The sequence below is a fragment of the Tasmannia lanceolata genome, unplaced genomic scaffold, assembly GCF_043159265.1.
Source record: "Tasmannia lanceolata isolate RefF3 unplaced genomic scaffold, GAP_Taslan_0.1 ptg000004l, whole genome shotgun sequence".
NCBI lineage: Eukaryota > Viridiplantae > Streptophyta > Magnoliopsida > Canellales > Winteraceae > Tasmannia > Tasmannia lanceolata.
Window position 1 is genome coordinate 12,852,851 of NW_027518681.1, and position 144,179 is coordinate 12,997,029.

Here is a 144,179-nt window from a genome sequence, read left to right on the forward strand (position 1 = left end):
AATTAGGTACTTAATTTGCTCGGATAATTTTATATTCAATAAATGAAATGCATTCAAAATCTCATTAATCATAGAGAGGTTTGGGCCAAAATCCTTGATTTGATCGGGTGAGATAGTGGATCACATGCTTGTCCATTGCTTATATGTTAGAGAGGTTCGGGATATAAAAGCAAGGGGAATCTCGTGGTTCTTCCTTGCTCACATTTTTCAAGCTCCTAGATAGGGTTCTCTTTTCCATGGCCAAGCAAGGGGAGAATTTTATGAAAGCTCACATTATTGGCCTATATTTAGATTCTTTGGAAAGAGAGAAATGCTCGTAGATAAATTCTCTTTTTTACTCGCGGATCAAATCTTTAGTCATCTTATAGGAATTTTTAGTCATCTCATAGGCTAAAGCCCTTCCCTCTTTTAATTTATATTCTGCCACTGATATAATCTTATGATGTTGGAAACGGATTTGCCTAAGCAAGGTGTAGAAGGAGACTGATACATGCCCTTCATGGAAACCATCTGACCCTGGATGGTTGGAATAAAATTTAGATGGTTATAACTTGGGTAAACTAGGACGGGCGGAGATTGGTGGAGTACTTTGAGATGAAAATTGTACTATCAAGTGGGTTTTTTCTAGGCCAATCAATATTTAGGATTTCCATGAGGCGGAAGTGAGAATGATTCTTGAGGGTATTAGACTGATGGCGGCTTGACACTTGGATAATCTTATTGTGGAGGGTGACTCCCTCAATATTATCAGATGGTTGGACAGGAGATCTCCCCACCCCTAGAGATTTTCAGAGTTCATGGATGATATTTTTTATCGTGTGGAGGGCCACACAATTCGGTTTAATCATGTGAGGAGGTCAACAAATGAACAGAAGGACTGGCAAGCTCGTGCAAGAGTGTCGTCCTAGTTGTGTTCTTCTCTTTTGTGCCCTACTTGTGCCTATGACCATCTTGTTCGTGGCCTTGCTTGTCTAATAATATTTCTCCGTTTAAAAAAAAAAAAAAAAAAAAAAAAAAAACCTCACTAATCCTAAGTTAGAGGGCAAGATTTGTCAAAAGTTAGTAGACTTGTTAGCAACCCTGACATAGCTTTTGAGTGTGAAGTCCCGCCTTGGTTCTATCACTGTAGAGTTTCTATAAGGTTCATAGCCGTGCATGAAAATATATCAAAATAAAATATAGTGGGGAACACATTATGGGCGATCCAAACTATTCATTTGTTGGGCCCTCTTTGGCCTAATAAGACGCAAGTTTCACCAATACCTTATCAATAGAAGAAAAATTCCATAAAGAGAGTCATTTAGTCCTTCCTAAAAGACATTTGTTGAGCCTTACTTGTCCATCATTTGCGAGATCAGAACTTTGGTTTGAACGGCGATCTTATGTCTAGGCAAATGCCATAGAGATACCTTGATAAGATGATCCAGGGCCTGATCACAAAGATGTGGTACCGCCGGGGCTGAATAAATGTATGTTAGGACCGAGTTGATTCTGGCTTTGGCCCGGGAATTGAGGGTAGCAAACACAAGATGAACACCAAGATTTACGTGGTTCGTAAATCATGAGCATGGAACAACTCAATCCAATAAAAATATTTCAAAATTTATGATGCCAGAAAAAGAGGGGGGATAAATATCAGCTCACATGATATTCATGTCTTCATAAATCGGTTTGCAGAATGAGTTCCGAACACGAGTACGTACTTTATGAGCTGATATTGTACGTGTGGTTGCTAATATGTAGAGGGAGACAATATTAGATGGAATGTATTCCATATCTACGAGACTATAATCTTTTTCAACCCTCAAATTTGATTCCTACACACATTAAATGACTGAATGTAGAGTGATTCATTCGGGGGTCCCCCACCACATGCATGGGTTCGGGTATAGATGCTGGGCCTTTCCATATCAAAACATGAGGTGTAAAATGGAGGGGCCACCTATTCTACGCACGAAGTAAATAAAAAATATATAAAAAATTTCTATGAAAAACTTTTTCCAATAAAATTCTCCATTTAAAGGGAACAAACGAAAAAGGAGAGAAACATGTTTAGTATATAGGCCCTAGGAAGATTTATATGGTGGACTACTTTGCATACACGTGCCGCATAAAAATACAGTGGGGCCCACATTGTTTGTGCTATCCAAACCATTAAAAATACAATGGGGCACACACTGTTATCGTGATTTAAACCATTCATTTGTTGGGCCCCAACACGAATATATGTCATGCCCAGAAAATCTTCTCCATAGGATGGCCTAAATCCTCTGAAAGTCTGAATAGTCTAAAGCTATGGCTAATGAAATCTTGGATCTTGAACAGAGCAACAGATGGATCATCATGTCTCTTCCACCCATTGAATGCAAAATCAAGTATCGTTCCGATAAAACCATTGAACGACACAGAGCTTGTCTCATTGCCAAGGGGTGACACATACTTTCAACTGCTCCAAAGAGACTTAAGCACTGTTAGTCATGCTAATCAGTGTTCATTGTCCACTTGCTATAACTACTGCTCGAAATTAATCCATCAATTAGATATTTAGATGTGCATAATGCCTTCCTCCTTCACAAATTCGGATGAAGAAGTTTACATGATTATTCCAATAGGTTTTCTCAAAGGGGAAGCATCAAGTTTTCCGTCTCAAATAAGTCCATCTGTGGACTTAAATTAGCCTTGCAGAATTGGTTTGCTAAATTTTCAACTGTGCCCCAAGGTGTTGGTTTTATGCAATCTAAAGCTGACTACTTTATGTTTACTTTCATCAATGGGTTCATAAGCATTGATGCTGTCCACAGTCATTTCTAAAATTGCTTCATCCAAATCACTTTTCCTACTTTCTTTGAGCTTTTGGGCTTTAAGGACATGGCCAATATGGGAAAACTTTTAGTCATTGAGGGGCTGATTTTCAAGAAATCACTCATAAGTGCGATTGGATTTCACTATGTTCATAGCTCGAACATAATGTGTGATAAAATGTAAGATAGCCCCAAACAAATATGCTCTCACTAGATAGAACACAAGGGCACATGCTCGCATATATCGCTAAAAGAGAGATGGCTTTGTTTTTCTTGTGTACAATTACCCGGAATTTATAAAAACAAACCCGTACATTCGATTTCTAGAGGCGGTTGGTATAATGTATTTTGTTAATATACAGACATGCATCTTTCTTGTAGTGTGTAGACAAAAGTTTGGAACTTGTAATTACATTAAGGACCTGATTGTTTAAGACTATGACAACCGATTGTGAGTGCCGAACCGATTATTGGACTCAAATTTAAACGTAATTTTGTGTCCAATAATAGGTTTGGCACTCACAATTGGTTTTCATAATCTCTAACGAACACGGGCTAAACAGTCGCACTGCTGTGTTATACGACAAGCATTACTTCTTGCTTTTTCACCCTAATATTCCATGGAAAAAGCTTTCTTTACTGCCCGACATGATGTCTGTGTCAGACAATGTGGCCAAATTGAGAAACTTTCTAAATGCGGAAAATGAAATTTTTAATTTTGAAAATCAAGCATTGGGCTAACTTTTCTGACTTTATTGTGATCTATGTCAGCAAGACTTAGACCCTGTTTGTTTTGGATTTTGAGAATCAATTTTGAGTCCAAAACTGATTATTGGACTCAAAATTAAACACAATTTTCAGTTGAATAATTAGTTTTGGACTTAAAAAATGAACAGGGACTGATATTTTCACTCCCCTGCAGTACCCATTAGCTCCCCTTATAATATGAACAGTGGGTAACTTAACGCTTTTTGACGTCAAATCACATTAAAAGGGGAGCGAATGCGTAGTGCCGGGGCAGGGGCAGTGAAAATATCATTGCCCAACTTCAAAACTTTGAAATTTTTTAAAAAGACAATCTAGATGAACATCTTGCATATTTTCATTACTCCCACTCACTCTCCCTTGAATGCTCTTTATAAAATTAGCAATGGAAGGGTTCACTTCTCCTTTTTAGTGTTTATATTCGAGAAGGTAAATTCTCTCCTGTAATTAAGCTAAGAAACAAAAATGCAACAATCCTAACCTAATTTATATATCCTTTTTTTCTCTCTCTCTTTTTTCCGTTTCTATCCCCATTTATACTCTCTTCCCCCATTCTCCAAAACCCTTTAATCAGGGGTTTACTGATGCATAGCACCAAGCAAAGTTCTCCTAGGATGATCATCATAAGAGAGTTGTGAATGATCACAAGCTTTCCGAAGCTCATTGAACCTCTCCACATCGAATTTCTTAAGCTTCATAAGCCTCTTCTGCTTAGCGCTAAACCGGCTTTCGAAGAACCCTTCAAAAGAAGGGTCCTTAGAGGTCCTTAGGAAAAACGCGTAACCCGCCATGAAGTAAATGGAGGTGACATAGAAGCAAATTGGTTCCATCACATCCCATGAAAGTTCCCAGAAGGTTAGCCTCATGAACCCGGCCGTCTGTACTACGAGGAAGCCCAACCCACACCATAGCTCTCTTCGGACGAGAGTCTCGGCTCTAGAGTCAATCTTTTCCTTCTCTTTCTCCATCTTTTCAAACTCTTTTCTTCTTGGGTCATTTGGTTGGGGTACTACAGATAGAGGAATTGCTCTCTCTATTGCTTTTACAACCTGAAATAAGAGTAGCATTGGATGAGGGAATCCAAATAGAATTAAGGATCAAGGTTAAAGATTTCAAAAAGATAAAGAATTCTATATATATCATGTACAACAGTTTAGTTATAGGTGTTGCTGCAGAGAATTGAGTGGAATTCAAGAGAACAAAAAATCTTGTAACACTGGAAAAGTGAGTGAACTCGTGGTTCTTGCAATCATACATAATTGAACTGAAAGCATATGAAAGGTTTTCTTATAAATTGATATGCACATCTTGAGCCTTGATTGTAAGAGTGTAGTTTAGGTAATTGGTTTTATTAGGCAACTAAGTCAGATGTGGTATGGTAATCATGTTAGATTAGGATGTTCTATAAAGATAGAAGAACTATAAGGATAGAACATCCCAATCAAACCTGATTAGGATACCATATTGGCTTAGTTGCCTAATCCATCCAATAACCTAAAATACCACCCTACAATCAAGGGTCAAGATCTCATCTATTCTAGCACAACTAGCCGTTGAAGCAGGCAATTCCGAAAAGTTTATGATAAAGAAAGAGGTGTATCCATCAAAACAAGGGCGTGAGAATTATAGTTCCTTTCTTTTAAAAATTAAAAATGAAAAGAGCAGGAAACCCAGGCACGGACTCGATCAAATCGCTGAGTCAAGTCAACCCGATGACTCGGCAGCTAGCTAGGGGGTCATTTAAATAATTTTCAAACTATTTTAATAAATAGATATTTCAAAATAAATCACCCTAAAATATATTTATTTCCTTTTAACTCCAATATGACTCTCTTTAATAGTTAAAATCTTCAGATTAAACTTGAAATAACTTTGGTTGAGTAATTACTAAAGTCATAACTCAGAAACCCAACGAGTCAACTCATCCCTCCCAACTCAACAAACACCTGGGCAGTTCAATCTAGTCACGGTTCTACTTGACTCACGACGGATTAAGTGGCCTTGTTGAGTCGACTCTTAGTCAACCAGGCAAGTATTTGAACCATGGCCCACTCTAATTTGTCCTCTTAATTGGCCCCACAATGGGTGGACCCCCAATGAAAATTCACACTAATCAAACAATCAAACAGATGGTTGAAACCCCGACTATGCAAAATAAGGCCCACTATATAAACTAAGGCCCTTTGAAGAGTGACTATTAGATGGCCCCCACTCGACTAGGAAATGGACGGTTAGGCTTCAAAAGAGATGAACCTTAAAACTTCCCAAAATTGTTGAACAAAAGGAAATGATATTTCCACCCCTTTTTTGTTTTTTCCCGGAAATAAAGTTCAACCTCTTTTTATTGTTTTTCTTGAAAATAAAGTCGTTTTTTCGGGAAAATTAGCAAAAAGGGGGTGCAATATTAGGAAAATTGGGTTGAAAATCATGAAAAATTTAGAGATATTTTTTCCCTCTTCGCCACCTGCAAGAAAACAAAACCACCACCCCTTTTAATGTTTTCAGATGCCACTTAAAGTGAAATAAATGGCATTATTTGGCCTTTTTCTTAAAAGCGTTACGTTCTGAAACACATCCACCCCTTGTTTTGGTTGTTACACCCATCTTTTCGATGTAGTAGAGAAAGGAGAACCGTTAGATCGAGAAAAGATAGTTACCTGATCTGGATGAAGAAACACCACGTTTCCCAAAACAATCACAGCTCCAGATTCATCCAGTTTCTTTGCAAGCTCTAAAACCTCATCAGGTCTCGAACCCTCGAGGGAATCCTCACAGATCTGAAGGTATTCCGAATACGATACACAGTTCTTCGGTGTATGTCTCAATCTCGCCTTCAACATCTCAAGCCGTGAGATCTTCAGCACCTTCTTCACATCCTCCACCGAAATACGTTCAAGAACATGACTGGGAAGCTGACTCGGACGAGTCTGACTCGGGTGAGTCAACCCGTCGAGTCGGAGCCGATCCTTGTTCAAACCCTTGAGTTTTTCTATCAGCTTGTCTCCGATCGGAAGCTGGAGGTATTCCAGCGGCATGGCCGACTGGAAAATGGCTCTTTTTTGGAGCATCCGCCGGAAAAATCCGTTCTCGTCGGATTCCGATAGGGTTAGAAATTTACGAAAGAAGGTGTTTGGGGAGGGGTTTTGTGGGGTTAGAGAGGGGGGAATGGGGGATTGGGTTAGGGTTTGAGGTGGGTTTTTTGTGGGGAGGTTGAAGAACCTTCGAGCTAGGGTTTTGGGGAACACCATTGTTGCAGAGAGTGGATTTTCTTTAGAGCTCCGAAAGATAGGGCAAGTTTGTTTTTAATTGCAGGAAGAATGGAGATGTTGGGGGACCTTTTATAGGTTTCAAGGCAGGGGTGGAAGGTCTAAAATCGTAGTTGAGATTTGAGAGAGATTCAAACTCTCGTCTAGATTTTAGATATCGTGAGAAATTGAAATTAGTTCTTTAACAGAAAGACATAGGGAGAAAGTAGCTTTTACGGTCGATGGTAAAAGGTAATTTTGGGTCCTACAGTCATGAATGTGAAATCTAGACCGTTGATCTTTTAGAATAAAATTGGGTGACCCACATAATCTTGTTCCCATCCCGAACGAACAACCTATCTGTAAGATAAATGACTACGAAAATCAACGGTTTAAACTTTTCTCGGTAGAACTATGATGGAGGCTTCCAGAATCAGGTACCATCGTCCGATCAATAAAAGTGGGCCCAGATTTATGTTGCTTGAGAGAGAGAGAGAGAGAGAGAGAGAGAGAGAGAGACCCTACTAGGATTAGCAAGGCCCAGATTATTCGGACACGTATTCGTTTAAGACAAAGATTGCTAATACGGTAGAGACGTAGAGTGAGTAGCTATTAATATGATACGTGCACGAGAAGCTAAACCATGTAATATTAGCATCATTCAAATCCTTCTTTTTGATAAAGACTAGAACGAAGATGACATGGCAAGAAAATCAAATACAAACGCAAATGAATGAACGGTCCGGATCTCACATAACAATATCCACATTCGAGTTTAATGAGTGCAGGAGTCAGAAATTTTGAAGCCAAAAAACTAAAACTTTTGAACCAAAATTTTGAACGGAAGATTTAAAATAGGAATCTCACTTTTATTTCAAAAGCTCGTATTTAATGATGCTCTGAGACCTAAACCCAAGACCTAGAATGATGTGGGTGGGTGGGTGGGTTTCAACTCCAATGCAAGTATTTTTGTCCCACATTGGAAATTGAAGGGATTTTCACCTCCTAAAAAGACGTAGAGTGGAGGAAATGCATAGGCCTTTTCTGGGGCATTAGAATTTGTTGGATGACCTAGTTTTATATGAAACAAAGTTCATATAAACAAACATGTGCACCATGCTGTGGCCCATGGTACGAGTTTTTGGTTTGGGTAAATAAAATATACTGTTATGGTCTAAATCGGCTTTGCTTTTTTTTTTTTTAAAGATAAAATCTTATAATTACGCCCTTTAATCCCAAAATCATGTTTTGAGATTTTTTTTTTACCAAAATGGATTTGTAAATTTTCTTACCGTTTTGCACCGCTCCATCTTCTCCAATAGGCACAAGATGTTGGCTCTTGGAAAAATTTGAGATTAAGGTCATGTTTGGCAATCATAAAAGAAATTTCATGGAGAAGGGTACAAAAGTGTAAGAGCGGAAGAGAATTGAGAGGGTAAGATTAAAGAGATGATGCTTAGTGACTGGAAAATAAGAAAAATAAAACTCTATTTCTAGTAGAGTTTTTCATTTCCACGCTTTTAGTCCACTTCTCACCGTATCCTCACTCATGCCCTCTCAATTCTTTTCCTCTCCTACGTTCTTTGCTCCACTCTCATCCCATCCCGAATAAACTAATATTCCATGGAAATTTTTTTTGATGCCCTCCAATCATGGCCTAAGGGCTAAGGGTCTGTTGCACTTCTCACTCGATAGCTATGTTCTTTATTTGGACCATTTATTCCCAAAATACCCCAATTATTTGTAGCCCATATCTATCATTTATTCTCAAATGGTCTTATCGCCTTTTTTATCTTCTCAACTGCCATCTTATTCGTTTTTAGAGAATTCGTTCCAGCGAGTGATAGTTATTTCCATTATTTGCACCATTTATTCTCCAATTATTTATAGAGGAAGTCTAAAGTGAAGGGAGCCCTTGCAAAAAAGAGTTGAAAGGGCTCTCCTATTGGCTGATAGGAGAGCCCTTTCACCTCTTTTTTGCAAGGGCTCCCTTCAGTCTAGAATTCCTCTTATTTATATTCCATATTTACCAAATATTCTCACTAGGCCTTATCTATTTAACTGAGCATTGGCTATCTTACTCGTTTTCGGTTTTAACAAATGATATATGCACGCATTTTGTTCGTCTTTTACTAAAAATGACTAAATTTTGGGGGAAAGACGAACAGGGTGGAAAGCTGTAAATACTAGGGCTGCAACTCGAGCCGGGTAAAACCCGACCCGCATCGACCCGACCCGAAAATAGCCTGGGTCGGGTTCAGGTTTCATGGGTTTCGGGTCGAGCCGGGTTCAGCATTCAACAGCCCGCATGAATCTCGGGTCGAGCCGGGTTTGAAGGGGCCCGACCCGACCCGACCCGAGTTACATAAGTTATAGTATGTACATTTTTTTCTATTGTTAGTTAAAAGTTAAAGGGATAATTACATTTACACCCCCTCTAGTTTTTGACACATCCACTTCCACCCCTATAGTTCAAAACGTGACAAATACACCCTTGTAGTTTCAATTTGTTTAAGTAGGCCCCCTCAGCTGAAGGTTCGTCCATAGATTGAAGGGTTAGGATGATCCGATGGAGCTGATTTTTTGGGCACACCCTAACTATGTCAGGACTCATCAAATGAACGCTTTGGATCATCCAAACAATGTGGTCCCACATTATTTGGATGATTTTTTGGTAGTGTTTGGATTCGCGTAAGGACCCACATTATTTGGATGATCCAAAGCGTTCATTTGATGGGTCCTTACATAGATATGGTGTGCCCAAAAAATCAGCTCCATCGGATCATCCTAACCCTTCAATCTATGGATGAACCTTCAGCTGAGGGGGCAAACCTTAAACAAATTGAAACTACAAGGGTGTATTTGTCACGTTTTAAACTATAGGGGTGGAAGTGGATGTGTCAGAAACTAGAGGGGGTGTAAATGTAATTATCCCAAAGTTAAAAGTGAAAACCCACGCACCCACTGTTACTGTATGTGAGTGTAATTTCTGCTTCTATGAGTTGAGTTGATTCAAGTGTTTGATTCAGCATTGTTTGATTGTAATTACAACATTGTTTGATTACAGCATTGTTTGATTCAAGTGTGATGTGAGTGTAATTACATCATTGTTTGATTCAAGTGTAATGTGAGTGTAATTTTTGCTTCTATGAGTTGAGTTGCCTTGCCAAACAAGAATTTTCCTTAAAAATTTGCGTCAACGTGAAAAAACCCGACCCGACCCGAACCGACCCGAGATTTATCATGGGTAGGGCCGGGTTTGGGAATCGTGGGTTTTCCGAAAAAAAACCCGACCCGACCCAACCCGAGATATTTCTCGGGTAGGGTTGGGTTCTCCAAAACCCGACCCGCCCGACCCGAGTTGCAGCCCTAGTAAATACAACTCTTTTTTTAGTAAAAAGACAAATAGAAGGTATGGCAATAATATCCGTGTATTCGCGAGAGCATCTTTCTGTTTCGAATTCTCAAAACTAACGATAACTCGATAGAGATGTCGGCCATATACCGTCATATCGCGAGAAATTTATCTCGTGGTAGATAAAAAGACAAAAATGCCCTTGGTCCACGCATTGCATTTGCATGTACGACGGCACAAAGGAGGGAATTTCGGAACCAGATCCACGAAAGGGTCATGGCCGTTTAAGACATGTATCGGCGGAAGTGTTTTTACTTGGGACCGCCCCTCACTTGAACACTAGGGGAGGCTGTCTCAAGCAAAAAAAATGTAGTCATAAATACCATTAAAAGGGGTAGCCCAAGGAAGAAAAGAGGGTGAAGGGATTTGCTAGCCAATTTCGCACCAAGCCATTTTGCGGCTGACTTTTGCATGAGAGAGCAGCGCTCACTTTTTAGCAGATTTTGTCTTATTCATTTAATCTTAAATGGCCGTTCTCCAATGCTAAAATCAGTCGCAGAATATCCTTCCAAAAAATTGCCTAGCAAATCCGTGTTAATTTATATACTTTCTTTTGGGAGATGTAAGTTGGGTGTCATGATCGGTGGAGAGGTGAAGGGAAGAAAATATTCAAATCACAACTGAGATTGCAATATACTCTCTGAGCTATTTCTTATCGATGAGATCTTAGATAGCTATATCAGAATAATAGAAACTTATGCCGAACAGCACAGATATGAGACGTGACCCCAGACTAAAGTCGGTACCTAGGAAGTTGGCAAGATTAAAATCTTTCATTTGAATGCATGGCTCAACATGGATATGATATGAACTGAAAATGACTCCAATTGAACATTCCTAACCATTCAATGAGAAGATCTTTGTACGAATGATTTAAAAAAAACATGGAGCAATGGACTACACTTATGTCAGCCCAATCAAATGGAAAGAAATGTCGGATCGAAACTTCGAAAGTGAATTTCCAGCTAAGGCCTTGTTCTTTTGAGATTATGACCACAGATTGTGAGCACCCAACCAATTATTGGAGTCAAAATTACATTAATTTTGAGCCATATAATCGTCTTGGGGTCTTATGATCTGTTGTCACAATCTCAAACGAACAGGGCCTAAAACTTTTCCAATACAATTAACCTCTAATTGTGGCTGAAACTTTCATATATACTTGCAATGGAATTTCATATTTTGATTTCTCAACATTAAATGAAGATGAGGTTCGAAATGGAATATTAAAATTTAACGTAAAATAATTAAAAAAACGCAATCTATAGTGTCCTATTCATCACATCTTATTTCGCCATCACTAAAATTCCCGACATGATATTTTTATGTTACCGCCATCACTGTTACTAGAGGAATTCTAGACTGAAGGGAGCCCTTGCAAAAAAGAGGTGAAAGGGCTCCCCCATTGGCTGCACATCATCATCATGTATGTTCCTTAACATCATATACGTGAATAAAATTAATATTGTAACAGGAGGAAGTCTGAACTGAAGGGAGCCCTTGCAAAAAAAGAGGTAAAAGGGCTCTCCTATTGGCTACACATTAATGGCTGAAAAGTCAAACATGATGATGATCTGCAGCCAATGGGGGTGCCCTTTCACCTCTTTTTTGCAAGGGCTCCCTTCAGTTTAGACTTCCTCCTGTTACAATATTAATTTTGTTCACGGTATATGATGTCAGGGAACATCTCTGTAACCAATTAATAAAATATAAATTGAAACGATACTTCTTAAGTAATATTAATTAATCTAACTAGCTTTTATAGGATGTTATGGTTCCCATAAAGCCACATTAGCCAATCGAAAAGAATAAAACAAAAAGAGCAGTGCCACTATGAAAACAAAGTGAAAATATCATCTCTTTCAAGTAAAGGATTTGTAGTAAAAAAAAACACAGGGGGGCCTTATTGGACCAAGTCATCAAAACACATGATTCCTTCAACTTTGTATTTTCAATGTTGTTTTAAATGCGATTGGATGATGTGGATCCAATGGGGGTGCCTTTGTGGCTGGGTTCCTCTTAAAATATATACATGAAACTGAAAGTAATTCATAATAAAACGAATAAAACTGAGAAATGATATCACACTCCTTCTATACAATTCTATAATTCTCAAAAGGCTACCAGCCTACTTTCAGCCAATATTAAATAGATCAAGAAAGTGAGGAGTGCTACTATCAAGACAAGTGGGTAGCGATATTACTCCCTTGAATATATCGTTGAATGATAAAATGAGGCCATAACATGATCTTTTACACATTAGAATCATGCATATCAGTGTCTATGGGAAAAGATTTCATACACATATCAAAACTTTGTGACTATGGTTGTGGACAGAAATATGAATGGGTTTTTTTTCTAGGGCGACGATAAATTCGCACCCGCTGTAGGATAATTCGCACCCTTTAACGTGAAAACATTAACCATTGCTTGCAAATTCTCTTCTCTCTATTCCAAACACCCCAGACTCTCTACTATTTTAGACACATTTCTAGGGATTGCTATTCTGTTACCGAACTGCCTATTATGGTGTTGTTTAAGCTCGTTTTAACTTGGATATCGTCTTGTTACAAAAGAAGAGGACAATGTTGGAAATCCATTTTTTATGCTCTAAATGTACCTTTGTCCACATGCTCTCAAGCTGCTACAAAGAACCGTGTGGGAAGTTCCTACTTTGCATTTTTCAAGAAAATAAAATAAATACCCAATTACTTTATTAGAAATGACAAATCTGTCTGGGTGTTTATGAGAAAGGTTTTAAATTTCGGTTTCGGGGTAATTTCAGACCTCACTAAAACCGAGATTTTAGCCGAAATCCCAAAATTTCGGCCAAAATTGGTTAAAGGTGCTCAAAATATCATTTTTTTTGGGCCGAAATTTCAGTAATTTCGGCTGAAATTCTGTAAAGGAATAAAAAATCAATATTTTATCAAAAATTTCACCGAAATTTCAACTGAAAATTTCAAATTTTCTACCAACACTTTGGCAATTTCGGTTTTGGTCCTCACCGCCATTCGAAATTTCGTGTTTAGGAGAGAGGAGATAATTTGGGCAACTTTAGAAACCATGAAATATGTCCCTTTTTGGTAACAATTATTTCAGCTGTTTAATAAAATGAACACCCCAATTACTTATGAAAAATGGCAAATTTGTTTTTGTGTACAGGAGATAATTTGGGCATCTTTAGAAACCATGGAATATGTCATTTTTGGTAGTAATTATTTCTGCTGTTTTTTTTTCTGAAGTATTATTTTTTACCTTAAAAGGATAAACAAATCTTCAAATTAAAAAAGTATGTCAATGGGAGAATTTATATGATGGGTGGCCGTGAAAACATGTGAAGTCTGAAAAAAGTAGGTACGGCCCACTCTTTTCAATGATCCAAACCGTTCATCTGTTTGGGCACAACATAAATAGGTTTTGCTCCAAAAATAATTTCCATAGGATGATCCTAACCCTCCGATCTGTAGAAGATTCCATAAATGATATTTGGAAATTTCCATTTTCAGATCAGTTTAGATCGGAGGGTTAGGATCATCCTCTGGAAATGATTTTTGGGGGACACCCTATTTACGTTGTGCCCAAACAGATGAACGGTTTGGATCATAAAAAAAAGTGGGCCGTACCTACTTTTTTAGACTTCACGTGTTTTCACGGCCGCCCATCATATAAATTGTCTGTCATTGGAAACAAGAATTTAAGGAGAAAATTTTCATGGCTACCAAACAAGATTCTTTTTTTTATGGGCATGGCTACCAAACAAGATTCTTGATATAGGTACTAGTCTATACTTTATGCCTAAAAATAGCTAATTAAAATCTTTTTTATGACAAAAATAACCTCAATTATTTTTATAAAATGACAATAGCAGTTCAACTTTGGTACATATAGAGGACATACTATGCGGAAAGTCACTTTTATGATCAATGGTGAAAGACAACATTTGGGTCCTAAATTGAGGCACAAGGGGGTGTACATGAGATCAAGACCATTGTTTCTGTGAGCATTGGGGGAACACCACATCGTCTTGGCCCTTGACCCCATAATGAACGGATAAGATCATCCTGTTTATCTTCTTTGGCAGAACCCTAAATGAGGCTGAATAGATCAGATCATCCTGCACCATTTGGGTAGTCTTATGGACAGATCTGATCACAACAGATCACGTAAAAGAGGCAGACGTAGGGCCCGAAAAGTATGTTTTAGGTGGGAGGGTAATATAGTAACTTTTCTCTACCTACCCTGCATACCATTCCCTTCAAAAGTTGGGTAGGGTTATCGAGCGTGGCCCATGAAAGTCCTACCTGTTGAGAAAATCTGCCGGGCGATCCGACCAATCGTGCACAAATATAACGGAAAAGTAAAATAAACAAGTCACAAGATGAACATCAAGATTTTACGTGGTTCGGCAAAGCTTACTCCACGGGCGAGAAACACTATCTTTCACTATGGCAAAAATAAAATACAAGGATTACAATGGATTAATCACAAACCCACAAACCCGCAACCCTTTCCTTGCTTCTAAAACCCAAGACCGTACCCAAGAGATAATTCGAGAAATAAACCGAAAAAGAACCCAAGAGAAAACCCCGAGATGAAAAACCTCTTCTTCCTTTCTCTATCTTTTTCGTCTCTTTCCTCCGGCAGCTTACACACCAAAGACCTCTTGTTTTTTACGCAGCCTAAGAGAGAAAAAACTCTTCTCTCTATACTAGGGTTTTTGCAAAAAACCCAAAAGGCAATTTCTATTCTATGCCTCTTGCCTTCCCACCCAAGTAACCCACGATGGGTGGGAAATAAGGCAATTTTCCCAACAATCTCCACCTTGGCTTAGTTTCCAGCCATCTGAAGATTTTTCGTTGATGTCGCCACCGGTCCGCTTTCGCCGCAAACCACCATTGGCCTTCCGAAGTACCAGCTACATACCCTCGAATCATCCTGGTTCTAACTTGTTCCGATTCGATAAACATGGCCACTGCACTTGTGTAGCTGTCAACCCGTTGACTCACCTAGTCAACTTTGGAGAGGGATCTCGATCCATCATCCCCAACACAGGTACTGTCATCCTCTCACAATCGTTTGCAACCTGGAAACATGTCTCTGCACCAATTGCGAAAGAGACCCTAGGCATGCACGCGCTACCACTTCGTTTCCAATTAACCATCGAGATCTTGGGAACACTAGTCACCGTGTCCCCAACCAGACGATATAATCCGCCACATTTCTCTAATTTCATCATAACCATACAACTGCGTGTGATTTTCATGGCTCCACCTGCAGCTGAAATCCTGCAACTTCTGGAGTCCAACCGGCTAAGTGATAGTAGATTCATTCGAATCTTTGGGACATACACCACACCACCCAAAGTATGAACCACCCCATCAAACATCTTGATTTTGACCGTTCCAACTCCTGTCATATCACAGGTAGACCCGTCACCCAAGGACACTACACCCGCCCTTCTCTCTTGAAACGTATCAAAATATTTCCTCTTGGAGCATACATGAACATAGCACCATGAATCTAAAATCCACTAATTATGAGGAGAAGTGCAATTACCTGTGGAGACTGTGAGAACGTCTCCAAACTCTTCGCTCTGTTCATCCGTTACCGCCACCACAGTATTCGTAGCACCATTGTCCACCTGGTCAACTCGCTTTAGACAATCCCGCTTGATGTGGCCATAGTCCTTGCAACAGTAACATTGCACGCCCTTTCCGCCGATCCTGGATCTTGACCTGCCTTTTTCTGATCCACTGTCAAACGACCTTCCTCTTTGAGAACAACCAACCCTTGTTCTTCACTTACACCAAGAACAAGTTTCTTTCGCATCTCATTCGATAAAAGCGACGCCGTGACTTCCTCCAACTTTATCGTATCCTTACCATACAATAAAGTCGTCACCAGGTTGTCATACGAATCAGGAAGTGAAGTAAGAAGTAATAGGGCCTTATCCTATTCCAACTTTTCGTCAACCTTATGGAGCTGATCCACAAGCCCGTTGAACACCGTAATGTGTTCCAGAAGATCCCCGCATTCCTGCATCTTCAGCCCATACAATTGCCGCTTCAGATACAACCGGTTGGCCAAGCTTTTTAACATATAAAGCTTTTCCAACTTCTCTCATAATTTAGACGCATCTTCATCTTCCATAACGTTAAACATAACGCCATCTGCAAGACATAGTTGAATCGTTCTGACCACCTTCGACTCTATGTCTTCCCACTCGGCACTCGTCATCTTCTTCGGATTCTTATCATTTCCCTTCAACGTCGTCGCCAAGCCCTGTTGAACTTGGATGTCCTTCACCATCATCTACCATAGGGTGAAACTACCATTTCCGTCAAATCTGCCGATGTTGAACTGGGTAAAACTAGATTTTACCACCATCTCAGATTACTTCGCATTTCTCGGTGTAGCGCTCCACCTCGAACAAGATTCTTCTTTGACAATCTTTCCACAAAAAAAAATCGCCCTAACCGCGATCCAATCACAACACCCACGATCACTCCACCAGACCTCGACGATTGCTCCGCCTGAGCTCTGATACCAATTGTTGAGAAAATCCGCTAGGCAATCTGACCGATCGTGCATAAATATAACGGAAAAGTAAAATAAACAAGTCACAAGATGAACACCAAGATTTTACGTGGTTCGGCAAAGCCTACTCCATGGGCGAGAAACACGATCTTCCACTATGAGAAAAACAAAATACAAGGATTACAATGGATTAATCACAAACCACAAACCCGCAACTCTTTCCTTGTTTCTCAAACCCAAGACCGTACGCAAGAGATAACCCGAGAGATAAACCCGAAAAAGAACCCAAGAGAAAGCCCCGAGATGAAAAACTTCTTCTCCCTTTCTCTCTCTTTTTCGTCTGTTTCCTTTGGCAACCGACACACCAAAGACCTCTTGTTTTTTACACAGCCTAAGTGAGAAAAAACTCTCCTCTCTGTACTAGGGTTTTTGCAAAAAACCCAAAAGGCAATTTCTATTCTGTGGCTCTTTCCTTCCCACCAAAGTAACCCACGATGGGTGGGAAATAAGGCAACACTTCCAATTACAAGGGAAGTATATTCACCTTCTTTCTTCCCTGGGCCACCCCTCTATTGTATTTATGAGTTCATGACTACTCGTTAGTTATTACACAAGAAGGGGTGGTCCGGGGAAGAAAATGGGGCAAATATATCCTTTCCCAATTACAATTATATGTAGTAAACCGAGGTTCCATTCTACCATACATTGGCTGTAGATGGTTTTGGGCCAAAGTGGGCTCCACAAGATAAGTTCCAAACAAATTCTATTTCCAATGGACGAGATGAACTACTTTAGTGGTACTAGATGAACACCACGTGTACAGAGGTGAATTTATTAGATTTGAGGGTATTAGAAATGGGAAATGATATCAGCACAACTATGTTTTGATACAAGACGCTCATGTATCTTGTCTTTTAGCATTTATTTGTTACGTAAGTGCTTTTGTGAACAGTAAAAACCCTTTTACAGATCTTTAAATATAAAAGACAAGAAACATGGGCGTCTTGTATCAAAAGATGTGTGCGTTGAAATCATTTCCCATTAGAAATTGGTGTTTCTTTGGAATCCGAGGTTTTGTGTATCGGGGAGAAGCTTTTTCTCGTTTCAATCCGAGATATCGAGGAGAAATATAACGTCTTTCGAGAGAGTAGAGAAGCGTTACATACACGTATCGGACGATGGTAAAGCTTACTAGACGCGTTTCGTTTGTGCGTTCAAGTCGGTGCTTTTTACGTTACCGATATTGGCACGACAATGTTTTAATAATTACAGAAATTCATCTTGTCTTTTCCTTTTTAATTGGCTTCTGAGATCTATTGGGAACTGCAATAACGAGTGACAGCTGTTTATATAATAACAGACAAGATGAGTTCGTGCCATTATCAAACCATGGTGGTAGTGCCAATATCAGTAACCTTTCTTATTTGTCCGTATGGGCTCTATGCAATGTGTCCCACATCGTTGTGCGTCCCTACCTATTCTTAAGGCAAGAAAAAGTACAGGGAACCACTTTTTTATATGATCTAAACCGTTCATTTGCGGGTCAGCCTCCGTGTAGTATAAAACTCCCTTTGAGAAGCGTTTATGCACGTGTCGGACGTGGCTAAGATTCTCACACGCGTATGGTTTTCCTTCTATGTAGGTGCTAACGGTGTTAACTCAGACTGCTCTACTTGGTGTCAGCCTTCCTAACAAACGACAGAATTTACCGCCGTTTACTGCTCTAAGCAGTGGGTCCCACATTGGTGTAGGTCCTAACTGTTGTTCACACGACATTTTATCTTAGGGAAATTATACGTTCACCCCTTTCTTCCCTCGGCCACCCCGCTTTAGTGTTAAAACTTAAAGAATAGAACTAGAGGAGAGTAGCCCTGGGAAGAAAAGGGACCACTTAAGAGATTTTATAAAACACGTATGTGCGACCGTGTGAGTTGGCCCACCTATTTAGATAATCTAAACCATCTATCAGTTTAGATCATTGAAGGAGGGGCCAATCCTCACCCCTACATTTGTTATAAAATCTCATATTATTTTTTCAGGGAGATGATATTTTTACCCCCTCTGCGGTAACCATGCGCCCCTCTATGACGTGAACAGTGGGCAACTTTAACATTTATGACATCAAATCACATTAAAAGTGGGGCGAATGCGTACTGCAGGGGCAAGGGTGAAAATATGGCAAGGGTGAAAATATGATCGCCCGTTCTTTAAACAAAGAAATATTCTAAAAGAAGTTACATGTAGGTTTTTTAATACTCTCGGCCTAGGGGTGTAAACGGATCGAATTCGGAGCGGATATGGCTTTATCCGAATTTGATTATAGTATACACTATCCAAATTCGGATTCGGATTCGACGAATATTTAATATCTATTACCGAATTCGTATCCGCCGGATATTGTTCGAATTTAGATATTATATGTATCCGTTTATCCGGTAAATTCATACATTTTATTGCAGCACTTTTTTTTTCTCCTTCTTACTCCTCGAATGAATTTTCCAAACCCCAAAACTAGACCACTACATTCTCTTCACAAAATTAACTCAAACCCTAAAATATATGAGATCCTCTTCTTCCTTTCAAAACAAAGGCAAGAGAGAGAGAGAGAGAGAGAGAGAGAGAGAGAGAGAGAGAGAGAGAGAGAGAGAGATGGATGATGGTGTTAGTAGTGGTCTTCGGGTTTTTCCTTTTTTTTTGTATATGATGGAATGGGTTTGGGCTATTTTGAACAGGGGAAGTGGGAGTACTGATGGTGGAAGATGAAGAGAAATGGGGAATGGAGATGGGGATTGGGTTAGAGATGGAGGTGACTGGTGGTGATGGAGGTGGCTGTGAGAAGGTGGAGAGGGGCGGTGACGGATTTTGTTCGGGTTGGAGGCACCAAGGAATGCCGAAGAGGTGTCTCAGCCTCTTCTTTTCTCCTCTCTCTTGCTTGCTTCTCCTTGCAAACCTTAGAAGTCCATTCTTTTAATTGCATTATGAGTTTTTATATAACCCTAATTTGAAAAATTGATCTGAGCCGTTAATTTACCATCAATGACCTAGATGACCCTTTTTGCTTTAGAATTCTCTAAACGCTATGTCATCTTCTTTCAATCACCATCATCCATTTGTCTCTTTCATCTTACAGCCCGCATTTGTTGCTTAATAAAAAAAGCCATCTCAAACTCCAAGAATTCTCTTAAAATGAGAGATTACTTTATTTCCTACCAAAAACACTTTTTGTTTTTGTTTTTGTTTTTCTAAAAAGAAAATTCACTTTTCTTTTAGAAACAAAAGATAATATGTCATTACTAAAAATAAATATTAATGATATTATTAATAATAAATAAAAAGGATTTACTTCTCGGATATTAAACGGACCGGATGTACCATTTACCAGATTCACATCCGCTAAGAGCCGGATATCTCATAAACGGATTCGGATAATATCCGCTTAAAACGGATTCAGATTATATTTGCTTTAAACAGATTCAGATGCGGACAGTAATCGAATTTCCAAATATCCATTTACACCCCCACTCTTGGGTCCCGATTTTTCCTTATTTACTTGATCAGATACATTGATTAGAAGGCAACCATATGTTGCACTCCATTGACATGAAGCGAAAACAGTAATAGTAAAAATAATAAATTCGGGAATTTATATGATGCAATGACAAGGGCCAGGTGATTTTTGATCCGGTCAAAACACTGAATAAAGGTGTTTTGACCGGATAAAAAATAAAGGGCTAACCTAGACGTAGTTACTTTGACGGTCGGGCATTATATAAAAACTCCTTCAATTCATTACTAAAAAGTAGAAGACGTCAAACCGCTAAAGAGAAAGCTACCAAAAAACATAAAGAGGAAACGTATACGTCATTTCAGTCTTTGAATTCATAACAGCCTTTAACAGCTAAAAGAGGAGTGTCGTTATTAAGATAGAACTGTAGAGTTTCAGTATTTTCTTGATTAGTGGGAACTGGTATGATGACGTGGAATGATATCCACCGTTACTCAGTTAAATCTCGATTAGGAAAACATTTAATAATGGAAGATGGAGAGCATATAATATGAGCATGACATCTGTACGGCACTCCACATTTGCAGGAGTGGTGTCGTCAATTATTTCCGTTTTTTTTACTTAAAAACAAACCCATCAAAGGTACCCAGTATTCCCAACCTTGTTTTGATATTAGCACTCCTCTCTCCAATTATTGTAAATTAAATTATGGCAGTGATAAATCGACCCCCTAATAGCTTAAATTGACCCCATATCTCTCTCCTCTTTCTCTCAGCACTCTACTAGATGGGGTCGATTTAAGGAGAATTTATATGGTGGCCGACTGTAAAAATTACAAGGGTAGAATGTCAAAACTCTGTCCATTAATTTTTTATCTGGTCAAACTTCATTTTTTTTACTTCCAAATTAGATAAAAAATCAAGGGGCAGAGTTTCCCTTGCTTTTTTCAAGGTCGGCCACCATATAATTTCTCCGATTTAAGATATATGGGGGTCGATTTATCACTGGCCTTAGCTTATATTATTTTAAATTTCACTCTCTAGTTAGTACGGGTGCCAATGGATCCACTTCAGATCGAATCCACCTATGTCGTAGTCACAGTCCATTCAAGTCCTTTATCTGTCGGATCAGATTCATATTGGTCTTCGGATCCTAGTTCCCGTGTCACGATTGCGATCCATTTCAAATCGGACCGTCTATCGGAGTGTCCTAGTAGGTCCTACTTACATTTTACAAGGAGGAAGTTCTCGTAAGAGGGTGAGGGAAGGGTCAAGCATGAGCTCACTCTGCAACGACGGCAGTGGGTTCATGTGGCTTATTTTAACACTTAATGTTATATAAAAATAGTGAGCATTTTCATAAAATAGTATAATAAAATCAGATTTGATCCATTAAAAAAATGGGATTTAGGATTGTCCCATGGGCTTTTGTTAGTTGCCTGGATTAGATCGGTAATAGCTCCGGATCCTGTGATAGGGTCCCAAAATGTGTTCACGGATCCTTGTAATGTTTCTAGATCCTATCCGTTTAAGTTCAGATTTGAATGGTCCATTGACACCCCTACTAGTTAGGTTGCCATTTCTCTTTAAATTCATTATGTCTCATTTGATATATTTTATGATTGTTAAATTCTAATCTGACCCACATTTGGATCAGCAGAAGTCCCCTATTCCTTTGATGATGGATATATTATTCTATGTTTCAAGTGGAGTAGGGGGATTCCTAACATTGCGTGAAAGGCTGAGAGAGAAAACACATGAATCTACTAACATAGAAGGAATCAAATCCAGACTCTGCGTAGAGAGAGATAAAGCCTCTAAGGAATCCTTTTTACTTGAATTTGAATCAAATAAAGAAAAATCCAACCAATTGATAGAATCAATTAAGGAAATTGGATTCCATGTGGGTTTGATTCTAGACACTAGTGGGATGTCTACTAGTCCCATTGCTCACGTGTGCGTGCCCCGTGTGGATGCACTCTGCTCAATTGTCCACCATCTAGGACACCTTTTTCCTGTGGACCCACTTCTACGATTTCTTCATGTTATGACCACACACGTAAAATAATTCCGTGCAGTTCCGGAGGCCCCAGGTGAGGAAACATGGGCTGAGGTGATTCTCAAATTTCAGATGGTGACGGCTTCATCACAGATATTTGTCAACTAACTCTTGACTAACTCCTCTATCTATGCTTAATAATTGATTAATTTTCTTCTTGATGAGTTCTAAATTCAAGGGCGCCCCCATTGCACTTCGGTGACTTTCCACCAATGGGGGCGCCATTTTATCCATTTTTTGCAAGGGCGCCCCTGAATTTAGCATTCCTCTTTCTATTGTTTATCATTTTTTCAACCTAAATGGTTTCAATTTCAACCAATGTCATGCTTAGCTTTTCATTAGGCTAAAATGGCCACTAAGACGCGCTTAAATCTACACCATGCGAAATGCTCCTTGTAAGCCCACTAAGACATGCTCAACTTTAAAGTAATTATCTGACCTCAGCCAGGTCACCTAATACCGACTAAACCACCTTTACCGCAGGGAAAGCCTATCCACTCAAGCATATGGTAGTGATGCTGATGAGGGAAAGGAGCTCCAATCAGGAGGGGGATGTTCACATATTAAGGTGTGAAATGTATACTCAGCTTGATGCATGACATAACTAAAGTTCCAACTATGATCCTACTTGTTTGCATAAAAGGATCAATATGTATTTTTTTAAAGACAGAAATAAATACTTGGTGGAGAATCCATTTCTATTGCCTGATTTTAGGGACTCTTTCTTAACATATGATGAGCTAGGCCAATCAGAATAACGGTGAATTCATGGCTGAGGAGGGACATGGTTAGGCAAGGAGACACACATGGATACTTGGTGGAGAACCCATTTCCCCATTTCCATTTCCAAAATGTAAGGGCTTTTCCTAATCAATATAAGTCACCATTTTAGCTGATGTCATTGACACTGTTCAAGACATAGAGTGACCTTTATATTCATAGAAAGTAAATCAAAGAAGGCTTCAAAATTATGTGAAAGGCAAAACGAAACAAGAAGAATGTTTTTCCCTCCTCATGCATGCCTCCTTCCTCCTTAAGTTAGGTATATATTTAAGATAATGTCAATTAGGCCAAAGCTCAATGCCATTGAGTATGAAAGCTCTTGAATGTAAGATCATCAGAAAAATCAGTTATCAAATCCTGTTTAAGTGTAAGAAATCACAAAGCTGGATAGTCCTGTGTGATTTAATCGCATCGACAAAAGACTTGATCACATGAAAATCTTAAATTTTCTTTAGCATTTGGAGCATCGAAACCGATTCCAGCACGCCCATTAATTCCAAAAGGCACCACGAGAATATATCCATGTCAGCAGATAGGGAGTGCAAGTGCCATTAAAAAAAAGGGTTCCAGAAGGATACTGCTCGGTAAATTATGAGGCGCCTTTTCGAATTACACAGCTGAAAGTAATCACATTCTCAAGAATATGGTTGACATTTGCGCAAGTTGGAGACTCTCTATGGAGAATCCATGAATTTGATTTCCTTCCATTTTCTTCTATCTGTAGTGCAGATAGTAGGAAAGTGACTCTTAACTGTAATCAGATATCGGAATTTAGAATCAAACATCATATTAAGAAAGGAATTTAGAATCAAACATCAGATTAAGGAACTTCAGTGACGCAAAAAAAAGAAAAAAAAATTAGCGAAGCACAATCAATTGTATATGTGCAGATGGGAATCGAAATTCCACCTGTAAAAGATGTATTAGAGCTTTAGAAACAATGGGAATTGATCTATTTGGATGATAAAAGCAGTACGAAATAAAAGTGTTTCATTGTGTTCTAATAGGAAATACCCTCTTAAACTTTATGCGCTTTACTGTTCTAGCGTTTATTTCATTTTGGTGATACTATTCAAGATGATATTATGTGAAAGCAATTGGGGTTCAAAACTCCTTGATATTAAAAAAATACACATGTACTGGCCAGCCCAAAAAAGAGGGGCCACATGTGCCACATGTATGCCAACCCAAAAAAAAGGGGCCACAAGTGAGGGGGAGTGTCAAAGTATAAAAGATTAAATAACGCCATCTCTATTGGCTTAAGCTTTTGGAATAATTGGTTGTTTCACAGACCCATCTTGCCAAGTTTAATTAAAAGCATAATTAAAATCTAATTTGATATCGGAAATTCTTTAATATCTTGTTCATTCACAACAAAATATTTTCTTCAAGTGTCTGTTTAAAAATATGTTTTCTTGAAGTGAGATTATTTCATCAATCGATACCTAATGATTTTTTACAAAGTAGTCGCGAAACGTATAACTTATACAAATCTTTCCATTTTCTAATTAGATTAAATTGGAGAGCCATTAGTTGATAGCAATGGAATTTTGTGCAAAGTTTCCTCGTGTAATATAAGATACGACCATCTAAATACATTTTCCAATTGAAATGGTATTATGACCAAGGTTTTAAATTTCGACCGAAATTTCAAATTTCGGTAAATACCGAAATTAAAATCGATATTACTCGAAACGTTACATTATTTCGTCGATCGAAATTTCAAAATTTCGATTGTAATTTCGTTCTCCTGAAATTTCGGTCTGAAATTTCAGGGATTTCACCAAAAAATTTGGAATTTATTCATTATTTAATATTTTCCCAAAATTTCAGCTGAAATTACCAAAATTTCGGTAATTTCAGCCGAAATTTTATACTATATAAAATGATACTTTATTTGATCTCGTCTGAAATTCGAAATTTCGGTTTTGGTGAGGACCGAAACGCATTACGTAACCGAAATTTGAAACCATGATTATGACTATGAAATTGCATTGTATATCAAGAATAGACATAAGAAGATGTATAAAATCAATGGACAAAGGTCTGATCAAAACCAATGACCAAAAGCAAGATAAAACAATCCCACAATGGCAACACAAAGAATACACTTGGTTTACGTAGTTCGGCACAAAGGCCTATATCCACGGGCGATCCAGAGAATATTTCACTAAACAAGAAGTAAACAAAGATTACAATAGATTTCTCAATCGATCTAACACTTGATCGATTCTCAAGCCCTTCCCTTACAATCATTTACACTACGTCCTCTCTTGTCCTCTCTTGTATTACAAAAGGGAATAACAAAGATTTCTCTTACCTCTCGTCTATTCGAGATATCTGTCGCCATTCGTCTCCTCTTCAAAGCAATAAGAAAACCAAGAGAATCGCTTTTGGAGAATATCTCACAAGTACCTTTGTGTTCCTTCCTCTCTATCTTCCTTTCACAAGAGAAAACTATAACTCTTCCTATTTCCAGGGTCTTAGTCGCATAAGAAGAAAAACTTGAAAACGAATTCTTTCTTTCATTGAGAATCCTACGTATATACCATAACTGATAGTGTAGTTATATTTGGAAACAGAGGCATGGGAAACAAGGCAACTTTCCAATAGAAATCATGAGCCAAGCTTCATTCATAATGTATTGAATAGAGGCCAACTAGCCTCATTCTCCCCATAATGTATTCATAATGTATTGATAGTAAAAGGTCATAGCAAAACTTGTAGCTAGTTGTACTAAATATGCCCATTGAATCAATTATATAATTTAGGGAGATAAGGTAAGCCAAGAGACTCCTCACAGGAAGATTTGGTAAACACTTACTCGAAATCTCACTTGTCAGATTTCATGATGGAAGAATTGCCCAATATTTTCTGAGAATTGTGGGATATACATAATATCATAAAAAATGGATACAAATGTTTGACCGGTACTTGGTATCTATTAACAAAAAAATTTCTAGTCCAGAAGACTTAAGAGTGCCTCTATCTGCACGGAAGCGAATTTTGGTGGTAGTAGCTTAGTTGCAGGTATCTCCATCATCCATTATTCCTTCGAACAACTTCCAGGGATTGACTTCTATAAGGCGAACGCTAGTTAATTTCTTCGACAATTTTCGATGGTTCTAGTGTTCCAGATGTACAAGTGATGAACGATAAGTGAGTTCTCTTTCACATTCCAGATTCATTGGTATGAAGCTCGCACACAATTGACATTATTGGTTCCAGGTTAAACCCAGATGATTACCCATTTAAAAGTTGGACACAGTAGTCTTGATATCAATGCAATAAAATCTCAGGATTTGGGAACTGCTCTACAGTCTAGAGATTTTCTAGATACATTTAGACTAGATGCTGCTTCAATTCTTAAGGAAGCAATTAAGATAATCTAATGGGGGCGTGGCCCATTCACAACGATGCTGAACAAATGTATGTATGGTTTGGATCATCGTATAAGTGGCCCCAAGATGTATGGCCCATTAGAATTTTTTGATGCAGACGCCATGTAACATTTGTTACTTTTCAAAGATCTTGACGTTTCAGTCATGGCATAATTCCAGAAACTTCATGCAGGAAAGAGATGGAGACCAGATTTTCACAAATTTTCAGTCATGGTTAAGAAGCTGAGGATCTAGTACCATGTTGGACACAGCTCCTCCAATTAGTCTTATTAACTTATTTTTCAAAATGAAACTTATCTTTCGGAATAAGAAAGCAACTTGTCTTAATTCTTGTTGACCTCAAAGAAATTTTGTTAGTCTGGGTTCAGAAGCTTAGGCCCTACTCATCATGTTAAGTCTTGAGCTAGTCCCATGCCCCTCTGTTAATTGGAGACAATTTCAAGCTTGATTACTCTCCTTAGGAGGAGGAGTCTGAAGAATATAAGATACTCTACATCGATCATCCATTAAAAGGTCCTGTTCATTTTGGATTTTGAGAATTGATTTTGAGTCTTTTGGAGGAATCGGTTGTTTCACATGGTATCACATGGTTTCAGAGCTATTGCATCATTGATATTAAAAATCCACATGCACGGCCAATCCAAAAGAGGGACCTCACGTGAGGGTGTGTGTTGAAGTATAAATGATTAAATAACACCAACTCTAAACAGCTTAAGGTTTTGGAGTAATTGGTTGTTTCACGTAGTCCAAAAACTGATTATTGGAATGAAAATTAAACACAATTTATCCAAAATGAAGAGGGACAGATAATTTTGTAGGTGAACACCTTCTTGGCATGATCCAAGTCACAAGTCATTAACTTTATAGTCTCCAACCGCGTAATTTCTGTGTGTGATTTCAAGATTAAGGGAGAAACATGGAATTGCCAGAGAAGTAAAGGAGCTTCTGGATCATAAAAGCATACAGTTCAATAGAGGAAACGTCTCAAATTCGAATCAGTAACACCCAACAAACGCATCTTCAATGAGTTTGAAGAAGATTCCTCTCTTTGTGTTATAAGTCGAGCATCATTTGCAGATATTCTCACTCCTTGTTTTAGTATTGTACACCCACTTCCTTTATTATGTTAGAACATTGCTAACTGTAGCAGTACAAGGCAGTAAAGGAGTCTAGATGTGTGTGGGTGATATCCTGTGGTCGCCAGAAGTTTCCTTGGAAAAACTGAATCTTACATCTATCCCAGTGTGGATTCGAATGCCAGGACTCCCTTTACAATTCTGGAATGGGAAAGGAACCAGCAAAATAGCTAGTGGAATAGGCCCCCCAATGTATATGGACACCCAAACCACAGAGGCTTCAAGGCTAAATTATGCTCGTTAGTGTGTAGAAATAGAAGCCGGGGCGCACCTCCCAGAATCCATAACCATAGAGTCCATTTGGTGAATCAAATGATATAATATGAATGGCGACCAACTCAGTGTAGAGCATGTTAGAACTTCAGCCATTCATATGAAGCTTGTCCGAAATGGCAAAGTGAAGGTGAAGCACAGAATCTAAAACAGGAATGGAGGCCTAAAAACCCATATAACAAAACAGGAAAACCACCCAGAGATGAAAGATCAGGAAGGAGGTGCTCATGATCAGGAAAAGGAAGCCGAACTTATCTTTCCCAATTAAGATTCCCTTAGGGCCCGTTTGGATACCTCCCATTTTGTAATTGGATTTGGAATTGAGTTTTGAAAAATCGAATAGATCCAGCAGCTCATGTAGAGGGAGACAGAGAGGCAAGGGGGTTCTACCTAGTGAAGGGAAACAGTCATATCTGTGGATTTCCAATTTCTTATTTCCAAAGCAAATTTAGAAATCTGGTTTTTTTCACTGTCAGCTGCTGAATTGGAAATCCAAGAATTTGATCCGATCCAAATTACAATGCAAAAAGGACTGCAAATGTGAGAAATCCAAATCAAAATCTTCTCGGGATCCAAACGGGCCCTTACTTCTATCGAGCTCCAAATTCAGAGAATACTCAATCCCTTCCCCAACCCCCCTGAAGAATTCATTCTCTGTTCTTGGCCATACCCAGGATAAAGACTCTGATAGTGATAGAGTAGGTGCAAATGAAGACGAAGAATTGAGCTCAGCTAACCCCGAGAGCCAAACTATTGGAAGTTCAGTCCCAAATACCAGCCATGGAGGTGAGAAGGCCCATCATCCTTCTAGTATCTTTCGCATTTAGAAAAATCATTTTGTATGGCTTGGGAGATGGTTCTCCTTCTATTTGGATTTCTTCCTTAGAGAAGGGGTGGTTTCTTATTGTTTGATTGTACTAATCTTTTCTTCTTCATAGGGGTCCCTTCCGAACCCTAACTTACCCATAAAAAAAATAAGAAGGTGAAATCCTAAAATGACTGACAATACATCTATTTCAAGGGTAAGTCTTAAAAAAATTGATCAATTATTGCTTGGACCCCCTTTTACCAAACATATTATTGACTAGGCAGAGGGACTCCTCCTTGGCATTTATTTGAAATCTAACCCTTAAATGGGAGTATTTTTAGCATTTTCATCTTATTTTTGTCAGCATGTCAGATCAGATTAACTTTTGTATGGGCCACAATCTATTTGGATCCAAATCAGGACATTCCAGGTCACCATCTATTTCTAATCATTATCCTAGGTGTTAAGGGTTATTTAAAATAGGGATTTGCTAGCCACCTTTGCATAAAGACATTTCGCACGCCCATCCACTGCATGTGATGACAGCCACATCACATGCGAGGACAGGCATGAAATGGCTTTCCGAGAAGGTGGCTAGCAAATCCCTTTAAAATAACATTTGAAAAAATATCACGGGGGCGAACTCACCTTATCTTACACTTTATAATTAGCTGCTTAGAGCTTTTTTTGTGAATGTACTCAATTATAATAGGCAATATAAACAAGGTGAGTTCACCCCATTATAAGCATGGTCGTGCTGATATGAGCAGCCATTTTGGAAGCGCTAAATTAAGATTACCCACCATGAATATGCCAAATCAAGAAGTTAAACCAATTTAACTATCTTTACAGTACTATCCATGTGATCTATGCCGTTAATCAAGCAAGTCAAGAACACACAATCGTGTAATTTCCGGGGCAATGTCCAACCATAATGCGACCCAACAAGATGAACAGTTCAAATGAAAAAATAAACAGAGATGCCCACATTTTTTATGGTCGAGAAGGACGTGAATTAAAGCTTAGAATATACATAAAAAACCAAGTTCCCTCAAACAGTCAGAAGCACATTTAGGCAATATGAAAGAAACAACGGATACATGGTCTTCACCAGTTAACATATATCTACATAACAATACTATTAGGAACCTCTCTAGTTACTAGAACACCAAGCCAGAGATACATAATGTTACAAAGGCAGAACACTTAACTACCAATCGGTTAGAACCGAACAACGCAAGCTCTGCTGGGGGGTGTCAATTGCAGAGAGTCTTGAGTCTCTTTGCAGCCTGAACAAAGCCTACAATGACCTGCAACTCATCCAATTGCTTTTAAGAAGATAGGAAGCAATTGGGTTTCACATGAACAAGAGTATCAAGCTCTCTGCAGATCTATTATTTGAGAAAAACTCAATGACCTAGAAGCTATGTTACATGGGCACGGGTACACATGTCGGCAGGGTGGGGGTGCATGGATTTTGCTAATTTCAATTCTTTTACTTGATAATATGGTTACATATTAGGAATTTTGGTAGTTTAAGCAAATCTACTGTTTTATTTTTATTTAAAAAAAAACTTACTAGTAGTATAGATAAACCTAAAAACATGTGATAATTGTAAATTTGTTTACTATTTAGGAAAAAAAATAGATAAAAGAGATCTAGAAGTGTCATGGTGAATCTGAAGTATTGGAATCGAACATGTGTCTGAAACAGATAATTCACCGAGAATCCATGTAACATAGTCTAGAAGTATGTAAGGGCATGTTAATGTAGGAGTTACCTGCGACATGAAATGCCTTTGAACAACATTGATGAGCTGCTCTTTAGATGGGTTAGGACTAGCAGCCGCCTGGTTCACAAAATAAATAAAAAACTGAGAAAAAAGGCAGCAAGAGATGGCAAGGATAGAAGGCAAAGGACATGTTTTCTTCCTCCTCTGGGCATGAATGAATAAAACAAAATATTAAATAACTCACGAGGTTAAAGTGTCTCCAATATCTCCATAGTGCTGTAGTTTCTAGTTTGCTTAAATCAACCTTCTGCACCAGATACTTCAAATTATTTAATTCACAAAAAAGAGGCGTGTCCTGTTTACAGAGAAGAGAAATGAAAAAAAAAGGTACGTGGTCATACTGTTACACCCTTCCTAATGGGTGAAATGGATCCTTTAGAGTGAGAATCACATGAATGAGACCGGCTTGAGGCTTTATGAGATGACCCAATTGTTTTATGTGGCCGATGTCTAGGTCTGTGGAGCTTTTGGGTGTCATCAGATGCTGCAGGAATCAGTAACAGCAAAAGAGCAGTTAGAAAGAGAACAAAAGAAAAGATAAAGGAAAACCAATAAAGCTACTAGGAATAGTGAAAAGGTTAAAGATGAAGAACAAGAATACTGCATCCTAAGTGAACCATATTTCTTTAAGAAAGTTTCATGTCTAATACATTATAAAATAATAATCTGGACAAAAACATAATTTAACCATCTCCATGATTTTTGTATTATAATATTCTATCCATATCACTTCTCTGTTACATTTCTATTCAAGGATACAGTTATAAATCCACACTCTGAACCAAAGTCCAGAAAACAAGTGGAATACTGAGTTGGTAAAATCTATATCTTGTCCCACATAAGTTCACCAGAAGCGAAACAATTGTGCACATGATGTATGAGAGAAAAAAATTGAATAAGATTGTAAATTGTACCAATCTACTCAAACTCACCCAAATCTGAAACATTCCACTGCATATTTTCACATTCAAGGTCATCGTCCTCCTCGTGACCAGTAGGAGCCTCAATCACACTAAGGGCATTCCTTTGAAGCTTAACCTCAATGCCGTTAGTAAGAACCTGCAATTTCAGGAAGTGGAGGATATTAAGCACACTCCTATAACACATAACCACAAGAGGAAAAATAGATGCCTGTAACAAAAAAAGTTATGCCATCCAAGCAAACTGTGACTGAGAAAGTACAAGAACTAACCAATTTCCAAAGTAAAAGAAGCAATGGATTCTTGGTGATTTTTAAATTACCAACAACTGCTACTAAACCTAATACATACTTCTAATAGAAATAGCTCTAAACAGGAAGTTTTTAGGGTTTAGGCAGTTGTTGAGAACTCCAATAATATTTAAATTACCAATAGTAGTTTGAAAACTGAGAACTCCAGCTTATTCCAAGCTAAAAGAAGTAATGTATTTAAATTACCAAAACAACTGCTACTAAACCTTAAAAAATAGCTCTAAACAGGATAGCGAAATTCAAACATAATGCCGACAGAAACTCACCTATAGATGTAGACTAGATTCAGTGCAGAAGAAAACAACCAAATTCTATAATTGGATGAACATGCGAAACGGAAGTGGGAATGCCTTATTATCCTTTACCAAAACAACTATGCTACAGGTAGCCATAGAATTAACCCAGTTACATCAAAACATTAGGAAAAAAAGACCCACAATTTGTTCAGATAACACTTCTAATTTGCATACATGGGGAAAAAAGTTCCTAACCACACCGCCGGGGAGTGCTTGCAAATTTCATCCACAAACCATAAAGTTAAACAAAGCATTCAGTACCAATTGTGACTAAAGACTAAAGCTGACATAATACAAAGTTCAGGTATTCTGCAACAGAATCTAATTAGAAAAGAGACCATAAAGTTAAACAAAGCATTCAGTACCAATTGTGACTAAAGACTAAAGCTGACATAATACAAAGTTCAGGTATTCTGCAACAGAATCTAATTAGAAAAGAGATCAATCAATTAATTCATGACACAAGAATCAGAATTTTCAGACCAAATGTAACTCAAAAGATATTAGTAACAATAGGATTGAGATAGAAACGATAAAAGAATAAAAACCCCAGAACCATACTTCACATGTACAGCCCTCATCAAAAGCCAAAAACTAAAATCAGAAACCTCATAAATTTACCAAGCAGCCACCTAATAATTTGACATTTCATTGGAAATTATTGGTAAAATTCGGACACGGGAGTAGTTTTACATGATTTGAATTATATTGCTTTACATATTCGAGATTGTTTGTTACTTTGTTAGAGTTTGACATGAAATAGGAAACTGTTTCAGATGAAATAGTTAAAGGCTAAAATAGGGAATCCTATTCAATTCCTACTACAGAATGATAGAAAAGAGGTGATTTGTTGACTGATGAGACATTACTTTATTTCCCGTAGAAATCTCATTGTACAGATCTTGTCATCTGGCTCCTCAAGCTTGAGCACATTTCCATAATAAACAACAACATTAAATCTCAGGTAAAAACAACTAAATCAGGAATACCAATCAAATCCAGAACAACATACGAAACCAATCATAGAAACCAAACTTAATATACTGATAGATAAACAGTGAAACCATGAAATATCCAAAACAAAATATATTTTTTTGAATGGCAACAAAACAATATATTTAATGTTCCGTGCAAATTAAAACTCGCTTAAAGAAATTTAAAAAAAAAAACCTGGAAATAACGAACTGTGCATTTCCAAAACATACTTATGTATGCCTAATTTCTTAAAGATGAAATATTTGATAAAGTTGGCTAAATTCGAGGATAGCCTCGCCTCATTAACATTTCTTTTGCGATTAAACATCTTGGATCTCTCATCCAAGTGTGTCCGCATGCACGTATCAATCCAATAACAAGAAAAACGCATGCAAGCCTGATCCAAAATGGCCCATCAAAACGACAAAATCCTTAAAACAACGCTGAAATGCAATGCCAAGTAATGGGATCGATCTAACCGAAATAAGAATGAAGAATCCAACATTGTCAAACAAAAAAAAAAACCCTAAGAAAATAAACTTCCCAAAAAAACCCTGCAATATGAAAACCCAGATCCACTCAATCCACTCATAGTAACAAGTCTTGCAAATAAACCCATAGCGTCATTTCACCGAAAACATACAATGCTCAAAGTAATTTTGTCAAGCAATACGTAATAATAAAATCCCTTTATAAAGGGAGAGAGAATTACTGAATAAAAAACATCAGAAATTCCCACAAACCTAACCCAAACCTAACCCCATCATCCACACATTGAAAAAACCCCCACCAAATCAAACCCCCAAAAAATCAAAAACCCCAAAATCCTAACCGATGACATTCTATCTGCAGATCCGGAAACAAAAACCAATCAGGCATACAAAACCCAAATGCAATAAACAGTCAATAACACAAAATCCTTAAAAAACGAAATTCAAGCACTCAGCTAAATTACACAGAAAAAGAACACTCCAAATGGTAATTAGCAAAACTATCGATTTCATGAAAATAATGGGAAGGAAAGATAAGAATTACATAAATGAAGAAAAGAAAAACACCTTCAAAGTCCAAATAGGCGAATATGATACTGAAAATTCCATAAATCAGGCCCTAAACCTACACCACAAGGATCCCACATTGTCCAAAACCCTCCAAATCAAATTCCTCACAACCAAAACTCCAAAATTCAACCAAATTAAACTTAAAACCCAGATCCAGAAACAAAAAACCAGCCATGCAAAGCCAAAATCCAATCCAAAAACTCATCAAAAGCATAGAAATCAATGGGAGAACAACAAGTCATACAGAAACACCAAACCCTCCCAAACCCAAAACCCAAATACAAAACACATTCCCCCAAATTCCTCAATTTCACCATAAAATCTTATCCAGATAAGTAAATATAGTACTAGAAATTCCATAAATGTGGCCCTAAACCTACATTGTCCAAAACCCTCCAAATCAAATTCCTCAAAATTCAACCAAATTAAACCTGAAACCCAGATCCAGAAAAAAAGAAAGGCAAAGAAGCCATGCAAACCATGCAAAGCCAGACCCCAATCCAAAACCTCATCAAAAGCATAAAAAATCAAACAAAAAATTATACAGAAATAACAAACACTCCCAAACCCAAAACCCTAATACAAAACCCATTCCCCCAATTTCCGCAAATTCATCATAAAATCTTACACTCAAGTATCCTACATTGTCCAAAACCACCCTCCAAATAAAATTCCTCACAACCAAAGCTCACAAATTCAACCAAATTAAACTCCAAACCCATATCCAAAAACAGAAAACAAGCCATGCAAAGCCAAAATCCAATCCAAAACCTCATCAAACACATAAAAATCCAACAACAAATTATCCAGAAACCCAAAACCCATTCCCCAAAATTCATCAAATTCACTATAAAACCTTACCAGCCAATGCCACCCTCCAAGCCCAACAGCCTTCTTAACGACTCCTTGTAAACCCACAAGCACTGATTTTGTCCTATTATTCCCCGTCACTACCACTTTGGTATGCCGAGGAAGCACTGAAAGTTCTTCCTCACTACTTTCTCCAGAGAATCCTCCATTAACAGAGCTCTCAACAGCCTCTAACATTATCTCTCAACGAATATCAAACCCACAAAAAAACACTGAAATTGAACCGATCAGAGCTCTAATTTGCATGTGAATGCAAGATCAGGGAATGAGAAATTCAGTTCTGATATTTTATTTGGATAAAAGAGTGAGAAATTGGGAGAAAATGATGAAATTTAGGAGAAGAAGAAACACAAAGAGAGAGAGAGAGAGAGAAAGAGAGTGATGAAATGAGAGTGACTGTGTTTCCGTTTTAGTTTTATTTTATGTCCTTTTGCAGCTCTGAATCCCGACGACCTTATAACAACCAATCGAGTTTTGCCACGTAAGCTAACCTCGTTGAAGACCGCTAGCGGTTATGATAGTGGGGGCGACCAGGGCGGAGATTTCCCAAAAAATAAAAAGAAAGGAGTAGGGGGAGATGATTTTTTCACCCCGCTGTAGTATTATGCGCACCTCTTGAACGGTATTGTGGCCTTGTGGGCAGACTTTAACGCTTTTTGACGTCAAAAGGGGGCCGCATAAGTCATCACTCATAGCTATTTAAAAAAAGTGAATTGACTAAAATATCCTTTCGTTTGTAGATAATGACAGAATTGGGAAGGGGACTTTAAATGACGGAAATGACCTCAAACGAGCGGTCGAGATCATGCGGGGGCATAAAGTCAAGCTCAATTCAAAAATGCACCTCCCCAGTGCAAAAAGAGACTGAGGTGTTAATGTGTAATCCAGACCGTCAATCTTGTCCAAGTGTTAATATAACGGACTAAGAAAAATCAACGGTTTAGATTTTCTTGGTGGAACCTTTATTAATGGCGCTAAGACTATCAAGGTAAGAATGACGGCAATGGGACAGACTTGTGCTTACAAATTGGATCAACGGTTCAGATCACCCCCACCACGTGGCAAAATGAGGCTTAAAAGGACAAAAGGTGAGTGTTCTCAGTTTTCATGAAAAGGGTGTGAAATTGTGAATAGTTGATAGAAGATGACGAAATTGTCGGTAGAAAACACGTAGTTGGGTAAGTACAAGTTTAAAATGACGAAATTACCCTTGATTTTATTTTTTTATCATTTTTATGGGTAGAATTGTTGAGCACATTAATCATAAAATCCGAGAATGGATATCTGCACTCCCTTTTTATGGTAACGGCACTCTTCATTGTTAAATATAAGATATTTAATAACTATAAAGAGTGTTTTTACTTTTTACAGAGTGTAAGCACATATAGTCTAGTATTTTTCAAAAAAGTACTGATGAAATTTACATCTGAGAAAATGGTTTCTACACATAAGTTATCTACACACTAGCTTAAAATACAGTGGAGGGCATATTGTTTGGGTGATCCAAACCATTCATTTGATTGGCCCTCACATAGGTAGGGTGTCCATAAAAAATTAGCCCCATAGGATCATCCCAACCCTCCAATTTGTGGAGGTAAAATGGATATGTATAAAGCTTCACAGAATTGTCATTTTTTGCCTCCACAGTTCGAAGGGTTAGGATGATCCTATGGAGCTGATTTTTTATGGACACCCTATCTATGTGAGGGCCAATCAAATGAATGGTTTGGATCACCTAAACAATGTGGGCCTCCACTATATTTTAAGCTACTGTGTAGAAACCGTTTTCTCTTTACATTTATGAAGTTTAAAATACAGTTAAATAAATGCTTTTGTTGTGTTTAAGCCCGTTTTTGAATTTAAGATCGGTCACATGGGATCGAGTCATTGGCTAATAATTTGTTCGTTAGAATCATGGTAGTTATTTGCCAAATGGTTGTTTTTGCGAAAGATAGAAACAGAAGTTATTCTCAATGTGTTGAAGTTTAAAATTCAGAATGAAAGTTGGCAATTATGGAAAATTCCCTCCAAAATTCAGAATGAAAGTTGGCAATTATGGAAAATTCCCTCCCATATGCAGACAGTTACAATAGAACTTTATATGAAGAGGAGATTGCATCCAAAAAAGTTGTCTCGGAACCAATAGACAACATATCATAATTTATCTTTATAATTCTACAATGAACATTTCTCTTTAATATCCCGCATTGATGCCCGTTTGTGTATTTTTGTTAAGAATTTAGCCTAATTCTAGTCGATATCCATCAAGTCCTTTGCATTCTGCATGCATCAACCTTAAATCCATCACTTTGGCAATGTGCCCTTAAAATTTTCTTTTGTAGGCATTAAGAGCCCAAAGAAGAATAAGGGGAAGTGATGTTCCCCTCTACTTCGTAATCGCCTGAAATCAAATCTGAAGGGACGAAGTCTACTCCCCCTTGAATTGAATGTTGAATACATATCTTATCAATTAGCTCACCTGACCATTCAAAACATATCTCACTCTCCACACTGACCAGCTCACCTGACCATTCAAAACATATCTCACTCTCCACACTGACCGCACCACAATCTATGTAATTGACAAACACATTGAAAAGGTTTTAAATAACCTTAGGCTATAACCTTCGGGCCCATTCAAAGTTCTCCATTAGCCAAAATTAGCCTTTGACTATATTTTTGTAAAGGGCTGAGATTAATCTCACTAAAAAACATGTATTTAATCTCAGCCCTTCACAAAAAAGTGAAAAGGCTTATTTTTAGGTGGCGCTACAGATACGAAACAGATTTTGTGGTCGCCCATCACAACTCTAGATTTCTAGCTATATATAATATAGTCATGGACTCATGGGAGCACTGGTTCCTCAAGATGTCCTCCATAAACTCCAAGAGGAGACAATTTGTTCTTCTTAACTGTGGTTGAGGGCGTCTATAAACAAGGAGGTGAGCTCCTATCCCCACGAAATGCAAAAGAAAAAAAAAATCCATCAATTCCACTTGTTTCTTTATCTTCCAAACAAAATCCCATTTTGCTTTAATGTGTTGTTTAAAATACTCAATGAGTCTTTTCAGGATTTTGAGAATTGATTTTGAGTCAAAATTGATTATCGGACTCGATTGATAATTGATTTTGAGTTGATAATAAATTCTCAAAATCCAAATAAAATCGGGCCTTGGTAGAACTATAGTGCAGCGGCGAGAGACAGAGGCAAAGAGGCAGGACGTCCAGGTCCGCAAAAGGTAACCGGAAGCCTGGGGCTTAGGACAAAGGAACGTCTGGCTCCCCTTAAGAAAGGATAAAGTGAGAAATTGCAAACATGCTGAACCTTTTCCATCGAGTTGTTTATTGAGTAGAGAAATATCTTACTGGAGACAGAAAAATAATCAGATACCAAATGTTTTGAGAAAACTCTTTTTCTTATAGAGTAATTAATGAGAGAGATAATCAGTCTCAACATTTTCGGATGAAGAGGAAAGCTAATTAGAGTCGCTGTGATTTTGCAAGTTGTAATGGTTGTTGCAATCAGTGGGCTTCCTCTTGACGCAATGATATTGTCATAACTTATACGGCATAATAAATGTGCCATAATTGTCAATATAATAGAATGTGTCAGCATAATAGCTGTATTTTTTTTATACAAAACATTAAAAGTATGTCTTTGATACGTCATGATCAAGAGCTTGTGATCATTTGACCAAGTCTGCCGGGATACGAAATTTAAAACCGTTTCAAATTTCGGTTTCCGGAATGCGTTTCGGTCCACACCGAAAACGAAATTTCAAAATTTCAGGCTAAATCCAACGAAATCAAATAATTATTTTATGTCCTATAAAATTTCGGCCGAAATTTTGGTAATTTCTCGGCTGAAATTTTAATATAATATTAAATAATATATAACATCCAGATTTTTTTTGGGATTTCCGAAATTTCAGGAAAAAACAAAATTTCGACCGAAATTTCGGTCGAAGTTTCAAACCATGTTTCTAACTTGTAACCAAGTAGATTCAACAAGAGTTACTATGGTAGTCATTTTCTAGAAAGTAAAGGTATTCTGTTGTTTTGGAAAAGAAGGGTATTTAAGGTCATTATGACTGAAGAGGTGCGTAGATAGGAAAAATGTTGTCGGGAAAACTGTAACAGATATCATATCTGTGGGTCCCACGAAGGATTTGTTTATCCAACTTTGGTACGGTTTTACCCGACACGAGGCCTACATCATTTCCTTCAAATTACATATCTTGCCTTCCTCTAAATCTGGTTCCCGCCATAGCGAAGTAAATCTGAACCGTCGGATTCGTTCATGAGGAATATGTAGGCCTAGGGTGCAATGAAAGCGTAAATTTGAAATAGAAAGCTCCACATGTATCCTTGCTTTCACACGTGTATGTGATTTGGGCCGTTAATCTTGTGAGCCAATGTGGATGACTGTGGAAAAAAAAAACGCACTGATGTCCGATGGATCTTATTGTGGGATTGGAAATAAACAAGTGAAAGAATTAAAGACCCAAAATCAATATTCAACCAGTAAAATTGCCCCAATTGGATGGTTATGATTGTTCCATCTACCTTTAGGCAATGTGGAAGAGAAATCTGATTTATCAACCATAGAGTTTCCCTGGAGATGGAAAACATATAAAAAATCAACTATTTAATCGAGGATTGAAGCTTGGAAGCAGTGTTTACGTGTGTTTTTTTAAATAAAATATGTTTGGTCTTGTCAAACCAAAACGTGATTTCTTTTTGGGGTTCCTTGAGTTTTTAGGGTTTTTGGGGGGTTTTTAGGGTTTTCTTGAGTTTTCTCTTGCGGCTTTCTCTCGGGTTAACCTTGTACAGTCTTGGGTTGAGAAGCAAGGAAAGGGTTGCGGGTTTTGTGTTTAATTCACTATAATCCTTGTATATTGTTTTCTCTAAGTGGAAGATCATATTTTTCGCCCGTGGAAATAGGCTTGGCCAAACCACGTAAAATCTAGGCGTTCATCTTGTGGCTTGCTCTTATTTTACTTTTCCGTTTAATTTGTGAATGATTGGATTGAATTTGTCCGGCGGATTTTCTCAACAAGCAATAATGACAGTTTTTTTTTTTTACAAAAGTAATGAATAGTTTTTGGCAAATTTATGGGGAAAACTATATAAAGAGATGGCCGCATCCGGGTCTTGAAAAATTCGACAAGCAGGTTTTAATCGTATGCAACTACTATTCAAGTATAAAAGCATCGACATCTATCGGGATTGCCTGCACCAAAAAATCCTTGCTCTTCATCTTTGTGAGAACATTTTAGAAGTTTCCTAATTGTATGCTATTACTATTCAAGTTATCATTATATGGGATCTATCTCTCATGTGATGGGTTGGATTACTTACCAACAAAGGTTTTAAATTTCGGGTTTCAGTCGAGACCGAAACCGAAATCGAAATTGGGTTAGGTCGAAACCCTGGAAATTTCGGGCCGAAATTTCAAGGAATATCCCTAAAAAATCTAAATTTTATTCGTTATTTAATATTATCCCAAAACTTCAGCCGAAATTACCGAAATTTTAGTAATTTCGGCAGAAATTTCGTACGGAATAAAATATAACTTTTCCTATTTCGACGGGAGGACCGAAACTCATTCCGAAACCAAAATTTAAAACCTTGCTTACAAATATACACCTTAAGGCCCTATTTGTTTTGTTTTGGATTTTGAGAACCGATTGAGACCAAAGCTGATTACTGTGCTTTATCCATTTTTGTTAACTGGGCTTTAATTATTTTGGCCTAAAACCCTATTATATAGCACAAAATTTTATTGTTTAAGCCTAACCCCAATTTTAGGCCATGATTTGCAATTTTTCTTTTATGTAAGAACTTGTTTGCAGTTTCCCATTTATGCAAGGACCAATTTGCACTTTTTCATTTGTGTAGGGAACGATTTGCAATTTTTCAATTTTTTGTAGAGATATATTTATAATTTTAAGTATTTTTTTTCCTAAATTTAGGCTTCTATTGGAATTTTTGCAAAGCCTTGGCACAACGGTAAGGTTACTCCATTGTGACCTGGTGGTCATGGGTTTGAGTCATGGAACAACCTCTATACAGAGTAGGGGTAAGGCTGCATACATCTAGCCCTCCCCTGCAATGGCTGGAGCCTCGTGCACTGGGCCGCCCATTATAGGGATTTTTGCAATTATGAATAGGTGTAAAATAATGAAAAATATGATATTTAATGTACTAATTGCAACTAATTAGTAGGATGCTTGATTATGTTTTTTTAGCACGATTAATGAAATCACATAACAACTTTTTGAGGCAACAGTCGACCAATTAAAAGATTGCTGCCACAAAATTTTAGGTGGAATAGAATTTGTTAATCCAAGAAAAATGGCATAGGGTTTATTTCTTTTCCAATGAATATAATCATCAAGGGGACTATACTATACAGAGCCATTGAAAAAAAAAACTATACTATTCAGATGACTTCTAATGAGAAGATTGAGATTAATGATAAGAAGAGGAAGATTGAGTTGCGTTGTATTATCTATGGAAGAAGGCCTCCACTCCCCCTCATGTTTTGAGAAGGTGTGAGTGCTTTTCTTGAAGAATATGAAGGGTGGTTGTGTTCTTTACCTATCTTTTCTATGACACCGTAATTAGTATAAATAAAGGGAAGTGATTTCAACACAAACATGTTTTGCTAAAAGACAAGATACATGAGCGCATGTATCACAACTATCAAAACATAGTCGTGCTGAAATCATTTCCCTAAATAAAAAAAGGAGGAGAACCTTATGGGCGGAGGTTCATGCGCTTCTTTATGGAATTTGTTCTATGGATTTGACCATATCATTGAGGGTGGGTGAGAGATGGGGAGTGGGGACTATAATATTTGAAGATTTGTGAATGCTTTGGAGGAGATTCTTGATGCGATTTGTCATGGCAAGTGTTATGTTCATAACGTTCTAAATTAAGGGCGCGTAATTGACTGCAGGAAAAACATCTCTCTCTCTCTCTCTCTCTCTCTCTCTCTCTCTATATATATATATATATATATATATATATATATATATATATATATATATATATATATATATATGAGGAATTCTAGACTGAAGGGAGCCCTTGCAAAAAAGAGGTGAAAGGGCTCTCTTTTTTTCTTTTTCTTTTGAAATGGTAGAATGATTTCATTAGGAAAGGGAGCGGGTCGAGGAGGACCACTCTCGAAAGTACAAGAGAAACAATAAAAATAAAGATACAAAAACAACTCTCAAGGAGGGAGGAAGTCAAACCACTCCAATGTCATACGACTAACTCCACCCCTAGCCAAAGAATTTGCCTCCCCATTGGCAGATCTCCAGACATGATTGAAAACAATAGTAGAGCCCGAGATTAGATCATCGATTTCATCAAAGATAGACGAAAATCTCCAAGGAGGCAACACCGCCCCCTTCAACCATTGTGCATTAATAACGGCTGAAAAGTCAAACATGATGGTGATGTGCAGCCAATGGGGGAGCCCTTTCACCTCTTTTTTGCAAGGGCTCCCTTCAGTCTAGAGTTCCTCTCTCTCTCTCTCTCTCTCTCTATATATATATATATATATATATATATATATATATATAGAGAGAGAGAGAGAGAGAGAGAGAGGAAAGTGAAGCTACACCGCCGGCTTAAAATACAATGGGCCCACATTGTTTTGGTGATCCAAACCATTCATTTGATTGGCCCTCACATAGATAGGGTGTCCACCAAAAATCAGCTCCATAGGATCATCCCAACCCTTCAAACTGTGGAGGCAAAAATGGACAAATTTGTGAAGGTTTTTACACGTTCATTTTTGCCTCCACAAATCGTAGGGTTGGGATGATCCTATGGAGCTGATTTTTGGTGGACACCCTATCTATGTGAGGGCCAATCAAATGAATTCTTTGGATCACCAAAACAATGTGGGCCCATTGTATTTTAAGCAGGCGGTGTAGCTTCACTTTCCTCATATATATATATATATATATATATATAGAGAGAGAGAGAGAGAGAGAGAGAGAGAGAGAGGAAACTGTTGGTGCGCTTAAGCTCACCAAACTTTTGGTGAGCTTAAGCGCCCCAATCACATGGGGGCCCACTTTGTTAGGTGATCCAAAGCATTCATTTTAAAATCCCTTACATGGATAGGGGGTGTACCAAAAATCAGCTCCATAGGATCATCCTAACCCCTCCATTTGTGGAGGACAAAAATGGACAGACACAAATCTGCCCATTTTTGTCCTCCACAAATGAAGGGGTTAGGATGATCCTATAGAGCTGATTTTTGGTACACCCCCTATCTATCATAAGGCCTTTAAAATGAATGCTTTGGATCACCTAACAAAATGGGCCCCCATGTGATTGGGGAGCTTAAGCGCACCATAGGTTTGGCGCCTATGGTGCGCTTAAGCTCATCAACAGTTTTCTCATATATATATATATATATGAGAATAGAGTTCCTAAGGTGTCACCTCATATAGCTTATATGAGGTGGCGCTTAAAAACATAAGGGGCCTACTTTGTTTGGATGATCCAAAACATTCATTTGATAGGCTCTCACATAGATAGAGTGTGCCCAAAAAATGAACTTCATAGGATCATCCTAACCCTTCCATTTGTGGAGGTTGAAATGGATGGGTATAAACCTCCATAAATTTGCCTATTTTTAACCTTCATAAATGGAAGGGTTAGGATGATCCTATGGACCTGATTTTTTGTAGGGACCATATCCATCTAAGGGCCTTTCAAATGAGTGGTTTCGATTACCCAAAAAATGTGGGCCCCTTATGTTTTGTGTGCGCCACCTCATATAGAACACCTTAGGAACTCTATTCTCTCTCTCTCTCTCTCTCTCTCTCTCTCTCTCTCTCTCGGCAAGGATCATCCAAGAAAAGAAACTATGAGCAGGCCCCACCACGAGTCATCTATCTAGAGTAGATCCTAACCATTCAATGAGTGGGGGAATCAACGAAGAAGCTAACATGAGGAATTGAACCCAGGCTTCAGATTGTTCACCACTAGACTCTACAACAATCTCTGTAAGTTCATAAATTCCCAACTTCTCTCATTTCCAGTCAATTGTGAAATCATTTATCCAACTGAACCATTGTCTAGGCTAGGGTTTTCATTTTTCTATTGCAATGAAAATTAGCAATCTCTCTCTCTCTCTCTCTCTCTCTCTCTCTCTCTCTCTCTCTCTCTCTCTCTCTATCCAACCCTTTTAAAAAATCCTCTCCAATATCTCCAATCCACTATTAATTGGAAGGAAAGTGGACGAGTTCTGTGATCTTGATTCTTTGTCGACCCTTTTGCCCAATCTCCCCAACGAAGTAGCTCTCCAATGTATTGCTACTTTGGTCAGAGTGTAGGATTAGAGTGTTCCTTTCATGAAATAGCCAAATTCCATTCTGTAATAATACTCTTGAAACAAACAACTGTCTAGCCATTAGTATGTTTGGAAGATTTCAAATCTCTAGGAAGCTCTGAAGTAGTAGAACATTATTTAGAAAGAAAAAGAGAACAATTTCTGTACTTTCTTCATGACCACATGGAAGGATAAAATTGACAATAATGGGTCCATCAATGGATCCAAGTTACATTGTAATCTTCACATGACATATATAGTGTGAGAATCACATAAAACTTACCAATGTATGAAAGGGCATCAACAGAGCTTACCAACATATAGCAACATGGTGCTAGTTTCTTTTTGCTCATCCTTGTGGTCTGATTTAGTCTCCCTCAGACAAGGACTCTAAAAGCTTTAAAACTAAGATTTCTTCATATCACCATTTTCTCAGGGTCAAGAACCATCCGAGTTTAATTTCTGCTTGTGTCACTGGATACATGTTCCTGAACACTAGGAGCATCCATTATCTACTCCAATTTCAATAGTCAATTAGAAATTTGAAAAAGGGGCGCCAATGTCTGTTTTCCTTATATAATATTTAATCTACATATTCTATATTTACTCTTTTCCAACTCTACGTATTCACTGAAAAAGAAAACATTTATTTGTTTTTAATTCATTTCCATGTAGAAGCACACAATTCACAAATTTGATGGAAAGTTAACATGCATATTTGAACTCTTAAAAAATTCATGACCTCGGAATCTGTTTCGTTTATCAATAAAGTGATTTCATTTAAAGCCTCTTACTCAGTGTTTACTATTTCCAGTGACTTAGATTTGATATTTACAGATTAGTATAAAACATCTAAAATACCCATACTGAAAAGAGTACTTATTATCTTCTTATTGCTACTAGTGAGTTTTAGAGTACTTCCAAAATTTTACATCATTCCGGTAATCAGCTTAACAACCACTCAATAAAAATGAAATTATCTCCAAGAACGAAAAATTTGTTATGCTTAATATCTTTAGTTTGATCTGTATCTTGTGTCTGCCTTAATTCTGCCCTTCATTCGAGTACTGGAGTTGAATAGAAAGTTACAAGTCATGACATTGTTACATTTCAATGCTCTACCAAGTTGAAGTCGCGCTCTAGCATGATGACATACGACTGGAATTTGGATCAATATCTGACTCATACCCAATTGTGTTTCTTTGGTTTTCCACAGATAGATTTAAGACAATGTGAAATTCTTTTTTATGAGACTCAGCTTTTCTGCTTCAACGCCATGTTGTTAGAGGTGATATAAACCTACATTGCTTCCATTTTACTCGTGTATTCATCTTCTGTTATTATGTCTTTCATTGAAGACAATTTTGGTGTCTATTGATGATATCCTTTTTATTTTTTCATTTGAGTGGTGGTTATCTTTGGGATGGTTACTGATATTCTTGGATATGCTTTTCACAAGAATCTGAATTCATCAATAGGACTCACTTCTGTTGCTGTTTGGATGATCTATTTAGTTATATCTTGGAGAAGAGAAAAAGTTATCCTTTTACAACACACCCATACCAATCTACATGTATGATGCTTATTACTTCATTCACCTAGTTCTCATTGAAGTTCCTTTATGTGATGTTATTTGCAGTTGCTGAATCAAATTGTATGTGAGCTACCTGAAGGTCATATGCCACATCAGGTCTGTTATAGATAGCTCATGTCGATGCTGCATTTTTTCAAACTGTTCGTAGATTATTTGTAATGAAATATTGTTATGCTTCCATGGATATTATGTTGTGATGGATTCAGTACGAAGGGAAAATGTTCTAAATAGGGCATTGTGGAGATGCTTACTTCCTTATGTACTTCTCATAGGTGTAGTGTTGTAAGAGTTTTTAGGTTGTGGTTATCTTTTTATTATGCATGTAGGCCGTGTTGGCATCGAAAAAGATGTGAGGAAAAATTCTGCAATGGAACAACATCTACTTTTTCTTATTTCTAACCCGGAATTTGCTAGCATCCACTGCAGAAGGCAGTTCGCGGATGGGATGTTGCATGTGAGAGCAGCCACACGGGCTCACTTTTCAGCAGATTTTGGCTTCATTCATGAGATGGCTGCTCTCACATGCTGTTCCGCGAAATGCCTTTTGCGATGGACGCTAGCAAATCCCAACCAACTCTTTTTTTTTTTTACATTCATTTGTTTTCTATTTATGCAACACTAGTTTTGATTGGATTGAATTTCACTTGAAAATGGATGTGGGTACATTTTCAGGCCTTGGAAATGGAACCCAAATGGATAACAAGGTGTTACAGTCCTTTCGTAAGAGGTTTGTTCACATCTTAGATCAGAACAGGTTGTTGATCAATGAGTTTAACTAGAACCACCAGTCAAAAATCCCAGACAATCTTAAAACCGGAATGTGGGGCTGAACAGGGAGCTCAACAGCAACATCAAAAGAGTTGTTGATCTCCACGCCGATCTCTCTAGTTCCTCTACGAAGTCAGCACTTCACAGAAGTCATGAATGGAATAGCTATTGGTTGGTTATAGAATCTAAGGAAATACCGTATCTTAGCAAATCAAATCATGTCAGGAGAAACTAGGAGCAGTGTTCCCTTCATGATATGGCCGAATTCCATTCTCTAATACTCTTGAAACAAACAACTCACAAACCATAAGTATGTTTGGAAGATGTCAAAGACTCAAAGCTCTCGGAAGCTCTGAACATTACGGACCTAAGCATGTCTAATATTCTACTATTCATCATAATGTGAGGGTTTTTAAAATGCCATGAATCCAAGGTACACAGTGCTCTTCACAGACATATATAGCGCGAGAATCACATAAAATTTACCAATGTATGAATCAGTATCGGCAGAGCACACTGATAAGTTTCTCCAATTCAGTTCTGTTGCTTAATAATCCTCTGCAAGATCACCGTCCGCGCCCTTCGTATATCCCTGCTACACCTATCAGCATGTTCCCCCAAATCTTCAATGCTCCTCATAAACAACCCCAGCTGCTTCTTGATCTCCTCGATCCCGAATTTCACCGCATCCTCTTCTCTAAGTGCAAAATCAGCATTCTGCAATAGTGATTCGATCTCAATCTCCAATTGATCGACAAGAACACGAATACTATCCAAGTCCCTGATTGCAACAAAAGTGCCCACCTGCATTGACCTAATTATCTCCTTCTGCCCTTTTAGTGCAACCTCATAATTCTTCCAAAGTGAGACAAACCATCTCCCCATCGAACCTATAGGGATCGATGTTGCTGCAGCCAATGCGGCGGCAACAGGTGGTGCTGCCATTGCCGCTGCCACAACTGAGCAGATCAAAACAGCAGCGAAAGCTGCAGCAAAGATAATGCTTGAAATCTTCCTCCATGCATTCACAGACTTCAGCTTCTTATCAAGCTTGCTCTTCCGGAGTTGCAGCTTCTCTAGCATTGATAGCTGTTGAATTATAAACGATTAAATAACACGAACTCTAGCAACCTAAGCTTTTGGTATAATTGGTTGTTTCACATGGTATCAGACCTATTGCCTCGCGGCTTGTCCTGGGTTCTAAACCCAACACTCCTTGATACTAAAAATCCACATGAACGGGCCAACCCCCGAAAAAAGAGGGGCCACATGTGAGAGGAGTGTTGGAGTATAAATGATTAAATAACACGAACTCTTTAACAGCTTAAGATTTTGGAGCAATTGGTTGTTTCACATGGGATCATAGTTATTGCCTCGCGGCATATCCCGAGTTCAAGACCCAACAACTCCTTGATATTAAAAGTCCATGTGTATGACCAACCCAATAGAGGGGAGTGTTGACGTATAAATGATTAAAAAACACTAAGATTTAGCATTTGGAGTAATTGGTTGTTTCACAATACCTGCTGCTTATAGACTGATTGAAAGACCTGAAAGAACTCCTCTGTAAATGGATCCCCTGCAGCCTTAAAATTATTCAATTCCTCTATTGTCCTCAAATACTTCTTCCCCACTCCAACGTCTTCCTCTTCAAACTGTTGGAGCGCAACGTGTATGATCAATTGGCTGTCACGGGCTCTCTTTAAACATTTGTCCAAAACAGTACAGAAATCAAGGGTCTTTAAGCTGCTCTCAAAGTACTCTTCAACTAGTTCAAACAATTCTTTGTTTTTCCAGATATCTTTTTTGCAATCTAAGATGATTTTCACAACCTCCTGATTCATCTCTAGCAGGCAACTAGTAACTTCCTTCATGGAATCAATGGAAAGCGATCGAACCTCGACGCCAACAGCGAGGGTGTTGATCACGTGGTTCGTGCGGGCTTGGAGAGAACTGTCGAAAGTTTGCAAGTCTGGGTCAATCTGGCAAGCTGCTTCATAAGAACTAAGCCCAGCTGTGTAAAGCAAATCACTTTTGATTTGGAGAACAGGAGGGGATTCGTCTGCCCTCTTGCTGAATTGTCCCCCCATCGTTTGAAACAGAGAAATTCTAACCTTTCAGCTTGCTAATCAGACAGCAAAGAAAACCTCTAATTCACCAAAGTCTGGCTAAATCTCTTTCTAATCCTCTGTTCAACTTGTAATTGAGCAAAATTTATGTCTATGTGACGCTTTGGACGTCCTCAAAAAGTCCCTAGGATGAAAGAGTTACAAGTTTGTTTTCTTTGGATTGTACCAGATTTAGATGTGCTGATAGAAATCGATGACCCTTTGCTTAGTTACCGAAACACATGTAGCTGGGGGTAAACCCCATCTGTATTTCTAATCACGAAGTGCGAATTTTGACATGAAAAGCTTAAAAACAGCCTGAATCCTGTCTTCAAAGATCTTTGAGTCCCCCAAAATCTAACTATTCAAGCTGAAATCCGATATTTGATTCCTACCCAATAAAACCCAAATTCAAGAAGAAAGCCCAATAAATTCCCAAAAGCCAAAAGCCAAATTCTATGCCCAATTTCTAACCAATAAATTCCAGCGAAATAACCACCGATTTTCTTCAATACTAAAACAGAAACAAAAATTACAGACACCCAGATCAAAAACACTTTTTCAGATCAACCAGAATGCTTAGAATTTGTATCTTTCTGAGCAAGTAAGGAGGAAAAAAGCTCTGAAACAGCACGGAAACAGTTCAGAAAAGAGAAAAAAGTCATAGGGAGTAGAGTATAAAAGTTAAAAAGGAACAATTACCGATGGGGAACAAAAATTAGGCAGAATTATCAACCGGACCTATGCTTTTCAAAAATTATCAATAAAGGACTAAAGAGGTCTCGTCATTAAAAGTTTGACTAAAATGCCCTTTTCTTAAGCAACACGTTTTGCTTTTCTACTTTTCCCTCATCTCTTCTTTCCCTCTTTTTTTTACTTTTTCATTTTCAACTTTGTTTTTTTTTTTTTTTTCACCTTATCAGTCATCTTCTTCATCATTTAGCCACCATTGGAGGCGGAAAAGCTCGAAAACTTAAAACGTGGGTTCATTCCTATCTATCTCTCTATATCTAGGTTTTGTTTTTCATTTCTTTTAGGGTTTTGCATTTCTCCTTCTCATTTTCAACGGAGGATGAGGAAGATGAATCGTAGGGTAGAAAGAAAAAAACAGTGAAAATGAACGAGTGAAAAAAAAACAGGAAGTAAAAACGTGTTCATAAGGGACTTGATAAGTCCATTCGGAATTTGGTAGCCCCATTGTGATACTGGATAACCCCAACCCTAGAGACTTGCAAACCCCTTCCAAAACTCCAATACCGTTGGGCAATTTTAAGGGACATGATAAGCCCATTCGTAAATTGGTAACTCCATTTTGATACTAGATAACCCCAATCCCAAGTACTTGAAAACCCCCTTTCAAAACTCTAGTACCCTCGGCTAATTTTCAGGGACTTGATAAGCCCATTCGGAAATTGGTAACCCCATTTTAATACTTGGTAACCCCAATCCCAGAGACTTGCAAACCCCCTTCCAAAATCCAGTACCCTCGGCCAATTTTCAAGGACTTGATAAGCCCATTCGAAAATTGGGAACCCCATTTTTTATACCAGATAACCCCTTTTTCAGAGACTTGAAAACCCGCTTCCAAAACTCCAGTACCCTTGGCTAATATTCAGGTACTTGATCACCCCATTCAGAAATTAGTAACCCCATTTTTTATACTAGATAACTCCTAGAGACTTGAAAACCCCCATTTCAAAACTCCAGTACCCTTGGCTAATTTTCAAGCACTTGATAAGCCCATTCGAAAATTGGTAACCCTACTTTTGAGAGTTACTAACCCCCTTCCAGAGAGTTGATAAACCCTTTCTGCTAGAAAACCCCATGCCTATAGCAACTCTTCTAATGGCGTTACAATTCTACTCATGATAGAAATAACAAAAGAAATGGATGTTGTTTTCATTAAATGTGCTTCATGTATTACATCCCAATTTGTGTATTACAAAAATATTTTTAAGTAAATCAAAAAATGTGTACCCATCCATTCATGTATTATATCAACTTTTTCTTATACAACCACTTGTCTTTCAAAAAAGTGAGTGAAGCCATACATGCATTATCTCTAGAACACACCCTAAAATACAACCGCTTAAACCCTAAACAATATAAATCAGAAACAGTGGAATGAAAAATAGTGTAAAACCCTAAAAAATAAAAGAAAAATAAAACCTAGATATAGATGGTAAGAACTCAACATTCAAGTTTTCAAGATTTGCCAATAACAATGGTGGCTGAACAAAGAGGAAGATGACTAGTAGGGTAAAAAATCAAAAAATGTGATAATGGAAAAGTAAAAGAACATGGAAGAATGAAAAAAAAGAAGGTCAAAACATGTTGTAAATGCCAAAGGGCATTTTCGTCTAGCTTTTACTGACAAGACCTCTTTTGTCCCTCGTTGATAATTTTTGAAAAGCTTGAGCCTGTTGATAATTTCGCCTAATGTTTATCCCGCATTGGTAATTGTTCCAAAGTTAAAAACATGCAAAGAGGTGGAAGGTGGTGCTTGAGAATGGCTTGTACGCATTTGAAAAAAGGCAATGGAAAACGCGGGAAGCAACGTCTCTCCCCTTCACGGTTTCAACGCGGGAAGCCACGTGTACAGAGATAGAATGAAAAGACGAAACTACCCTTGCATGTTGTGGAGTTTTCTAGGTGTCCAAGGGCCCATTTTTTGGAATAGTCCAAAACAAAGCATAAGACCTTCGTTTCTTGTGCAAAGGGTTTGGTGATTTGTTGTAGAAGTTTGGTAATGACTTTTTTTGTTGGATAGCAAATGAGGGTGAAAAGTAAGGATGTGTATTCCCTTTCTAGTATATGTAATCAATCATATGATATAGGCTTGGGTTGGTAGTCCTTGGATTACCAATTCAGGTAAAGCTTCTTTTGATCTGAACCTTTCATTTACAAAGGGTCATTAAGGTTGAGGAACTTGTCCAAATATCTCATCGTGTAGATCATCTTGACCATCCAATTTAGTGACATACAAATACAATAAAGGGCCGGGTCCGCCAATTTGGATTCGCCAAACAATTTATTTGTTTGTCTCCACTAAAGATAGGCCGTGCCCTAAAAATCTTCTCATAGGATGATCTTAACATTTCAATTTGTTCAACCTTTTGAGCCATCCATTTTTCACCAAATATATTGGAGGGTTAGAATCATCCTATGGAGAAGATTTTTGGGTCACGGGCACCGCATATCCAATGTGATGACCAACAAATAATTTGTTTAGATCATCCAAGTACGCGGGCTTTTTTTGCCCTGTGTATTTCTAAGGAAATATACGCCCACATATCATATTAATTTCTTAAGGAGTCCCAATGAACCATTACTATAAGAGAAGCATAATTTAAATTACCTATAAAAAAGGGCAGTGATAAATCGACTCCCCAGATGGGTAAATCGACTCCCCATGTGTCTATCTCTCTCTAACCTAGAGGAGAGAGAAAGACACATGGGGAGTCGATTTATCAATTTGGGGAGTCAATTTATCACTCACCATAAATAAATAAAAAAGTAGCAAAATACCCATTTTAATTGGTAAAGCATGATGAGATCATTGCACTGATTTTCATTAAAACTAGCACTACACAACAATTATATTAAGTTTCTCTAATTCTCTTTTAGTAAGTTTTTGTTTGCGGTCAAATATTTAGTTCTCATATATATATATATATATATATATATATATATATTTAATCTTCTATCTTTACTGATTAACCAAATTTCTAAAGGCTGGAGTGAATTCTAAAGAGACATCATTTCTTTTTACCTCTTGAAAGTCTTTTCAAGGGAACTTGTGGAGGATATTTTCATATCACTAACACAACAATTGTGAATGTGAGTTTGTATTTTCAACGAGTAGAAAACATGTAGTTAGGTAAGTACAAGTTTAAAATGACGAAATTGCCCTTGAATTTTTTTATATATTTTTTAATCATTTTTATGCGTAGAATTGTTAAACATTTTAATCATAAAATCTGAGAATGGATATCTACACTCCCTTTTTTGGGTAGCGACACTCTTCATTGTTAAATATAAGATATTTGGTATTTGCTAGCGTCAATCGCAGAAGGGATTTCACGGATGGTTTGTTGCATCTGACAGCAGCCACAGAGGCTCACCTTTCAGCAGATTTTGTCTTCATTCACAAGATGGCTGCTGTCAGATGCAATAGACCATCCGCGAAATGCCTTATGCGATAGATGCTAGCAAATCCCAAGATATTTAATGACTACAATGAGATTTTTTATACAGTATAAGCACATATGGTCCATTATTTTTCAAAAAAAAATAATGGACAATATGTGCTTACACCATATAAAATCTCCTATAAAGATATTTACATTTATAAATTTTTAAATATAGGTAAATAAAGGCGGTGATAAATTCACCCGATGAATTCACCCCCTCGTTTTCAAATGGAGGTTACAGCCCACACCATAGGATGATCCAAACGCCTATTTGATGGGCCACAACGTAAATAGGTTGTGCCCCAAAAATCATTACCATAGCATGATTCTAACCCTCCGATCTAAAGAGGTACTCACATTATGAAAACTTCTATAGATCGGACGGTTGGGATCATCCTATGGAAAAGATTTTTAGGGCACAACCTATTTTCTAGCTATATATAATATAGATGACCTCCATAAACTCCAAGAGAAGAATATTTGTTCATCTTAGTAGCGGTTGAGGGAGGCTAGCAATACCGGATATTGTTTGGAAGAGGAAGACAAAACCCCATGCTGTGACAAATGCGCGGTAGACGAGGAGATGAGCTCCTATCCCCACGAAATCCAAAAAAAGTTGTGGAATTGGTTAAATCATCATTTAATTCCCCTTGAATTTTTATTTTCCAAACAAAATCCCGTTTTTCTTTTGTGTGTTGTTTAAAAGAGTCAATGAGCCTTTTGGTTGCTGGAGTTTTTTTCATTCTTGGGACTTTTGTGGGATTTCCTCAGGAAACCGACCTTTGGTTAGTGGGCCGAAAATAATCCCAGGAACCAAAATAACCCCACACGAAACCCAGGAAGAAAAAAAAATACTCCCAGGAACCAAAAATAAGCTTGAGAAGAATTTTTTTTCTTCCCAACAGTTCAAGCAACCAAACAAATTCCCACCATAGTCTGGTCAACCAAACATGGGATTTTTATTCTGCCACCACGACACTCAGGCCCTGTTCATTTTGGATTTTGAGAATTGATTTTGAGTCAAAATTGATTATTGGACTCGATTGATAATTGATTTTGAGTTAATTTTGAATCCAAAAATAAATTTTAAAAATCAATTCTCAAAATCGAAATCATCGGGCCTTAGTAGAACTGTCTTCAGTTATTGAATGGATATATATCCCATTCGAGACAGAAAAACAATGAGCTACCAAATGCTTTGAGATAACTCTTCTTCTTCTTCTTCTTCTTCTTATAGAGTAATTAATGAGAAAGAAAATGAGTCTCAACATTTTCGGTTGAAGAGGAAAGCTAGTTCGACTAGCTCTAATTTTAGAGGAAAGCTAGTTCGACTACCTCTAATTTTGTAACATGGCTGTTACAATCACAATCGGTGGGCTGACTTTTGTGGAATGAAAGAAAGGCTATTTTGGTCTTTTCGAAAATAAGGGTATTTAAGGCAATTATCACTGAATTGGTGGGTAGAAGGAAAACTGTTGTGCCGAAATCCCATCTGTGGGTCCCACGAAGGATTTGTTTATCAAACTTTGGTACGGTCTTACCCGACATGAGGCATTGAGGCCTACCTTATTTCCTTTCCAAATTAAATATCTTGCTCGTTTCCCGCCATAATCGGACAATAGGAGCCGTTAATCGAATTCACCCTCAGATCAGGCGCAGTAAATCTGAACCGTCGGATTGGTGCATGAGGAATATGAACGAAGACATGTAGGGTGCAATGAAAGCGGAAATTTGAAATAGAAAGCTCCACATGTATCCTTGCTTTTACACGTGTATTTGATTTGGACCGTTGATCTTGTGGGCCAATGTGGATGACGCATTGATCTTATTGTGGGATCGGAAATAAACAAGTGAAAGAAGTAAAATCCCAAAATCAATATTGAACAAGTAAAATTGCCCCAATTGGATGGTTAAGATTGTTCCATCTGCGTTTAGGCAATGTGCCATCTCAAGGTGATGACAGCATAAGAACGGTTGAGATTTGATAGACCAATTGGCAAGAGAAATGTGATTTATATGCCAAAGAGTTTCTCAGGAGATAATAAACCCGGTCTTTGGAGACAGAAAACATATAAAAAATCAACTATTTAATCGAGGATTGAAGCTTGGAAGTAGTGTTTACGCGTGTTTTTTTAAATAAATTATTTAATAGGTACTGATTTATATAAGTTAAATTGAACTTATCAACCCGTTATTTTCCTGTAAAATAGGGATGAAGGTTTATTTTCAACGGATTAACATTCAAAATTTTAAATGGTGGTTAAGAGCAGTGTTGGAAAAGTTGCATTATTTCCCACTATGCTGTGTGAGGTCGGTGGGAAACACAATAGCAAATTTAGGGGTGCAACTCGGGCGGGCTCAACCCGAGAAAAATGCCGGGTTGGGTTCGCTTCCACTCGGGGTCGGGTTTGGGTTCAGGTTCGGGTTGGAATTTATCAACCCGAGTTGCTCCCGAACCCGGAAGAGAACCCGACTTTTTATAACATATTTTTTTGTTTAGAAAAATAGCTTAAAAACAAAAGTTACAAAAACCAGTGATCTTTTAATTTTTTTTTACAAAAGAGAGGGATGGCCGGGGAACAAATGAGAGCTTAACTCGGAGGTCTAGGATCACCCTTTAAAAGTGTTTTTTTTTAGCACAACCTATTTAAATTATGGCCCATCAGATGGACGGTTTGGATCACCCTATAGTGTGGTCCGTACAATACTTTCTGAAAAATAAGGGACTATAAGGGCTTACACCATATAAAATCTCTGTAAATTGTATCTGCAATGTAGATTGCATTTTTGCCATTCTACCTATAATAACCCAACCCGACCCGATTGTGAAATCGGGTTGGGTTAGGGTTGGGCAATGTCAAAATCGGGTTGGGAGTCGGGTTGGGCTGTTGGTGATCCGGTTGGGTTCGGGTTGGCCTCAACCGGAACCCGACCCGCCCGAGTTGCACCCCTAATAGCAATGTTTTTAGGTTTTCTACAAACCTAAGGCATAAAAGCCTCTCGGTTCCTCACGTGTGCATGGCTGAGAGGGGCATTCTCTTTGTGTGTACAACTGCAAAGAAGAGAGTGAGGAGAGAGACAGAGAAGGGAAGAAAAAGATAGAAAGAGACAGAAGAAGAAAGAGGACTTGCTTTCTTTTTGGGGTTCCTTATTGGGATTTTCTCTTGGTTTTTCTCTTGTGGCTTTCTCTTGGGTTACTCTTGTACAATCATGGGTTGAGAAGCAAGGAAAGGGTTGCAGGTTTAATCCATTGTAATCCTTGTATATTGTTTTCTCATAGTGGAAGATCGCGTTTCTCGCCCGTTGTAGTAGGCTTGGCCGAGTCGAACCATGGAAAATCCAGGTGTTCATCTTGTAGCTTGTTCTTATTTTACTTTTCCATTTAATTTGTGCATGATCGGATTGGATTTGCCCGACAGATTTTCTCAACAAGCAGTAATGACAGTTTTTTTTTTTTTCCAAAAGTAATGAATAGATTTTGCCGAATTTATAGAGAAAACTTATAAAGAGATGGCCGCGTCCATAGAAGGGGTCCTGAACAATTCAAGAAGCATGTTTTAATTGTATGCGACTACTATTCAAGTATAAAAGCATCTCCATCTATCAGCAATGACCGCACCCAAAAAAATCCTTGCTCTTCATCTTCTTGAGAACATGTGTTACGTGCCTAATTGGTCGTAACGGAAAATAGAAACAGAGGGGGAGAGAGGTTGATTCAAGGCAACCGGACCTCCTAATGACCCAAATTGAGAGGAACCATGACTCTCCAAGAAATATAAGTTTCCTTTGTTGTAAATTTCTCTTCTCCTCTCATTTCATTGAATCAAAGAATTTAAATACAAGCACAAAGAAGGTGTGCCATATCACTAATCCATTTGCCCACTTCCATAACCCACTACCCACAAACTTTACCCACTAACATGACACATAATGAAACTAACACCCACAACTTTACATAAGTAACTACCAAATAACTTCTTTGCAACTACAACACATTCACTTTAAAGAGGTATATATCAACATGTTAGAAGTTTTCTAATTGTTTGCGAATACTATTCAAGTTATCATTATGTGGGACCTATCTTTCATTACACCTTAAGGCTCTGTTTGTTTTGTTTTGGATTTGGAGAACTGATTGAGACCAAAGCTGATTACTGTGCTTTATCCATTTTGTCTTAAAGCATTGGCCCGTTCCTATAACTGGGTTGCATCTCTTTTAGCCTAAAACCCTATTATATAGCACAAAATTTTATTGTTTAAGCCCAACCCCAAAATTTTAGGCCATGTTTTGCAATTTTCCTTTTATGTAAGAACTTGTTTGCAGTTTCCCATTTATGCAAGGACCAATTAGCACCTTTTCATTTATGTAGGGAACTATTTGCAATTTTTCACTTTTTTGTAGAGAGAGATTTATAATTTTTTCTAATCTTAGGCTTCTATAGGGATTTTTGCAATTATGAATGGGTGTAAAATAATGAAGAATATGATATTTAATGTAGTAATTGCAACTAATTAGTAGGCTGCTTGATTATGTCTTTTAGCCCGATTAATGAAATCACATAACAACTTTTTGAGGCAACAATCGACCAATTAAAAGGTTGGTGCCTCAAAATTTTAGGCGGAATAGAGAATTAGTTAATCCAAGAAAGTGGCTTAGGGTTTATTTTTTTTGTCCAATTGTTATATTCATAAAGGGAACTATACTATACAGAGCCATTGGAAACAGAAAGGAAAAAACTGTACCATGCAAATAACATCAAATGAGAAGATTGAGATTAATGATAAGAAGAGGAAGATTGAGTTAGGTTGTATTATCTACGGAAGATAGAAAGCCTCTACTCCCCCCCCCCCCCCCCCCCCTCATGTTTTGAGAAGGTGTGAGTGCTTTTCTTGAAGACTATGAAGGGTGGTTGTGTTCTTTACCTATCTTTTCTATGACATCGTGATTAGGATTAGAAATAAAAAGGGAGAAGAACCTTACCTATCTTTTCTATGACATCGTGATTAGGATTAGAAATAAAAAGGGAGAAGAACCTTACGGGCGGAGGTTCATGGCGGTTCATGTGCTTCTTTATGGAATTTGTTCTATAGAATTGACCAAGTTATATCATCTTATCATTGAGGGTGGGTGAGAGATAAGGACTTTAATATTTGAAGATTTGTGAATTCTTTGGAGGAGATTCTTGATGCTATTTGTCATGGCAAGTGGCCACAGGCCTTGCATAAGAGTTAGCGTAGGTGAACATTATGGGTTTTTCATAACGTTCGGAATTAAAGGGGGACTGCAGGAAAAACATCTATATAGATGTATGAGATACTATAGATGGTAAGGATCATCCAAGAAAAGAAACTATGAGCAGGTCCCACCACGAGTCATGTATCTAGAGTAGATCCTAACCACCCAATGAATGAGAGTATCAATTCCGAAGCAATTCGGAGGGACAATTTTCTAAAGGTGCAGATTGCAGAAGCAGTTAGTTTAGAACAGCCAAACAGTGAGTGAAGAAATGGGTTGTGATATGCTCTTCCAAAGCGCTAGCAAAGGATCTCCCATTCAAACGCAAGTGGGAACTCCTGGAATTAATAAATTGGGTTGTTTCTTATATATGGGTTTTGTTTACATGGGTATTTTCTTAACTTTAAAAAGTGCAACTGAGGTATCATCTCCTTTCTCCAAAACCCTAAAACCTCATATTTCTGTAAAACCCTAAAACCTCCCTTTCTCCGAACTTTTACCTGGTTGGGGCCTTAGAAGCGAAATGGAGACTTTGGCATTTTCTTACAAAAGGTCCGTATTTTCTCCTTTTTTTTTTCTCAAGAAGAAATGATTATGTTTTTTTTTCTTTTTTCGCCTCTTTGTATTCTTGAATTTGATGGGTTCTGGGTATTTTTTTCAAGAAGAAATGGGACGCTGCTGCAGTTCCAGAATGTGTTTGAATGGTGGTTTCACAATTGGGATTTGAGTTTTCCGTGAAAATCAGTCCACATTTACATTAGTTTTCTATTTTTTTTTCAGTTTCCATTCCGATTTTATTTGGATGTATTTTTGTTGAATCTAAATTGAGGGCTAAATTCTGTTCTGGGGTTTTCCACAAAAATTCAGATGTCTCAGCTAATGATTTTTTTGGTAATTTTAACAGGTTTAGGGTTTAGGTATTTTTAAAAAATTTTGTGATTAGAAAATAGCAACACAACTTGTGTATGTGGGTAGGATTTATTTACCATTCCTGAGTGAATTTAATTTCTTAATCTACCACTGTTATTTTTAATGCATTTTTGTAACACATCAAAGATATCCTATTCACTTGTAATTTCACTTGATGGCAGATTACATTCTTATTCTGCTTCTGTGTCTAAAATGCACATGTATTTTCATATGGGTTTTGTTGCTCTTACAATTTCGGAGTGAGTTTTATATTCCGTGTATGTTAATTCTTATATATCTTATGCATGTAAAATTTTCTGTAGCTATTAAATACATTACATTTTAAAGCTGTGGATCTATTTTTAGCTCGTGCTACCTCATACAATTGTCATAAGAGCAAGTTTTTCTGAAAGATGCTCGCTCACTGTGTGTGCTGTTTCTTTTAACATTTGGTGCAATTTGTGATGGCTGAATTTTTGTTTGTTGAATTTCAGAAGAAAACGGAAATTGGGTTTTTCTTCCAAAATAGATATGGAGCAAATTTCAAACTTAGATGTGATAAGCAATCTACCGAGCAATGCCATAGACACAATACTTGTGCATTTGCTGATCACGGATGCTGTGAGGACGAGCATCTTATCAAGGAATTGGAGGTGCAAATGGGTTACAATTCCACAAATCGAATTCAATTCACAATGTTATCCAAGAGGCATCTCCAGGAACCTCCTTGAGGTTAAGCTTGTCGACATGGTAGACCAAGTCCTGCGCCACCATAGAGGCCCAATTCAGAAGTTTAAGTGTTCCGATTACCTTTAGTCCTTGTTCTGATTTCGATCGGTGGATACTTTTCTTATCAAGACAAGGGATTAATGAAATTATACTTGAATTTTATGACAAGGGCGAGTATGAACTGCCTCCATGTCTCTTCTCTTGCCAAGAAATGTATAATTTGAGGCTACGTGGCTGCATTTTCAACATGCCTCCTACATTTAAAAGTTTTCATTGCCTCAAAAGCCTTTATCTTTGCAATGTTACCTTCTACAATGATGATTTTGAATGTCTGATTTCCAACTCCCCGCTTCTTGAGAGATTAACATTTGTATTCTCTCATTGTGTTCGTATTAAAATCAATGCTCCAAATCTCAGATTTTTATTCCTAGAGGCTTCACTGGCTGAACTTTGTTTCGAAAACACCCCAGTTCTAGCTTACTGGAAGGAAAATTTTACTGGACATATCGGGCCAGGCGACATTTGTAATTTAACTAATGTCCTCCCCTGTCTGCTGGACGTAGAGAAGCTTGGGATGCACCATAATTTCCTACAGGTAAAGAATTCTCATGTGGTAATTTGGGATTAATCAGCAAATTAAATTACTAATCTTGTCCTTTTTTCTTTTGGTTCCAGATCTTGGCTTCGGGTGATATACCAAAGAGGGTTTGTGTAACATTAGAGGATCTCTCGAGTCTTTCTCTACACATAAGGTTAGGTTGTCCAAAGGAGATCATGGTTGTTCTTTGCTTGTTTAGAAGCTGCCCTTATCTACATGAACTAGAGGTAAGTTCTTCAAACATAATGTCTATTTTCTTTGATATTATAGTAAGCTTGGGATACTCTAAAAGGCTTTTAAATTCAAGGTAAACATGAATTTTTTCCTTTCGCCCGCTGAGAACTACCACTGGGAAGCACATGAAGATATGGATTGCTGGTTTCAATATCTCCAAACCGTGAAGATGACTATGACATTGGGTGTCAAGCCTGAATTGGAATTCATAAAACTGTTGCTCATGAATTCACCGATGCTTAAGACACTGACTATCATTAAGGGCCCATCTAGTGTCAGTGAGAAGGAAAGGATTTTCGAAGAATTGATGGGATTCGAAAGAATTTCAGCACGAGCAAGGATCTTATTCAGTCGTTAAAAAGCCATTGCATTTCTCTCGATGTCAGTTTTTTTGCAGAGATATGTTTTTTTCAAATATAGTTATGGTTTAATCTAATACACAAGGTGGTGTCTTGTGCATTTGATCTTTAAAGGACTCTTGCGGGCTATTTTGACCACCTATTACTTGTTTAAACTTGCAACACAGCTCTTCAATTCCATGTAAATATGAAATCTTAAATGAAACGAAGGGGTATTTTGTTTTTTTCAGTAATAATTTTATTTGGCTTTGGTAGTTTATGTTTTACTAAAGTTACTTGTTACAATGAATGTTTGTGTTAAGAATCGATGCCATCTCAAGAAAGAGAGGTGATCCTAACTTCATCAGAAGTAGCACCAATAACAATAGGATTTTTACAATGGTTGATCTAAGGGGCTGTTTAGATACAAGGATTTTACAATCATTTTTTTTAATGGTAAAAAATTCATTAATCGGACTGAGGAGGTCAAAGATACACAGAATGTACAGAAGCACAAATAATACAATACAAAAAGATAATCAATCAGGGAGGAAGGGAATCATATTGCTCCAAGGCTTCCAAATCAATCAGGGAGGAAGGAAATCATATTGCTCCAAGAATTTTACAATCTTAGATTATAAAATCCAGGATTGGGCATAAAAGTAGTGTTTGCATCGCTAAAATTCTGGATATTATAATCCAAGAGCTTAGATTTCAAGTAGAAAATTCATGTTTTGAAAATCCCAATTCCATCCAAAGATTTTAAAAACCTGGATTGCAAAAATCTGGTCTCCTCTCTCGCGACATCGAACCATCTCGCTCGACATCTCCTTCAGCTCGAGGCCATTCTCTCCAGATTCCCTAGCTCGGCCTGGTATTTTCTCCTCTCTCTCTCTTTCTCTCTCTAATCTAAAGAGCTATTACAGATTTGTTTCAGATCTGATTTCTCTCTTCTTAACTTAATTTCTGTTTATTTTTTCTGCAGCACGCCCGACCGACCGACGACCAGAAGAAACAGAATAAGAAGAAAAGAAAGACAGAAAAGGAAATGTATGATAGATTTTTTTTTAGTTTCTATTTTTCTTGTGTATTGTTTTTCTTTTTTTCCAATATATTTATTTTCCTTTGTAATTTTCAATTCATTGTTCATATAAATCCATATATGTTTGTTATTGTTCAAAACATATGGTTCCCTTCCCCTCCTTGTAATATTTTTCTTTGTTTCTTTTATAAATTTTGCTTATTTAGGCAAGGGGGGAAAAGGCCTGCTTAATGTTACAAATTGGGTGGTATTAATCATCCAATCATTTCTGTTCAACTTCTCCATCGACTTGCAAGTCGTATTTTTCTTTGAATCGGGTCTAAAAAGCACCCAGTCTCATTAATTGCTTTTAGCAGTTGTTGAGAACCTAAAAAAAAAGCCAGAAAAACCCATCAGATGATAAGCGTCCAATCATTTTTGTCTAAAAAATAGTATTTAGTGTGTTAAATTCAATTTATTCTGCAGAATCAAGTGTAATCTTTGTCACTTATATAACAAATTCCACAATAAGAATGAGTAACTACCTTCGCATCCCGTAAATAAGGGTTTTTCGTATGTGATAACCATCCACCTATATTAGGTTTGAAAAAGAGATAGAAGCAAACAACGATGGCTGATCTGAAATTCTCAAAATTAATTTGTTGAAAATTACGTATTATGCAATTTTATAACACTAATGTGATCCATAGCAAAGTTTGTTGTTATTTTGTAAGAACAAAATTATATGGAAGCATATATCTACCTTAAAAAAACTGATAACTTTAGAACAAGAAAAATGTTAAATCTTAGCTAGTACATGACTTCAAAAGATCGATAGCAGATAGAAAGAAAGAAACTGATATGATTTTAGCTTTACCAATTAATATCTAAATTGAAACATGACAACCCATTATAAATCACATATAGAATATCAAAATTTTATACCCTTTAGGTGCGATCTCTTTAGATTACTTAGTATCTACGAGCATTTTTCTAAAGATTAATGTAGTTTTTGTTTGCCTAAATCTATAGTTAACTTTTGTAATTAAAAGGTAGATACAAAATTACTAACCATTCTCAAGAAAACCTACTAGTTCATTTAAATTAAATAATTATATCTAAGAATATGGACCGCGGAATCTTCAGGCATCTTCTCTGTCAAATCTTTCTATCTATGCCTAATGGTGTATCCTCCATCTCATCCAGGGTATGAAAATTTCAATGTCCACCTAGAGTTTGTTTCTTCGGGTGGGCAGTAAGCCGCGATCAGATTCAAACGGTTAACTTCCTAAGAAAGCGTGGTATGTTACTTATTGACCATTGCCCTCTATGCTTGGAAGATAGGGAATCCGTGGCTCATCTTTGCATGCATTGCTCATTCACGCGTCAGATATGAGCTTTCCTATTTATGAGGTTTGGTATTGCTTCGGTGTTTCCATTATCTATTCCAAGTTTGCTACAACAATGGGGTTTTGTGCCATGGAGTAAGAAAGGAAAAACTTTGTGGAACTTATGCTTGCTTGCGTCATGGTGGGTGATTTGAAAAGAGAGAAATTCTATAGTTTTTGAAGGGATTGCCAAATCGCCTCATTGGCTTTACATGAAAATTATTGCACTATCGATATCTTCGGTAAAATGTCTTCCATCCTTCCGCTTTGTATCGGCATTTGATCTATGGGAGGGATGGAGGGTAGTTTGCTTCAGTAGGAAAATCGGCCTCGGATTATTCAGCGTTGGGAGGCTCCTGCTTTTGGGATGTGGAAATTGAATTTTGATGGTTCGAGTATTGGAAATCCGGGTCCGGGTGGGGTTGGCGGTTTGTTCCGTAATGACAATGGAGAGGTTGTGTGGGCCTATTCCGGCCCTTTGGGGAGATGTGATGATGCTTCTGAGGCAGAAGTGATGGCAGCATATCATGGTATCATAAGATTAGACAGAGAGTGCTTGGATAATACCATTGTGGAGGGTGATTCACTCAATGTGATTCGTTGGTCGAAAAGAGTGGCATTGCCTCCTTGGAGATTTTTATCCTTTTTTGATGAAATTGAGGATCTAATCTCGGGTTCGTCTATTGCCTTCGATCACGTGCGGAGGAGTGCTAATGGGGAGGCGGATGGGTTGGCTAGAAGTGGGGTTGGTCGTATGGAGTTGGAGTGGTTTGATTATCTCCCTCCGTAGTATATTTTGTTTTTTGCTTTATTGTATTTTACTTTCCTTTTCCTTCCATGTACATTTGGGTGTGGTCCATCTCGGTCCCCCCTGTTTTTATAATATATCTTTGCCATTTCAAAAAAAAAAATTTATTTCTAAGAAGTGATCTTTAGCATGCTAGATCATTATAACCATCCACCTATTATTAGGTTTGGAAAAGAGATAGAGTCAAACAACGATGACTGATCTGAAATTCTCAAAATTATTTTGTTGGAAATTACATATTATGCAATTTTATAACACTAATGTGATCCATAGCAAAGTTTGTTGTTATTTTGTAAGAACAAAATTATATGGAAGCATATATCTACCTTAAAAAACTGATAACTTTAGAACAAGAAAACTGTTAGATCAGTAACTTGTTTAGCTAGTACAAGACATCAAAAGATCGATAGCAAATAGAAAGAAAGACACTGATATGATTTTAGCTTACCAATTAATATCTTAATTGATACATGACAACCCAATATAAATCACATATGGAATATCAAAATTTATATCCTTTAGGTGTGAGCTCTTTAGATTACTTAGTATCTACGAGCATTTTTCTAAAGATTAATTTAGTTTTTGTTTGCCCAAATCTATAGTTAAATTTTGTAATTATATCTAAGTGATCTTTAGCATGCTAGATAGACTCCTAATTTGCTTTCACATTGAAGAGACGGTGAAAGTGTGAATGTCAAGAACCCATACTTTGCATCGTACTTAAATTCCACCTTTTGGAATCCACTGTATAGTGCCTTAGTTTTATGCTTGAATATGCTCCAAAACAGCCACAACCTATCGCTTTTATCTTTACAATACATCCGGAACGGAAGTATCATTGATGTAATTCAAACTTCAATAGCAACTTCAGAGTTATCCATATTGATCAATCCTAGTGAAGCAAACTGAACCTTTTGATCATAGTCCTAGTACAACCCCGCTATGCATTCCTTATTGATATTGAGAAGATTCAATATAATAACAAATGGATGGAGAAAAAATGAAACCAAAATGTGACTAACCATGAATGGAGATATAGTATAGATTTCCCATTGTATAGTACCCAATGAAACTTCAATTATCCTTTTCTGCTTTTGTAGGTGCTTGCTTTCTGTTGAAGCATAAGCTCAGCTAAAGCTGCCTTGGAGAGCGACGCAAGGGTGAAATTTTATTCCAGGTTATTTAAAACTTGAGCAAATCAAAATTTCAGAAACAAAAATTTTACTCCAGGTTATTATTGTTGCAAAATTTCAGGTCCATTAAGAAGCTGTGCAGCAAAAGCCAGTAGGGTTCATTGAGACAATGATCGAATATACTCATTAGCTGATTAGCCAATGCACCGTTACATAAAGAACTGTTGGCAGGTGAATTGCGCACAAAAAAATCTATGGCTTTTCAATTTTAAGGTCTAGGTCCTGGATGTATACCATTCTCTTTGGTAGGTAAGTCGGAGTTTCACAGGAGCCCCTACCAGTTCATGAATAGCTGGAAATTTGTTAAAAGTTTCGGATTATTTGTGGTTATTGACAAGAACTGAACCCTTTTCTGTCCACTGTTGTGAAAAGAACTGAACTTTCATAAGATTGCAAGAAAAGATTATGCGTGTAGGCTGTGTTGGCATCGGAAAAGATTACAAGAGAAAATTCTGCAATGGAACAACATTGATTTTTCCTTCTAACCCTTTTTTTTGTCATACTTTTGTATTCTACTTATGCAAGACTGGTTTTGACTGGATTGAATTTCACTTGAAAATGGAGGGGTATACTTTTTCAGGCCTCGGCAATGGAACCTAAATGGATAACAAGGTGTTACAGACCTTTCATAGGAGCTTTGGCAATGGAACCTAAATGGATAGCAAGGTGTTACAGACCTTTCATAGGAGCTTTGTTCAGGTCCAAAAATCTTAGATCAGAATAGGTTGTTGATCCGTGAGTTTAACTAGAACCACCAGTCAAAAATCCCAGACAATCTCAACCGTGGGGCTGATCAGGGAGTTCAACAACAACAACAACACCAGAAGATTTGTTAATCTCTACGCCGATCTCTCTAGCTCCTTTACAAAGTCAGTAGTTCACAGAAGTCATGAATGGAATACCTATTGGTTGGTTATAGAATCTAAGGAAATACCATATCTTAACAAATCAAATCATGTCAGAAGAGACTAGGAGCAGAGTGTTCCCTTCATGAAATGGTCAAATTCCGTTCTCTAATACTCTTGAAACAAACAACTAACCATAAGTATGTTTGGAAGACGTCAGAGCTCTAAGAAGCTCTGAACATTATGGACCTAAGCATGTTTAATATTCTATTATTCATCATAATGTGAGGGTTCTTACAATGCAATGAATCCAAGGTACACAGTGCTCTTCGCAGACATATATACTGTGAGAATCACATAAAATTTACCAATGTATGAATGATTATCAGCAGAGCATACTGATGAGTTTCTCCAATTCAGTTCTGTTGTTTAATAATCCTCTGCAAGACCACTGTCCTCTCCCTCCGTATATCCCTGCTACATCTATCAGCATGTTCCCCCAAATCTTCAATGCTCCTCGTAAACAACTCTAGCTTCTTCTTGATCTCCTCAATCCCAAATTTCACTGCGTCCTCTTCTCTAAGTGCAAAATCAGCATTCTGCAGAAGTGATTCTATCTCAATGTCCAATTGATCGACAAGAACATGAATACTATCCAAGTCCCGGATTGCAACTAAAGTTCCCACCTGCATTGATCTAATTATCTGCTTCTGCAACCTCATAATCCTTCCAAAGTGAGACAAACCATCTCCCCATGGAACCTATAGGGATCGATGTTGCGGCTGCCAATGCAGCGGCAACAGGTGGTGCCGCCATTGCTGCTGCCACAACCGAGCAGATCAAAACAGCAGCAAAAGCTGCCGCAAAGATAATGCTCGAAACCTTCCTCCATGCCTTCACAGACTTCAGCTTCTTATCAAGTTTGCTCTTCCGGAGTTGCAGCTTCTCTAGCATTGATGCCTGTTGAATTATAAATGATTAAATAACACGAACTCTAACAACTTAAGCTTTTGGTGTAATTGGTTGTTTCACATGGTATCAGACATATTGCCTCGCAGCTTGTCCTGGTTTCAAAACCCAACACTCCTTGGTACTAAAACCCAACACTACTTGATACTAAAAATCCACACGTACAGCCCAACCCCAAAATAAGAAGGGCTACACGTGAGAGGAGTGTTGGAGTATAAATGATTAAATAACACAAACTCTTTAACAGCTTAAGCTTTCGGAGCAATTGGTTGTTTCACATGGTATCAGAGTTATTGCCTCATGACAACTTCTTGAAATTAAAAGTCCATGTGTATGGCCAACCCAATAGAGGGGTTGCACGTGAGGGGAGTGTTGACGTATAAATGATTAAAAAACACCAACTCTAAGAGCTTTAGCATTTGGAGTAATTGGTTGTTTCACAATACCTGCTGCTTATGGGCAGATTGAAAGACCTGAAAGAACTCCTCTGTAAATGGATCCCCTGCAGCCTTAAAATTATTCAGTTCCTCTATTGTCCTCAAATACTTCTACCCCCTTAGTACATCTTCTTCTTCGAATTGTTGGAGCGCAACTTGTATGATCAATTGGCTGTCACGAGCTCTCTTTAAGCATTTCTCCAAAACAGTACAGAAATCAAGTGTCTGTAAGCTGCTCTCAAAGTATTCCTCAACAAGTTGAAAGAGTTCATGGTTTTTCCATATGTCTTTTTTGCAATCTAAGATGATTTTCACAACCTCTTGATTCATCTCTAGCAGGCATCCAGTAACCTCTTTCATGGAATCAAAGGAAAGTGATCGAACATCGACACCAACAGCGAGGGTGTTGATTACGTGGTTCGTGCGGGCTTGGAGAGAGCTGTCGAAAGTTTGCAAGTCTGGGTCAATCTGGCAAGCTGCTTCATAAGAACTAAGCCCAGGTGTGTAAAGCAAATCACTTTTGATTTGGAGAACAGGAGGGGATTCGTCTGCCCTCTTGCTGAATTGTCCCCCCATCGTTTGAAACAGATAAGTTCTAACCTTTCAGCTTCCTAATCAGAAAGCAAAGAAAACCTCTAAAACACCAAAAGCCAAATTCTATCCCCAATTTCTAACCAATAAATTCCAGCGAAATAACCACCGATTTTCTTCAATACTAAAATAGAAACAAAAATTTCAGACACCCAGATCAAAAACTCTTTTTCAGATCAACCAGAATGCTTGGAATTTGTAGCTTTCTGAGCAAGTAAGGAGTAAAAAAGCTCTGAAACAGCACGGAAACAGTTGAGAAAAGCGAAAAAAATGTATTTTTTTTTACCAATGCAGAGAGAGAGAGAGAGAGAAGGACATAGGAAGAGGCTTTGTGGATATTTTGGTGAAGAAAAAGTCATAGGGAGGAAAGTATAAAAACAAAACGCATGCAAAGAGGTGGAAGGTGGTGCTTGAGAATGGCTTGTACGCATTTGAAAATAAGGCAATGGAAAACGCGGGAAGCAACGTCTCTCCCCTCTCACAGTTTCAACGCGGGAAGCCACATGCGCAGAGTGAAATGACGGAACTACCCTTGCATGTTCTGGAGTTTTCTAGTTGTCTAAGGGCCCATTTTCTGGAATAATAGTCCAAAACGAAAGCATAAGACATGCGTTTCTTGTGCAAAAGGGTTTGGTGTTATGATGTGTATTCCCTTTCCAGTATATGTAATCATATGACATGGTAGTCCTTAGATTACCAATTCAAGTAAAGCTTCTTTTGATCTGCACCTTTCATCTAGAGGGTCATGAATGTTGAGGAACTTGTCCAAAGATCTCATCGTTTGGATCATCTTGACCATCCAATTTAGTGACATACAATAAAGGGCCAAAAAAGGGGTCGGCCTATTTGGATTCGCCAAACAATTTATTTGTTTGTCTCCACTAAAGATAGGTCGTGCCCCAAAAATCTTCCCATAGGATGATCTTAACCTTTCAATTTGTTTAACCTTTTGAGCTATCCATTTTTCATCAAATATATTGGAGGGTTAGAGTCATCCTATCTAGAAGATTTTTGGGTCACGGGCACCTCATATCCAATGTGATGACCAACAAATAATTTGTTTAGATCATCCAAGTAGGAGGGCCATACTGTTCTTCGTTTGCCCTCTGTATTTCTAAGGAAATATACACCCACAACATATAAATTTCTTAAGGAGTTCCAATGAATCATTACTATAAGAGAAGCACCATTTAAATTACCTATAAAATAGTAGCAAAATGCCCATTTTAATTGGTAAAACATGATGAGATCATTGCAATGAGTTTCATTAAAACTGGCACTGCACAACAATTATAACTAGTTTCTCTCTAATTCTCTTTTAGTAAGCTTTTGTTTGCGGTCAAATATTTAGTTCTCATATTTTTTTTATCTTGTGTCTTTACGGATTAACCAATTTCCAAAGGCTGGAGTGAATTCTTAAGTGACACCACTTCTTTTGACCTTTTGAAAGTCTTTTCAAGGTAACTTGTGGAGGATATTTTGGTATCACTAACACAAAAACTGTGAATGTGATTGTTCATTGCGAGTTGCAGATGCCTCACTCTGTGTTGTTCCTTGATCCACCATTAGTGCTCCACTACATCCTTCTTTTGTTACGACTTCAAGAAAAACTCTAAGACCATGATTTTTTATTGAATGTTAGATTACAAGTATTATTGAGAGAGAGAGAGAGAGAGAGAGAGAGAGAGAGAGGTGCAAAGTGGCTGAAAAACTAATATTGTATTTTCTTTTTCATGTTTTCCAGCCACTTTTCACCCTCTCCTCATTTATGCCTTTTTCTCTTCCTCTGCATCCCTCCTTGCCCCTCTTCCACCACTTGACAAACTAATATTGTATTTTTTTTAAAATATAAAATTGAGACAAGGGTGCAACAAGAGGACTTCCTAGGAGGTCACCCATCCTAGTATTACCATGGCCTAAGCACGCTTAACTTCGGAGTTATGATGGAATCCGGTGCGAGCATTTGTGCTGGTACGATCGCACCCCAACAATCTAATATGGAAAACGCTTCTAAAACAGGACGTATCCAAAAAAGACAGACAAAACGATCACTTTGAATGATGATTTAGGGATTTTCAAAGTAATTTTAGGCATTTCTTGAGATTTGAGCTTTCATCTTTGTTTCTTACCCATGTGTCACGGTAGAAAATATCGTCTTTGTCTATAACACGGAATCCAATTTTCCTAGCAACCCTCAACTATTGTATGGAATAAATTTTAATGGCTTCCAAACATTGTCGTAAATGTGCATAATTCCGTAATGACTAACAGTAACGTACGTTACTTAAATCTATGCTCGATAATAGTTGCAAAAGATTTGGATGTTGCAGTTGGAAGGGTGTAGAGTATAGTGCCATGTTTTTTTTACTTCAAGCTTCATCTAAGAAAAAAGATGATGCTCAAACCTGCAAGCCAAAGATAAGAAACTTTATTAGGGAGCTTGGCCATGCCACTTGAGTCATGGCCAGCAGAACAACCCTGTAAAAATTTAATTTGTTACTCCCTAATCTTCCATTTAAATGTGTTAGATTTTAGTAATTAACACTATAACACAACAATTGGTGGAAATTGAGGGCACAACATCCCATCTGCTGTTGATATTTTCCTGCTAAAATGTGTAGGTCGACGAATAACATGACTCCACATGTTGCGATGTCAGCGTCCGAATGAATTACACGTCAGCAGTGGTTGGATGGGACCCAGATGGTAGAAAGCTTTACTTAAACAATCACAACGTTTCTTACTAATTAATACAAACCATCCATGTTAAAATATTATAGTATTTTATCATGTGTATGGATCAACATCTTCATAATTCTAATTGACTAACCCCCAACCATAGCATGTAACTCTCCACCAAACTTTCGAACCGGTTTTTCCTTTCCTTTTAATCTGAGTATGGATGACAGAGCATAACTGAATTCTCTCAATTGCAGGCTTGTGGGTGCAATTCTACTCCCCCTCGATTCCTACTTCACTGGCAACAATTCAAGTTTATAGCATTTAATTTGAAGCGATTCACAGTCAGTTTCCTGCGTCGGATTTTACAAATTTCTTCGTGTTTGATGAATTGAAGCCATAAATTTGTGACCTTGGCTAGTCATGGTGCTACTTGATCTGCAGTTTGTAGCTATTGGGCAACAATTCATGGTATCTTCAATTTCTCTTTAGCATATCTGTGCGAGATGAAACCTAGAGAGATCCTAAATTCACTATCATTTGCTTAAATCAATCTGAAGTTTATAGGAAATGGAGACACATCCATCCCACTTTTCTTCCTTTGGCCATTCAACAATTTCAGATTAGAGAATTAGGACCTCTTTGGATGCCTTTGAAAAATATGGTTTCAAAGTTTAATATGAATATTTGCCAATAATGGTTTTAATAGTTTTAAAAATGGCAATGTTAGTGGCTTACAAAGAGACCTCCATGCTCGAGTTGCAAAATATATTAAATTAAAATATTCTTCGTTTATGCAATATAAGGACCAATTTTGGTGGGGCATTCAAAGTGGTCCTGGTTTATGTTGTGTTTCTAAATTCCTTTAAAGCCAAATGGAGTGGAGAGAGTCAAGATCATAAAAAGAATTCCCGATTCACAACTCATGAATTTGTGATAATTCACAAATCAGTCTGCTAATGAGATCCAATGGTTTATGGGTGATGGGTTATAACTTCAGATAAATTCCATAATTGTCCATAGAAAGTTCGATAATTGTCCCACCTCGGGCTTCCCTTTCCATTCTAATATAATTCACCATTTCAAAAAAAGAAGAAGAGTTCCCTTACTGTCTCTTTGCATTGTTAATCCAAAGGAAGACAGAGTAGTGCAAATTACTTCATATATTTCATTATTCTTATTATTCTAAGGTGTCCCATATTGGTTTTAACTATGGGTTTTCTTCCCTTCTTATCAGGATACCAAAACCAACCCATTAAATGGGTCTGTGGTGCAATGACTTCAACTTGCCTTCAAAGTAATCTCAAGATGTTTTCTAATGGGTATTGAGATATGAGTCTTTATCTATTCATTGTATGATGATGTCAAGATTTCAGGAATCTGAGGGATTTTCATCGGATAGAGGGTGAAACTTCAGCAGAAATAGAGATATCAAACACTTACAAAACAAAGAAAGTCACATACATTCCTATACAACAGAATAAGACCAGTCAACTTCTGATGAGTTTTAACTTTTGGCTTGGATCTCTATATGTACTTCATCTGTGAAACCCAAACTACTTTATTATGTTCATCAATACTAATTAACTAGGGATAATTCCACAGATTCTGACCGTCGATGTCTTCTGCATCAGAATCATCTCCCACATCATCATCAAGACGAGGAGGACTAAGCAACATTCCCTCAGCCATATTTCTAAGAAGATTGGGCATGTCAAAGATAACTTCCTCATCCATGAACTCATTCAAAACAGGTGGTTCGACTGTTGGATTGTCCTCACCGCCTCTGATCAGTGAAAGAGAAGCCGCTGCTTGGGCAGCGGCGACTTGAATGTCACGAGGGGAGGTCGAAGCTGGGACTGGAAGCTTCGAAGCCGAGGCAGGGAAATTGAGCTCAGCCTCACTACCTTTTAGGGCTAACACCGCAACATCATAAGCAATGGCAGCCATCTCTGGTAATGGGAACGAGCCGAGCCATATGCGGTTCGGCTTCTTGGGTTCGCGAATTTCCGATACCCATTTTCCGTTGCTCCGGCGCCTTACTCCCCTGTAGACAGGGTGGCGTCCCGGAGTAGTGCTGCTGCTGCCGCCGGAGTTTGATTTCATGGTGGTATGAGAATAATGTATGAGGGTGGTAGTTTTTTTGGCGGGAATGTGAGTTTTTTTAAGTTGGAGGTAAAGAGTATTTATATGTTGTGATTTGTTTGTTTAGGTGGGTTTTACAGTTGAAAGTGGAGGGTTTAAAATGCAAACCAGTTGTTGCTTCACTGCCTTGTATGTATGTTGGTGTTTGGACAGCTTTGTGTGGATTAATTGCATGGGTGTGTTTGAGTTGTATTGCGTTTCTTCATAATTTCTTCAAACAGTAGAAACACTAACATTAACGTAGACATTTGTTACTGTGATGATAACATTTATTAATTCACTCCAAAATGGGGCCCCACTTGTGACTGAAAAATAGCTCCATAATAGTGATGTTTGCCCAACTTTTTCCTTTTGCAAAGCCAACATCCATAACTATCTGAGTTTTTATCTGACGATGATAAGACTAATCTAATTAGTATTTTAAAACGCATATACCGGCCAAAACGTGGCCAAAGCAAACCCTAGTTGACTCACCATTGCGCCTTCTGTATGTACACGATTGACTCGTCCGAGTACTATAATGACACGGTGGGGCACTGGTTGATGCAGTCATAACTTGAGAGTCAAAAGGGTTCTAATATCACTTTATGTGGCAAAACCAAGACTCGGACAAGAACACCAAGGCAAAAGGGACTCAATTCGGGCCCGTCAACATTAATGCTAAAGAGTTCTGAAACTACATATGAAACATGGATTATTTTGTTTGAGAGAGAGAGAGATGCTCTTCAAAAATTCTTCCAATATGGACCAAATAAGGAAATTGTTTTATGATTTACAGCAACTTCTGCTCGAAAATAGATTATGGGTAGGGGCTGAGGCACATATAGCATGAGGGGAGCCATGGCCCCCCAATGAATATGGTATATGGCCTTACGTGCATGCTTAGCTAGTTTAGTGGTTTTACATGCATGCTTAGTGGCCATGGCCCCCCTAATGACCAATCCAGGCAAGTGTAAATTAGTCCGCCCCCAAGTGTAAATTATGAGCTGTTTGGAACCATATTTGTTCTGGAATATTGATCAAATTTGAGTTGTAGGTCTTTTTCTATCAAGAGTCAAGAATGTTTCAGTGAAATTTTATGAATAAAGAGGAATTCTAAGATGTTTTACACAGTTATCAAAATCCGCTATGAACTTCTTCTTCTTAGAAAGGGACTACACCTTCTAAGGCCCTGTTTCTTTTGGACTTTGAGAAGCCATTGTAATGGGAAAGTTGCCTTGTTTACCACCGTTTTGTGGGTTTCTATGGAAGGAAAATGAGAAGCTTTTTTAGGTTTTGGAAAAACCTAGTTAGAAAGCCCTTCAGCACATTTTTTTCTATTGGCAAGAGCCTCATTGCATGGTGGCTGTAGAGAGGAGAGAGGAGAGAGGAGAGAGGAGAGAGAAAGAGGAAAGGGAGGAGGGTTTTCTTCTTGGACAATCTTACAATCATTCCACTGCAAATGTTTTTCTCTCTCGAGCTTCCGTCTCAGGTTACTCTCGAGTACGGTCCTAGTTGAGACGGCAAGGAAAGGGTTGTGATTTATGGGTTCGCGGGTTTTGTGTTAATCTGTCGTAATCCTTGTATACTATTTTCTCATATTGCAAACTCGTGTTCTCGCTTGTGGAGGTAGGCATCTTGACTTAACCACATATTTTTTTTTTGGAAAAGCTACATAGATTCCATTAATATAGAAGGTAGGCGGGACCAGGAGTACCATTCCTTAACCACATAAAATCTCAGTGTTAATCTTATGGATTGTATTTATTTTCTACTTTTCCGTTTGTTTGTGCATGATCCGATTAGATTTGACCAGCGGATTTTCTCAACAAGTGGTGTCAGAGCTCAGATTGGAGCGATCATCATTGATCCGTGGTTTGAACGATCGCGAGTGTCTTGGTTGGATCGCAGTTGGAGCAATCATTGGCATTAGAAAAATATATCGAGAAATTCTCGATTGATGTGGAGCTCCACAACGAAGGTGATATGAGATGAGGTAAAATCAAGTTCTACCCAATTTAATCTCGGCTTGTTTAATGGAAAGTCAGTTTCACCTTATGGCAAATGAGAGTGAAGGTTGGAAAGGCTTTACATCCTTTCCAGCCTTTTGAAGGGAAATGATGGGAAGGCAGAGAAGATGACGGATACCGAGTGTATGGGATTATATAGACTAGACACGGTTTCTAGTATGTCCTAAGATCTCGATGGTTGGTTGGAAATAGAGTGGCATGTGCACACATCGGGTCTCTTTCAAAATTGGTAAAGAGATGGGTTTCAAGATTGGAGACGATAGTGAGAAGATATCATTTCTTGCGATGGGGATGATGGATCGAGGTACCTGTCCAGGGTTGATTGTGTGAGTCAACGGGTTGGAAGCTACACATGTGCATTGGCCGTGTTGATTGACTAAAGATGATTCTAAGGTGTGTAGGGGGCCACGTCAAGTTGTCAACAAGCACAATAGAATTGTTAGGGGCCCCACTAAACAATCAGTGGATCAATCCAAAGGATCAATTTTTGGGCCCCACATAGAGGCATACACCTGTAATCAAGACTGTTGGTTTTGTAGAGTGCTATAAGGCAATCTATATGGTCATGGACCCTATAGAAGGAACAAAAATCAATAATTTAATATTTGTCTATAACCTTAAGCCATGGTTTGATGGATCAAGGTACTAGGTTCATCTGACTAAGGTGGGGTCCGGGGAAGTGGGTCATACTAGTGATAGCAGGTCGGATCAATCTGATCATTTCCACATGGCACATGTGGGACCCAAAATGTATTTTTTTAAGCATGTCATCAAACAATGCCACAATCCAAATATTCTCATTTATCGTATATGATCCTAGCCATTTGATTAGTGGCAGCTAACAAACAATCAAGTGATCAATGTCTTATATTTGATCTGGCAAAACTTTATTACTGAATGGCTAGGATCATCATAAATTCATAACTTCATATTATTTGGGCAATAGGTCATCTTTGGTGGAACTCACCTTATGACCAATTCCAGTCATTTTACATGTGCAACATAATTTTTTCTGGAAGAGTATTCTTAAAAGAGTATTTTTCAAAAAGTACTGTACGGCCCACACCATAGGATGATCCAAACCGTATGATGGGCCACAACATATATACATTGTGCCCAAAAATCATTTCATAGGATGATCGTAGCCCTCCAATCTATAGGTGAACTAAATATTTTGGAAACCTCTATAGATCGGAAGGTTGTGATCATCCTATGGAAATGAATTTTGGGGCACAACTCATATTTACATTGTGGCCCATCAAATGGACGGTTTGGATCATCCTATGGTGTAGACCGTCCGATACTTTTTGAAAAATAATGGACTATAAGGACTAACTCAGCTCTCCTTAGTAAATGTGAAGGAGAGCTCTTGGATCTAATTGCCCCAAAGAGAGTTTGCAAAATCGAGGGGGAGAGAGAGAGTAAGTACATGTGGGGCCTACCTTGTTTAAATATCTAAACAATTCATTATTGGGGTGGGCCTAGAGAGAGATGGTTGTGGCTTCCCAACTGGTAAAGGAGGGGTGAATTTATCTTTAAAGTGGGCGAATTTATAAGCCTCCCTTTTTTTAAAATTACCGCCATTAATTATCATATCAAAGAAGACCCGGTTCAGTAGGAAGTTGGTCTGTAAGTCACAAGGATCAGTTGGAGAAGGGATACAGCAGACAGCGTCAGGATTAAAAGGTCAGATGATTATGACTTTATAAGAATCTATATTAAGCAATAATCAACTGTATAATCATGGGTAATGGTTGAAAAATGACTTCTCAATTAGAAGCACTTATCTCAGTTTAATCTTCATAAAAAATTTAACAACTTGATTAATTATTTATTTATTTTCCACTATCACATTATTTCCTGCACTCTCCCAGTTGATAGCTGAGGAAATGGAACTATCAAAGAGCTCCCATGAGATACAGTGAGTTCAAACTCACTCTGATAAGACAATCTTATCCATTTCGTCATTGGCCTTCAATTGGATGATCAAAGAAAAATTAAGCAACAATCCAGTCAGGTATTCCATTTTGCTTGGATAAGGTGGGGGAAGTGATATATTCACCCCTTTTTCTTCTTCGGACCACCCCGCTCTAGTGTGTTTACGACTGGTCATTTTACACCACAATGGGCTGGCCCGGGGAAGAAGAGGGGGTGAATATATCAATTGCCTAAAGTGGGTATCAAATGGGTGGACCCATCAGTGATGATTTTTGAAGAAGAAGAAGATGGATGAATGGGCCTCCACAGGTAACCGGTGCAGAGTTTCCTAGAGTTCAAATACGAGCTTATTTGAGTGTTTTCCTCTTATCTTTACGGTCAATTATATAAAAATTTTCTTACAGTCGTGAGTGGGGGCCTGCCTAGGCATGGGACTAGGTGGGAACCAGCCTAGTATGGGACAGATTTAAAAGGCTTAGCCTGATGCATTCCATTAGCTCTGCAGCCTTTGACGTATTGGTTAGGCCCCACTTGGTATCAGGCAGGTTTAAAGAGCCTAGCCTAACACGTTCCATCAGCTCTGGAGCTTTTGGCCTACTGGGTAGGTAGCTAACAAGTTGAAGCCCTTAATTCGGCCTCCCTTGCATTCCGATTCCACAATGTTCTAAAAAACAAGTTGAAGCCCTTAATTCCCCTTGCATTACGATTCCGCAATGTTCTAAAACGGTTGTATTCCGGCCTCTGCCATAACAATCAGTCTCTCTACCGCCTTATTCAAGTACATCTCATATTATTTTTACCTTTTTCAAGGCCCTAGGTGGATTGTAGGTATTTTCAGAAAAGGTTTGGAATATAAAGCTTTTCTAAAATTTATTGACTTTCCATTGTTTGATTAGAGATGGAAAAAGTAATTTGAAGCACAGCAGTTCAGTTTTTATTTAGAGGGATCTTTAATTTATAATGATCTCTCTTTAACCAATTAACCACATATATAGTTTTGATCATTTTCCGTCAATTGGGGAGACAAAAAAAAATCTCAAGAAATATTTTTTTGCAATCCAAACAGTGCCTTAATTTGGAGTCTAATAATCAGTTTGGAGCCCACAATCAGTTGTCACAATTTAAAATGAAGAGATTGATTGCCGATTAGATTGTGCTAGATAAGATCTATCCCAGGATACAAGTTATTCATTGTTTGTCCAAAACTTTATAGGAAACGGTTTTACCCAAGAAAAATTTATCCTCCAACCAACGTAAAATAGCCATTTCACAACAATTTTTCCACTTAAAATATATGACCACTCTATAACGAAAGAACCTGAGCCTTTAACTAAGTCTCAACCCTAAGGCTTGAGGTCGCCAAAGGATCAAATTTACACACAACTTGCACCCCAAATCCAAATGTATTAAACACCACCTAAACAAATTAACCCTAAATCCAAGTTCATAAAAAATTGACCGTGTTGGAACGGCATATAGGAAAAGAAAGTCCTTAAATGGGGAGAAGAGAGACTGTGTCTTGGTGTCGTGGGCTGGTGGGGTGATCTTTGGGTTGTGAGAAGAGAAGGTGAGAGATCTGTGATTATCTCTTTGTAATCCTCGTTTAATTCTTATACAGTAGAAGATTGTGGTTTCTCTGCTATGGACATATGCATCCTTCTGAACCATGTAAACGCTCATGTGCATCGTGTGGCTTGTATATTATTGACCTTTTCCCCTTGAGCACATGCCATGTAGATCATTGGTAGGCCTGTCAGATTGATTTGTTTACATCTAAGTGAGCCATAATTGGAGAGAAGAACAACCGAGAAGAGAGAGGTATTAAAAGCCTGGCAATGATTCGAGAGAGAGTTGAAGTTTCATCACGAGGGTAACCTTCATCTCAATTTTGATTTGAGAAGTTTGGGGAGCGCTCGGGAGAGAACAAAGAAAAACCCACTTGGATTTCTAAAACATAAAATTCTCTGGCAAAATCTGATCAATTGACTGTAGCGTCAGCAATCGGTTGATTGCTCAAGCCAATGGGCTGAGTGATACGTAGGACTAGTTATAATGACTGCAAAAGACTCAATTTTGAACTTTGAGATAAACAATGAATGAAACATTCAATCTTTTGTAGACTTCTTCAGTAGGCTCCTAAACCCCCTTTTGAGGCCCCATTGAAACTAATCTTGCCCTATCAAGAACTAGCAACATCAACTTATCTAAAGTTGATTAAATCTTTTTATAGCCTAATTAGATCTGTCCTGTTTAATTTCATTCTACAGATAAACACATCTTCTTCTTTACTTACATAGGAAAATTCTACACAACAAGCTGCAGTGCCTGCACATTTGCTCTTTCTATCAGGTGATGTGCTGAAACAAAACCATGCCACTAAACAAAGTAATTGGCAATTAATTTTCCGCATGCTCAAAACACACTTACTAAAACAAGCTAAATTTATGAACTACATTCATGTATAAGCTACTAGCAAACTGGTTCTATCATTTACATTACATCATAATTACATACAATAATGTACTGAAACAAGGAAAACAAAGAACAAATACTATATGCTGTAAGTCTCATTGGTTAAAATGATGGGACCTGTCATTTTGTGGGGCCCCCCACTATAACTTCTGTAGTTGAATAAGCATGTGGAATATTAACTCCCAATTTCTCACGGGAGATTACCTTTTCTTCTTTCCTAAAGAGTATTCTACTAGAAAAGAAAATCTAAATTGGTATGAAGCAACAATACTTCTTCCCAATCTTTGAAATCCAGCTACTCTTGCTACCTGTTTGAATGGCACCACCTTGTGAAGTTGAAGGGCCTATAAGCGGGCCCTGTGTGCCAGGAACACTCCTTGGGACTGTTCTATTGCTGGGTTGCGGCTTGACAGTAGAAGCAGGAAGAGCATGGCTCAACAAACTAACATTTCCGGTCATGGAAACAGCAGAGCTGGTGTTACTGGTAGTATTGCATATGGAGCCTGTAAGCAAAGAGGAGCATATGTAAGCGTAGGGAAAAAGAAACAGATGCATTGTAGCCAAAGAGTATCGCTATCGGGTGACTTCCAAGCATGGTTTAAATTTCGGTTTCGGTACCGGTTTCGGACCCCTCTAATTTCGAAATTTCGGTCGAAATCCGGTACAACAAATAAATGCCTATTTTATTCAATATTAAATTCCGGTCAAATATTAAAATTTAAAAAAAAACAGGTTTTTTGGTTGACCTGTTTGAATGGCACCACCTTGTGAAGTTGAAGGGCCTATAAGCGGGCCCTGTGTGCCAGGAACACTCCTTGGGACTGTTCTATTGCTGGGTTGCGGCTTGACAGTAGAAGCAGGAAGAGCAGGGCTCAACAAACTAACATTTCCGGTCATGGAAACAGCAGACCTGGTGTTACTGGTAGTATTGCATATGGAGCCTGTAAGCAAAGAGGCGCATATGTAAGCCTAGGGAAAACGAAACAGATGCATTGTAGCCAAAGAGTATCGCTATCGGGTGACTTCCAAGCATGGTTTAAATTTCGGTTTCGGTACCGGTTTCGGACCCCTGTAATTTCGAAATTTCGGTCGAAATCCGGTACAACAAATAAAAGCCTATTTTATTCAATATTAAATTTCGGTCAAATATTAAAAAAAAAAAAAAAAAAAAACAGGTTTTTTGGTTGAAATTTTGGAAAAAACGAAATCGAAATTTTGCCCAAAATTCCGAAATTTCGGTCGAAATAAAATACTGTTTTGGATAAGTGTCATTTCGGTGTCGGTCTCCACCGAAATCCGAAATTTCGGTCGAAATTTAAAACCATGCTTCCAAGTCATAAGTTTCCTTAAAAATTAGAAATCAAAGGGAACAAGTGTCGTCACCCATTTATTTTCGAACTTACCACTAAACTTTTTTCATTTCGATTTTTCATTGTTATATGCAACTAAGTTTTGGTTATCCAAGGCTCCTCAATAGTTTTTCGCCATGTCAGGAGATCAGCCAATGCGGAAGCAGACACCCTTGCCAAGAAAGGAGTCTTTCGGGCCGCGTTTGAGTGCTTTGACTATCTACCTCCTTGAATTATTGCACTGCTATCTTTGTATTATCTTTGTTCCTTCAGGACCACCTCGGTTATGTTTTTACATATATATATATATATATATATATATATATATATATATATATATATATATATATATATATATATATTCTGTTGCCCTTTTCAAAAAAAAAGTTTTGGTTATCTAAAGCAATGAAACATGGGTGGAAAGTACCAAACAAGGGAGTGGCAATACCATTTGCCAAGGTAATACAAGAAATTTTCCAGTCAAGTATGTAAATCCAAAAGATCAAGGTGTTTTGATCATTAGATTCAAACTATAAACGCTTTTCAGATAGTATCTAAGTATGGAGCTACACAACATGTCATGGAAGAATGAAAGGGGAATGACAATAACACATAAACCAAGCTATTGGTGTATGATTTCTACATAACAAGGTATGCATGTAGGGTTTTTTTTTCGTTGTTGTATTTTTGTATGTATGTATGTATGCATGTGCAGAGCACAGAAATGCTGACGGTGGTGTTACCCACTACAAATATCATGTCTCAAATGTAACGAATCAACCAACATGCCAACAAATGGTTTCTACTATTTCAACTTTAACAAAGTTCTTAGAGTTAGGAGCTTGGCATACCTGAAGGTGGTGGCTGGATAACCACTTGATTTGGTCCACGAGGAGCAGCAACATTGAACTTGTGATCCACATGTTGTTCCTTAGTGTTAGGGTTATTAGCGTTCTCAATATCACGCAACAAGGCTGCAGAGTCAAAGCATTCATCCGAGTTCATACTGGAATTTTCTGAAGTGGAAAAAGATGATTCGTATCCGACCAGATCATTAAGATCATCTAATTCCAAATACTCTCCTCTTGAGATATAATCATAGGTTTCATCTGACATTTGGCCTTGCTCAATGCCAGTCATCATCTACACAGGCATCAAAAAACACAAAACAGAAATTTATAGGAAAAGAATTTTACCCTCCATTTCGTTCATGGAGACTGAAGAAGTGCATGTTTTTGGCATGCTTGAGACGTGTGTGTATCAAACGTGCACCCACCAATTTAAAAGCAAACGCCGAAAGGCTGCAAAATATGACTGATTTCACAAATTGTCAAAAGTATCCCTTTATTTTCAAAAAAACCAGAATGCCATATCATAAACTAATTTTCTGAGAAAGTAAATCACCACAATTGAACAAATAAAAAAAATCGCACATGAAATTTAAATATAATAATTTAAATCAAAAGAGAAAGAAATAGTTAAATCACAGGAAGAAATGAATAAAAAAAATGTCCAAGTTAGGAGCACACAAGGTTTTAAATTTCGACCGAAACCCGAAATTTTAGATTTCGGTCGAGAACGAAACCGAAATCGGGTTTACCCGAAACGGTAACAAATTTCGATCGGTCGAAATTTCGTTTCCCCTGAAATTTCGGCCGAAATTTCAGGGATTTCATGCAAAAAAATATTATTTTATCATTGAATAATACTTCACCGAAATTTCGGCCAAAATTTGGGGGATTTCGTCCGAAATTTTCTCAACAATAAATTGTTCTTTTATTTTAATTTCATGGATTTCGCCCAAAATTTCAGGATTTCGGCCAAAAATTTCGGTTGGGTGCACAAGGGCAAACACAAATATGCCTAAAAGAATCCAATAGTTGAAAATCAGTATGACTAATTTCCCATAGTATCATAGTAAACATTATTTTCTAGATAAGCAAAAATACCTTCAACCATCCATTTAACCAGTTTACAGGTTAAACAGAAAGTAGAATTTCACATGAATATATTCTTCAGTGATATTTAATGCTAAAATGTACTCTTCAAAGCTCCATTTCACTATTGACACTCCTCATTAGTACAACCATCATTTCTTTAAGAGGAAATAAATTGGTTACCATCAAATCAAAAGGAACTTTAGTCACTCAGATTTGCTAGAAGATAACAGCAGCATGACCCCACGATCTTCTCCCTAATATACTTAGTGCACCAATCTAGAAAAGAAAACCAAGATTCAAAGTTTATCTACCTGGGGCCTATTTGTGGAATCCTGAGAGTTACTGTTGGCCTCCTGATCATCAAACTGTAACAACATCTTATCTATAATGTCACCATGATATTCTTCATGGATCGATCCTCCACCAACATTACGGAAGACTCTACATAACAGACTATAATTCTGCAAATTGTGCAACCAAGACAAAAATTGATTGGCAGGTGCATTCAAGGACTTACAGAACAAAGTGCTAGCACAAAAGCAGATAGGGTTCTTGTTCTCCACAGAATACCTGAGGTCTCTGATCCACCCTGTATTCGTGCATCACCCAATCAGTTTTTTCTCCATCGGGGGCTTGGCCTCTGTAGAATTCCAGAGTAGTTCTTCGACCCTCAGCCGGGGTTGCCACAATTATACGATCTTGCCCTGTGGCCTTCCAATATCCATGATTAAGGGACATATGGTCCTCTGCATTGATGTAGTACAACATGTTCTCTGCAGACATGTTTATCTTTGTAAGCTTGATTTATGGTATACATAGAGGGCTTAGGCATGTTCTTGTTGCTAATGAACCAATGTACAATCATAGCATAAAAAACTAATATGGCTACTTGTTACGACAGCAAACTAGGGTGGTCTGTTTTGACACTAAGACACCAAAAACATGTCACTGAAATCTAAAAAGCTGATTTTCATGCACATGTACACACGAAAACAAAAAATGCCACAATTTTCATGCACATCTGGAAAAAAAATATTATTATGATGATGATGATGATTAGAACAGAATTTCCCTTCCTCTACAAAAGGTCCAAGATTGCTTTAAATATTTAGCCATGAAATATTTTTCAGAGATTTTTTAGATGTCAATGTTTCCTTGCTTTGTTTTTTAAATAAGCAGTTAGTGTTCACCAATAACAGCTAGCACTTGATTGGATTCAGGCAATCTGGCCCATTGGTAATTTGCATAATTAACAGAGGAAGCCCAAAAATAAAGGGCAAATCATATTTGAAATGAACTGCATAATGATGAGAAGTAAATTTGTTTTTCCACTAATTAGACATTGATTCAACTATATGATATCAAGTGTGAACATTGGTTCCATTTAACACCTTAATCAACAGGAACTACAGATAATCTCTTGGAATTTAGAGTCCAACATTCAATAGATCACTTCCATGCTTTCAAAATTGGGACTATTTGGGGAAGAAAAGGCCATAGATAAAAAACAGTGAAAACACTCGCTAACTTCAATAGTACATGAAAGACTTGCTTGATGAAGAGAAAAAATCTAGCCTCTCATAAACCGTAACTAATCCCTACATGTGCAACAACTATCAATATTCTCATAGCAGTGACAGGAAGATTTGCGGACCTTTTACAGGTAGCAAAATATCTAGTAGGGAGAATCCATAACAAGTTAACTAGAACTGGTTTTACTAAGAGACTACGTAGTTAAGTTTTTATTCTTGTTTCCTCTTAATGTGGCTATGAAATTCATATAACACAGAAACAAACCTTATAGCTGGATTCTAACAGAACCAGTGTGTTTAAGAAGCCAGATATTGACTTCTAATTAAAAATAGAGAACACCATTCATCTAAATATCAATATTTAAACCACTATAGGAATTCAGAGGGAGGAATTCGATCACAATCTTTCAAAATGTGGATGCAGGTCAAAACGCGGCCAAAGCAAATCCTAGTTGACTTGGTATGGCACAGCCCAGCAATCAGTTAATGCGGCTAAGTACTTGATTGAGGTGGTCTAGTATTTGGGAGAGTCAAAGGAATTTTGATTGACCCGGTAGTACAAAATGCGGACTCGGACAAGCATGCGGCCAAGGTAAAAAGGAATTGACTTGGGCGAGTCAACGATGACGCGGAGGAGTTCTGAAGCTATGCTTGATCATATAAAATTTTGTAGCACGTACGATTTAACTTAGTTTATTGAAGAATGAAGACGAATGACAATTAATGAACTACGAAAAGAGGATAGCAAAGATTAAAAGAATAAAGCCCACAAGCCATCACAAGTTGGAATAATTAGTGAACTACAAAAAGAGGATATCAAAGATTAAAAGAATAAAGCCCACAAGCCATCACAAGTTGGAATAATTAGTGAACTACAAAAATAGGATAACAAAGATTAAAGGAATAAAGCCCACAAACCATCCTAAGCTAGAATCCGTACTTACCAGGCAAATACCAGGGCACAGCATTACGAGGATTCAGATAATCAAGCACATTGGGTGGTAGAGGAGCCCCATTTATAAATTTCCGCAAATGCATCACCATCTCCTCATCATTGTCATTTATATCAATATCTCGAAGAGGAGAAACAGGTGCTGAAGGACACATGCTGGCCATATTTTAGAGACCAAATCAGGACCCACCACCTGCTAGGGAAGTTCAAAATTTGGTCAGTCCTCTAGTTTCGGACATGTTCAAGCCAGATTTCACCCCATAAAGCAGGTAAAAAGCACCAGACAACAATCATCTCATTTCAAAGGCTTTCAATATACGTGCAAAAACAACAGGGTGAAGGAGTAACAAAAGATTTAAAATCCAATAATCCTTGAGGAGAAAATAAAAAACAGACGGCCAGTTAATTGGAGACGGCACAAAACCCAGCACTTGAGACTTATATGACCAACAAAACATCTATAAAAGACGTATGTGACTAAAATCCGAATCAAAATTGAGCGGCAACCTAACCGCAGAAGAGAAAGGGAACTACATTTCCAGAAAAGGATTGTTCATTTCTAAATAAAAAAATCATTTGCTCTTTCCAAATGAGGGAAAAAAAGAACTACTGAGAACACATCCAACTTTTTCCAGAACAACAGAATCCATAACATCATAAGTCAAATGATTTTAGTACATGAGACTATACTTAGAATTTCGCAAGCAAAAAAATCCTTGTAATTTGTTTGATAGTGAACAAAACAGTGTAGAAATTGCCTAACTAAAGTGAATTTCTTTAGTTATTCAACTGATATTTGCCACAGAGATGAAGTGTTAAGGTGCGTTTTCCTAAAATGTGTCCAATAGTCATGTGAGACACCCGCACATAATGTGAACTCCTATATAGGTGAAGTACCAGTGCTTACATAAACTAACACAGAGAGAAGAAATTCCAGACTCTTAAAATTTTCAATTTGGGTTCCATTCAGTAACGTAACCAGACATTATAACTTAGTGAAAGTTTCAGAAAAAATGATAAGATATGTGAAACAAGCACCAGATATGACCTTGATTGAAGCTACATGTGTGTACAGAGGCAGAATCACAGATAATGAGGAAACAAATTTCACTGGACTTGTAATGAATACAAAATACCATTAAGATTTTGGAATCCTGTATCAAAGATCTGAAGACACACATGGACAGGAAAGAAGATTGATAAGAAACAGAAGAAGAACAAAAACAAGACTACTAAAAATTAAAGATCCACAATCTCCGTGAGCTGAGATTCTAAAGAGAGAAGGGATGGAGAAGGTAAAAACAATTCTTGAACTGAGCACTAAGAGCTGAAATGGACTTACAGAGGCTGCAAGTGTGAACCAGATCAGGTCCTAAAATTCCCCAATAACTCAAACAACTTTGTCAATATGAATTTCATGAATGAATGATTTGATTTCTCCCAGACAGAGTATCTACGCACATTATGGAACATGCAAGTGTGTTATTGTAATGCAGTATACACCCGCCCAATAGCATACAATTTGTTGGGGAAATGGAAAAGGGTTCACTGCAAGGAACCCGGTACAAAGACCCCTCATATGATGTTCATTTTTTCATAAAATCTCTGAAAAATATTGAATACTAGCGATTGAAAGATTAATCAGATAGGCACCTGTCAAATAGATAACATAGATTTTAGACAGCTGATTGACAATAAATCCTACTATCTTTAGAAAATCTAGATAGCTGGATTGGTTTTGGAAGATGAAAGAGATATGTACAAAATCAAAATGACTGAGGTATCTAATAACAAACTGCTAAGTTAACCAACTTCAATCCAGAGTTTGAATTCAAAAAAAGAAAATTCCAGAGACATTGAATTACAAATGAACTAAAGTTATAACAACGCTGAATAGAAAGCTAGAAAAGAACTCAAAAGAATTTGACTGATTGAAGGATTAGGATCAGATTTAAGAATAGTTCTTTGAACCTTTCGGGGATTCTTGTGTACTGCCAGGGTGGGAATTGAAAGCGGGATTCGATTCGGGATTCGAAAGCGGGAATCGAAGGCTCCTGGGATGGTTGGAAGCGGGAATCGTGGGTTTGCCAGAGAGTCGACGGAGATTCGCAGGGGATTCGTCGGGGAATCGCCGGAGAATCGCCAGGAGTCGCTGGGGAGTTGGGATTCGCTGGGGATTCGCTAGGGATTCGCTGGGAATCGCCTGGGAATCGGGGTTCCTATAAAGTGGGAATCGGGGTTTCCATAAATTGGGAATCGAGGTTCCCAAAATCGAGGTTCCCAAAATTGGGAATCGGGGTTCTGACGGAATCGATTCAGGATTCCCCAGAATCGGGGAATCGAATCGAATCACGATTCCGATTCGCGATTCGGGAAATCGCGAATCCCCACCCTCAGGTACGAATCCTGCTTCCCTGTTGTGTATTTAATAAAATACTGAAAAATCCCTATAGATTGGAAAGAATTTTCTGATACTTCTCAATGTAAGCTCCAAAGGACTGTCTATTAACTTAAATGCTAAAATTAACCTCCAGAATTTATTTCTTTTTTCTTTTTTCTTTTTTTTCTTTTTTTTTTTGAGAGAGAGAGAGAGAGAGAGAGAGAGAGAGAGAGAGAGAGAGAGGCAGACTCAAGGACAGGTCCTTCAATTCATATAGAAAATTCAAAGAAAACTTCAATTACACATTGGGGAAACACAAAATAAAAACACACAATTCCAACTGATCCATACCTCCCAAAATAGAATTAAAAAACCAAAACTTTCAGAAAATATGAGTTTGAATTTCAATAACATAGCCAGAATACAAAAAATGGAAGCTGGAAATCAATTCACTTCAAGATAAATAGACAACCAAGAATGTGAGGGTTTGATTCAAGGAGAGATTCTTGAAATCTTCCCAGAATTATCAGCTGATAGCCTGATACTGATAATCACTGTCATCTACACAGAATTTTCAGATACTTCTCAACATAAACTTGAATCAGCCCAGATTCAAGAACTGATGCTTCAAATCATACCAAATCTTCAAACAACCAACTCAATTACAAGCTCAAAACAACTAACTTTGAAAAACATCTCATGATAGAAAAAGAAAGATCCCCAAAAGACTTAATTTGATCTGATCTTTCAGCTCTTGAAACCAAATCCGAAAACTTAGGGGCCGTTTGGATACGCGGACTTTTGAATCCAGGTTTTTAGTTTGAAAACAGTGTAAAAGATGGTTTATGATCTGGCTGCTGCATGCTGTCCTGGAGCGTTTCTTAGATTTTAAGTAAGAAAACCAGGTTTTAGAAACCTCTCCCCCATCATGAGATTTCTAAAACCTGGCTTTCTTACTTAAAATCCAAGAAACGCTGTCAGGACAGCATACAGCAGCCAGATCATGAACCCTCTTTTACACTGTCTTCAAACTAAAAACCTGGATTCTAAAATTCGCGCATCCAAAGTCCAAACGGCCCAATTAATAAATTTCAGAAATGTTAAAGTACAATCAGAATTAAGCACTAAAGTACTAAATTAAATAAAGCCGGAAATCAATTCATAACGATAGGATTCGAGCAACAAAGAATGCTAGCATTAATTCGAGAAAAAAAAAATCCCCAAATTTTCCAAGATTTCTCAACTATTAAAACAATCCCTAGAATCAGGACAGTTTTTTCAGATGCGTTTCAACGTAAGATCAAAACGAGCTCGCAATACGAATAGTAATATCAAATTAAAATGATCAAATCAACAATCGATTGAAATCATAGCAAAACTTCAAGCAAAAGATTGTAAAAATCGATTCTGAAAGGATCTAATGGTATGAAATAAGACTCATAAATCTGAAGAAGTAAATGATACGATTCGATATACCAAGAATCGGATCCAAAAAAAACTGAAATTTTCAGAAAGGTTGAAAACGAAAAATAATGTCAAAAAATAAAAATAAAATTAAAACCGTAAATCAATCAATATTATAAAATTCACTAGAATCTTCGAAGACTCTGAGAAATCTCTGCCGGGTAACAAAATTCACTAGAATCTACACAGAATCCCTAGATATGAATCTCAAAACAGAGGCTTTTATTGATTCAAAAGCCAAATCAAAAGGGGAAAAAAACAAGCAAGCATATATACTTTGAATCCTTCAAAGAATTCGAACAGAATCTTCGAATGAGAGCTGAAAAAAACCAGTTTTCACGGAAAAAAAAAAAAAAAAAAACTAAACAACTAAATGAAGGAGGAATATTTTGCGAGAATTCAAGCAAACAAACGAATTCGAATCGATTCAGAGAAAATTTTACCCCTCTCTCTCTCTGTCTCTCCTTCCTTTCGCTTGTCACTCTCGTTTTGGGCCTTCCCTCGCGTATTTATAGAGAATTACTTACAAAAACGCTCTTGAAAGGCTAGTAAATTACGGATAAAACCACTGAACACTCACCCTGTGGGCTGTGGCTCCTTCCAAGAACCTTCTGTTTAATTTTTGCCTTTTTTTCTACAATTCCGGAAATGTTATTGCTACCACTTTTCTTCAATTTCCGCCCGTTTAATAGGGCAATGAATTCGCACCCCCCCACCTGTAGAATAATTCACATATCTTTCACTTTAAACAGCATCAAAGTCTGCCACATATCCTCGTATAGAGGGGTGCGAATAATCCTACAGCGGGTGCGAATTTATCAATGCCCGTTTAATATAGGAAATTTATTTATTTATTAGATACAAGATAGAGCGTACTATGAATCCTACCGGTCAACGAACCTGTTTCACATCAAAGAAATGGTCAAAATTAACCGTCTTATTATTTCCCTAAATGAATTTATTGCGTTTTTTCAAAAATAAGTGTAGATAAAGATAAATAAATCCTCCAATATCTAATGAATTTCCGAGACCCTATCTTATCCTATGTTTGAGTGATGTCACCCAGCTAACGTAAATATACTCTGCTTTTACTTATAGGAAGTTTCTAGAACGGCAAAATGAAATCCAAGCTCCTTTGTTCTGATAATGGCACTGTGCACTTTATTAATTAGTTTTTTTTTTTTTTTTATTGATTGCTGAGAGGGGAGCATGAGGGTGTTTTTGAGACAATGAAGTAGGGCGGATGTGAATTAATTTTTAGAAAAAATAATTTGATTATATTTAGGGAAATGTTATCAGCACTACCCTATTTTGATGATCCCACTCCTCACTTTATTAAAATATACAGTATGGCCTGCACCATAGGATTATCCAAACCGTCCATTAGATGGGCCACAGCCAAAAAAAAATTTCATAGGTTGGTCCTAATCCTCTGATCTATAGAGGGTTAGGATCAACCCTCTAATATCCTGCCCCTCTATAGATTGGAGGGTTAAGATCAAACTATGGAAATGATTTTTGGGTCACAACCTAATTAGGTTTGTGGCCCATCTAATGGACGGTTTGGATCATCCTATGGTGCGGGCCATACCTTACTTTTTAATAAAGTGAGGAGTGCCATCATCAAAATCTGGTAGTGCTAATAACATTTCCCTATATTTAACGTAATAATATACTCTGCTTTTGAAGGAAGTTTCTAGAGAGGAAGAATGAAAACCGGGCTACCTTGCTTGTTTTGATAATGACACTGTACACTTGATTAACTAGGTTTTTTTATTGATCGGTAAGAGGAGAGAACTTTGAAAATTATAAATAAATAAAATACAAAGTAAGTAGCTATTTGATAATATGGAAACAAGGAAGTGCGGATATAAATTAATTTTTAGAAAAAATATTTTGGTTATATTTAACGTAATATGCACTGCTTTTGTAGGAAGTTTCTAGAAAGCAAAATGAAAGCCATGCTCTCTTGCTTTGATAATGGCACTGTAAAATTTATTAACTAGGTTTTTTTTTACTGAGCACTTTGAAAATTATAAATAAAATACAAAGTAGCGAAGTGATATTATGGAAACATCATCTTATATTTCAATAGGAAAAAAGTGAGTACCATTTCAAGATTAGGAAGTTGACAAGTACTACCTTCCCTGCTATTTTCTCAATTTCGTGGTTGTTCTTATCTTCGAGGGAAATTCTCTGAAAAATGTATCATATACTGAAGATTTTATTTCCATGTAGCCGCTTAGGCGCTTACAATAGTGAGAAAATGATTGTCTTGACTTGACTGACTTGCCTTGCCCCAATCCTTTAATTTTCGTATTTGATTTTAAATCTCAATACTTACAAGAGAAGTATGTCACTTTAATGCTTCTTTTTAGAAGACATTTACTATTCCAGTGGCAACAATAACTCCTACCAAACGGTGTAGGCCCTTGATTAATCCGCAGAATAATTATGGTGTGGGTGTTCGTTGTGGGAATGTGTTTTTAGAGTTATGGGTGTTAGTTATGGTGTATGTGTTAAATAGTGGACGTTAGTTATTTGTGATGTGTTTTGTTAGTGGGTAAGTGTGCTTGTGATGTGACACTCTCTCTTGCTTGTATTTATGTAGTAGTAATCTAATGAAAGGAGAGAGGAGAGAAGATAATTTACAGCAAATGAGACTTTATTTAGGAGAGTCATGGCTCCTCTCGAATCGAGCTGTTAGGAGGTTCGGTTGCCTCGAATCAACCACTCCCCTCCTCTATTTCTCTTTTATTTGGTTTATTTCCGTTACGGCCGATTAGGCTCGTAACATCCACCCTCATTTAGGGTTTTAACAAAGAAAATCTAAACCGTTAATTTTGTAGTTTATTCATCTTTCCCTGAGGGGATGGGACCTACTTCATATGAGTCATCTTATGAAGTTGTAAAAGATCAACAGTCTTTGATCTGAGTTTTTATATGATGTAAGCCCGCTATGCCAGTATTTTTCACAAAAAAAAAATTTGTACGGCTTACACCATGGGATGATCCAAACCGTCCATTTGATGGGCCACAACGTAAATATGTTGGGCCCCTAAAATTATTTTCATAGGACTATCCTGACCCTTAGATCTATAGAGGATAGGGCTAGGATAATCCTATGGAAATGATTTTTGGGGCGCAACATATTTACGTTCTGGCCCATCAAATGGACGGTTTGGATCATCCTATGGTGTAAGCCGTAGAGTAACTTTTGAAAAATACTGGATTATACGGGATGATACCATATAAAATCTCGATCTGATCTAACCCATGCCCTCTTACGGCCCATGTAGAATTGAAAAAATTGCCTTTTACCATTGATTGATTGTGAAAGGCTGAAAGCTCTCTCTCTCTCTCTCGTTTTCTCGTGGATTTTGCTTAGCTGTGTGGTCAGATTTTAAGAAGGGAAATGGAATCCACACTCCTTTATTGAGGGTGGGAACTGGGAAGTGGGGCTCAAGTTTGCGACTCCAAACCGTAATAAAGCCTTAAGACAAATACTCATCAGTCATCATCATAAACTTTCCCATTAAAGTAAGAAAGTAGTACTCATTGAAGGCTCTCGAAATGTGGAAATAAAATACACTCTACGCGGTCCTTTTAACGCGTAAAGATACACTCACTGAATTTGAGCCATTGGATTTTTCCTTTTCCAACCGTCAATTCACAGGTGACAAATTGTAGGGTTAGGATGATCTAACTTTAACAGAAGGTGGCTTGCTAAAATGAGTAATAGGTAATTCCATATTCCATTAGTGCATAAGGCAGCATCTTGTTTTGTCTCCTACTCTTCTTTTTAGTGAGGTAAAAAGAGGGGGACAATTGAACCATGCTAATTGTTGCCACTAACTCTCGGATGACGAATGGCTTTTCTTAAGCCTGTTTCAGTAACTCGAATCTAGCTTTTCTTCTCTCTCTTTTTATAGTCATTTATGAGTTGAATACGAACGAAAAACATTTAGAAATAGACAGATGAAAAGGTAGCCTGACAAACTATTCTTGTGCTGTCAAATCTTTCATTTTTTTATAGTTTCATGAACAAGATAGCGATTACTATATCAAATCTTAGACCAACTCGCTTAGTGGATACTAGGAAATTTTTGCAAGTTTTGGTTTCTTCGAAGGGAATTTTTAGGCAGAGCAAGATCATGTTTCAAAGACAAGGAATTCCAAAGGTGGAAGAAGGAAACATTAAAGTGGCCCTCAAAAACATGATAGAGAAAACTTTCACATTCGTTCAAACCATAGTTATTAACCCTACCCTTTCAAGACATGTCTATATGTGGAAGCCGACAAAATCATATTGAAATCAAACCAACCAAAGATCTTACTCAAAATTTCTCAATGTTTGAATAGAGATCTTTGGAGCTATGTGAGCCTTTAAAAGGAAGCCAGGCACTTTTGTATGGATTGAGATCCAAGACAAAAACATTAATCTTAATCACTAATAAAAATTAGAAAAACCCATTGGCATAATCTTCGAGCAATTTGGAGACCAGTTACCTTCTCTGGTGGTGGAATTGGCGGGTGACCAAGGCCCTATTCGTTTTGGATTTTGAGAATTGATTTTGAGTTCAAAATTGGTTATTAGGCTTAAGTTGTGCTTAATTTTGAGTGAAATAAACAGTTTTGGAGTCAAAATCAATTCTCAAAGTCCAAAACGAATCGGGCCTAAACTAATGGTGACCCACAATGTCAATAAAAATCATAAACACAAGTTGCGTATAGTATGCGTCATCTGGACGGTGCCACAAATTGTTTATCTTTAATAAATATATGTATTGGTCAGTTTAAACTTTAAACCTATCACTGTCAATCAATCGGGGGAAGAGATGGTGGGATTATGCTCCTTTGCTTTTAGCGATTCTTCATGTATCTCTTGCACGCTTGGTCTGTTTGGTTGCCAATAAATTTAAAACCTAGGGAGTTTTTAGTAAAATTTTCGTCCCATCCCATGTTTGGTTTCCTTTTTAGCGCTAGGATTTTTTTAATCCCACTCTTGTAATGATTGCTTATGAGTATGACATGGACTCCTTGTCCCCTCTTTCTTTCCTAGGAAATGATGTCCTCTCTCTTTCTCTTCTTCCCTTCTCATATTTGGTCATGACACCCCTAAATTTTGACGGGAATTTTAAGAATTGTACGAAAAAAAAAAAACCTAGCAGATCCCGTTGACTTCACTGTTGGAATTAAAAAGTTCGTAGGATAAAAATTTTACTGACAACCAAACGGGGGACTTAAGCTAGGCTACTTGTCCCTTCAAGGACTAGCTCTATATAGAATGAGGGGTTAAGGACGAGGAGAAGGCATATAGGGCCCACCATCCAAGCCCTACACAACTTAAAGGCATACTTGCCCATGGGTTCCCCACTTTGCCACGCTTTTGAAATTCCTTGTTGACTCTTCATTTAATATAGAGAGATCTAAGCGAGTTGAAATTCTTTTGAATGAAATTCGTGTGAAAATGATTGTCTTGACTTAACTGACTTGCCTTGCCCCATTCCTTTAATTTTCGTATTTGATTTTTAATCTCCATTCTTGTTTCATATTCACCCAATTTATGGTTTTTAATTTCTATTAGTCTATGTTATTTTGCTTGTTTCAAATGAATTGTCCCCAACACCTCAGTGTAGATAAATTATAATTAAACTTTTGTATTAATAATATATTGATTATAGCCATTAAAAAAATTATTGACTATTTAGTTGCTTACGAGTAGTTGGATCCATTGATTTGAAAATCTTACAATTTACAATTCTAATCCAATTCTATGAATTTCAATTTGAATCCCACCGTTGAATCAAACTCTATTACTTCATAAAAATGTATTAATTGAGCAGTTCAAACCATATGCTTATTGCAAAGTTTATGATTGTTTGAAAACTTTTGAGTCAATCATCAACTAACTCGAGTCAATTTAGTTTCACCTTTGGTTAAGTTCTCCGTCACAGTCTGAGTTTTACCCTACAAAGTCAATCATCAACTAACTCGAGTCAATTTAGTTTCACCTTTGGTTAAGTTCTCCGTCACAGTCTGAGTTTTACCCTACAAAGTCAATCATCAACTAACTCGAGTCAATTTAGTTTCACCTTTGGTTAAGTTCTCCGTCACAGTTTGAGTTTTACCCTACAAAGTCAATCAAAAACTATTTTCTTAGTTTCACTTGCCTGATTAGTGAAAATTTGAGATCATCATTCACTAACACGCCCAAATTGATTTGTTTTTACCTTGACTGAGCTCTGCTTAGATTTTAAAGCATGTGGACCATTGCTCATATTGTCCTCATGTAAAATGCACAGGCGTAAAGTTCGTTTTACGCCTATATTACATTGAGGCTATGTTCCTTTGGACATAAAATGGGCGTAACATTTAGGGAAATGATTTCTGCGCTCAATATGGCACTCTCTACTTGCAAAATACTTTTTCTTTGACTGAAAATACTTACAAGAGAAGTATGTCACTTTTATGCTTATTTCGAGAAGACATTTACTATTCCAGTGGCAACAATAACTCCTGCCAAACCGCCCCTCATTAATCCACCCTCATTTAGGGTTTAACAAAGAAAATCTAAACCGTTAGTTATTCATCTTTTCCTGAGGGGATGGGACCAACTTCATATGAGTCATCTTATGAAGTTGTAAAAGATCAACAGTCTTTGATCTGAGTTTTTATATGATGTAAGTCCGTTAGTCCAATATTTTTCCAAAAAAAAAAAAAAAAACTGTAAGGCTTACACCATGGGATGATCTAAACCGTCCATTTGATGGGCCACAACATAAATATGTTGGGCCTCTAAAATTATTTTAATAGGACTATCCTGACCCTTAGATCTAGAGAGGATAGGGCTAGGATAACCCTATGGAAATGATTTTTGGGGCGCAATATATTTACGTTCTGGCCCATCAAATGGACGGTTTGAATCATCCTATGATGTAAGCCGTAGAGTAACTTTTGAAAAATACTGGATTATACCATATAAAATCTCGATCTGATCTAATTAGGGGTGCAACTTGGGTTGGGTTGAACCCGAACCCGACGGGTTGAACCTGATTTTTGCACGGGTTGGGTTGACCAATTTCGGGTTGGGTTCGGGTCCGGGTTGGGATTTGGCAACCCGACTTAAATTCGGGTTGGGTTGGGTTGGGGACCAGGCAACCCGACCCGACCCGTGAACCCGCCAAAGATAAACACAGTTGGTCAGTATACATGTTTTTTTTGTAGTTTTTGACCTTTTGTTGACTGTTTTATTTTTCTTTCCATCCTTACAATTATAATACTTATTTAATATTTCCTATTAACTTATATCCAAAAAGTAAAGGCAAACAACAAACTAGAGTAAAAAGTAAACAGGTGATTGTCATGGTCAACCCGACCCAACTTGGGAAATCGGATCGGGTCGGGTTGGGTTCGGATTAGGGAAAAATCAATTTGGGTTGGGTTGGCCTCAACCCGACCCAACCCGACCCAAGTTGCACCCCTAGATCTAATCCATGCCCTCTTACGGCCCATGTAGGCCAACCCGACCCAACCCGACCCAAGTTGCACCCCTAGATCTAATCCATGCCCTCTTACGGCCCATGTAGAATTGAAAAAATTGCCTTTTACCATTGATTGATGGTGAAAGTCCTGTCTCTCTCTCTCTCTCTCTCTCTCTCTCTCTCTCATTTTGTCTTGGATTTTGCTTAGCTGTGTGGTCAGATTTTAAGAAGGGAAATGGTATCCACACTCCTTTATTGAGGGTGGGAAGTGGGGCTCACGATTGCGACTAAAACCCGTAATAAAGTCTTAAGACAAATGCGAGTAATCTTTCCCATCGATTAGATAACAACAACACTCCACATCATAAACTTTCCCATTCAGCTTGTAACTGAAAGTAAGAAAATGGTACTCATTGAAGGGCTCTCCAAATGTGGAAATAAAATACACTCTACGCGGTCCTTTTAACGCGTAAAGATACACTCACTGAATTTGAGCCATTGGATCTTTCCTTTTCCAACCGTCAATTTATAGGTGACAAATTGTAGGGTTAGGATGATCTAACTTTAACAAAAGGTGTCAAACTAAAGAGGACAAAATCGAATAATCTTATTAAGACTAGGGTTCTTGTGAGTACTATCTTCCCACGATGTGAGCAGAAGGTGGCTTGCTAAAAATGAGTAAAAGGTAATTCCATATTCCATTACTGCATAAGCCAGCATCTTCTTTTCTCTCCTACTCTTCTTTTTAGTGAGGGAAAAAGAGGGGGACAATTGAACCATGCTAATTGTTGCCGCTAACTCTCGGATGACGAATGGGAGCTACGCTGCTCCCAGAAGAGGTGATTTGGGACTTGGAAACACAAAAAGCCTTAGCAAAGTGAAAATGACTGAATGAACATCCGTCCCTTGAGTTTTGGTCCCATTTTATAGAGTAGAGCCCTTGACCATCTGGAAAAGTTGCCTTTGGGATTCTTGATTGATTTGCTGGTCTCATGGAATTTTGATTTCCAAGATTATCTCTTTGGTAGTTGTAGCTTTAAGCTGTAATTTTAGGATTTCTAAGGCTTCCAGAAGAGCTGTGGAGTTATCCTTTTACCTTTCTCCAACCTTTCAGTTTGTGCTTGCCACATGACTACCTCCAATTGGGTGTCAATTTTTTCCCCCAACACTAATCATTTAATTAGTAGTCTGAAAATACAGAACCATTTATATTAGAAATGGTTCCTACTCCCTCGAGTAGATAACTTATCTACTCTGGGGTAAAATACAGTGGGGACCACATTGTTTGTGTGATCCAAAGCATTCAATTGATGGGCCCTCACATAGATAGGGTGTGCCTAAAAAATCAGCTCCATAGGATTATCCTAATCTTTCGATTTGTGGAGGCAAAACTCACTTCGACCATGTCTTTTGACCCCCTTGTAATAAGTAGGTCACATATTCCACTTTCTCCATTAACCCAGCAATTGTACATGTGTATTTTTCTCGTAATGGTGATGCAAATAAGAACTCACGCACCCCTCCCGATAGAATAGAATTCATACGCATGAGGACATGCATCTCTATTCCAATGCTGTGTAGAAAATAATAGAATAGAATTAATTTGTTAATAATCTTGACGTAGGTTGGAATTCAAAAGTTCTCATGGATTCCAAACCTGAAATGAAACACCACCCATTGTTTTCATATTAGCATCCCTCTCCTTGTCGTAAAAGTATCAAATGTTGACCAAGCTAGGTCTTCGGTTTCTGATAAAATGTCGGTAACACCACCCCTTTGTTGTCATTATTTGCATGCACCCCTCATAAAAGTATCAACGATTGACCAAGGTCTTTGGTTTCCGATAAGATGTCGGTTATATCAGCCACTGGCCTCAATCAATAATTTGAATGCCTAAGATACTCTCTTCATGTTTAATTTATAGAAAGAAATTTCAGAGAGATAAAAACTAACACCTTGGCCGATACATCTATAGCCAATATATTATATATTTAATTATACTTTTTAGAAGAAAATACTGGTTTAAAACTTGAGACTGGTTAAACTGATCCATTAATTTTTTATTGGCTAATGTCATAAAAACTTATGTTTATTTTTCAATTTATGAGATTCTTTTACTTATATTAGCATACAAAAAATCGGTGTGATAGAATGGCTCTATCATATCTTATTTTAGTTGTTGTCACATAAAAGAATAGACACTTTAGAAGATACTATTGGGTTGAAAACCATGTATTGATAGCTTGATGAAAATGTTGGAGGTTCCACGCGAAAGCAAATATCCCATGGTGAAAAGCGAATGGATGTGGAAGGGCTTATAAGGACTTAGAGACCCTCTACTTATCGGCTAGCTATTAAGGGTGAGTTCTAGGGGTGCAACTTGGGTGGGGCTCAACCCGAACCCGACAGGTTCAACCCGATTTTGGCTTGGGTTGGGTTGGGAAAAGCCAACCCGATTTCATTTCGGGTTGGGTTAGGGTTGAGGCCTTGGCAACCCAACTTGAACCCAACCTCTGTCCTCTAGTTTTCTCATGTTTTTCTAGGATTATACTTTTTTTCCTTGTATTTTTCTATTTGGCCTGAGATGAACCCGAACCCAACCCGACCCGATTTGGAGGCGGGTTGGGTTAGGGTTGACCATCATCAACTCGAGGCTCGGTTGGGTTGGGTTGGGTTGGGTTAGGGTTAAGAGATGCTATCTCGGGTTGGGTTAGGGTTGGCCTCAACCCGACCCGACCCGAGTTGCACTGCTAGATTGAGTTCTACCCGGGTCACAGTAAATTCCAACCGTGGGTCACATAGGTGCTAGTATTAAAACATTGGGAGATCAGCTCCCTTTTAAAAAAGAAGACAATCTTTGATTATCATTACACATTGAAATTTTGGTATACAATCACAATTGTGGCGTGAGACGAAAATTTAATACCCAAACTTATTAAATGCTTGCAGAGAAAATCTTATGTTTTCAAAAACCGCCCCAAACATATAATTATATAAAAAAAGAACTGACAAATATGATGATTAGGAGAAAAAAGAAATTCATATTTCCGGTTCCTTGTTTTGATAATTGCACTCGAGCTTTATAAACTTTTTTATGGTTGGACTGTTGATATCATTTTGACCAACCATATCATCTACGAACAGCTAGTTAGATAAGTATTATAGAGGAGAGTGTTTTTTTTTTAAAAGAAAAGAGTGCAGATATCATTTACATAAAAATAAATAATAGAACAAGGCGTGCATATGTAGGACAAAATATCAAGGGTTCTCATGACTAACTTTTAGGGGCGTTTGGATACATGGATTTTATAATCCAAGATTGTAAAATCCTGTTACATGGATTTTAGAAGCTAAAACCTGAATTTGACCTGGATTGTACAAGCTAAAACCTGAATTTTATAAGCCAAAGCCTGGAATTTATAAGCTAAAACCTGGATTTTGCAATCCTGAAAATGCACGATCCCAGTTTTAGCTTATAAATTCCAGGTTTTTGTTTATAAAATCCAGGTTTCAGCCTGTAAAATCCTTCTATATATTAGGGTGTCTATAGACTCTATACCGGTCCCCACTTAGAAATAGACAAATGCAAAAGGTAGCCTTTCAATCCGAATAAACCATTCTAGTGCTGTCAAAGCTATCATTTTCTTTATAGTTTCATGAACAAGATAGTGATTATTCTATCAAATCTTAGGCCAATGGGCTTAACGGATAGTTGGAAAATTTTGCAAGTTTTGACTTGTTCAAACTTCGAGGGGCCTTTCGTTCACCATTTTCACGCAGAGCAAAATCATGTGTCAAATCGTACTTTATTCCACTACCCTTTCAATACGTCTCTATGCTGAAGCCAACAAAATAACATTGAAATCAAACCAACCAACTCAAAATTTCTCAATATTTCAATCTGCAGAGAGATCTTTGGTCGGTTTAAGAAAAGGTAGGGCCCACCTTCCAAGCCCCTCACTACTTAAAGGCATACTTGCCCCACACTACTATCTTTGTATTATCTTTGTTCCTTCAGGACCACCTCGGTTCTGTTTTTACATATATATATATATATATATATATATATATATATATATATATATATATATATATATATATATATTCTGTTGCCCTTTTCAAAAAAAAGCTATTGATATTGATATTGCCACGCTTTTGAATTTCCTTGTCGACTCTTCATTTATTCAAGAGATATCTTAATAAGTTGAAATTTTTTTGAATGATTCATGGGTGGGCTCTTTGTTAAGTCGGAAGTTGCTAAGAAATGCCCTAATGAACCTTTTATAAAAGTTGTGAGACGTGTGATTTTACTTTGAGAAATGCTAGATTACATTATGCAAGAAAGACAAGAAAGAACGTCAAAGACTTTGGGCCCCATAATCTTCTAGTGAAATGACTAAAATAACCCTATTCAGGGGTAAGCCTTTAGGCCTAGCTAGGGATTGAGCCTCTAGCTCAGTTGGTAAAAGACATTGTTCTTTGACCCTGAGGTCGGGGTTCGATCCCAGCTTACCTACCAAAAAACATAATTTTGAAAGAATTGGAAGCCATCACATGCAGCCGGGCAAGACCTAGGACCACTATCTCTCCACAACTCAAAAAATGATAATGACACCCATTTGTTCTTGTTAAAGCTAGCACTGCCCATGCATTTTGTTAACCACGCAACCAATTACCCCTTTTCTATCGAACACTCCAGCCAAAACTTATATTAAAACCTCCTTTACCCTAATTATGTTAACTTCGTCTCAAATTGATAAAATCACCTCACATTTTTATATTTACCCATGACATATGCTCCTCTAAAGTCGACTAGCACATCATCTAAAGTTGATTTACTCCCAGGCAAACTAGATTGAATAATAACTATCAAAGAAAACAAGTTTTGCATTTGTTATTAGAGGAATTCTAGACTGAAGGGAGCCCTTGCAAAAAGGAGGTGAAAGGGCTCCCCCATTGGCTACTTTTCAACCGTTATTAATGCATGATAGTGATGTGTAGCCAATAGGAGAGCCCTTTCACCTCTTTTTTGCAAGGGCTCCCTTCAGTTTAGACTTCCTCTTGTTACTATATTTCTATTTTGTATACTTGAGAAAATAAGGTTCTTTGCAACTTCTCATGATTTTCCCATAAAGTTCTTCTCTACATTTCATTGGTTCCAACGGAATCACCTATGAGCTTTATCTAAAATTAAAAGCTTTAAGGTGGCTCTAACTTCTAAGTAGTAGGCTACCTTGTTGTCCTCTTTCCCCACCAAATCTTCGCATGACTAACCAACCAACTTTATCTTAACGAATCTCACTCTCTTGTCATTGAACATGCCATATACCACTAAAAATATTCTTCTGTCAAAGCTACTCAAAGTTTCCATCAAAATTTGGTACATCAACTGTAGCCCCTTTGTGATGTATCCCATATTTTCCCTTTTTGTAGCTCACGACTTCTGACTGTCATACCAAAAAAATTCCTTTACTGCGATTAACCATAAATAGATATCTTACCCGGCCGCAACATCTAACCATTGGTCTAATCAGGGGCGGAGCCAGGAATTTAGAGGGGGGGGGGGGGGGGGGGAGGGGGCGGGGGGAGGCTAATTTACGCTTCCCTTGGTGGGTCATTAGGGGGGCCATGGCCACTAAACTAACTAGCATGTATGTACAGCCATGGTAGCATAAAAGGGATTTTGCAAGTCTCTTATTTTTTTATTTTTTTATTTTGGGGGGGGGGGGGGGGGGGGAGCTATGGCCCCCTCATGCGATACGTGCCTCCGCCCCTGGCTCTAATACTAAGTTAATGTAGGATGGGGTCGATGGAGGGCTTTAGATAAAACTGATAGGAACTAATTTGTTAGGAACTTTGAACTAGATGGAAACCAAGGAGAAATTATAAAGACTGATGACTGAACTGCCTTGGAATTTGACTCAAATGCCTAGGAATTTTTGAACAACAGCCAATGGTTAGATCTGTTAGTACACACAATCCATAAATTGAAGGGTTTGATCTAAAGGAACAACTATCAAACTTATATCTAATTGTTGGATTCAAGGTCAAGAATGAATTTTGAGATTTTCAAGGACAAATGAAAACAGTCTCAATCTTAAGAGAAATATAAATTAATTTAAGCATTAGAACCTTTAACATGATAGAAGCAAAAAATAATGTCACACTGGAACTTTAAAAGTTTATAATTACAAAAAAGAACAATTCCAGCTGATAAAAGAATATAATAAGAGGAAAGCTTGAAAAAAATACCTTTTGACCATGTTTGGCTGCCACGATTTTATTTTTTTTTCATGATAAATCGCTGCCTCTGGTGATGAGAAGAAGGTGAAGTCGCTAAAAATCTGGAAACAAAATCTAGGAAACAAGTGTCTCTGGTGATGAGATGTGGCTAAAAATTGGAAAAAAGATGGATCCGATTTTGAGTAGAGTTTTTTGTTCCTTGATTTTTAGCCACATCTCATGAGGAGGGGAAAAGCCCTCGGGCCCAAGCCGCAACACATCTCCCACCTTGGACCCAGGGGTTTGTAAGGCATTATTGCTCTTATTGGGCGTAGTGTCACGTGTACTGGCTATAAGGTAGTAGAAGCATTAGTGTAGAGTTAGATCTTTCACTTACTTGAGGGGGGTTACTACTCGAAATTGGTTATCAGTCAGGTCGTGGGAGAGTGGAAGACCAGGGACTCTAAGTGGATTCCGTAGTCACCAAGGACATTAGTTTCCTGGATTTTGTTTTCCGTAGTCACCAAAGACATGGTTTCCTGAATTTTGTTTCCTGATTTTTAGCAACTTCACCCTCATCTCCACTTGGGGACACTTATTTATCATGAAAAAAAATAATTCATGGTAGCCAAACGTGCGCTTAGGGAATACATCTTCTCATCTTTGCTGTACACGTCAGTAGAGAACGAACTCCCTAGTCGATGTAATCTCCTGTCTAGAATTCATAGTGGCTCATCACCTTCAATCCTCTCATTGCTAGACTATGTCTCAATCTTAATTGGTCGATCTACAACAGACCCTAGAGGTTGATAGTCGCTTAACGCTGATAGTCATGGAACATCTTATCTTCATCTCTATAGTTTGGCGCTTCATCACTATCAGGCCAGTCTTCCTTCACAAACCTTAGTTCTTTGTTTGCCTGAGTTCCTTTGATTTTCAACTCAACATGTGCACTGAATTAATACCATTGTTGTCCAAAGTGTCATCGAACCAAACTCTGTATTCTATTGGAATTGAGAGAATAAGCCAAATAAATGACTTTAATTTTTTTGCTCCTGAAATCATACAAAGATTTTTGCTGTACACCTCATTTCCCCAGATTTTTGCTGGCCTCGTCCCTTTCACAGTTATTTGAGAGATTTAATTGGCTTGAAAGAAATGCTCGAATTTTTTAGGATAAATATTCTTCCTATAAAAACACAGCATTCCTCTCTCTCTACCAATCTCCAACATGCTCTGGTGGTTTGAGGGATATGTCCTTGTTGGGTAGAACTCACCTTCAAAAGCTAGCTGTTAAGGGGAGGGAACCCATTCCCTTATAACCCATCCCCATCCACTTCACTTTACCGATGTACGACTATTTGCTTTTGCGTGGAACCTCAACAATCTCCCCCTCCACGTGGAAGCAACGTGGACCATCTTGCCCCTCCACGTGGCGGCAACGTGGGAATCGCAAGATCTTCTCTGAGGGAATTGCACCATCCTTGGAGCTACACCGGGATTACCGAGATCTTCCCGGGAGTTACCACGCCCCGGCTTTAAATAAAAACACAGCATTCCTGGGATTTGATTGAGTCATCGGACGGCTTTAAAAAAATAAGGTGGAAGAGCACCAACAACACCATGATAAACCAGTTATTAAATTACATGGGACTCTTGAAGATTACTGTAGCACGAGTAAGAAATAGAGTAGGAGATAAAGAGGACTCTACATGGAGTTATCTTCTCCTCCAGGTGTCATAGTTAGCTTGACTTGAGTTTTTTAATGTTAATCTATTGTAACCTCTTTCTGTTGTGCATAAGATACTTCGTCACATGTAATCGCATCCATACAAATTCTATAAATGAGAATGTCACGTTCCTCTCAAGGATTAAGGAGAGTGAATTTCATCAGAAAAGGCCTTTCTTCATATTTTGTATTTTCTTTATGGTATCAGAGCCTACCAGGGAAAACTTCTCACGTTTTTTTTTTGAATTATGTCGACCCCTTCTCCTTCTTCACCTACATACCCTTATCCCTGCAACCTAAATGTTGCCAATTTTGTGTCCTTAAAATTGACACAAACGAATTTCCTCTTATGGGAAACTCAGGTTCTGTCGATGATTGAAAGTCAAGACCTTGTCGGCTTCATCAACGGCGACACGCCTGCCCCCGATAGGGAAAGAGACTTTTTTTTTTTTTGATAGATAAGCTGGGGTTAGGCAAGACCCCTACCAGATATCATTAAAAAGATAGAATCATTACAAGGGGGGCCAAGAGGCCAAAACATAAGGGCCGACAGGCAGGCTTCAGCTCTTACAATCTAAGATACAATGATCCATTCATGTCTTCAATTATAGCTGAAAGGAGACTTTGAGTAGCCAAAAAACTGTGGAAGGAAAGCCTTTATGTGGGTAATTCCTTTTTTGACAGTTGATCTGCAGGGATAGGGGAAGAGACTTATCCGACGGCAAGAGAGTCGTGAACCTAGACTATACATCATGGGTTCGAACTGATCGGTTGGTCAAGGCCTGGATCACCGGGACTCTTTCCGAAGAAGTCCTTGGCCTAGCTGTTGGACAAATAACAGCTAGAGATGTTTGGAACACACTGGTGGGAGCCTTCGCACAAGGATCAGAGGCAAAGGAGTTTGCGCTTCTATCAAGTATGCAAGACTTGAAGAAAACGAATACAATCTCTCTCTCTGAATATCTACGTGAGTTCAAGCCTATCTGTGATCAACTTAATTCCATTGGCAAGCCCATTCCTGACCAAAGAAAGGTATTCTCATTATTAGCTAACCTTGGTCTAAAATATGAATCTTTTGCCACTGCTATGCTAAAGTCTCCAGTGCCTTCCTACGCTGAACTTATTCCGCAACTACAAAGATATGAGTTGCGTAATAAAAGCCATCAAAGTGAATACACAAATCACTTGATGGCTTTCTATGGAGAAAGCTCTAGAGTAGGTAAACGTAATAATAAAAAAGGAGGCCAATATTTTTCATCAAACTAGTCAAAGGAATCCATCCCGCGAGAACCAAGGACAACCACACCCTAGCAATCAACAAGGAAATCAAAAGCAAAATCACAACACCGAACACACTGTGATTTGTCAGATTTGCAAAAGGAAGGGACATGAAGCATTAAAATGCTATAAGCGATGGGATAATAGCTATCAGCCCGATGATGTACCTTATGCCTAGGGCTGCAACTCGGGTCGGGCGGGTCGGGCTTTGGAGAACCCAACCCTACCCGAGAAATATCTCGGGTCGGGTCGGGTCGGGTTTTTTTTCCGGAAAACCCACGATTCCCAAACCAGGCCCTACCCATGATAAATCTCGGGTCGGGTCGGGTTTTTTCACGTTGACGCAATTTTTTAAGGAAAATTCTTGTTTGGCAAGGCAACTCAACTCATAGAAGCATAAATTACACTCACATTACACTTGAATCAAACAATGACGTAATTACACTCACATTACACTTGAATCAAACAATGCTGTAATCAAACAATGTTGTAATTACAATCAATGTTGAATCAAACACTTGAATCAACTCAACTCATAGAAGCATAAATTACACTCACACACAATAACAGTGGGTGCGTGGGTTTTCACTTTTAACTTTTAACTAACAATAGAAAAAAATGTACATACTATAACTTATGTAACTCGGGTCGGGTCGGGTCGGGCCCCTTCAAACCCGGCTCGACCCGAGATTCATGCGGGCTTTTGAATGCTCAACCCGGCTCGACCCGAAACCCATGAAACCTGAACCCAACCCAGCTATTTTCGGGTCGGGTAAAACCCGGCTCGAGTTGCAGCCCTACTTATGCCCTTGCCGCCATGCAACTTTCAGATTCACAGGAATGTTTGTTTATATACCTCCTTCTACCTTCTAGCTTGGAAGATCATGTTGGGTATATAATATAACCCATGTATGTTCTAATATAAGCCCAATAAGATAATGGACCGGTGTAGTGGGCCTATTTGGGCTAGAGCCCACTAACCTATTAAAACCCTAGTGTATCTAATATATATAGGGGCTGGAGGCAACAAACTTGGTATTCCAAATTAGATACCTTGGGTGTAATGCTTCAAGCAACCTCTTGCATGACCTAATTACTCTAACAATCTTGAAGCACTAGAATAAACCCTAATGTCGTTTGCCTCTTTCTCTCGTGTGGGTTTTATTGCTCGTGGGTTTTATTCATCGTCTGATCTTTTCTGGCTCTTGAGTTTCTCTCGTTCGGATTTTTTCATCCAACTTACAGCCGTTGTTGGACTCTTTCAATTGGGCGTGAGAAATATTGGGGGCAAATCGTCGTCATTTCTCTCTGCCTCTTTCTCTGCAAGTGAATTGATTTTCGCGAACGAGGATAATGACACGTCATCCCTCTAAGATGAATCAGGTGGGCGTGGGTTTTCTCTTCACGTCAGTTAGCAAAGGCGAAACGTGGTTTCTGTTGCATGTATATGCCCATGCCTTGTTTCTCAATTTGCGTGCAAGATTTGTTTGGTTATAAAATCACGTTGGCTTCCACTGAGAAGGGGACGATTTGGATTCACCCTCATATCAGCCCTCTTTCTCATGGTTGGAACTTGTGTTCCGATAGAAGAAGACTCTGTTCTTGTTTAGATCTAATTGGAAGTTCCAATCAGATCTTTTCTTTCCTAAAACGTGAAGAGGCTCTAATTTGGGCAACCTGCAATTTCTTGTTTAGGCAACTCTGGCTAACAACCACTAAAGCCGAATTAAGTGGGATTCGTTCTAATTCTTGTGAAAAAACTCAAGTTATTGGAGTCGAATCTCTCTCTGCACAACCAGTGGGTATTCTCGTTTTGAAGGGAGAAGAACTTTCGTTTTTTTTTCTCTTTGGGGGTTTAACTCAAGGCCATAGATCACTCGGAATTTGGGGGTTTTCTCATGGCTCGGATTGTTGCTCATATTGGGGGTTTACTCACGGCAGTTGGTGTTTTTGCCGCAGGGCTAATTCTGGCGAGAAATCTGGACAAGATTTGCAAGAAAACAACTTTGTAAATCGCGAGTTATACAGAAGACCCATCTGTTTTGGGATTTGCACTTGGTTTTAGACCAGTACTTGCCAACTAGTTTTGCCGACAGTTGGATAGTCTGAACAACCCTCGCCTCGGGTTTCGCCTTGGCTGGTTCTTTGTTCTTAGTTCACCCCCTGTTAACCCCAATAGGTTGGGTTTGGGTTTTTCCCTTGGTGGTAATCTCTTGCTGTTGGGTTTCATCTTGGATATCTCGGATTCGAGTTTGGATTTGGTTCGCGACTTAGTTATTCTTATTTGGTTATCGCGCTTCGCAAATTAGGTGCACTCTTTCCATATTTTATTTTGGTAAATTAAACTAAAATGAACAAGACTGCAATTCCCTTTGAGATGGTCAAACGTTAATCGTTTGGACACACCATATAAGGAAGCTACTATGTTGGTAGATAAGGCTGAGCCTAAAAGTTTCACTGCCATGTTGAAAAAAAAATAAGGCCAGTACTTCTTCAAATTGGTGGTCGGATACAGAAGCCATTTGTCATGCTTACAACTCAAAGAAAATTTTCACTGGTGTTATCGAAGTAAAGGAGACTGGTACAGTGGCTAGTGGGGCAGACATGGAGGTCACTCACATTGGTACTGTGAACTTGACCCTTTCTTCAGGTAATCAACTAACTTTATAAGATGTTAAAGTAGTTACTATTATTTTGGTATATGCACTTCATTTATATGTGGTAGAGTACCCAAGAATTTTGGTGAGGAGTTTGTGACCTACCCTTTGGATAATGATCCATCATCTTATCAGAAAGTGATGAGATCTAGGGACTCTTTGTTATGGGCAGAAGTCATTCATGATGAAATGAGCTATCTGTTAGAAAATCTAACTTGACAGCTAATCGATTTGCCAAAAAGGGCTAAGACTATGGGTTGTAAGTAGATATTTGTATGTGCTTATACAAAATTTTGTTATGGTCTTAATCAAACACCTAAATTGTGACATCAAAAATTTGACAAAGTAGTAAAGAGCTTTGGGTTTTCTGATCAATTACTCTGATAAATGCTTTTACTATCATTTTGTGTCAAATAAGGTCATGATTATTTGCTTGTATGTAGATGTTGATTCTTGTTTCCAATCTCTCTCTGTGGTGAGTAATGTGAAACTAACCTTGGGTAAAGAATTCGACATGAAAAGACCTCGGTGTTGTTAACACCATTCTTGGTACGAAAGTAAATTTTTGAAAGGCAAGGAATCGCCCTTGGCCTAGCCCATATGAAAAAAAATACTTTCCTTATGGGGATGCAGTGAGTGCAAACCGATTGAGACACCATTTTGATTATACCAAGAAGCTGATCTCTAAGGCATAGACAGTGTGTGGATCACTTAGATTATCATAAACTGATTGGTAGTATCATGTTTGTCATGTGTTGCACTAGACCAGACATAGCCTTTATAGTTGGCATGCTGAGTCATTTGACTAGCACTCCTGGCAATGAGCATAGAAATGCCCTTATGAGGCTGATGAGATATCTTTCGTGTACTCAAGAGTATGCTCTGAACTATGGTGGCCATCCACTTATTGTGGAAGTTTATTCTGATGTATCATCGGGCTCAGAATCAGATGACAGCAAATTTATTGTTGTTGTGTGGAAGTCGAATTGGAACTTTATGCCCTAACTTCAGCTATAGATGAAAGCTAAGGGATAAAAAATCTATTTATGGTTATGGCATTCCACTGACCCGATTAAAGATTAGTTCTTTAGTAGGTTAAGGATTAGTTCCTTATGTGTGTTATGTGATAATCAAGCTACAACAATGGTTGTGAAGAACTCACTCTTTAATGGTAAGAGGAGACATCTTAGGTTGCAACAGGCCATATGCTGAATTATCTCAAGAACACGGGATTATCACTTTGATTGATACGAAATCGAAGGATAATAGGCCGAAGCTCTCATAACATGGACTGACCAAAGATCAAATATTCAAAATTGTGGGGGAGATGGGGTTAAAGACCGTGTAGACATGTCTTAACCTACATCCATGTTATTTTGAATTTTTCGAATCTCCATCTGTTTTGGCTAAGATAGGCACTTGATATGTTTCGATTATGTTTACAGTTGTTGTATGTCATTCCACATTTGATGACATGTCCTTTTTTTGGAAAAGGTTATACATTCCAAACTTGATGATACAGCTTAACTCAAATATGGATAAGATGACTCTAACATTCCAAAAAAGAAACATGAAATGGTTCTTTGCAAAAGAAACTATTTGGTTTTATTCTTTATTGAAACTTGACAATTAGGAATTGTTATTTGCAAAAGAAGTTGTTTAGGTCTTGTTCTTTATTGAAACTTGACAATGATGCTTATGGTGAGAGTGATACTGATACTTTTTCAGTCATTTTGGAATTGTACTAAGTTCTTCTTCAGGTAGAACTAGATACTTTCGTGAATTATGGAATTGTACTAAGTTCTTCTTCAGGTAGAACTAGATACTTTAGTGTTTTACACAAATGATTGGATTCATTTTTATGAAATCCATATTTGGTAATTCACAGGGATTGGCGAAAAAGGAGGTGCTTGTCTTGATTTGGACTTTGATGAAGATGACTTACTTAAATCTTCTAAAGTCATAAAGACTATGCTTTTATTTCAGTATGTATAGAGTTCACTTTTTTGTGGAACTTTATTTTGGATCTCGATGAGAATCATACCCCATGAATGAATTCCTCTAAGATCAGTGGGGTTCACTTATATGTGAAACTACCTTTTGGTTGAGTTTAGTTTATTGTATATCTAAAACTCTTGGTCTGTCATAAAAGGATTCGTGTTTTCAGTTGGATTACAGATCTTTTATGATATAGACTATATGGTGATGTGAATGATTCAATATTTTGTTGTGAACATTACACTATCTATCTATTGGATTGTGCTATATGTAGAACATATGAGGAGATTGTTGGGTGTATAATATAACCCATGTATGTTCTAATATAAGCCCAATAAGATAATGGACCGGTGTAGTGGGCCTATTTGGGCTAGAGCCCACTAACCTATTAAAACCCTAGTGTATCTAATATATATAGGGGCTGGAGGCAACAAACTTGGTATTCCAAATTAGATACCTTGGGTGTAATGCTTCAAGCAAGAGGACTCTTACAGATCAAATACAATGTTGCTATGTAAGTGAAGATTTTTGGGGTTATTATGTTGAGTGTATTATTAGGAATTGGAAGACGATCTCATTAGGCACGTCGCAAAGAAGAAGACATCGGCTTTGTGGAAACCTCCTTCCCCCATTACTCTCAAACTCAATGTTGATGGTTGCTCCCTTAGCAACCTCTGCAAAGCAGGAATTGGGGGTGCGATACAAAGAAAACAATGGCATCATCCTTCTTGTGTTTTCAAGTCTGATTGGTTTAACAGATTCCATGGAGGCTGAGGTTCGGGTTATCCACCTTAGCATGCGCATAATTAGGGAGCAAATGGAAGGTAAAATAGAGGTGGGAAGCAAGTCATCTAATGTTATTTATTGGGTTCAAGGTAAGTGTGTAGATCCTTGGAAACTAGCTAGGTTTTTGGATTAAATTTCTACATTGTATGAAGATGGATTTATTTCTTTTGTCCATATTCCTAGAAGTGCCAATGATCTTGCAGATCAATTGGCCAAATCAGGTTCCTTGCGGGATTCCTTGTATGTTGGGCAATCTTTGCCCATTGACGTGAACTTGTAATTTGTTGTCTCTAATAATATAGTTAACTTCTGCTAAAAACAAAAAATTGATCCTTCAACTGTTCCCAACAATTGATAGGTGATTGTTCTAATATGAGAAATCCCAATTCAACGTTCCTCCACCATATCTTTCCATGACCAACTAACTTTATCCTGGTCATTGAACATGTCATACCAGTCAAAATATTCTTCTTTCAAAGCTAGTGAACATGAGTTGGTGTTTCCGTTAAAATTTGGTATATCCACATTAACCGTTTTGTGATATATCCCATATGTTCATTTGCGTAGCTTACAAATCATGAGAATCCTACTATCATATGAAAAAAATATGTTACTGTGATTAGCCATCAATTGATATCTTTGCATCCCTATCATTCCTCCCTTTGATATCTTACTCCCAAATTTCGACATCTAACCATAGCTCTAATACCAAGCTAATGTACGAAGGGATCCATGAAAGGCTTTAGGAAACAATGGTGGGAATTAATTTGGTAGGAATCGTGAACTAGATGGAGTCTAAGGAGAAATTATATAGAAAACTGATAACAAAACCACCTTGGACTTTGATTCAAATGCCTAGGAATTTTTGAACAGAGTCCAATGATTAGATATGTTAGTAATTCTTGAAAAAATACACCCAATCCACAAATTGAAGGGTTTGGCTGGAAGGAACAAAAATTATTGGATTCAAGGTCAAGAATGAATCTCGAGATTTTAAAGGGAAAAAATAAAAACAGTCCCAATCTTGTAAAAAAAGGGCGGCTCAGTGCACGAGGCTCCCGCCATTGTGGGGTCTGGGAGGGGAGGGCTAGATGTACGCAGCCTTACCCCTACTTTACAAAGAGACTGTTTCCGTGACTTAAACCCGTGACCACCAGGTCACAATGGAGCAACCATACCGTTGCGCCAAGGCTCGCCCACTGCAAAGCAGTCCCAATCTTGTAAGGAATATAAATCAAGAGTACTGCTATGGAGACCGTGAGTGGAACTGAAAGTGTAGCCTAACATATCCCCAGATGCCACGAGGCATAGGAGGGGTAGTTTTGTCATTTTTAAGGAGAAAAAAGCCAAAATTCAAGGGAAAGATTGCTAATGTGTTAAGAGGCTATTTGTATTTGGTTCCACTCTAGGCTCCCAACTTGGTCTCGGTATCATTATTCATAAATTAATCAAATATGACTGTCGGAATTATGATAGAGTTGAAGCATTAGAACCTTTTAACATGATAGAAGTCCAAAATAATTTCACATTGGAACTTTAAAAAGTTTATAATTAAAAAAAAATAGAATAATTCAAGTTTATAAAAGAAGATAATAAGAGGAAAGCATGAAAAATACCTTTAGACAGATACGATAGAAGTTATTGGGCCATCATACTAAGATATTGTAGACACCCCATTTTGACAAGGCCCTAAACCCGCATATTCGAATAAAATCCCGAGGTCAGACGGAAAATGAATGAAATTAATCCGAGCAAAAGAGAATGTGGGGCCCGCTTGTGTGGGACCCGCCTGTGTGGGACCCGCTTTTGTGGGGCCCGCTTTTGTGGGGCCCGTTTGTGTGGGACCTGCTGATGTGGGGCCCGCTGATGTGGGACCCGCTTGCGTGGGGCCCGCTTGTGTGGGGCCTGCTGTTGTGGGACCCGCTTATGTGGTCAAAGAGAGAATAAGGACGGTCATCATTTTCTTCGTTTTTAAAGTGGGCGTAATGAGTGGTTTTGGTTTTCGCATGGCATCCAATGCCATTTGAAAATTATTTTTTATTTTTTTTTATTTATTATTTTGCAAAAAAATGGGAAATGGGGGGGGGGGACAAGAGGGGGACAAAAAAAAACCCATCATCCTCTCTCATGATGAGTCATGAGAGCCTCCCCAGTCTTCTTCTCTCTCGCAGAGAGAAAAGACCAGAGGAGAGAAAAATCCAGGGGAGGGAACTGGAGAAGAAAAAAACCAGAAAGAAAAAAACCAAAAAAAAGAAAAGAAGGAGAAACAAAAAAAAGAAAAAAAAAAGAAGGAGAAACCAGAGAAAGAAAAAAGAAGGAGAAGCCAGAGAAAAAAAGAAAAGAAGGAAAAACCAGAGGGGAGAGGGAGAGATCTGCAGAGGGGAGAGAGAGAGAGAGGGAGGAGAGATCTGTAGAGAGAGAGAGAGAGAGAGAGAGAGAGAGAGAGAGAGAGTCTTCTCCTCCGGCAATCCAGCCGGAATCCGGCGAGGCCAAACCCATCTCCGACCAGCCATCCACCGATCACCACCACCTTCTCCGGCATCCTCCCAACCAACCACTGGAGCTCCACCGGCATCCACATCTCCTCCACCCCACCTCCAGCGGGCCCCACATCAGCGGGCCCCACACAAGCACGACTCTGTCAACACCTTCCTGGATCTCTTGTGGCGTAAGTTCATTTTTTTTTTAATTATTCATTCTTTGCACTACACGGGTCCCACAGCGGGTCCCACATCAGTAGGTCCTACAGCGGGTCCCATATCAGTGGGTCCCACAGCGGGTCCCACATCAGCGGGTCCCGCAGCGGGTCCCACAACAGCGGGTCCCACATCAGCGGGTCCCGCAGCGGGTCCCACAACAGCGGGTCCCACATCAACGAGTCCTACTATGAATAGTAGTTTTGAATAGTACTTATAAATAGTAATTATGAATAGTAGTTTTGAATAGTACTTATAAATAATAATTATGAATAGTAGTTTTGAATAGTACCTATAAATAGTAATTATGAATAGTATTTTTGAATAGTAATCTTGTATAGTAATTATAAATAGTAATTATAACAGTCTTCAGCACAGGAGTCAGTCCTTCAGTCAGTCCAGGAGTTTTTCCTATCATCATAGGGGTTAGGATTCTGTCCATCCTCTCATCAAGTCGTGATCTTTACCCGCTCCTGCAAGGTATAGGATGCTGTCCAACCCTTGCCGAGTTATTTTCCTGTTCGTTCCCCCGCAAAGTATAGGATGATGTCCAACCTTTGCGGGATTCCAGAAGTCTCCCTACCCTTATGATGATAGGATTTTATTCTCTGGTGTCAAAAAAACAACAAAAACATTCCAAAAAACACTTGAAAATTCAAAAACATCTCAAAAACAATTCAAAATCCAAAAACATTTTAAAAATCAAAATTTCAAAAAATCTTGAGTCATGTGCAGAGTAGTTAGGAATTCAGTCCGAACTACGTTGGCTTGATCCCTTTCAACAGGGTACGTAGTGCAGCTTGGGGTCCACATCCCAGGTCCAGCCAAACCTTTAAAAATAAACATTTCAAATATTCCAAAAAAATACAAAAAACTTCAAAATCTTTTCAAAAAGATCTTCCCCTAGAGTTAGGAGTCTGTCCTAGATATTTAGGGTGTTTTAGAGTTAGGAGTCGGTCCTGATTTGTATTGATATGGTGTGTCCTGTCGTGTGAGTGTCCCTAGAGTTAGGAGGCCTCAAGTCGATCGGTTAGACATTTAGTCGAATCGATGGCTAGACTAGGAAGCATATAGTCAACCCATGGTTTTCCTTAGAATGCACAGCCTAGGTACACATAGGATGTAGGGCCCACCTGCATTAGCCTAAGGCTAATCAACTTGCATTAGTTAGGGCATATAGAGTCCTAAAAATTACAATCCACTTGAATTTAAGCAATCGCACAAAAAGCTTTAAAAACTAGTCGAGTCTAGTTGATCGAGTCTAGGATAGCGGTCCTAGAGGTTTAGGCATTGTAGTTTAGCATAGGACACCGAACTACGTTGGCTCTGATTCTTCCCGAGGCCGGGATACGTAGTGCAGCTAGGATGGATGGTCATCCTGGTCCGAGTCAAGTATTGCATTAGAGTCTAGGGTTTGTCGTGTCGGGTCGTGTGTCGAGTCGTGTTGTGTTGTGTGTTTTGCTGTGTTTTCTTATTTTTATGTACAGATCCTATACCTTTAGCTGTAACATGCATGTGCTTGTCCACCAGAACTTAGACACCAATTAGGCATGGCACTCATAACCTAGCTATTCTTAGGCGACATATCTTTCATTTCTTTTGTGTGTGCTTCTTATTCATCTCCGAGACATGCATGATTAGCTAGACGTTATCTCGGAGATATTCGTTCTCATTTCGCATGATTTTCGCCCAAAACTCTTCAAAATTAATAATAAATGGCATAAGAGACCAGGTGCTAGCACTTGGGCGAATTGGGGGCGCCTAATCCCTTCCCCATTCGTCATCAGGCACGAACCCTATTTTATATCTCTGGTTATCCGTTGCAACAGAGCACAGCATGGGATCCAGGGCCCACTTCCTTGGATGGCGACTCTTCTTTGTTTAAGGTACGCCTCGAATCTGGGCTAGTCCCCGAATCGAGAGGTATCTCACTTTACATCGCCGCTCATGCTGTGAGGGGCACTCTTTCGAGAGTTCCTTGGTGGGGCTCTCCTTCACGTGGACGATCTAGAGAGACTCGCGCGGGGGCCCGTCCCCTCACGCCCGTCCCGGATCGGGGTCCACAGGCTGGCGACTCTGCTGGGGAAAATTTTGAAACATTGCCTAACTCTGTAAAAATGCCATTTTATTAATTTTGAAGAAATTTGGGTCAAAACCAAGTTAAATGAGAACTTTATCGTTAGAAATCCAGGGGCACCAAGTAGGTGCGTAAATAAAACAAGGGATTCACACACTGCACATCATGCATTGTCATATTCTTTATTTCTTTCATTATTTTCCTTATTGGCCTCAGGGAATAGATATGACGCGCACCAGATGGGAGCCGTTGTATCTATTTCCTAGCTATGCGCCGGAGCTGCAGCCGTAGACACTGGGTGTGCTGGTGTTCTACAGCAGCCGATGAGCAATGAACATACTCTGTATAATGCTGGGTGTGCTGGCGTTATACATCAAGGGTATGGTCATAGGCATAGTACCCTGCAGAAATGCCTGGGCCCTACTTTCATTTCATTATATTATGTATATATATTAGTTGCTCCCTTTAGAACCAAAATTAGGGAACCCTTGCTAGGACACTATATATATGTACTCATATAGGACGAACATGTGTTGCTCACACGTGTGGAGCCTAGAGTTAGGAGCTTTGTCCCCTTTGTAGACTAGGGTAGTTCATTTTGACATGGCTACAGCGGTCCTAGTACACTCATCAGTCTGTCTTGAGTCGAGACTTCCTTGACTCCGCTAGTTAGACTAGGGTTGGTGCCCCTGGTTAGGATGTATATATATATATATATGTATATATTTATTATTAGATTAGGGCTTGCTTCTTAGTTAGGTTTCCTTCTAATCTAATCAATTTTTCCCCATCTATCCATTCTGTGGATTATCATCAGATTCTTGGCTCTTTTAGTCATGATCTGTCTTCCGTGAGCTTGATCATTTGATTGATCCTGATCAGACCGTGTTCCACATGTCGATTGTGAGTCTATCTTGCCATTATCATTATCGGAGTGTGTGTTCTTGCTGAGAACCCTGCTTTATCTTGACCATGACGGCATACTCTTCATGTTTAGTTGCTGAGACCCTCCTAGTATAGCCGTCATGCTGCCAATTTTTTTTTAGAACCCTTGAGCGTAATCATTATCCTTTTGGGTTCATTGACAAACCATGTGCTTACCTTACCACATCTCCTGGTATAGCCGTTATGCTGCCGAATTTTCTCTAAATACCTTGAGTGTGGTCATCATCCTTTTAGGCTTGTTGACAAACCATGTACTTGTCGTACCACATCTTCATGTACAACCATTAAGCTGTCGGATTTTGATCCAAGGGAAGGATGTGTTGGCGCTACCTTTTGTCTCAACTTGCGCATTACATTGTCATGCGATTAATTCTCATTGAGCCTAGTGTTTATGGTGTCCATGACAGGAGTCTTAGTCACTCGTCTACCATCAACCCCAAAAAAGCTTTCATCTCTAAACTCGCTTGGTCTAGCCCACTATACCTTTTTCCTCTCACATTGCCCAGATGGCTAAGTATGCTGAAAGTCTCGTCTTGAGAGAAATAAGAGAGATGGTGATGACATCCATGACCTGATAGACAGGGATCCCCTCATTCTTCTTGAACTCAAATGCTTCTGAGAACCCTGCACATAACCGTGTTGCACCTCCTACACCCACCATGGGAACCACTCTACCCTTTCAACCCTTCATAGATCTCACCACCTTTACCTGTACCACTTCTGGCCTGAAAAATGATTGGGAAGGGAAAAGAAAAATGTCAGAGCTTGAACTTCTTGAAAATATCATACCAAAGAAAGCCTTGCCATTGTCAGGTGCTAAAGAACAATTTGAGCTGGGTCAACAGAAACCAAAGAGGCCCTCCCTTCTGAGATTCTAACTCTAGGATTACTCTTTCCAATCATTATCGCCATTAATGAAGGCACGTTGTCCTTGAACTTTCAGCGCCAATCCGTTGCCTCCGATGAAGTGTCTCATCTTTGAAATTTGTTTTGAAGTGTGTATACCAACCCTCCTGTCAAAGTTGGTAAGTCTAACCATGTCAATATCAATTCTAAGTATGTTGTGTTTATTGGTCTCTCTCATTCTGAGCCAATGTCCAATTTTTGTTGAATTTGATGGAGAGCCTATCGTGGCGCGTCAAAAATCATTGTATGTACTTCAAACATTCAATGCAATGAACATTTGATTCCAGTGTCGTCAATATTCTTGCAAATGTTCACTCTTGGATCTAATGTTAATAAACAAATTAAGACACCCTCCTCGGACGAGGATGCCGATGAAATTCTCCTCGAGATTTGAAAGATGATCAAACGAGAGGAAGAGTGTTGAGCAAAGCCACTTGAAGATGAAATCGATACCGTGGATAGTGTTATCGAAATCCGAAACTCGGGAAATAAGGATTAGCAAAATCTCCCGAAGAGCACAAAGAGTCGATAAACCTATTTAGAGGGTTCAAGGAAGTGTTGCTTGGTCCTATGAGGATAAATCAGAAGCGTGCCTTGGCACTGTTCAACGTGAGTCACCCTCAGCTTCAGACATCAGGTCGAAAGAGCAAAAATTTTGAATGAAGGATACCCAACATCAAATGCAGTGAATGAAAAATTGAGAGAAGACTTTCGGACAACAAAGTCATGAGCATAGAGCATGAACCCCAAAAAGAATACTTGGGCTATACATTGCGATGGAATTTCAAGTTAAAGCATTCAAGGCGTAGGGGCATTCCCCACATCCAAAAAAAAAAAATCGGAATGAACAAAGAAAAAATAGAATCCAGAGAAGAAAGGAGAAGGGAGCATGCCCCGCGTCAACTTCTCAAGAAAGTTAAAATCGCAGGAAGCGGAGTCGATAAGTAGATTGAAAATTTCAAAATCTTCAGCATTCAGAGAAGACCCAGAGTCGTAGAATCCCGAATATCAGTGCAAGATCCTAAAGACAAAGTGGGAATTCAATCAGTCTAGCTTGCACAGTGCAGATGAAGTCTTGCCAGGAAATGCCGCCAGACTCCTAAAAAAAAAAAAAAAGTTCAAAGCCATTGAACCTTAGCCATTCAAGAAGCTTGTATGCCAAAACATCAGAAGGTCATCCTTGGACGCCTGAGCCTTAAACGCCAAAAATCCCAAGTTCAAAAAAAAAATCCTTTTGCGAACACCTTCGAGCCTCAACAAAATCAAACATTCTTTTCAAACACCCGCAAACCAGGGGCATTTCGACCCGAACTACGCGGACCTGATCCCCAACTCTTCGGGGGTACGTAGGCAACTTGATCAATTCAGGTTCGGTCAAATCCTTGGGGATAAAAACTAAATCATCCCCTTTTCAAACTTTTGAAGCTAAAAAGCTAAACCATTCTTTGTTAAACCCAAAGCGAACTACGCGGATCTGATCCTCCATTTTTGGGGTACGTAGGTAGTCTGGCAAGACCAGATTCGATCCAAATCGTTTGAACTTCCGATATCTAACCCTTTTGAACCCAAGCCCGCCTAGAAAGTCCTTCTGGTGAACAAGCAGAGGTTCAAAGTCAAGAAGAAAAAATGATGGAGTTTGAAGACCCGCTAGGTTGAAAACCCGGGAGGGCGGTCTAGGCAAAATTTAGGGTCATTTACCCGCTAAGTTGACAACTGAAAATTCAGCTTAGGCAAAAGTTAGGGTATCGAGCCCGCTGGATTGAAAACCCGAAAGGGCGAACCAGGCAAAAGTTAGGGCAAGCGGTCCGCCAGATTGAAAACCTGACAAGGCAATCTGGTCAATGGCAATGACTTCCAACGAAAAAGCGAATCATCAAGATGGAGAAACAGTCTTCAACCAGGGCAAAATCTCGGAGTCCAAGTAGTGCCAGCAAGATTACTTTAACATTCCTCTAAACTAGGGGCATTGAAACCGAGCAATCCGAAAGGGATAATAACCATGACGGAAACACCGAAAGAGGAGAGTAGTGCCTCTTGACATGGTCTTCGAAATACTCTAAGAGTGGCTAAGCCATACCCTTGAAAAATAACACATCAGATCCAAGAGTGAGTCGAAAGCGAGTCGAGTCCTTAAAGCAAAAAGAGTCTTCTTTGATTGAGTCCTTGGAAATCTGTTCCTCCATATTTGTGTTCCCTCTCCTTGCAAAGTCCAAACTGTCGGGTGCTGGAAGAATGGGAGCGTGTCCTCCAAAATGCAAAGAAAATTCAGAGTAAATCCTGGTTTAGGTATCAGAAAGGGCGAGAGACATCTTGTTCAAACCTACCAAAGACCTTAAACCTCCAAAAGTGAGCAATGCAAAAAAAGGGATTCTCAGACCCAGCCATCATGGTGATTGTCCTACTCTCTCCATACAAAAAAAAACTGTGCAACCTCAAGCCTTCATGAAACGAAGCATCTTTTCTTCAACCATCATTGTCCTGCCTCCTTAAAACTCCTGTCATGGAAACACAATATACTAGGGGCATCTTTTATGACTCGCGTCATAAAAGATGTCAAGCACACAAAGGCAATCAGTAATAAGGCCTCTAGCAAGTTAAGATAAGAGGGGTACGAGCACATCTCAAGCCAAACCTCTAAACTCCTCAGTTGATTCCACTCTTCAGAAGAGTCAATTCTCCAAGAAAATCAGTTTCCCAAGCGGAGTCTAGAATTTGCTCGCGCAGCCTTCAATCCCCGGCAAAATCAGAAAAAATGGTCAATATCCAAATCCCTGCAAGTTATCTGAGTCCAATTCTCAGCAAGGAACTCATACTCCCAATTTCCTCGGCAAGAGGCAATCAGTCTAAAAAAAAAAAATCATCATTCGAAATCAATCAATTCTCAGCAATATCACTGTCCTTCCAAGACTCTTCGTGGTTTGTCAGGCAGGCACATCATGGACCCATGCTCCCCGATTGGCTCTTCGTGATATGTCCTTCCAGAAATATCATGGACCCACTATTCATAGTCATTCCATTCATATCTTTTACATGTCATTTGTTTCTGCATGTTGGGCTCTTCATGGCTTATTGTCATGGACCCCAAATTCAATGTTTGGCTCTTCACGGAGTATTGCCGTGGACCCTTGATTCCTTTCTGCTGGGCTCTTCATGGTTTCTTGCCATGGACCTTAGATTCATTGCGTGGCTCTTCACGGTTTGTTGCCGTGGACCCTCGATTACTTCTTGGCTCTTCATGGTCTACCATTCAGGTATACTATGGACCCATGCTCCCCGATTGGCTCTTCGTGATATGTCCTTCCAGAAATATCATGGACCCACTATTCATAGTCATTCCATTCATATCTTTTACATATCATTTGTTTCTGCATGTTGGGCTCTTCATGGCTTATTGTCATGGACCCCAAATTCAATGTTTGGCTCTTCACGGAGTATTGCCGTGGACCCTAAATTCCTTTCTGCTGGGCTCTTCATGGTTTCTTGCCATGGACCCTAGATTCATTGCGTGGCTCTTCACGGAGTATTGCCGTGGACCCTAAATTCCTTTCTGCTGGGCTCTTCATGGTTTCTTGCCATGGACCCTAGATTCATTGCGTGGCTCTTCACGGCTGGTCACCGTGGACCCTCGATTACTTCTTGGCTCTTCATAGCTTATGGCTATGAACCCTTGATTCTCAGTTTTTCTAATCCGCTTATTGTCATGGACCCCAAATTCAATGTTTGGCTCTTCACGGAGTATTGCCGTGGACCCTTGATTCCTTTCTGCTGGGCTCTTCATGGTTTCTTGCCATGGACCTTAGATTCATTGCGTGGCTCTTCACGGTTTGTTGCCGTGGACCCTCGATTACTTCTTGGCTCTTCATGGTCTACCATTCAGGTATACTATGGACCCATGCTCCCCGATTGGCTCTTCGTGATATGTCCTTCCAGAAATATCATGGACCCACTATTCATAGTCATTCCATTCATATCTTTTACATGTCATTTGTTTCTGCATGTTGGGCTCTTCATGGCTTATTGTCATGGACCCCAAATTCAATGTTTGGCTCTTCACGGAGTATTGCCGTGGACCCTTGATTCCTTTCTGCTGGGCTCTTCATGGTTTCTTGCCATGGACCTTAGATTCATTGCGTGGCTCTTCACGGTTTGTTGCCGTGGACCCTCGATTACTTCTTGGCTCTTCATGGTCTACCATTCAGGTATACTATGGACCCATGCTCCCCGATTGGCTCTTCGTGATATGTCCTTCCAGAAATATCATGGACCCACTATTCATAGTCATTCCATTCATATCTTTTACATATCATTTGTTTCTGCATGTTGGGCTCTTCATGGCTTATTGTCATGGACCCCAAATTCAATGTTTGGCTCTTCACGGAGTATTGCCGTGGACCCTAAATTCCTTTCTGCTGGGCTCTTCATGGTTTCTTGCCATGGACCCTAGATTCATTGCGTGGCTCTTCACGGCTGGTCACCGTGGACCCTCGATTACTTCTTGGCTCTTCATAGCTTATGGCTATGAACCCTTGATTCTCAGTTTTTCTAATCCATTAATCACTCAATATCTTTCTTGCAAGGTTCTTCGTGGCTTATTACCACGGACCCCGGATTATGGCTTGGCTCTTCGCGGTTTGTTGCCGTGGACCCTCGATTTCTAGTTTCCTAAAAATAAAAAAATATAAATAAATTTCGTTCCGCGAGGCTCTTCGTGGCTTACTACCATGGACCCTCGATTCCCGTTTGCTTGGCTCTTCACGGTTCACCACCGTGGACCCTCGTTTTCTGCAAGGCTCTTCATGGATTATTACCATGGACCCCTGATCAAAATTTTCATTCAACTGTTGTTCTTCCTTGTCTAATTTGGTGAAAAGCTGGACAACAACTCTCTCTAGTTATTTTGTTGTCAAGTCATGGTCCGTCGTTCCACAGTGTGCCGTCACCCAAGTGCGGAGTCAGGAATACCTGTGTGACCGATGTGTTACTCGAGTGTGACCGATGTGTTACTCGAGTTATTTCTCTGGTGGGAGGCTATCTCACCAATATGTTTTGAATGCTGAGTTATGTGTCCAGCATTTCACCAAATTAATATTAAGTCATGTTGAATGTGAAATTTTAAAACGAAAGTCTCTCTGAGAGCATCTTTGAGAGCATCAAGCCAATAATCAAAATCCTTTTCATTCAAAACCCCTGAGGCATCCCTTCCCTCCAATTCGAGTGAGACCCCTGAGACATCTGTTCCCTCCACGAGTTCAATCTTTGTAAAATAAATTTTGGGCCAGTCAAAATGTGTTGTCTGTTCAGCTTTGACATTCGCGCGACAAGCACACTCTGCCAAAGAGGGGCATCTGTAGACACCCCATTTTGACAAGGCCCTAAACCCGCATATTCGAATAAAATCCCGAGGTCAGACGGAAAATGAATGAAATTAATCCGAGCAAAAGAGAATGTGGGGCCCGCTTGTGTGGGACCCGCCTGTGTGGGACCCGCTTTTGTGGGGCCCGCTTTTGTGGGGCCCGTTTGTGTGGGACCTGCTGATGTGGGGCCCGCTGATGTGGGGCCCGCTTGCGTGGGGCCCGCTTGTGTGGGGCCTGCTGTTGTGGGACCCGCTTATGTGGTCAAAGAGAGAATAAGGACGGTCATCATTTTCTTCGTTTTTAAAGTGGGCGTAATGAGTGGTTTTGGTTTTCGCATGGCATCCAATGCCATTTGAAAATTATTTTTTATTTTTTTTTATTTATTATTTTGCAAAAAAATGGGAAATGGGGGGGGGGACAAGAGGGGGACAAAAAAAAACCCATCATCCTCTCTCATGATGAGTCATGAGAGCCTCCCCAGTCTTCTTCTCTCTCGCAGAGAGAAAAGACCAGAGGAGAGAAAAATCCAGGGGAGGGAACTGGAGAAGAAAAAAACCAGAAAGAAAAAAACCAAAAAAAAGAAAAGAAGGAGAAACAAAAAAAAGAAAAAAAAAAGAAGGAGAAACCAGAGAAAGAAAAAAGAAGGAGAAGCCAGAGAAAAAAAGAAAAGAAGGAAAAACCAGAGGGGAGAGGGAGAGATCTGCAGAGGGGAGAGAGAGAGAGAGGGAGGAGAGATCTGTAGAGAGAGAGAGAGAGAGAGAGAGAGAGAGAGAGAGAGTCTTCTCCTCCGGCAATCCAGCCGGAATCCGGCGAGGCCAAACCCATCTCCGACCAGCCATCCACCGATCACCACCACCTTCTCCGGCATCCTCCCAACCAACCACTGGAGCTCCACCGGCATCCACATCTCCTCCACCCCACCTCCAGCGGGCCCCACATCAGCGGGCCCCACACAAGCACGACTCTGTCAACACCTTCCTGGATCTCTTGTGGCGTAAGTTCATTTTTTTTTTTAATTATTCATTCTTTGCACTACACGGGTCCCACAGCGGGTCCCACATCAGTAGGTCCTACAGCGGGTCCCATATCAGTGGGTCCCACAGCGGGTCCCACATCAGCGGGTCCCGCAGCGGGTCCCACAACAGCGGGTCCCACATCAGCGGGTCCCGCAGCGGGTCCCACAACAGCGGGTCCCACATCAACGAGTCCTACTATGAATAGTAGTTTTGAATAGTACTTATAAATAGTAATTATGAATAGTAGTTTTGAATAGTACTTATAAATAATAATTATGAATAGTAGTTTTGAATAGTACCTATAAATAGTAATTATGAATAGTATTTTTGAATAGTAATCTTGTATAGTAATTATAAATAGTAATTATAACAGTCTTCAGCACAGGAGTCAGTCCTTCAGTCAGTCCAGGAGTTTTTCCTATCATCATAGGGGTTAGGATTCTGTCCATCCTCTCATCAAGTCGTGATCTTTACCCGCTCCTGCAAGGTATAGGATGCTGTCCAACCCTTGCCGAGTTATTTTCCTGTTCGTTCCCCCGCAAAGTATAGGATGATGTCCAACCTTTGCGGGATTCCAGAAGTCTCCCTACCCTTATGATGATAGGATTTTATTCTCTGGTGTCAAAAAAACAACAAAAACATTCCAAAAAACACTTGAAAATTCAAAAACATCTCAAAAACAATTCAAAATCCAAAAACATTTTAAAAATCAAAATTTCAAAAAATCTTGAGTCATGTGCAGAGTAGTTAGGAATTCAGTCCGAACTACGTTGGCTTGATCCCTTTCAACAGGGTACGTAGTGCAGCTTGGGGTCCACATCCCAGGTCCAGCCAAACCTTTAAAAATAAACATTTCAAATATTCCAAAAAAATACAAAAAACTTCAAAATCTTTTCAAAAAGATCTTCCCCTAGAGTTAGGAGTCTGTCCTAGATATTTAGGGTGTTTTAGAGTTAGGAGTCGGTCCTGATTTGTATTGATATGGTGTGTCCTGTCGTGTGAGTGTCCCTAGAGTTAGGAGGCCTCAAGTCGATCGGTTAGACATTTAGTCGAATCGATGGCTAGACTAGGAAGCATATAGTCAACCCATGGTTTTCCTTAGAATGCACAGCCTAGGTACACATAGGATGTAGGGCCCACCTGCATTAGCCTAAGGCTAATCAACTTGCATTAGTTAGGGCATATAGAGTCCTAAAAATTACAATCCACTTGAATTTAAGCAATCGCACAAAAAGCTTTAAAAACTAGTCGAGTCTAGTTGATCGAGTCTAGGATAGCGGTCCTAGAGGTTTAGGCATTGTAGTTTAGCATAGGACACCGAACTACGTTGGCTCTGATTCTTCCCGAGGCCGGGATACGTAGTGCAGCTAGGATGGATGGTCATCCTGGTCCGAGTCAAGTATTGCATTAGAGTCTAGGGTTTGTCGTGTCGGGTCGTGTGTCGAGTCGTGTTGTGTTGTGTGTTTTGCTGTGTTTTCTTATTTTTATGTACAGATCCTATACCTTTAGCTGTAACATGCATGTGCTTGTCCACCAGAACTTAGACACCAATTAGGCATGGCACTCATAACCTAGCTATTCTTAGGCGACATATCTTTCATTTCTTTTGTGTGTGCTTCTTATTCATCTCCGAGACATGCATGATTAGCTAGACGTTATCTCGGAGATATTCGTTCTCATTTCGCATGATTTTCGCCCAAAACTCTTCAAAATTAATAATAAATGGCATAAGAGACCAGGTGCTAGCACTTGGGCGAATTGGGGGCGCCTAATCCCTTCCCCATTCGTCATCAGGCACGAACCCTATTTTATATCTCTGGTTATCCGTTGCAACAGAGCACAGCATGGGATCCAGGGCCCACTTCCTTGGATGGCGACTCTTCTTTGTTTAAGGTACGCCTCGAATCTGGGCTAGTCCCCGAATCGAGAGGTATCTCACTTTACATCGCCGCTCATGCTGTGAGGGGCACTCTTTCGAGAGTTCCTTGGTGGGGCTCTCCTTCACGTGGACGATCTAGAGAGACTCGCGCGGGGGCCCGTCCCCTCACGCCCGTCCCGGATCGGGGTCCACAGATATCATGGAGCATTATGCCTTGTATTGATCAAGGCACCACACCAAGGCGGTAGAGAGGACCAAGGTTTAAAATTTTGGTTTCGGACCTTGAAATTTCTAAATTTCAAAATTTCGGTCGAAATCTGGTACAAAATGAAAAAACAATATTTTATTCATTATTAAATTTCGGCCGAAATTACCGAAATTTCGGTGAAATATTAAATTAATATTAAAAAAACAGATTTTTTGTGTCAAATTTCGGAAAAACCGAAATTTCGACCGAAATTCCGAAATTTTGGCCAAAATAAATGACCATTTCAATTTTGTGTGGTTTCGGTGTTGGTCTCCACCGAAATCCAAAATTTAAAACCATGGAGAGGACATCACATCCAATATTATGCAAGGAAAGGGGTTTTCTTTTCATTGAGTCATCCACAGTGTCGCCTGTGCAGTATCTAATCCTTGACTAACGATTCTGGGTGTTGAAGTATTAATGGTCAAGTAACACGTGCTCTCACGTCTTAAGCTTTTGGAGTAAATGGTTGTTTCACACCAGGGCTTCCTACAAGTTAGAATTAAGACTTGTGGGCCCTCTTGGCTAATAACCTTTAAGAATTCTCACTCAATACGCAACGATATATGGCCCTTACTTATTTGATATTATAATATGTCATGTCTTAGAATTAAGACTTGTGGGCCTTAGATTTGATCATTGAGATCATATGGGTTTTTTTTTCAGTAGGTAAGCTGGGGTTTGGCGTATGGTTTAGGGTTTAGAGACGAGACATTACAAGTAGTATGTAGCTTGTACTAAATGAATAATACAAATTTGTAAAAATTAATATATAAGATCTTAAGGGGAGTGATAAATCGACCCTCATATATCTTAAATCGCCCCCCTATGTCTCTCTCTCTCTCTCCTCTGTTTTAGAGAGAGAGGGGTCGATTTATCACTGCCTGATTTTAATTGCAATTTGTAAACTGGATTTATAGAAGGCACAATGAAACATTTAACTTATCTAAGGGTCAAGATTGTCCGATTGGGTTGATTCTAGGTACATGGCCTACAAATGCAGGGTCCCACCAATATGATAATGCCTCGATGCTAGTATTTTCAAAAAGGTCTATAAAATTCGTTTGCGAATGGCATTAGTGTTAAATTAGGTAAGACCCAGGGGCATTTCCCGTTCACTCAAGTCGATTGAAAGGGTTTAGGGTTTTTTGGGGTTTGTTGTATCTTCTATAAAAACCACTTTCTATCCTTTTGTACCCAAGGGTCAGGGTTAGGGTTAGGGTTCCTTCTTCTTCTCAAACTCTCCTTGCTCTTCCTGTACCATCTCACTGCAATTCTGATGGACTGAATTTTGGTGAGCTGGTAGAGGAAGTGATCGGATCGGCTTGATTCATTTAATTGATGAACCAATTGTGCCTTCATTAATCCCAGATAAACTGATTCTAGTGTTTATCTGATTCATAGGAGGCCAATAGCAATCAAGGAAGTTTCGCTGATAAATGCCTTTTTTATTTATCCGAAGGTGTTTTACTAGTAGCTTTCCCTTACATTATTTGTTCCATTTCGTATTTATCGATTTTGGGATTGGGATTTGATTCTTTTGCTATATATTTTTATTTATGAATGTTGTGGGTTACTTCTTCTTCTTTTCAACTTCAATGGATTGCTAGCTTCCTAATATTCATTTTGGGTTTCTAGTTCTAAACTTTTGCTTGGTCTGTTTGCCTAATTGGATTTTGTTTCATGAATTAATTGGTAAGCTATGGGTTTGAAGTATAATAAGCCAATTTTTTTATTTTCAATTAGATCATGGGTTTTTCAAAGTCAGTGGTTTTTTTTTTCTCAAACATTTTGCATTTCTTTAGAGGCAAGTTTACATCACTACATTTCTTTAGAGGGTCAGTAGTGCCTAAAAACTCAGGAAAAGGCTCATTTTTACCTGGGTTTTCTGTTTCCTGGTTTTTCAGGCTTTTCTTGCCCTCTCCTCACTCACCCCCTATCTGGTCTATCCCTACAGTTGGGTAAGTGCTTACCCAGCAGAGGGTGGGAGAGGGCGCATGGTTGCAACCATGAAAAATCAATCTATGAAGAAAGTTCTTAAATTGTGAAGAGGCTATTTGTTCGGTTCATTATTCTTCTATGAGTAATGAAATATTAGTGGGCACAAATATAAAAGAGAAGGTGGGAATGGGCCTGAAAGAGACTTAGAAAGAAAGATCGAAGAGAGCATAAGAAATCCCTACAAATAGTGAAGCAGGGTAATATATTTTCACTGTTATTAGGGATTTCTCATCCCATCACTGTATCCTCTCCATCACTCCCACTTAAGAAATGAAAAATATTTTCAGTGTTATTGGGACAATGAAAATTCCATGAAATGATTTTTCACGGTTGCCTAACCTGATCTTGAGGGGGAATAGAGAGATCGAGACTGTTGATCTTGTTGAGCTTCACAAAATGACTCACATGGGACCTAAGATTATCCAATCCAGTTCTCAATGTCATTTGGATGGTGTTGCCATTCGATTGATCTGATCACGTAAACAAAGATAGAAGTGGAGCCCAATCAAGGAATCCTAAGCTTTTAAGCAGATATAGATGGAGTCTCTCTTACCTTTTTCAAGGAAAAAAAATGTATCCACTTCCATGTGTTGGCAATCATGAAAATTTTCCACGGAAAATTAGTATATCAAATCAAAGTATGCCAGATTGCCAGAGTAAGAAGATTGGGAGGAGAGACTTGAGATGGCATGACTTATAACGAATCAATTGTGGCCCGCACGATGATCCAGGCCATTCATTTAGTCAACCCCACGATGGATGGCCCTTGGCACGCAAATCACACTGATTGGACTATCTTAACATTTTGATTGAAGGACCAACACAAAAGTTTCTGATAATCTACATTCTACGGGCAAAAATCCATCTCCAAGTGGCTTATAACTCTTTAATTGGTTCAACTATGCCTATCCACAGCTGGGCCTACCAGACGGTACATCTAGATCATCAGATAGTCCACCAGATGGATGGTGGATATTGGTAAATTAGCACAAGAGAGATAGTGGGGTCCAGTGTTATGGCTGTAGTTCAGTTGCGAGTTGATGTACAGAAAAGGATTTATTGTCGACATGTATGAGAAATGTGGAGACGTGAACAAGGGGCTTCATGTTTTCTATACCAAATAGCAAACAAGTGAATAAATAAACACATAGAAGTTCTTAAAATTCAGGCAACTAATAGAATTGATGTGTTCGGGTTTTGAAAGGTGGTTCTTGATTAAAGAACCTGTACAACAGGTTTGGATATGCTGTTTGTATTTATATTTTTTGGGGTTCTAATAGGTTCCAGAAAGCTCTCTGTAGTATGTTAAAAGGCTAGTTTGGTCTAGGATGCTGGAGAGATTTGGATAAGGATATTATAAGGACAGATTTTTTCCCCCATAGGCATTCCATTGATATGATTCCTTCTTTCTATATAACTTTGTGCTTTAGATCTTGGAGTTTGATCAATTCAATCAGCTATTTTTTTGTTGGTTTAGATGCATGTTTTTTTCTCTTCTATTTTCATGTCCAAAGAAGATGTAGTGCAACTTTCAGTTTTATGATTAGCTATGGTATAAGCTAGGAGACTAATCAACGATTTTCGGTACAATGTGTGGTTCTTAATATGCTCGATCAGGGGTTTTTTTTGTTTTTTTTTTGTCTAAATCACGTTTCTACTTGAGTAATCTTTCTATGGGGTCTTTAGCTCAAATTCAGTAGAGCACCTGAGAAATGGGATTGCCCCAGTATTTCTCCAGAGGATGGTGATTCGAATCCACCAAGATCCCAAACTTCGCAGTCTAATTTATTCATTTGAACCAACTTGATGAAAGGAACTCTCAAACTCAATGTCCTCCAAACTGAAAAACAAATAATTCAGAAAACACTAAACAACCCCAGGGAATGGGCTACTTAAGAGACACTCCCAACTTTATGCTTCTATGTTATTCATAGTGTGGACTGCATAAGAGATGCATCTCTTAAATTCGCATAAATGGACTGTTTGCAAGCAACTTGGGCAACTTAGGAGATTGACTTTCCCTTGGTTCAAGGCCATTATGAGAGACCTTTCTCCCTGCAAAATAAATGGATTAAATTTACAACAATGGAGATATCAATATCTTCCATATGAGGAGATACAAATCTATAGTAGCGGAAACATAAATAGCTTGTCAGGAGAGATCATGACTCATTTAGCCTAGGAAACTTTTGGTTCCATGATTGTGAGTTCTAATACATTCAATTGATTCCCTACCAACTTATGCTAGACGAAAAGGAATAGCATACAGCTGAAATGATAAATAATATGCATGACTAATTATGTCATATAGTTGAAGTTAGTAGGATCGACAGATGTTATTTCATTATTAAATTCAGTTCTTAGCGTCCTAAGGGAAAGAAACAAATCATGGAAATGAAACAACAAAAAGAGGAAAACTCACTTTCTAATCTTATAACTTTATTTTCCATTTTATACAATCTACCTCACTTTTTCTTCTTTTTCTGGCTGTGGTTGTGGGAGGACACCCTCTTTGCAGTAATTAATGTTATATTGTATTGGTGATACTGTGACTTTGTAGGGCAAGCAATTCCCATGTTTGTATGTTTAGAGATACTACCACTGTGGTTGTTCTTCCTCTCGGTTCCAAATGGGATTCTAAAACCATGACTCACTCTTCCAATTCTAGATGACCTTTGTATGTAAATATCCAGCACAAAGCTGCGTGGGACCATTTATTACTGTCAGAGCTCCATATTTGCATGCAAGGGGATAGTGTTGTGTGAGTTTCATTGAATATAGTAATAACCATAGTTTTAAATCTCCATTGAAACTGACACGAGAAATGACAAAAGCGTTCTGAAATGTTTCTGTTTACATCCTCACCGAACACAAACCGAAATCGAAACAAATAGTGAAACCTAAATTTACGTAGTTACATAATTATATGTATATGAATTGCATGTGCCATATGGTGTCTTTATTATGTAGAAATATTTATATGAATTAATAATGAAATGGGGGTATGCAGTGAATTATCACATGTCATTAGGTGTTCAATGTAGATAAACTATTATAAGTGATTTTTTTGCTTATGTGATAGAGTTGTACTTTTTTCGTGTGTATTTGTGCTTATTCTATTGCTTTGTGAAGTTTCATCTTAAATCTTCATCATTTGAATATATTTTCATACATTTCCATAATCTTATACGATTTTAACCAAAATTTCCGCCTGAAACCGGCATGTTTCCATTTCCATTGTGACCAAAACACATATCGAAATCGAAACCTGAAACCTTGGTAATGACATTACACTTCGTATATCGAACCCTCAGTGCAATCTTGGTGGTAGTATGATGTGACCTGACAACAATCTCAATGATTTGAAAAATGCAAAAGAACTGAAATCAACATGATGCTCTTCGGCATCATTTACTCAGTGAATTTGGATCCACAACTGAATTCAGCGGAGGATTAATCCAACCAAGGGAATTGGTCTTGTGAAATAATAATATGTCAACGGAGATTTGTATTTCTTGTTTCTAACAGTCTGAACATTCTTGCAGCGATGAGAGGCTTGAGTGCTACGATTCTAAGTAGATAACAAGGGCGGTTCCAAGTAGGTGAAAAGGCTCTATGATTTCAATGACATGAGAAGCTTGAGAGTGCTAAGCTTTCCTGTAGTTTCTTGTTCTTCATATTACATAGGCCATTTGAGCAAATGAAACTTACTCTGCCCACCGATATATTGTCTTGGCCCTTATCACTTACAGCGAAAAAAACCTCCCGGTAGTTTCTTCTTCATCATATCATACTGGGCATTTGAGCTGACGGAAGTTACTCTACCAACTGATATTCTCTGGGTCCCTGTCACTTAGCAGCGACCAACTCCACCAAGAAGAAATGATAGCATGCCTGTTCATACACTTCAAAAGACATCGGTGCGACTAGTTTGGTCAAATTGGATGATTTTCTGGTTGCTATCTAAAGGTAAATGTTTATGTAGCAACCACTGGAAATTTCTTGCTCAAGAAATTCTTTGAATTATTAACTCTGCTTATTGATTTTGACTTCAAATGACATCAACTTTCCTTCAGTACCTTGAAATTGTGCACTGCAAGAATTTTTTTCTCAATTTCTGAGTCCATTTACTTCCAAGCTAACACATTTCTAGCCAAACATATTTTCCTTTTTCTATCTTTGATTGTATGTATGTGTGTGTACCCATGTATGTAATGCATGCATGCATGCATGTACGTACACCATTTATATAGCTGTACTTTATTCCAACTATTCCAGACATCTCTGCCTTGCACTTTTGTGAACTAGAACTATATAAATATATAATAGATATCCTTTTACATTCTAATGTAACTGCAGAAATGGTGCTTCCATGCTGGGTTTTAAAAGGTCACTGTGTCCAACACTGATGCCCATAATCACTAGTTGAGTATGAGGAATGCTAGGACCAATCGCAAAACAACTCAATTGCAATTGACATAAACAGTTTGAAATGGACATCCTAAAGCACAAACAAACAGGTCGCCTGTTATCTAGGCAAGGTGCCTATTTCAAATGGCATATATTCCCCTGAAAGTATGCAAACTTAGCATGTGTTATCAATCATTCCTACAAGGTAAAAAGGGAAGCAAGCTATAAATTAAAGCATAGCAAGGCGAACACAAAACTAACCAGCCGAAGAGCATTATTGAGAAACGAGTATGTTTCCCAGAGAAGCCCAGGAATTCACCAAGAAGGCAGATCAGATTTCAAATACTATATGCCAGATGAGATAATACTATCACTTGCTACTTTCAGGGTCATCAGAAACAGGCTTGACTCAATATTGAATACACATTTTTGCATCTAAACAAAAACTCAAAATGGCAATGAGAATGATAGATTAGGACGTTGAAGTCTAATTGCCAACGTATATCGAAACATCTAACAGTAACCCTTGCTTAATTGAAGATCTCAACATGCATAAACTGCAATATAAAAAAGGAGTCCTGGCCTATAAAACCTGTAACCATCTCATAGAAATGCAAGCAAATATAATTAGAAGTCTCCAAGCTCATGCATACAGTTTACCTGCATACAGTTTTCAATAGATAACGCTAAATCTAGGGTAAATAAAACAGGAAATATTGCATTGAATCTTGCTGAATTTGGTAATAACTTCTCTTAATTCAATTGCAGTTCTTAAGTAACACTTTAAGCTTTGGATATCATAAACACTAAAAGAAACTTCACATAAACCATTTCCTTTCTAATAAACAAGCATTCAAATCGCAAACCTCCAAGCCAGTGTTAGTTCTGCCTGTAAGCAATATAATTTGCAACAGAAATCAAGGGTGCTGCCTTCTCAGGATCAAAATCCAAGAGCTGATCTTTAGCTTCCTTGTTCAGCTGCTCAGCAAACTCCCTAGATTTTTCAAGACCCAACAATTTCGGATAAGTAACCTTATCCGCAACCAAATCCTTCCCCGCAGTCTTCCCTAATTCTTGTGAGGACTTTGTAACATCAAGGATATCATCCACAACTTGAAAGAGCAACCCAATACACCTCGCGAATTTTCTCAATTTCTCAACTTCTTCATCTGAACCACCTCCCAATATAGCCCCTATCACAACCGCGCCTTCCAACAAGGCTGAAGTCTTATGAACATGGATGAATTCAAGCTGGTCCAATCCAACATCCTTCAATCCCGCCGAACTGATATCAACCACTTGACCAGCGACTAGTCCTTCTGACCCAATTGCCTTCGCAAGCTCACCGATTGCGCGAACAATTTTATTCGGCGAGATTACCTGAGTTGCAGTGGCCATGTGCTCGAATGCGAATGCGAGCAGGGCATCCCCTGCCAAGACTGCCACTTCCTCGCCGAAAACCTTATGATTTGTGGGTTTTCCTCTTCTAAGATCATCATTGTCCATACAAGGGAGGTCATCATGGATCAAAGACATGGTGTGGATCATTTCCACAGCACAGGAAGAGGGCATGGCCGTAATTTCAGACCCGCCCACGAGCTCGCAAGCTGCAATGCAGAGCACCGGCCGGACTCGTTTGCCTCCGGCGAGGAGTGAGTAACGCATCGCCTCGTGGATTTTCTCAGGCTCCCTCACAATTACAGCCTTGTCAAGGGCTTGATTCACAGAATTAGCCTTCTCAATCATGTAACTCTTGAAATCAAATCCTGAATTGGAGTTTTGGGTCTCTTGGGCTTCGGGGTTATTCTCATCTTGTTCTACTTTCGCAAGATGGGTTGCAAAAACAGAGGTTTTTGAAGTTGAAAGACAAAAAGGGGATAGGGGTTTTGAGACTCTGGTTCTTACTGGGTTGAACATCAAACATTTGCCAAGCTCTGATCCAGTTGAAAAGTTCAACTTAGAGCATGTTTGAGGAATCAAAACCCAAGAACCCAAATTCCCAAAAGAACCCATTTTTTCGCAGGATTTGCTTTGAATGAGAAAGCAGTGTGGAGGAACAATTAGGGTTAGAAATAGGGGCAAATTCGAGCATTTATCCCCATGCAAAGCATCTTTTCGGATTTTTTGCAGCAAAGATAGAAACCCCAACAGTTGTATAAGATTTCCAGGCTTTTTTGGCTCATGAAAGGACACGTTTACAAAGAGAGAGTTATAGGTGAGAGGAGAGAGAGATACCGGCCATTAACACCATAACCCACTAATTATACAAAGATGGAAATTTCTATCAGAAAAAGAGCAGCACCCACTCAAGATACAAAGATTGAAGAATCTAGAAAGCCATCCAAAAGATAGGATTTTGGAAGATGGCCTGAATCACATGGTCTGCTTTGTTGGAACAAATAATTTTCCTAGTTGGAAATGGAAAGAGCAAGGAAAATGACTCCTTGTCTCGCTCAAGAGAAATCGGCCGACTCAACCAGTTCAAAGAACAAAGTTTTTGTATGGTTGAGATGAATGCGACATAATCCAAATTGTCCAACCAATTGTTAAGGGCCTCTACTGGGCTGTCAATTTTAAAACTCGATAGATGGTAGGGTTAAGATCATCTTATTGAGAAGATTTTTTGGGCACACCCCTATCTATGCCAAGGCCCAACCAATGAATTGTTTGGATCAACCAAACAATGTGGTCCCACTCTATTTCCGGTCGACCGACCAGTTAAGTTATCCCCACGGTGGAAACTCTTTTTCGAACCTTACCTAGGTCAAGCTTCTCATGCACTTTTCACACAGTGAACCGTTCATGTAGTGGGCCTATTCCAAATATGCCAAGGTAAAAAATGACGCCAAATTGGTTGGTCCTAGTTGTTAAATTAGTGAACTTTGTTTGATGGAGATATGAACCTAAGTACCTAACTATCATCAAGAGCCTCTTAGCCTCTTAGGCCCTTGACCCGTAAGTCCAGCCCTTGGGTACTATAGATCACTCTTACAGGGACATAAGCACTGAGTGTCATGTTTAATTAATGCTAATACATCATAATTATTAGGGCCTTTATCCATAAGTTTAGCTAAAGAATTCCTTGATCGGATGAATGATTCTGGGACCTTGATCCATTTGCCTAGTTTTGGGTTTCACCGAGTAAAGTTTATCATACGCATGCAATGTCAATTCGGGATGGGACCCAGATCGTATGGGTCGCGGCATGGTCTTTCTACAAGATCAGCTGTCTTGAACACCGGCAAAAAGGGCATATGACAATGGGTGCAGTACGGCTTTATACTTTTCTTATGCTCTGTTTGGATGCTAGGTTTTTTTTGTTCCCAGGATTTATGTGGGTAAAGTTTTAGTGGTCACATCAGCTTTTTCTTACTGACATCAGCAAAATCTTCTCTTGAAAATGATGTTCTCTCTTTCTCTCTCTACCCTCTCTCTCCACTCATCATAATATCTTTCTCTAATTAATGTTTGTCCCCTCTTTTGTCTCCTACCTTTACCCACATAAATCCCAGGTAAAAAAAAAAACCCGGCATCCAAACAGAGCATTAGGGGTTGAGAGGGGTTCACAGTCAACCTCAAACTTAAGAAATAGATTGTAATTCGACACCTAAAAAGGAAGGGCCTTCGGCCTTCCTTTATATATAATAGAATATGGGATTTGCTAGGGAATTTCACAGGAAGTCATTTCGCGGCTCAGTGTTGCATGAGAGGACAGCCACACGGCCTGAATTTTCAGCAGATTTTGTCTTATTTATTTAGTTCATCTGAGGTGGTTGTTTTCTCATGCAAAAGTCAGACGTGAAATTCCCTATCAAATTCCTAATACAGATAGATTATATGGAGTATAGAAATATTGGTTCTTACGATTTTAAGAGGCTTGGTCGGTCCATCCCACCAATTTATAAAATGAGGAACCCCAGCCCCCCAACACGCACAAGAAAAAGAAACGTAAGAGAGGCATGAATTTATATATAGCATAAGATAGATTATACATAAAATATAAGATTAGATCTTAAAATTTTAATAGGCTTGAGAATGTCGGTCGGTCCATTCCAACTTAGAAAATGGAAAAAATGAGAAGCCCCACCCCCTAAAAAGTATATAGGAGAGGAGTTTGGCTTTATATATAGTTTAGATGTTCCCACATAAAAAATAAAAGAAGAGGTGACAAAACACATGTTTCATATTAGCATATTGGAGCGCATCAACATTGTATTTGCTTATCATTTTTCATTTTATTTTATCTCAAAGCATCATCGTAAAAATCATTGCCTCAGCTCACTGAGTCGACTCACTAATTAATGCTTAGGAAATAATATTTAACTAAGATAGACATGAAACCACAAATAAACGTCTCATTCAAGAAAACCAAATCAAGTTTATGCACGAAAAAATGTTAGCCAATAAACTAATTGAAAATATAGTCAGTGCTTTTGCACTTTGGATTAAATAACAAAATAATTCACGCTTATCTTAATATAATATCCATGTACCTGATTTGATGCATGTTGCTTAAACCATTGCTGTTAGACCTAAAATCGGTAACAGGTACAGCAGCGACGTGAGAGCTGAGCTAGATGACTAGGGGAGCTGAGTCCTAAGAGACCGGAGTGAACGAGGAGTGAGGTGGTCGAGAACGAGTCCTGCTATGAGGGCTGAGTCCTGCACAAGACAAGCGAGGTCAGAAGACCAGACCGGGTTTTACTCCGGACAGGCCCTTCGACACTCAAGTCAGTATGAGCAGGAGTGAAGGGGAGATGTCTAAGAGTTTTTAGGGAGAGAAGAGATTTTTCATTACCCATTGGTCTGAGCTTTGATCCTGTATTTATAGGAAAATCTGGTGAGGTGTCCTGGACAGGTGTCCAGGACAGGTGGCGGCCTGTGAGAGGCTGCAGCTCACCTACTCTGGGACAGGTGGCGGCCTGTGAGAGGCTGCAGCTCACCTACTCTGGGACAGGTGGCGGCCTGTGAGAGGCTGGTGTTTTCACACCCCATCAGTTGCCCCCCAGTTTCCCAAGTCATTGAGAGACTTGGGAAAGTGTGATCAATCGATTCTCTTAACAGGTAGGCATTGTCTGGGAATGAGTCAGAAAACTAAGTTCGGAGATCCAGTCCGGAGTCCGGCTGGAAGTTGAGTCCGGAGATCCAGTCCGGAGTCCGGCTGGAAGTGGAGTCCGGAGTCCAGCTGGAAGTTGAGTCCGGAGATCCAGTCCGGAGTCCGGCTGGAAGTGGAGTCCGGAGATCCAGTCCGGAGTCCGGCTGGAAGTTGAGTCCGGTTCGGACCGGACTGATTTTTGTCGTTTTGTTGAAACGCGTTATATCCAGTTCGGATTTTACCGGACTGTTTTTTGTCGTCTTGCGGCCAGTCCGGTTCGGACCGGACTGATTTTTGTCGTTTTGTTGAAACGCGTTATATCCAGTTCGGATTTTACCGGACTGATTCTTGTCGTCTTGCGGCCAGTCCGGTTCGGACCGGACTGATTTTTGTCGTTTTGTTGAAACGCGTTATATCCAGTTCGGATTTTACCGGACTGATTTTTGTCATCTAGCGGCCAGTCCGGTTCGGACCGGACTGGTTTTTGTCGTTTTGTTGAAAACGCGTTATATCCAGTTCGGATTTTACCGGACTGATTTTTGTCATCTTGCGGCCAGTCCGGTTCGGACCGGACTGGTTTTTGTCGTTTTGTTGAAACGCGTTATACCCAGTTCGGCTTTAAAGATCTAGTACGGAGTGCGGAGCATGGAGTGCGGAGCATGGAGTACGGAGCATGGAGTACGGAGCATGGAGTGCGGAGCGGAGATGTGAATTTTTATGCACGTAGGAACACGCGCGTGCTTGATCGTATTTTTGAGTGGGAGAATGTGTCTGTCATAAATATGGGACACGTGGCGCCATTCGAGTGTCCTCGAGATGCGTGCGTCGCATTTAATGCCCCACCGCCTCTGAAAAGCTATAAAAGGAGTTTTACCCCCTTTCATTTTTTACTTTTCATCTTTTCTTCTTTTTCTTCTTTTTCTTGCTCTGAGAGCTCCGACTTCTCAGTTCTCAGTTCGCAGTTCGCAGTTCGCAGTTCGCAGTTCGAGTTACGCAAGGACTTGACGAGCTCCACCCACCGGTATTCCTCTCAGCCCTTCTCTTTACTACATGTCTGATAGTAATTCGAGTTCCGAGTCCGGTACGGAGTCCTCCACTAGCAGTAGTTCAGAATTTAGGCCGCCGCAGGAGCCTGTAATGGCTAGGACGTCCGCTAAGATAGATCTTGTAGATAGCGACGACGGTGGGGACAGGGACGAGGTGTTTTTAGACTTGAACGCCACTCCACTCCCCACTGGTAGTCTCTCCCGAGCAGAAGGGAGTGTTGAAAGTGACGTTGCTGAGGCGTCTACAACATTCCTTCTTGGTCAGGCGGTGGAGGTAGTCGCTAGAGCGCGGATGGATGCCAACCCAAAATACAACCTGCGAGCTCTAGTCGAAGAGAACTACCTCACCAGGTCCATGCTAGGCGACATTAGGGATAAGTACTGTGTGCCTCCAAGATTTGAACTGAAGGCAGCTATAGAGGGAGACAGAGCCTGTAACGAGAGTCGAGATCTCTGTATCTATGAGGAGTCGATGAGGGCGGGACTCCGATTTCCTTTGCATCCATTCTTCGCAGCGGTGCTTCGACACTACGGACTGGCCCCAGCTCAAGTAGCTCCGAACTCATGAAGACTACTGACTGGGTTCTTGTATCTTGTCCACGGCCGGTTAGAGAGGAGCGTGAGCTTGTCGCTATTCCGTGCTTGTGCACATCTGAAGAGGCATAAGGAAGGGGGCTGGATCTACATCAGCCAGCGCCCTGAACTAAAAATCATTACCGGCATCCCCTCGTCAATACATTCATGGAAGAATAGGTTCTTCTACGTCGAGGATAAGGAGGTCAGTGAGCCCTGGCCTGTCCCTCTAGTGTGGGACATTCCGGACACTTCCAAATTAAGTCGAAAGCCGCTCCTCAAGAGTGAGGACAGAGAGACTTTCGCCTTGATGCGGAAGGAGATTGAGCAATCAGGCCTTATCCGCTGTGCAGAGTTCTCAGGAGAGGAGGTGCTAGTTGGACTGGGCGTGAGTGCCGCGACTCCAGAACGTATGTAGCTAGACTTGCCTTTAGAATATGTTTACTTTTATATGCTTGCTTCTGACTGCTCGCTTGTCTGGCAGAAATGAAGAAACAATCAACTGTCGAGAAGATAAGACAGGGAGCCCAGCCACGGGCACAGGAGGGTGCTGCACAGGCACAACAGGAGCGCCAGAAGAGAAAGGCGACTGTACTGGCGAGTCCGGCCCCATCACAGGGCACTCCTCCACCCCCATCCCAGAGGGCCAAGACTACGGTGAAGCTAATAGGCCCCTTTGCCCAGGGCGGTGGCTCTTCTAAGTCCGGTGGTGCTTCTACCGGAACCGGTTCTGGAGCTCGTCCTCCTACGGGGCTTAGTGAGCACGTCTTTCGACCCAATTGGGCCGTTCTGAAGGATGACACTGCCCTAGGCGAGAGCCGAGTAGCAGCAGAGATCATGAGCAAGTGTTTGCTGCGGAAGGACAAGCAACATGTCCTTCACGAGCCGCCAGCTACAGGAGAGGAGGCTGTGCTATCCTCAGCTTACCAGGTAAGGAAGAGGTGATCCGTTTGCTAACTTTCTGCCCATTTCTTCCTTTTACCATACTGATGCCTGTTTCTCTCTTCAGATCTTGCTCTACTACAATGACCTCAAGGATAAGAGTAAGAAGTTCTCCCAAGCCATTACTGCATCTGAAGAAGTGAACGGAAAGTTGGCCGCTGAGGTGCAGGAGCTTCAAACGAGCATCGGGCGAGTAGAGGAGGAGAAGAGGTTGTTGATGGAGGATCTGGCCGCAGAGAAGAAGAAACTGGTCAAGGCTGCTGAAGCCATGGAGGCTTAAAGAGGAAGAGCCAAAGAGAGGCAGGAGACGGCAGTGAAGGAGGCCACAGAGGCGAAGGAGGCTGAACTTTTCAGCCTGTCGAGCGAGGCTTACAGTCTTGGATACTACGACTGCCTCCAGCAGGCTCCAGGCCTGCAATCCAAACTTATTGATGCAGAACATGACTCTCCCTGCCAGGCCGAAGATTACTGATGAGGAGCCAGATGCTCCTACTGATGCTCCTGCTGACATCACCTCTCTTCCAGATGCTTAGTATTTTTTTTTTGTTTATTTTGACCTCATTTTGTAATGGTTCTTGAGACCCTACAGCTCTTACCAGCCTCTTTAAAGTGAATTTTGTAATGGCCCTCGAGGCCCCACATATTCTGATAAATGAAATCACATTTGTCTGTCTCTGATATTCTGATCAACTGAGTGATTTGCTCGACTTGTCTTTTTAATTTTGATAACCTGGGACTGAGGCTGTTGATAGTCGAATTGTGACGAGCTGGTCTTCTAACAAGTACCCGAGTTTTGTGAACTGGGTTTCCAGTGAGTACCCGAGTTTTGTGAACTGGGTTTCCAATGAGTACCCAAGTTTAAGAACTGGGTTTCCAGTGAGTACCCAAGTTTAAGAACTGGGTTTCCAGTGAGTACCCAAGTTTTGTGAACTGGGTTTCCAGTGAGTACCCGAGTTTTGTGAACTGGGTTTCCAGAGAGTAAGAGTGAAACAAAGTCTGCAAAAAAGATTATTTATTTATAACAACAAATTTACAAATTTACAAAGTCACCTTTTTACGCCGTACATTTTGTCTATTGATAATATCTCCTGAGATTTTTGGAGTTCCATGCGTGAGGTAATAAGTGCTCCTCCAGTGTCTCCAGTTTATAGCTTCCTGGCCGGATAACTTCTTTCACTCGATATGGCCCTTCCCAAGTCGGGGAGAGTTTCCCGACTTTCGTCGGTTGGGAGACGGCTGCCTTTCTCAGGACCAAATCTCCTATCCTGAATTCTCTGGGGCGAATCTTGGAGTTGTGATAATTTGATACCCTCTGCTTATAAGCGGCGACCCGGATTCGAGATTCTTCCCGGATTTCTTCTAGTAAGTCGAGATCGGCACGGAGCCCGTCGCCCATTAAGCTGCTCGTTGAAGCTGGTGATTCTGGGAGACGGAGCACCTAGATCGACTGGTATCACAGCCTCAGTACCAAAGGAGAGGTTGAATGGCGATTCACCAGTCGTCGTGCGAGGAGTAGTGCGGTAAGCCCACAGAACGTGATAGAGCTCATCTGCCCAACGGCTAGCTTTTTCATCCAGCCTCTTCTTTATCCCCTGAAGCAGGATTCTATTAGTTACTTCCGTTTGCCCATTGGTCTGGGGGTGAGCAACCGAAGTGAATCTCTGTTCAATCTTTAAGTCTGAGCAAAACTTTCGAAAGTTCCGGCAATCGAACTGTTTGCCGTTGTCTGTGATCAAGATACGGGGAATCCCAAATCTACAGACTACTGCCTTCCAGAAGAAATTCTGCACATTCTGCTCAGTGATCTGGGCCAGAGGTTCTGCCTCCACCCACTTAGTGAAATAATCTATCGCCACTACCAAGAACATGCGCTTTCCAGAGGCCGGTGGGAAAGGGCCCAGGATGTCCATCCCCCATACTGCGAAGGGAAGCGGACTAATAATTGGAGCCATTGCTGCGGCGGGCTGGTGGATGGTAGGAGAGAACTTCTGACACCTCTCACACCTTTTAACCAGATCCAGGGCATCCTGCCTGATTGTAGGCCAATATAGTCCTCTGAGCAGCACCTTTATCGCCAAAGCTTTGCCCCCCAGATGTTCTCCGCAAATTCCTTCATGAGTCTCTTATAGTGCATATGCGGCGTCGCTCCGCCTCAGACACTTCAGATATGGGAGAGTATATGACATTTTGTATAGATTGTCACCACTGAGGGAGAATCGGGCAGCTCTCTGTATCACCTTACGAGCTTCTTTCTTATCCTCCGGGAGTCTAGCATCGCGCAGATATCCTATGATCTCATCCATCCAGCACGGCTCATCTTCCACCTGCATGACTTCCATCGCTTTACTGTCGATGCTGGACCTCTGTAGAAACTCCATGTGTATGCTTCCGAGAGCGGTATATCCAGAGGCAGCCAGTTTTGACAGCACGTCAGCTTTGGCATTCTCTGTTCTTGGCACTCTGATGACCTCGAAACTTGCAAACCGGCTGGAAAGTTGGCGAACCTTGGCGAGGTATTTAATCATACGCTCGTCTCGGGCTTCGTAGACCCCTTGGATCTGGTTTGCTACCAGCTGCGAGTCGCAGTATGCTTTCAATTTTTGGGCGCCGGTCTGAATCGCTAGGCTCATTCCGGCAAGGAGGGCCTCATATTCCGCCTCATTATTTGATGCACGGAACCCGAATCTCAGGGCGTAATCCGCAGTGAACTCATCAGGCCCAGTGAGGATGAGGCCAGCTCCACAGCCGTTTTTATTTGAAGATCCGTCGACATATACTTCCCAAGTCGGTGTGCTGGTTATGGAGTCCTGTCCGGCTGAAGATGGCCTAATTTCCGTCAAAATTTCCTCTGTCATACGCTCTTCAGAGACTACTTTCTCTATAACTGGGAGCTGCAATGCTTCAGGGTCGACGACCTGCTGGGGGATAATGCACTCGGCTACAAAATCTGCCAGTACTTGGGCCTTGATAGCTGGCCTGGGTGCGTACTGAATATCGAACTCGCTTAGCTCTACAGCCCATTTCACAAGTCGCCCGGAGATATCTGGTCGATGGAGAACTTGTCGAAGTGGCTGATCAGTCAAGACCTTAACAGTGTGAGCTTGGAAGTACGGCCTTAACTTCCTGGCGGCCATTACCAGCGCGTAAGCCAATTTCTCGACCCGCTGGTACCTTGTTTCTGCGTCGTGAAGAACCTTGCTGACATAATAAATAGGTTTTTGCTGGCGGTGCTCTTCACGGACGAGGACAGCTGCCAGAGCCGTGGAGCTGATGGAGAGATACAAAAATAGCTCCTCGCCTGGCTCTGGCTTTGTTAATAATGGCGGAGAGGACAAATATCTTTTCAGTTCTTCGAATGCGATCTGGCATGCTTCCGTCCAGGGCGCAATCTTGAGTCCCTTGACCGCGTTGAAAAAGGGGAGGCACCTTTCCGCTGATTTGGAGATAAAGCGACCCAACGCCGCTATCATTCCCGTGAGCCGCTGGACTTCCCTGATGGTTTTTGGAGCAGTAAGCTTCATCACGGCTCTGATCTTTTCCGGGTTTGCTTCTATCCCTCGCTGGCTCACCATGAATCCTAAGAACTTCCCCGAGCTGACACCAAATGTGCACTTGGTGGGGTTAAGTTTCATGTTGTGCTTCTTCAGGACCTGGAATGTTTCTCTGATATCAGACGCATGATCCTGCGCACTCCGACTTTT

The 144,179-nt window shown here is 39.1% G+C and overlaps 6 protein-coding genes, 1 long non-coding RNA gene, 1 other non-coding gene and 3 pseudogenes across 17 annotated transcripts; 3 read left to right on the top strand and 8 right to left on the bottom strand.

The window, feature by feature from the left end:
- Positions 1-3,881: 3,881 nt before the first annotated feature.
- LOC143875551 (calcium uniporter protein 3, mitochondrial-like) lies at positions 3,882-6,888 on the bottom strand. The gene is made up of 2 exons (XM_077377123.1): positions 6,224-6,888; positions 3,882-4,615 (listed from the first exon to the last, which is right to left on the bottom strand). The coding sequence occupies exons 1-2, from the start codon at positions 6,812-6,814 to the stop codon at positions 4,145-4,147; spliced, it is 1,062 nt and encodes a 353-aa protein (XP_077233238.1). The 5' UTR covers positions 6,815-6,888; the 3' UTR covers positions 3,882-4,144.
- Positions 6,889-29,737: 22,849 nt separating this feature from the next.
- Positions 29,738-35,348, bottom strand: LOC143875886 (uncharacterized). 3 transcript variants are annotated; one of them, XM_077377468.1, is made up of 6 exons: positions 34,948-35,348; positions 31,456-31,582; positions 30,865-31,007; positions 30,708-30,767; positions 30,512-30,580; positions 29,738-30,058 (listed from the first exon to the last, which is right to left on the bottom strand). In XM_077377468.1, the coding sequence occupies exons 1-6, from the start codon at positions 35,131-35,133 to the stop codon at positions 29,987-29,989; spliced, it is 657 nt and encodes a 218-aa protein (XP_077233583.1). In that variant the 5' UTR covers positions 35,134-35,348; the 3' UTR covers positions 29,738-29,986. The 3 variants fall into 3 exon arrangements, with proteins under 3 accessions (XP_077233583.1, XP_077233585.1, XP_077233582.1); XM_077377470.1 differs by having other exon boundaries at positions 29,738-30,040; positions 30,708-30,770; XM_077377467.1 differs by having other exon boundaries at positions 30,708-30,770.
- An 8,493-nt stretch (positions 35,349-43,841) lies between these two features.
- Positions 43,842-46,252, top strand: LOC143875887 (uncharacterized). Its single transcript, XR_013250232.1, has 3 exons — positions 43,842-43,992; positions 45,535-45,606; positions 45,958-46,252. It is a non-coding gene; the product is annotated as an uncharacterized LOC143875887 (long non-coding RNA).
- A 774-nt stretch (positions 46,253-47,026) lies between these two features.
- On the bottom strand, positions 47,027-49,425 carry LOC143875888 (UPF0496 protein 1-like). The gene is made up of 2 exons (XM_077377471.1): positions 48,204-49,425; positions 47,027-47,769 (listed from the first exon to the last, which is right to left on the bottom strand). The coding sequence occupies exons 1-2, from the start codon at positions 48,768-48,770 to the stop codon at positions 47,215-47,217; spliced, it is 1,122 nt and encodes a 373-aa protein (XP_077233586.1). The 5' UTR covers positions 48,771-49,425; the 3' UTR covers positions 47,027-47,214.
- An 8,701-nt stretch (positions 49,426-58,126) lies between these two features.
- Positions 58,127-61,275, top strand: LOC143875552 (F-box/FBD/LRR-repeat protein At1g13570-like; annotated as a pseudogene). The gene is made up of 4 exons (XR_013250140.1): positions 58,127-58,541; positions 59,621-60,450; positions 60,531-60,680; positions 60,761-61,275. The product of XR_013250140.1 is annotated as an F-box/FBD/LRR-repeat protein At1g13570-like (transcript).
- A 5,270-nt stretch (positions 61,276-66,545) lies between these two features.
- Positions 66,546-68,626, bottom strand: LOC143875889 (UPF0496 protein 1-like; annotated as a pseudogene). Its single transcript, XR_013250233.1, has 2 exons — positions 67,696-68,626; positions 66,546-67,240 (listed from the first exon to the last, which is right to left on the bottom strand). The product of XR_013250233.1 is annotated as a UPF0496 protein 1-like (transcript).
- A 1,513-nt stretch (positions 68,627-70,139) lies between these two features.
- Positions 70,140-70,262, bottom strand: LOC143876320 (5S ribosomal RNA; annotated as a pseudogene).
- A 2,281-nt stretch (positions 70,263-72,543) lies between these two features.
- LOC143875659 (ethylene-responsive transcription factor ERF024-like) lies at positions 72,544-73,062 on the bottom strand. The gene has a single exon (XM_077377265.1). The coding sequence runs from the start codon at positions 73,060-73,062 to the stop codon at positions 72,544-72,546; it is 519 nt and encodes a 172-aa protein (XP_077233380.1).
- Positions 73,063-79,475: 6,413 nt separating this feature from the next.
- On the bottom strand, positions 79,476-89,835 carry LOC143875553 (uncharacterized). 6 transcript variants are annotated; one of them, XM_077377128.1, is made up of 7 exons: positions 89,581-89,831; positions 85,286-85,486; positions 83,380-83,582; positions 83,121-83,270; positions 81,721-82,012; positions 80,285-80,461; positions 79,476-80,023 (listed from the first exon to the last, which is right to left on the bottom strand). In XM_077377128.1, exons 2-7 carry the CDS (start codon positions 85,455-85,457, stop codon positions 79,767-79,769), a joined length of 1,251 nt encoding a protein of 416 aa, XP_077233243.1. In that variant the 5' UTR covers positions 85,458-85,486; positions 89,581-89,831; the 3' UTR covers positions 79,476-79,766. The 6 variants fall into 6 exon arrangements, with proteins under 6 accessions (XP_077233243.1, XP_077233240.1, XP_077233241.1 ...); XM_077377125.1 differs by having other exon boundaries at positions 80,267-80,461; positions 89,581-89,830; XM_077377126.1 differs by lacking the exon at positions 89,581-89,831 and adding an exon at positions 87,265-87,497 and having other exon boundaries at positions 80,267-80,461.
- A 37,940-nt stretch (positions 89,836-127,775) lies between these two features.
- Positions 127,776-127,903, top strand: LOC143876314 (small nucleolar RNA snoR83). Its single transcript, XR_013250370.1, has one exon. It is a non-coding gene; the product is annotated as a small nucleolar RNA snoR83 (small nucleolar RNA).
- Positions 127,904-130,174: 2,271 nt separating this feature from the next.
- GGPS1 (geranylgeranyl pyrophosphate synthase 1) lies at positions 130,175-135,258 on the bottom strand. The gene is made up of 2 exons (XM_077377131.1): positions 133,689-135,258; positions 130,175-130,467 (listed from the first exon to the last, which is right to left on the bottom strand). The coding sequence occupies exon 1, from the start codon at positions 134,833-134,835 to the stop codon at positions 133,702-133,704; it is 1,134 nt and encodes a 377-aa protein (XP_077233246.1). The 5' UTR covers positions 134,836-135,258; the 3' UTR covers positions 130,175-130,467; positions 133,689-133,701.
- Between the last annotated feature and the right edge of the window lie 8,921 nt (positions 135,259-144,179).

What these genes read in the sequence shown, in the direction of transcription:
- LOC143875886 (XM_077377467.1), bottom strand. Translation starts at nt 35,133, where the DNA reads ATGTTAGAGGCTGTTGAGAGCTCTGTTAATGGAGGATTCTCTGGAGAA. An exon ending in TTGGAGGGTGGCATTGGCTG is followed by an intron (nt 31,583 to 34,947) that starts GTAAGGTTTTAT and finishes CTGAAATTGCAG; the next exon opens with GTTCTTACTAACGGCATTGA. An exon ending in GTGGAATGTTTCAGATTTGG is followed by an intron (nt 31,008 to 31,455) that starts GTGAGTTTGAGT and finishes TGATTCCTGCAG; the next exon opens with CATCTGATGACACCCAAAAG.
- LOC143875659 (XM_077377265.1), bottom strand. Translation starts at nt 73,062, where the DNA reads ATGAAATCAAACTCCGGCGGCAGCAGCAGCACTACTCCGGGACGCCAC.
- LOC143875888 (XM_077377471.1), bottom strand. Translation starts at nt 48,770, where the DNA reads ATGGGGGGACAATTCAGCAAGAGGGCAGACGAATCCCCTCCTGTTCTC. An exon ending in AATCAGTCTATAAGCAGCAG is followed by an intron (nt 47,770 to 48,203) that starts GTATTGTGAAAC and finishes ATAATTCAACAG; the next exon opens with CTATCAATGCTAGAGAAGCT.
- GGPS1 (XM_077377131.1), bottom strand. Translation starts at nt 134,835, where the DNA reads ATGGGTTCTTTTGGGAATTTGGGTTCTTGGGTTTTGATTCCTCAAACA.
- LOC143875551 (XM_077377123.1), bottom strand. Translation starts at nt 6,814, where the DNA reads ATGGTGTTCCCCAAAACCCTAGCTCGAAGGTTCTTCAACCTCCCCACA. An exon ending in TGTTTCTTCATCCAGATCAG is followed by an intron (nt 4,616 to 6,223) that starts GTAACTATCTTT and finishes CTCTTATTTCAG; the next exon opens with GTTGTAAAAGCAATAGAGAG.
- LOC143875553 (XM_077377125.1), bottom strand. Translation starts at nt 85,457, where the DNA reads ATGGCCAGCATGTGTCCTTCAGCACCTGTTTCTCCTCTTCGAGATATT. An exon ending in TGTGCCCTGGTATTTGCCTG is followed by an intron (nt 83,583 to 85,285) that starts GTAAGTACGGAT and finishes ACATGTCTGCAG; the next exon opens with AGAACATGTTGTACTACATC. An exon ending in ATTCCACAAATAGGCCCCAG is followed by an intron (nt 82,013 to 83,120) that starts GTAGATAAACTT and finishes ATGCCTGTGTAG; the next exon opens with ATGATGACTGGCATTGAGCA.